This window comes from Coregonus clupeaformis, chromosome 1, assembly GCF_020615455.1.
Source record: "Coregonus clupeaformis isolate EN_2021a chromosome 1, ASM2061545v1, whole genome shotgun sequence".
Lineage (NCBI taxonomy): Eukaryota > Metazoa > Chordata > Actinopteri > Salmoniformes > Salmonidae > Coregonus > Coregonus clupeaformis.
Window position 1 is genome coordinate 2,958,869 of NC_059192.1, and position 136,021 is coordinate 3,094,889.

At 45.4% G+C, this 136,021-nt stretch overlaps 4 protein-coding genes across 5 annotated transcripts; 2 read left to right on the forward strand and 2 right to left on the reverse strand.

The window, feature by feature from the left end:
* The first annotated feature begins 34,344 nt into the window (after positions 1-34,344).
* Positions 34,345-44,486, forward strand: mkks (MKKS centrosomal shuttling protein). The gene is made up of 6 exons (XM_041872109.2): positions 34,345-35,409; positions 35,610-35,814; positions 36,067-36,254; positions 38,027-38,137; positions 39,459-39,748; positions 43,852-44,486. The coding sequence occupies exons 1-6, from the start codon at positions 34,606-34,608 to the stop codon at positions 44,015-44,017; spliced, it is 1,764 nt and encodes a 587-aa protein (XP_041728043.2). The 5' UTR covers positions 34,345-34,605; the 3' UTR covers positions 44,018-44,486.
* A 7,018-nt stretch (positions 44,487-51,504) lies between these two features.
* LOC121558704 (protein MEMO1) lies at positions 51,505-73,595 on the reverse strand. Its single transcript, XM_041872111.2, has 9 exons — positions 73,229-73,595; positions 66,181-66,262; positions 65,531-65,599; positions 64,990-65,102; positions 63,053-63,164; positions 60,798-60,940; positions 60,470-60,546; positions 55,799-55,903; positions 51,505-52,146 (listed from the first exon to the last, which is right to left on the reverse strand). The coding sequence occupies exons 1-9, from the start codon at positions 73,287-73,289 to the stop codon at positions 52,015-52,017; spliced, it is 894 nt and encodes a 297-aa protein (XP_041728045.1). The 5' UTR covers positions 73,290-73,595; the 3' UTR covers positions 51,505-52,014.
* A 4,260-nt stretch (positions 73,596-77,855) lies between these two features.
* On the reverse strand, positions 77,856-84,952 carry LOC121558706 (protein dpy-30 homolog). The gene is made up of 4 exons (XM_041872114.2): positions 84,846-84,952; positions 80,136-80,176; positions 78,717-78,859; positions 77,856-78,153 (listed from the first exon to the last, which is right to left on the reverse strand). Exons 1-4 carry the CDS (start codon positions 84,853-84,855, stop codon positions 78,081-78,083), a joined length of 267 nt encoding a protein of 88 aa, XP_041728048.1. The 5' UTR covers positions 84,856-84,952; the 3' UTR covers positions 77,856-78,080.
* Positions 84,953-85,987: 1,035 nt separating this feature from the next.
* Positions 85,988-103,014, forward strand: LOC121558705 (spastin). Of its 2 annotated transcripts, none has more exons than XM_041872112.2 (16): positions 85,988-86,315; positions 86,629-86,712; positions 86,810-86,893; positions 87,342-87,520; positions 88,015-88,154; positions 88,494-88,587; positions 95,638-95,712; positions 95,822-95,893; positions 96,812-96,887; positions 97,353-97,444; positions 99,416-99,495; positions 99,960-100,002; positions 100,091-100,170; positions 100,269-100,339; positions 101,585-101,625; positions 102,625-103,014. In XM_041872112.2, exons 1-16 carry the CDS (start codon positions 86,198-86,200, stop codon positions 102,748-102,750), a joined length of 1,455 nt encoding a protein of 484 aa, XP_041728046.1. In that variant the 5' UTR covers positions 85,988-86,197; the 3' UTR covers positions 102,751-103,014. The 2 variants fall into 2 exon arrangements, with proteins under 2 accessions (XP_041728046.1, XP_041728047.1); XM_041872113.2 differs by having other exon boundaries at positions 87,342-87,484.
* Positions 103,015-136,021: the final 33,007 nt, after the last annotated feature.

The following is a 136,021-nucleotide window of genomic DNA, read 5'->3' on the forward strand; positions in this document are numbered from 1 at the left end:
ATGGAGTCCTTCTATTTTCTACCCAGTCAGTCTAAATCACTCAGTAAATGAAGCAGTGGAATGGAGTCCTTCTATTTTCTACCCAGTCAGTCTAAATCACTAATTAAATGAAGCAGTGGAATGGAGTCCTTCTATTTTCTACCCAGTCAGTCTAAATCACCTAGTAAATGAAGCAGTGGAATGGAGTCCTTCTATTTTCTACCCAGTCAGTCTAAATCACTAATTAAATGAAGCAGTGGAATGGAGTCCTTCTATTTTCTACCCAGACAGTCTAATCACTCAGTAAATGAAGCAGTGGAATGGAGTCCTATTTTCTACCCAGTCAGTCTAAATCACTAATTAAATGAAACAATGGAATTGAGTCCTTCTATTTTCTACCCAGTCAGTCTAAATCACTAATTAAATGAAGCAGTGGAATGGAGTCCTTCTATTTTCTACCCAGTCAGTCTAAATCACTAATTAAATGAAGCAGTGGAATGGAGTCCTTCTATTTTCTACCCAGACAGTCTAATCACTCAGTAAATGAAGCAGTGGAATGGAGTCCTTCTATTTTCTACCCAGTCAGTCTAAATACTAATTAAATGAAGCAGTGGAATGGAGTCCTTCTATTTTCTACCCAGACAGTCTAATCACTCAGTAAATGAAGCAGTGGAATGGAGTCCTTCTATATTCTACCCAGTCAGTCTAAATCACTCAGTAAATGAAGCAGTGGAATGGAGTCCTTCTATTTTCTACCCAGTCAGTCTAAATCACTCAGTAAATGAAGCAGTGGAATGGAGTCCTTCTATTTTCTACCCAGTCAGTCTAAATCACTAATTAAATGAAGCAGTGGAATGGAGTCCTTCTATTTTCTACCCAGTCAGTCTAAATCACTCAGTAAATGAAGCAGTGGAATGGAGTCCTTCTATTTTCTACCCAGACAGTCTAATCACTCAGTAAATGAAGCAGTGGAATGGAGTCCTTCTATTTTCTACCCAGTCAGTCTAACTCACCTAGTAAATGAAGCAGTGGAATGGAGTCCTTCTATTTTCTACCCAGTCAGTCTAAATCACCTAGTAAATGAAGCAGTGGAATGGAGTCCTTCTATTTTCTACCCAGTCAGTCTAAATCACCTAGTAAATGAAGCAGTGGAATGGAGTCCTTCTATATTCTACCCAGTCAGTCTAAATCACCTAGTAAATGAAGCAGTGGAATGGAGTCCTTCTATTTTCTACCCAGTCAGTCTAAATCACTAATTAAATGAAGCAGTGGAATGGAGTCCTTCTATTTTCTACCCAGTCAGTCTAAATCACTCAGTAAATGAAGCAGTGGAATGGAGTCCTTCTATTTTCTACCCAGTCAGTCTAAATCACTAATTAAATGAAGCAGTGGAATGGAGTCCTTCTATTTTCTACCCAGTCAGTCTAAATCACCTAGTAAATGAAGCAGTGGAATGGAGTCCTTCTATTTTCTACCCAGTCAGTCTAAATCACTAATTAAATGAAGCAGTGGAATGGAGTCCTTCTATTTTCTACCCAGACAGTCTAATCACTCAGTAAATGAAGCAGTGGAATGGAGTCCTATTTTCTACCCAGTCAGTCTAAATCACTAATTAAATGAAACAATGGAATTGAGTCCTTCTATTTTCTACCCAGTCAGTCTAAATCACTAATTAAATGAAGCAGTGGAATGGAGTCCTTCTATTTTCTACCCAGTCAGTCTAAATCACTAATTAAATGAAGCAGTGGAATGGAGTCCTTCTATTTTCTACCCAGACAGTCTAATCACTCAGTAAATGAAGCAGTGGAATGGAGTCCTTCTATTTTCTACCCAGTCAGTCTAAATACTAATTAAATGAAGCAGTGGAATGGAGTCCTTCTATTTTCTACCCAGACAGTCTAATCACTCAGTAAATGAAGCAGTGGAATGGAGTCCTTCTATATTCTACCCAGTCAGTCTAAATCACTCAGTAAATGAAGCAGTGGAATGGAGTCCTTCTATTTTCTACCCAGTCAGTCTAAATCACTCAGTAAATGAAGCAGTGGAATGGAGTCCTTCTATTTTCTACCCAGTCAGTCTAAATCACTAATTAAATGAAGCAGTGGAATGGAGTCCTTCTATTTTCTACCCAGTCAGTCTAAATCACCTAGTAAATGAAGCAGTGGAATGGAGACCTTCTATTTTCTACCCAGTCAGTCTAAATCACCTAGTAAATGAAGCAGTGGAATGGAGTCCTTCTATTTTCTACCCAGTCAGTCTAAATCACTAATTAAATGAAGCAGTGGAATGGAGTCCTTCTATTTTCTACCCAGACAGTCTAATCACTCAGTAAATGAAGCAGTGGAATGGAGTCCTTCTATATTCTACCCAGTCAGTCTAAATCACTCAGTAAATGAAGCAGTGGAATGGAGTCCTTCTATTTTCTACCCAGTCAGTCTAAATCACTAATTAAATGAAGCAGTGGAATGGAGTCCTTCTATTTTCTACCCAGTCAGTCTAAATCACCTAGTAAATGAAGCAGTGGAATGGAGTCCTTCTATTTTCTACCCAGTCAGTCTAAATCACCTAGTAAATGAAGCAGTGGAATGGAGTCCTTCTATTTTCTACCCAGTCAGTCTAAATCACTAATTAAATGAAGCAGTGGAATGGAGTCCTTCTATTTTCTACCCAGACAGTCTAATCACTCAGTAAATGAAGCAGTGGAATGGAGTCCTATTTTCTACCCAGTCAGTCTAAATCACTAATTAAATGAAACAATGGAATTGAGTCCTTCTATTTTCTACCCAGTCAGTCTAAATCACTAATTAAATGAAGCAGTGGAATGGAGTCCTTCTATTTTCTACCCAGTCAGTCTAAATCACTAATTAAATGAAGCAGTGGAATGGAGTCCTTCTATTTTCTACCCAGACAGTCTAATCACTCAGTAAATGAAGCAGTGGAATGGAGTCCTTCTATTTTCTACCCAGTCAGTCTAAATACTAATTAAATGAAGCAGTGGAATGGAGTCCTTCTATTTTCTACCCAGACAGTCTAATCACTCAGTAAATGAAGCAGTGGAATGGAGTCCTTCTATATTCTACCCAGTCAGTCTAAATCACTCAGTAAATGAAGCAGTGGAATGGAGTCCTTCTATTTTCTACCCAGTCAGTCTAAATCACTCAGTAAATGAAGCAGTGGAATGGAGTCCTTCTATTTTCTACCCAGTCAGTCTAAATCACTAATTAAATGAAGCAGTGGAATGGAGTCCTTCTATTTTCTACCCAGTCAGTCTAAATCACCTAGTAAATGAAGCAGTGGAATGGAGACCTTCTATTTTCTACCCAGTCAGTCTAAATCACCTAGTAAATGAAGCAGTGGAATGGAGTCCTTCTATTTTCTACCCAGTCAGTCTAAATCACTAATTAAATGAAGCAGTGGAATGGAGTCCTTCTATTTTCTACCCAGACAGTCTAATCACTCAGTAAATGAAGCAGTGGAATGGAGTCCTTCTATATTCTACCCAGTCAGTCTAAATCACTCAGTAAATGAAGCAGTGGAATGGAGTCCTTCTATTTTCTACCCAGTCAGTCTAAATCACTAATTAAATGAAGCAGTGGAATGGAGTCCTTCTATTTTCTACCCAGTCAGTCTAAATCACCTAGTAAATGAAGCAGTGGAATGGAGTCCTTCTATTTTCTACCCAGTCAGTCTAAATCACCTAGTAAATGAAGCAGTGGAATGGAGTCCTTCTATTTTCTACCCAGTCAGTCTAAATCACCTAGTAAATGAAGCAGTGGAATGGAGTCCTTCTATATTCTACCCAGTCAGTCTAAATCACTCAGTAAATGAAGCAGTGGAATGGAGTCCTTCTATTTTCTACCCAGTCAGTCTAAATCACTCAGTAAATGAAGCAGTGGAATGGAGTCCTTCTATTTTCTACCCAGACAGTCTAATCACTCAGTAAATGAAGCAGTGGAATGGAGTCCTTCTATATTCTACCCAGTCAGTCTAAATCACTCAGTAAATGAAGCAGTGGAATGGAGTCCTTCTATTTTCTACCCAGTCAGTCTAAATCACTCAGTAAATGAAGCAGTGGAATGGAGTCCTTCTATTTTCTACCCAGTCAGTCTAAATCACTAATTAAATGAAGCAGTGGAATGGAGTCCTTCTATTTTCTACCCAGTCAGTCTAAATCACCTAGTAAATGAAGCAGTGGAATGGAGTCCTTCTATTTTCTACCCAGTCAGTCTAAATCACCTAGTAAATGAAGCAGTGGAATGGAGTCCTTCTATTTTCTACCCAGTCAGTCTAAATCACTAATTAAATGAAGCAGTGGAATGGAGTCCTTCTATTTTCTACCCAGTCAGTCTAAATAACTAATTAAATGAAGCAGTGGAATGGAGTCCTTCTATTTTCTACCCAGACAGTCTAATCACTCAGTAAATGAAGCAGTGGAATGGAGTCCTTCTATTTTCTACCCAGTCAGTCTAAATCACTAATTAAATGAAACAGTGGAATTGAGTCCTTCTATTTTCTACCCAGTCAGTCTAAATCACTAATTAAATGAAGCAGTGGAATGGAGTCCTTCTATTTTCTACCCAGTCAGTCTAAATCACTAATTAAATGAAGCAGTGGAATGGAGTCCTTCTATTTTCTACCCAGACAGTCTAATCACTCAGTAAATGAAGCAGTGGAATGGAGTCCTTCTATTTTCTACCCAGTCAGTCTAAATACTAATTAAATGAAGCAGTGGAATGGAGTCCTTCTATTTTCTACCCAGTCAGTCTAAATCACTAATTAAATGAAGCAGTGGAATGGAGTCCTTCTATTTTCTACCCAGACAGTCTAATCACTCAGTAAATGAAGCAGTGGAATGGAGTCCTTCTATATTCTACCCAGTCAGTCTAAATCACTCAGTAAATGAAGCAGTGGAATGGAGTCCTTCTATTTTCTACCCAGTCAGTCTAAATCACTCAGTAAATGAAGCAGTGGAATGGAGTCCTTCTATTTTCTACCCAGTCAGACTAAATCACTAATTAAATGAAGCAGTGGAATGGAGTCCTTCTATTTTCTACCCAGTCAGGCTAAATCACCTAGTAAATGAAGCAGTGGAATGGAGACCTTCTATTTTCTACCCAGTCAGTCTAAATCACCTAGTAAATGAAGCAGTGGAATGGAGTCCTTCTATTTTCTACCCAGTCAGTCTAAATCACTAATTAAATGACGCAGTGGAATGGAGTCCTTCTATTTTCTACCCAGACAGTCTAATCACTCAGTAAATGAAGCAGTGGAATGGAGTCCTTCTATATTCTACCCAGTCAGTCTAAATCACTCAGTAAATGAAGCAGTGGAATGGAGTCCTTCTATTTTCTACCCAGTCAGTCTAAATCACTCAGTAAATGAAGCAGTGGAATGGAGTCCTTCTATTTTCTACCCAGTCAGTCTAAATCACTAATTAAATGAAGCAGTGGAATGGAGTCCTTCTATTTTCTACCCAGTCAGTCTAAATCACCTAGTAAATGAAGCAGTGGAATGGAGTCCTTCTATTTTCTACCCAGTCAGTCTAAATCACCTAGTAAATGAAGCAGTGGAATGGAGTCCTTCTATTTTCTACCCAGTCAGTCTAAATCACCTAGTAAATGAAGCAGTGGAATGGAGTCCTTCTATATTCTACCCAGTCAGTCTAAATCACTCAGTAAATGAAGCAGTGGAATGGAGTCCTTCTATTTTCTACCCAGACAGTCTAATCACTCAGTAAATGAAGCAGTGGAATGGAGTCCTTCTATATTCTACCCAGTCAGTCTAAATCACTCAGTAAATGAAGCAGTGGAATGGAGTCCTTCTATTTTCTACCCAGTCAGTCTAAATCACTCAGTAAATGAAGCAGTGGAATGGAGTCCTTCTATTTTCTACCCAGTCAGTCTAAATCACTAATTAAATGAAGCAGTGGAATGGAGTCCTTCTATTTTCTACCCAGTTAGTCTAAATCACCTAGTAAATGAAGCAGTGGAATGGAGTCCTTCTATTTTCTACCCAGTCAGTCTAAATCACCTAGTAAATGAAGCAGTGGAATGGAGTCCTTCTATTTTCTACCCAGTCAGTCTAAATCACCTAGTAAATGAAGCAGTGGAATGGAGTCCTTCTATATTCTACCCAGTCAGTCTAAATCACTCAGTAAATGAAGCAGTGGAATGGAGTCCTTCTATTTTCTACCCAGACAGTCTAATCACTCAGTAAATGAAGCAGTGGAATGGAGTCCTTCTATATTCTACCCAGTCAGTCTAAATCACTCAGTAAATGAAGCAGTGGAATGGAGTCCTTCTATTTTCTACCCAGTCAGTCTAAATCACTCAGTAAATGAAGCAGTGGAATGGAGTCCTTCTATTTTCTACCCAGTCAGTCTAAATCACTAATTAAATGAAGCAGTGGAATGGAGTCCTTCTATTTTCTACCCAGTCAGTCTAAATCACTCAGTAGATGAAGCAGTGGAATGGAGTCCTTCTATTTTCTACCCAGTCAGTCTAAATCACTAAGTAAATGAAGCAGTGGAATGGAGTCCTTCTATTTTCTACCCAGTCAGTCTAAATCACTAATTAAATGAAGCAGTGGAATGGAGTCCTTCTATTTTCTACCCAGTCAGTCTAAATAACTAATTAAATGAAGCAGTGGAATGGAGTCCTTCTATTTTCTACCCAGACAGTCTAAATCACTAATTAAATGAAGCAGTGGAATGGAGTCCTTCTATTTTCTACCCAGTCAGTCTAAATCACTAATTAAATGAAGCAGTGGAATGGAGTCCTTCTATTTTCTACCCAGTCAGTCTAAATCACTCAGTAAATGAAGCAGTGGAATGGAGTCCTTCTATATTCTAAGTCAGTCTAAATCACTCAGTAAATGAAGCAGTGGAATGGAGTCCTTCTATTTTCTACCCAGTCAGTCTAAATCACTCAGTTAAATGAAGCAGTGGAATGGAGTCCTTCTATTTTCTACCCAGTCAGTCTAAATCACTCAGTAAATGAAGCATTGGAATGGAGTCCTTCTATTTTCTACCCAGTCAGTCTAAATCACTAATTAAATGAAGCAGTGGAATGGAGTCCTTCTATTTTCTACCCAGTCAGTCTAAATCACTCTAGTAAATGAAGCAGTGGAATGGAGTCCTTCTATTTTCTACCCAGTCAGTCTAAATCACCTAGTAAATGAAGCAGTGGAATGGAGTCCTTCTATTTTCTACCCAGTCAGTCTAAATCACTAATTAAATGAAGCAGTGGAATGGAGTCCTTCTATTTTCTACCCAGTCAGTCTAAATCACCTAGTAAATGAAGCAGTGGAATGGAGTCCTTCTATTTTCTACCCAGTCAGTCTAAATCACTTAGTAAATGAAGCAGTGGAATGGAGTCCTTCTATTTTCTACCCAGTCAGTCTAAATCACCTAGTAAATGAAGCAGTGGAATGGAGTCCTTCTATATTCTACCCAGTCAGTCTAAATCACTCAGTAAATGAAGCAGTGGAATGGAGTCCTTCTATTTTCTACCCAGTCAGTCTAAATCACTCAGTAAATGAAGCAGTGGAATGGAGTCCTTCTATTTTCTACCCAGACAGTCTAAATCACTCAGTAAATGAAGCAGTGGAATGGAGTCCTTCTATATTCTACCCAGTCAGTCTAAATCACTCAGTAAATGAAGCAGTGGAATGGAGTCCTTCTATTTTCTACCCAGTCAGTCTAAATCACTCAGTAAATGAAGCAGTGGAATGGAGTCCTTCTATTTTCTACCCAGTCAGTCTAAATCACTAATTAAATGAAGCAGTGGAATGGAGTCCTTCTATTTTCTACCCAGTCAGTCTAAATCACCTAGTAAATGAAGCAGTGGAATGGAGTCCTTCTATTTTCTACCCAGTCAGTCTAAATCACCTAGTAAATGAAGCAGTGGAATGGAGTCCTTCTATTTTCTACCCAGTCAGTCTAAATCACTAATTAAATGAAGCAGTGGAATGGAGTCCTTCTATTTTCTACCCAGACAGTCTAAATCACTCAGTAAATGAAGCAGTGGAATGGAGTCCTTCTATTTTCTACCCAGTCAGTCTAAATCACTCAGTAAATGAAGCAGTGGAATGGAGTCCTTCTATTTTCTACCCAGTCAGTCTAAATCACTAAGTAAATGAAGCAGTGGAATGGAGTCCTTCTATTTTCTACCCAGTCAGTCTAAATCACTAATTAAATGAAGCAGTGGAATGGAGTCCTTCTATTTTCTACCCAGTCAGTCTAATCACCCAGTAAATGAAGCAGTGGAATGGAGTCCTTCTATTTTCTACCCAGTCAGTCTAAATCACTAATTAAATGAAGCAGTGGAATGGAGTCCTTCTATTTTCTACCCAGACAGTCTAATCACTAATTAAATGAAGCAGTGGAATGGAGTCCTTCTATTTTCTACCCAGTCAGTCTAAATCACTCAGTAAATGAAGCAGTGGAATGGAGTCCTATTTTCTACCCAGTCAGTCTAAATCACTCAGTAAATGAAGCAGTGGAATGGAGTCCTTCTATTTTCTACCCAGTCAGTCTAAATCACTAATTAAATGAAGCAGTGGAATGGAGTCCTTCTATTTTCTACCCAGTCAGTCTAAATCACCTAGTAAATGAAGCAGTGGAATGGAGACCTTCTATTTTCTACCCAGTCAGTCTAAATCACCTAGTAAATGAAGCAGTGGAATGGAGTCCTTCTATTTTCTACCCAGTCAGTCTAAATCACTAATTAAATGAAGCAGTGGAATGGAGTCCTTCTATTTTCTACCCAGACAGTCTAATCACTCAGTAAATGAAGCAGTGGAATGGAGTCCTTCTATATTCTACCCAGTCAGTCTAAATCACTCAGTAAATGAAGCAGTGGAATGGAGTCCTTCTATTTTCTACCCAGTCAGTCTAAATCACTAATTAAATGAAGCAGTGGAATGGAGTCCTTCTATTTTCTACCCAGTCAGTCTAAATCACCTAGTAAATGAAGCAGTGGAATGGAGTCCTTCTATTTTCTACCCAGTCAGTCTAAATCACCTAGTAAATGAAGCAGTGGAATGGAGTCCTTCTATTTTCTACCCAGTCAGTCTAAATCACCTAGTAAATGAAGCAGTGGAATGGAGTCCTTCTATATTCTACCCAGTCAGTCTAAATCACTCAGTAAATGAAGCAGTGGAATGGAGTCCTTCTATTTTCTACCCAGTCAGTCTAAATCACTCAGTAAATGAAGCAGTGGAATGGAGTCCTTCTATTTTCTACCCAGACAGTCTAATCACTCAGTAAATGAAGCAGTGGAATGGAGTCCTTCTATATTCTACCCAGTCAGTCTAAATCACTCAGTAAATGAAGCAGTGGAATGGAGTCCTTCTATTTTCTACCCAGTCAGTCTAAATCACTCAGTAAATGAAGCAGTGGAATGGAGTCCTTCTATTTTCTACCCAGTCAGTCTAAATCACTAATTAAATGAAGCAGTGGAATGGAGTCCTTCTATTTTCTACCCAGTCAGTCTAAATCACCTAGTAAATGAAGCAGTGGAATGGAGTCCTTCTATTTTCTACCCAGTCAGTCTAAATCACCTAGTAAATGAAGCAGTGGAATGGAGTCCTTCTATTTTCTACCCAGTCAGTCTAAATCACTAATTAAATGAAGCAGTGGAATGGAGTCCTTCTATTTTCTACCCAGTCAGTCTAAATAACTAATTAAATGAAGCAGTGGAATGGAGTCCTTCTATTTTCTACCCAGACAGTCTAATCACTCAGTAAATGAAGCAGTGGAATGGAGTCCTTCTATTTTCTACCCAGTCAGTCTAAATCACTAATTAAATGAAACAGTGGAATTGAGTCCTTCTATTTTCTACCCAGTCAGTCTAAATCACTAATTAAATGAAGCAGTGGAATGGAGTCCTTCTATTTTCTACCCAGTCAGTCTAAATCACTAATTAAATGAAGCAGTGGAATGGAGTCCTTCTATTTTCTACCCAGACAGTCTAATCACTCAGTAAATGAAGCAGTGGAATGGAGTCCTTCTATTTTCTACCCAGTCAGTCTAAATACTAATTAAATGAAGCAGTGGAATGGAGTCCTTCTATTTTCTACCCAGTCAGTCTAAATCACTAATTAAATGAAGCAGTGGAATGGAGTCCTTCTATTTTCTACCCAGACAGTCTAATCACTCAGTAAATGAAGCAGTGGAATGGAGTCCTTCTATATTCTACCCAGTCAGTCTAAATCACTCAGTAAATGAAGCAGTGGAATGGAGTCCTTCTATTTTCTACCCAGTCAGTCTAAATCACTCAGTAAATGAAGCAGTGGAATGGAGTCCTTCTATTTTCTACCCAGTCAGACTAAATCACTAATTAAATGAAGCAGTGGAATGGAGTCCTTCTATTTTCTACCCAGTCAGGCTAAATCACCTAGTAAATGAAGCAGTGGAATGGAGACCTTCTATTTTCTACCCAGTCAGTCTAAATCACCTAGTAAATGAAGCAGTGGAATGGAGTCCTTCTATTTTCTACCCAGTCAGTCTAAATCACTAATTAAATGACGCAGTGGAATGGAGTCCTTCTATTTTCTACCCAGACAGTCTAATCACTCAGTAAATGAAGCAGTGGAATGGAGTCCTTCTATATTCTACCCAGTCAGTCTAAATCACTCAGTAAATGAAGCAGTGGAATGGAGTCCTTCTATTTTCTACCCAGTCAGTCTAAATCACTCAGTAAATGAAGCAGTGGAATGGAGTCCTTCTATTTTCTACCCAGTCAGTCTAAATCACTAATTAAATGAAGCAGTGGAATGGAGTCCTTCTATTTTCTACCCAGTCAGTCTAAATCACCTAGTAAATGAAGCAGTGGAATGGAGTCCTTCTATTTTCTACCCAGTCAGTCTAAATCACCTAGTAAATGAAGCAGTGGAATGGAGTCCTTCTATTTTCTACCCAGTCAGTCTAAATCACCTAGTAAATGAAGCAGTGGAATGGAGTCCTTCTATATTCTACCCAGTCAGTCTAAATCACTCAGTAAATGAAGCAGTGGAATGGAGTCCTTCTATTTTCTACCCAGACAGTCTAATCACTCAGTAAATGAAGCAGTGGAATGGAGTCCTTCTATATTCTACCCAGTCAGTCTAAATCACTCAGTAAATGAAGCAGTGGAATGGAGTCCTTCTATTTTCTACCCAGTCAGTCTAAATCACTCAGTAAATGAAGCAGTGGAATGGAGTCCTTCTATTTTCTACCCAGTCAGTCTAAATCACTAATTAAATGAAGCAGTGGAATTGAGTCCTTCTATTTTCTACCCAGTTAGTCTAAATCACCTAGTAAATGAAGCAGTGGAATGGAGTCCTTCTATTTTCTACCCAGTCAGTCTAAATCACCTAGTAAATGAAGCAGTGGAATGGAGTCCTTCTATTTTCTACCCAGTCAGTCTAAATCACCTAGTAAATGAAGCAGTGGAATGGAGTCCTTCTATATTCTACCCAGTCAGTCTAAATCACTCAGTAAATGAAGCAGTGGAATGGAGTCCTTCTATTTTCTACCCAGACAGTCTAATCACTCAGTAAATGAAGCAGTGGAATGGAGTCCTTCTATATTCTACCCAGTCAGTCTAAATCACTCAGTAAATGAAGCAGTGGAATGGAGTCCTTCTATTTTCTACCCAGTCAGTCTAAATCACTCAGTAAATGAAGCAGTGGAATGGAGTCCTTCTATTTTCTACCCAGTCAGTCTAAATCACTAATTAAATGAAGCAGTGGAATGGAGTCCTTCTATTTTCTACCCAGTCAGTCTAAATCACCTAGTAAATGAAGCAGTGGAATGGAGTCCTTCTATTTTCTACCCAGTCAGTCTAAATCACCTAGTAAATGAAGCAGTGGAATGGAGTCCTTCTATTTTCTACCCAGTCAGTCTAAATCACTAATTAAATGAAGCAGTGGAATGGAGTCCTTCTATTTTCTACCCAGTCAGTCTAAATAACTAATTAAATGAAGCAGTGGAATGGAGTCCTTCTATTTTCTACCCAGACAGTCTAATCACTCAGTAAATGAAGCAGTGGAATGGAGTCCTTCTATTTTCTACCCAGTCAGTCTAAATCACTAATTAAATGAAACAGTGGAATTGAGTCCTTCTATTTTCTACCCAGTCAGTCTAAATCACTAATTAAATGAAGCAGTGGAATGGAGTCCTTCTATTTTCTACCCAGTCAGTCTAAATCACTAATTAAATGAAGCAGTGGAATGGAGTCCTTCTATTTTCTACCCAGACAGTCTAATCACTCAGTAAATGAAGCAGTGGAATGGAGTCCTATTTTCTACCCAGTCAGTCTAAATCACTAATTAAATGAAACAATGGAATTGAGTCCTTCTATTTTCTACCCAGTCAGTCTAAATCACTAATTAAATGAAGCAGTGGAATGGAGTCCTTCTATTTTCTACCCAGTCAGTCTAAATCACTAATTAAATGAAGCAGTGGAATGGAGTCCTTCTATTTTCTACCCAGACAGTCTAATCACTCAGTAAATGAAGCAGTGGAATGGAGTCCTTCTATATTCTACCCAGTCAGTCTAAATCACTCAGTAAATGAAGCAGTGGAATGTAGTCCTTCTATTTTCTACCCAGTCAGTCTAAATCACTCAGTAAATGAAGCAGTGGAATGGAGTCCTTCTATTTTCTACCCAGTCAGTCTAAATCACTCAGTAAATGAAGCATTGGAATGGAGTCCTTCTATTTTCTACCCAGTCAGTCTAAATCACTAATTAAATGAAGCAGTGGAATGGAGTCCTTCTATTTTCTACCCAGTCAGGCTAAATCACCTAGTAAATGAAGCAGTGGAATGGAGACCTTCTATTTTCTACCCAGTCAGTCTAAATCACCTAGTAAATGAAGCAGTGGAATGGAGTCCTTCTATTTTCTACCCAGTCAGTCTAAATCACTAATTAAATGAAGCAGTGGAATGGAGTCCTTCTATTTTCTACCCAGTCAGTCTAAATCACCTAGTAAATGAAGCAGTGGAATGGAGTCCTTCTATTTTCTACCCAGTCAGTCTAAATCACCTAGTAAATGAAGCAGTGGAATGGAGTCCTTCTATTTTCTACCCAGTCAGTCTAAATCACCTAGTAAATGAAGCAGTGGAATGGAGTCCTTCTATATTCTACCCAGTCAGTCTAAATCACTCAGTAAATGAAGCAGTGGAATGGAGTCCTTCTATTTTCTACCCAGTCAGTCTAAATCACTCAGTAAATGAAGCAGTGGAATGGAGTCCTTCTATTTTCTACCCAGACAGTCTAATCACTCAGTAAATGAAGCAGTGGAATGGAGTCCTTCTATATTCTACCCAGTCAGTCTAAATCACTCAGTAAATGAAGCAGTGGAATGGAGTCCTTCTATTTTCTACCCAGTCAGTCTAAATCACTCAGTAAATGAAGCAGTGGAATGGAGTCCTTCTATTTTCTACCCAGTCAGTCTAAATCACTAATTAAATGAAGCAGTGGAATGGAGTCCTTCTATTTTCTACCCAGTCAGTCTAAATCACCTAGTAAATGAAGCAGTGGAATGGAGTCCTTCTATTTTCTACCCAGTCAGTCTAAATCACCTAGTAAATGAAGCAGTGGAATGGAGTCCTTCTATTTTCTACCCAGTCAGTCTAAATCACTAATTAAATGAAGCAGTGGAATGGAGTCCTTCTATTTTCTACCCAGACAGTCTAATCACTCAGTAAATGAAGCAGTGGAATGGAGTCCTTCTTTATTCTACCCAGTCAGTCTAAATCACTCAGTAAATGAAGCAGTGGAATAGAGTCCTTCTATTTTCTACCCAGTCAGTCTAAATCACTCAGTAAATGAAGCAGTGGAATGGAGTCCTTCTATTTTCTACCCACTCAGTCTAAATCACTAATTAAATGAAGCAGTGGAATGGAGTCCTTCTATTTTCTACCCAGTCAGTCTAAATCACCTAGTAAATGAAGCAGTGGAATGGAGTCCTTCTATTTTCTACCCAGTCAGTCTAAATCACTAATTAAATGAAGCAGTGGAATGGAGTCCTTCTATTTTCTACCCAGTCAGTCTAAATCACTCAGTAAATGAAGCAGTGGAATGGAGTCCTTCTATTTTCTACCCAGTCAGTCTAAATGACTAATTAAATGAAGCAGTGGAATGGAGTCCTTCTATTTTCTACCCAGTCAGTCTAAATCACTAATTAAATGAAGCAGTGGAATGGAGTCCTTCTATTTTCTACCCAGTCAGTCTAAATCACTCAGTAAATGAATAATCCCTTTTGACACACACTTCCCTTTTCTTCCTGCTGGAGGGTCTCAATGGCTCTGGTCTCTGGTTAGTATCACTCTTTACCTTCTCTTATCTCTGTCCCAGACCCTCCCTCTCCCTCCTCCACTACCCCAGCGCAGCCCACCCCACCTCCCCGCCCTCTGCCATGGCTATCACTGCGTATGAGAACCAGACCCCCTTCTATTTCCCTGCACTTAGCTCACATGCTAACAGTTCTAACGTTATCCAGCCGTTAGCTCACAGGGGGCGTGTCCCAAATGGCACCGTATTCCCTATACAGTGCGCTGCTTTTGACCAGACAATCCCTGGTCCTCGTCAAAAGAAGTGCACTATATAGGGGATAGGGTGCCATTTGGGAAGCAAAAGTCTAACATTAACCAGCCACATGTTTCCATTATACAGAGAGGGCAGCAGATGCGGTCACACTCAATAAAACTGCATTTGTCTGTTTCATTCCTCCTTTATCCCCTTTCCATTCCCCCTCCATCACAGAGTACCACATTGCCATTCCCCCTCCATCACAGAGTACCACATTGCCATTCCCCCTCCATCACAGAGTAGCACATTGGCCAAGCTGTATGCTAGGAGTCCAGGGGAGGTCCTTAGATCTCCCTCGCTCTGTGTGTGTGAGAGAGAGAGCCAGAAGGCTACTTAAATGATTTCTCAGCGTTGTTCCCAGCCTACTACTGTTCTCTGTGTGCTATGACCTGGCATTCCCCACAAAAGGACAACTTTCTATTCTGACCTTTCAACGGCCTACATCATGATACAAGGCAGGTATAAATATGCCCCAGGCCCACATTATGATATTTCCAGACTGTTTGTTTTTGCGGAGGAGTAAACTCCTGAGCAAAACCTCTTCTCATTCAGATGGATGTTAGCATCACACCTGAGCGCTCTGTCTGTATTTCATATAGAAAAGGGACATAACCCAGTGGAGGAATTCACACAGCAAGAACCAATAGGACTCTACCTGAAGCTCTCACTGCGTCACAAATGGAACCCTATTCCATATATACATGTTACGTGTTAGTCATTTAGCAGACGCTCTTATCCAGAACGACTTACAGTTAGCGAGTGCATACATTTTCATACTATATAGTGCTCTACTTTTGTCCAATAGTAGTGCACTAGGGAGTAGGGTGTCACTCGGGATTCACCCTTTACCTGAACAGCTAACCCTCCTCAGCAAACATCCTGAAGACTTTACCTGAACAGCTAACCCTCCTCAGCAAACATCCTGAAGACTTTACCTGAACAGCTAACCCTCCTCAGCAAACATCCTGAAGACTTTACCTGAACAGCTAACCCTCCTCAGCAAACATCCTGAAGACTTTACCTGAACAGCTAACCCTCCTCAGCAAACATCCTGAAGACTTTACCTGAACAGCTAACCCTCCTCAGCAAACATCCTGAAGACTTTACCTGAACAGCTAACCCTCCTCAGCAAATATCCTGAAGACTTTACCTGAACAGCTAACCCTCCTCAGCAAACATCCCGAAGACTTTACCTGAACAGCTAACCCTCCTCAGCAAATATCCCGAAGACTTTACCTGAACAGCTAACCCTCCTCAGCAAACATCCTGAAGACTTTACCTGAACAGCTAACCCTCCTCAGCAAACATCCTGAAGACTTTACCTGAACAGCTAACCCTCCTCAGCAAACATCCTGAAGACTTTACCTGAACAGCTAACCCTCCTCAGCAAACATCCTGAAGACTTTACCTGAACAGCTAACCCTCCCCAGCAAACATCCTGAAGACTTTACCTGAACAGCTAACCCTCCTCAGGAAACATCCTGAAGACTTTACCTGAACAGCTAACCCTCCCCAGCAAACATCCTGAACATCTAACCCTCCTCAGCAAACATCCTGAACAGCTAACCCTCCTCAGCAAACATCCTGAAGACTTTACCTGAACAGCTAACCCTCCTCAGCAAACATCCTGAAGACTTTACCTGAACAGCTAACCCTCCTCAGCAAACATCCTGAAGACTTTACCTGAACAGCTAACCCTCCTCAGCAAACATCCTGAAGACTTTACCTGAACATCTAACACTCCTCAGCAAACATCCTGAAGACTTTACCTGAACAGCTAACCCTCCTCAGCAAACATCCTGAAGACTTTACCTGAACAGCTAACCCTCCTCAGCAAACATCATGAAGACTTTACCTGAACAGCTAACTCTCCTCAGCAAATATCCTGAAGACTTTACCTGAACATCTAACCCTCCTCAGCAAACATCCTGAAGACTTTACCTGAACATCTAACACTCCTCTGGACAGAGACAAAGATCAGGGCTCATTAAGAGAATGGTCATCCTTTAACAGACAGCTAACTGTAAGGGAATGTAAGTGGAGGGATAAGGTGAATTATGGAGCGAGACAGAGAGGAGCAAGAGAGAGTGAAGAGAGGGATCAAAAGCCCACAGGGATTGATCCTGGAAATGACCATGATCTGCATCAGATGGACACAATGAATAAACTATGTGTTTGTTCCTGTCCCTATTCAAATAAGCCATAAATAAAGGACATTAAATGAGCACAGAAACAGTGCTCCTTCCTTCCCCAACGTAGTTTCTGCTCGCGTCCCAAATGGCACCCTATTCCCAATATAGAGCCCTACAGGCACTAGTCCAAAGTCGTGCACTATAAAAAGGATAGGGTGCCATTTAGGAGCACTACAGGATCCCAGCAGTCACAGTGTGTGGTCTAACTAACATCAATCTGTTCATCTATCTGTAACTGAACAGGACACAACCCTCTGAGATTACACTACTACTGGACTGACCCTGAACAGGACACAACCCTCTGAGATTACACTACTGCTGTACTGACCCTGAACAGGACACAACCCTCTGAGATTACACTACTGCTGTACTGACCCTGAACAGGACACAACCCTCTGAGATTACACTACTGCTGTACTGACCCTGAACAGGACACAACCCTCTGAGATTACACTACTACTATACTGACCCTGAACAGGACACAACCCTCTGAGATTACACTACTGCTGTACTGACCCTGAACAGGACACAACCCTCTGAGATTACACTACTACTATACTGACCCTGAACAGGACACAACCCTCTGAGATTACACTACTGCTGTACTGACCCTGAACAGGACACAACCCTCTGAGATTACACTACTACTATACTGACCCTGAACAGGACACAACCCTCTGAGATTACACTACTGCTGTACTGACCCTGAACAGGACACAACCCTCTGAGATTACACTACTACTATACTGACCCTGAACAGGACACAACCCTCTGAGATTACACTACTGCTGTACTGACCCTGAACAGGACACAACCCTCTGAGATTACACTACTACTGTACTGACCCTCCTGCTACTGTACTGACCCTCCTGCTACTGTACTGACCCTCCTCCTACTGTACTGACCCTCCTTCTACTGGACTGACCCTCCTTCTACTGTACTGACCCTCCTTCTACTGGACTGACCCTCCTGCTACTGTACTGACCCTCCTCCTACTGTACTGACCCTCCTTCTACTGGACTGACCCTCCTCCTACTGGACTGACCCTCCTCCTACTGGACTGACCCTCCTCCTACTGGACTGACCCTCCTCCTACTGGACTGACCCTCCTCCTACTGGACTGACCCTCCTCCTACTGGACTGACCCTCCTCCTACTGGACTGACCCTCCTTCTACTGTACTGACCCTCCTTCTACTGTACTGACCCTCCTTCTACTGTACTGACCCTCCTCCTACTGTACTGACCCTCCTCCTACTGTACTGACCCTCCTCCTACTGTACTGACCCTCCTTCTACTGGACTGACCCTCCTTCTACTGTACTGACCCTCCTCCTACTGTACTGACCCTCCTCCTACTGTACTGACCCTCCTCCTACTGGACTGACCCTCCTCCTACTGGACTGACCCTCCTTCTACTGGACTGACCCTCCTTCTACTGTACTGACCCTCCTCCTACTGGACTGACCCTCCTCCTACTGGACTGACCCTCCTCCTACTGGACTGACCCTCCTCCTACTGTACTGACCCTCCTTCTACTGTACTGACCCTCCTCCTACTGTACTGACCCTCCTCCTACTGTACTGACCCTCCTACTGGACTGACCCTCCTTCTACTGGACTGACCCTCCTTCTACTGTACTGACCCTCCTCCTACTGTACTGACCCTCCTCCTACTGTACTGACCCTCCTTCTACTGGACTGACCCTCCTTCTACTGGACTGACCCTCCTTCTACTGTACTGACCCTCCTCCTACTGTACTGACCCTCCTCCTACTGTACTGACCCTCCTTCTACTGGACTGACCCTCCTTCTACTGGACTGACCCTCCTCCTACTGGACTGACCCTCCTCCTACTGTACTGACCCTCCTTATACTGTACTGACCCTCCTTCTACTGTACTGACCCTCCTCCTACTGTACTGACCCTCCTCCTACTGGACTGACCCTCCTTCTACTGGACTGACCCTCCTTCTACTGGACTGACCCTCCTTCTACTGTACTGACCCTCTTCCTACTGTACTGACCCTCCTGCTACTGGACTGACCCTCCTGCTACTGTACTGACCCTCCTTCTACTGGACTGACCCTCCTCCTACTGTACTGACCCTCCTCCTACTGGACTGACCCTCCTTCTACTGGACTGACCCTCCTTCTACTGGACTGACCCTCCTTCTACTGTACTGACCCTCCTCCTACTGGACTGACCCTCCTCCTACTGTACTGACCCTCCTTCTACTGTACTGACCCTCCTGCTACTGGACTGACCCTCCTTCTACTGGACTGACCCTCCTCCTACTGTACTGACCCTCCTCCTACTGTACTGACCCTCCTTCTACTGTACTGACCCTCCTTCTACTGTACTGACCCTCCTGCTACTGGACTGACCCTCCTGCTACTGGACTGACCCTCCTGCTACTGGACTGACCCTCCTGCTACTGTACTGACCCTCCTGCTACTGTACTGACCCTCCTGCTACTGTACTGACCCTCCTGCTACTGGACTGACCCTCCTTCTACTGGACTGACCCTCCTTCTACTGGACTGACCCTCCTTCTACTGGACTGACCCTCCTGCTACTGGACTGACCCTCCTCCTACTGGACTGACCCTCCTTCTACTGGACTGACCCTCCTCCTACTGGACTGACCCTCCTCCTACTGGACTGACCCTCCTCCTACTGGACTGACCCTCCTCCTACTGGACTGACCCTCCTCCTACTGGACTGACCCTCCTCCTACTGGACTGACCCTCCTCCTACTGTACTGACCCTCCTTATACTGTACTGACCCTCCTTCTACTGTACTGACCCTCCTCCTACTGTACTGACCCTCCTCCTACTGTACTGACCCTCCTTCTACTGGACTGACCCTCCTTCTACTGGACTGACCCTCCTTCTACTGTACTGACCCTCCTCCTACTGTACTGACCCTCCTCCTACTGTACTGACCCTCCTTCTACTGGACTGACCCTCCTTCTACTGGACTGACCCTCATTCTACTGTACTGACCCTCCTCCTACTGTACTGACCCTCCTCCTACTGTACTGACCCTCCTACTGGACTGACCCTCCTTCTACTGGACTGACCCTCCTCCTACTGGACTGACCCTCCTCCTACTGTACTGACCCTCCTTATACTGTACTGACCCTCCTTCTACTGTACTGACCCTCCTCCTACTGTACTGACCCTCCTCCTACTGGACTGACCCTCCTTCTACTGGACTGACCCTCCTTCTACTGGACTGACCCTCCTTCTACTGTACTGACCCTCTTCCTACTGTACTGACCCTCCTGCTACTGGACTGACCCTCCTGCTACTGGACTGACCCTCCTTCTACTGGACTGACCCTCCTCCTACTGTACTGACCCTCCTCCTACTGTACTGACCCTCCTTCTACTGGACTGACCCTCCTTCTACTGGACTGACCCTCCTTCTACTGTACTGACCCTCTTCCTACTGGACTGACCCTCCTCCTACTGTACTGACCCTCCTTCTACTGTACTGACCCTCCTGCTACTGGACTGACCCTCCTTCTACTGGACTGACCCTCCTCCTACTGTACTGACCCTCCTCCTACTGTACTGACCCTCCTTCTACTGTACTGACCCTCCTTCTACTGTACTGACCCTCCTCCTACTGTACTGACCCTCCTCCTACTGTACTGACCCTCCTTCTACTGTACTGACCCTCCTGCTACTGTACTGACCCTCCTGCTACTGTACTGACCCTCCTACTGGACTGACCCTCCTACTGGACTGACCCTCCTACTGGACTGACCCTCCTCCTACTGTACTGACCCTCCTACTGGACTGACCCTCCTACTGGACTGACCCTCCTCCTACTGTACTGACCCTCCTGCTACTGTACTGACCCTCCTCCTACTGTACTGACCCTCCTTCTACTGTACTGACCCTCCTTCTACTGTACTGACCCTCCTCCTACTGTACTGACCCTCCTCCTACTGTACTGACCCTCCTTCTACTGTACTGACCCTCCTGCTACTGTACTGACCCTCCTGCTACTGTACTGACCCTCCTCCTACTGGACTGACCCTCCTCCTACTGTACTGACCCTCCTGCTACTGTACTGACCCTCCTCCTACTGTACTGACCCTCCTTCTACTGTACTGACCCTCCTACTGTACTGACCCTCCTGCTACTGGACTGACCCTCCTCCTACTGTACTGACCCTCCTGCTACTGTACTGACCCTCCTGCTACTGTACTGACCCTCCTCCTACTGGACTGACCCTCCTGCTACTGTACTGACCCTCCTTCTACTGTACTGACCCTCCTACTGTACTGACCCTCCTACTGTACTGACCCTCCTTCTACTGTACTGACCCTCCTCCTACTGTACTGACCCTCCTCCTACTGTACTGACCCTCCTGCTACTGTACTGACCCTCCTCCTACTGTACTGACCCTCCTCCTACTGGACTGACCCTCCTGCTACTGGACTGACCCTCCTACTGGACTGACCCTCCTACTGGACTGACCCTCCTGCTGTACTGACCCTCCTGCTGGACTGACCCTCCTCCTACTGTACTGACCCTCCTACTGGACTGACCCTCCTACTGGACTGACCCTCCTACTGGACTGACCCTCCTCCTACTGTACTGACCCTCCTGCTACTGTACTGACCCTCCTCCTACTGTACTGACCCTCCTACTGGACTGACCCTCCTACTGGACTGACCCTCCTACTGGACTGACCCTCCTCCTACTGTACTGACCCTCCTGCTACTGTACTGACCCTCCTCCTACTGTACTGACCCTCCTGCTACTGGACTGACCCTCCTACTGTACTGACCCTCCTGCTACTGTACTGACCCTCCTCCTACTGTACTGACCCTCCTTCTACTGTACTGACCCTCCTACTGTACTGACCCTCCTGCTACTGTACTGACCCTCCTCCTACTGTACTGACCCTCCTCCTACTGTACTGACCCTCCTTCTACTGTACTGACCCTCCTTCTACTGTACTGACCCTCCTACTGTACTGACCCTCCTTCTACTGTACTGACCCTCCTACTGTACTGACCCTCCTGCTACTGTACTGACCCTCCTCCTACTGTACTGACCCTCCTTCTACTGTACTGACCCTCCTACTGTACTGACCCTCCTGCTACTGTACTGACCCTCCTGCTACTGTACTGACCCTCCTGCTACTGTACTGACCCTCCTGCTACTGTACTGACCCTCCTCCTACTGTACTGACCCTCCTACTGGACTGACCCTCCTTCTACTGTACTGACCCTCCTGCTACTGTACTGACCCTCCTCCTACTGTACTGACCCTCCTACTGGACTGACCCTCCTCCTACTGTACTGACCCTCCTGCTACTGTACTGACCCTCCTGCTACTGTACTGACCCTCCTCCTACTGTACTGACCCTCCTTCTACTGTACTGACCCTCCTACTGTACTGACCCTCCTGCTACTGTACTGACCCTCCTTCTACTGTACTGACCCTCCTGCTACTGTACTGACCCTCCTGCTACTGTACTGACCCTCCTGCTACTGTACTGACCCTCCTCCTACTGTACTGACCCTCCTCCTACTGTACTGACCCTCCTCCTACTGTACTGACCCTCCTCCTACTGTACTGACCCTCCTCCTACTGGACTGACCCTCCTCCTACTGGACTGACCCTCCTCCTACTGGACTGACCCTCCTCCTACTGGACTGACCCTCCTCCTACTGTACTGACCCTCCTCCTACTGGACTGACCCTCCTCCTACTGGACTGACCCTCCTCCTACTGGACTGACCCTCCTTCTACTGGACTGACCCTCCTTCTACTGTACTGACCCTCCTTCTACTGTACTGACCCTCCTTCTACTGTACTGACCCTCCTCCTACTGTACTGACCCTCCTCCTACTGTACTGACCCTCCTTCTACTGTACTGACCCTCCTCCTACTGTACTGACCCTCCTTCTACTGTACTGACCCTCCTCCTACTGTACTGACCCTCCTCCTACTGTACTGACCCTCCTCCTACTGGACTGACCCTCCTCCAGGAGAGTGGAGACAGGTGGTACAAGGGGACACCAGCTTCCTGGACCCAAGACACATGTCGGTAGACAGGGCAACCGGAGTTGCTATAGACGCGTGCAACAATCTCAAGGACTACTTCCTCACACCAGCAGGTCAAGTATCTTTCCAGGATGCTGCTATCACACGTGGCACCCTACAGTAAATGTTGGAGTGTGGTTTGGAAAACATGTGCACACATACAGTACGTTCTCTTCTTCTTCTGGGTGATGACTGTTTGTGTGTCATGTTGTGAGCGACACGTTTTTTTTTTTCTTCTCACACTTTACAAATCACAATAAAAAGAAAAACTATAACGACAGTCACTTCATCCTTGTTGTTTTAGTTTGTCATATTTCTTGGAGGCCCTCAAGACATTTACCGAGCCTTGTGTTGTGTAGTGGCCTTTCAGTGGAGACCTTCCTGCTATGGTCCATGGTCATGTGTAGTGGTCATCCTGACATGACCCTCCAGCATGACAATGCCACCAGCCATACTGCTCATTCTGTGCGTGATTTCCTGCAAGACAGGAATGTCAGTGTTCTGCCATGGCCAGCGAAGAGCCCTGATCTCAATCCCATTGAGCACATCTGGGACCTGTTGGATCGGAGGGTGAGGGCTAGGGCCATTCCCCCCAGAAATGTTCGGGAACTTGCATGTGACTTGGTGGAAGAGTGGGGTAACATCTCACAGCAAGAACTGGCAAATCTGGTGCAGTCCATGAGGAGGAGATGCACTGCAGTACTTAACGCAGCTGGTGGCCACACCAGATACTGACTGTTACTTTTTCTACCCACTGGCAGAGCAGAGCAACTGCAGTCTTATGTTACAGTATCTACCCACTGGGAAGGAACCTTTATTGAACCTCCAGGGCTTTACTCTCCCAGAGAGAGAGAGTATTCTATATGAACTGATGAGAGAGTGATGAGGCCTTTCTGAACTGTGCATATGCAGGCAGGCATGCATGTGAAACAGATAGAGGGTGAACGCCACGTCTAGTCAATTGGGCATAATGGAGGATGTGAGAGACCAGTACAGACCATTGTTCCTTATCCTAAACTTTAATTAATGAAACATCAACAAAAGCAGGAGACTGGTGGGCTTTCCTGCCCTTCACTTAACAAAACACATTACTCCTGATAATTATGAGGGCTAGTTAGAGGATGGACAGGGCTAGTTAGCGGATGGACAGGGCTAGTTAGAGGATGGACAGGGCTAGTTAGAGGATGGACAGGGCTAGTTAGGGGATGGACAGGGCTAGTTAGCGGATGGACAGGGCTAGTTAGAGGATGGACAGGGCTAGTTAGAGGATGGACAGGGCTAGTTAGCGGATGGACAGGGCTAGTTAGCGGATGGACAGGGCTAGTTAGGGGATGGACAGGGCTAGTTAGCGGATGGACAGGGCTAGTTAGAGGATGGACAGGGCTAGTTAGAGGATGGACAGGGCTAGTTAGCGGATGGACAGGGCTAGTTAGAGGATGGACAGGGCTAGTTAGCGGATGGACAGGGCTAGTTAGAGGATGGACAGGGCAAGTTAGAGGATGGACAGGGCTAGGTAGAGGATGGACAGGGCTAGTTAGAGGATGGACAGGGCTAGTTAGAGGATGGACAGGGCTAGTTAGAGGATGGACAGGGCTAGTTAGGGGATGGACAGGGCTAGTTAGAGGATGGACAGGGCTAGTTAGAGGATGGACAGGGCTAGTTAGAGGATGGACAGGGCTAGTTAGAGGATGGACAGGGCTAGTTAGAGGATGGACAGGGCTAGTTAGAGGATGGACAGGGCTAGTTAGGGGATGGACAGGGCTAGTTAGAGGATGGACAGGGCTAGTTAGCAAATGGACAGGGCTAGTTAGAGGATGGACAGGGCTAGTTAGCGGATGGACAGGGCTAGTTAGGGGATGGACAGGGCTAGTTAGAGGATGGACAGGGCTAGTTAGAGGATGGACAGGGCTAGTTAGAGGATGGACAGGGCTAGTTAGAGGATGGACAGGGCTAGTTAGCAGATGGACAGGGCTAGTTAGCAGATGGACAGGGCTAGTTAGCAGATGGACAGGGCTAGTTAGGGGATGGACAGGGCTAGTTAGAGGATGGACAGGGCTAGTTAGAGGATGGACAGGGCTAGTTAGCAGATGGACAGGGCTAGTTAGCAGATGGACAGGGCTAGTTAGCAGATGGACAGGGCTAGTTAGAGGATGGACAGGGCTAGTTAGAGGATGGACAGGGCTAGTTAGAGGATGGACAGGGCTAGTTAGCGGATGGACAGGGCTAGTTAGAGGATGGACAGGGCTAGTTAGCAGATGGACAGGGCTAGTTAGGGGATGGACAGGGCTAGTTAGAGGATGGACAGGGCTAGTTAGCAGATGGACAGGGCTAGTTAGAGGATGGACAGGGCTAGTTAGAGGATGGACAGGGCTAGTTAGAGGATGGACAGGGCTAGTTAGAGGATGGACAGGGCTAGTTAGCAGATGGACAGGGCTAGTTAGCAGATGGACAGGGCTAGTTAGCAGATGGACAGGGCTAGTTAGGGGATGGACAGGGCTAGTTAGAGGATGGACAGGGCTAGTTAGAGGATGGACAGGGCTAGTTAGAGGATGGACAGGGCTAGTTAGAGGATGGACAGGGCTAGTTAGAGGATGGACAGGGCTAGTTAGCGGATGGACAGGGCTAGTTAGAGGATGGACAGGGCTAGTTAGCGGATGGACAGGGCTAGTTAGCAGATGGACAGGGCTAGTTAGCAGATGGACAGGGCTAGTTAGGGGATGGACAGGGCTAGTTAGAGGATGGACAGGGCTAGTTAGAGGATGGACAGGGCTAGTAAGGGGATGGACAGGGCTAGTTAGAGGATGGACAGGGCTAGTTAGAGGATGGACAGGGCTAGTTAGAGGATGGACAGGGCTAGTTAGCGGATGGACAGGGCTAGTTAGAGGATGGACAGGGCTAGTTAGAGGATGGACAGGGCTAGTTAGAGGATGGACAGGGCTAGTTAGCAGATGGACAGGGCTAGTTAGCAGATGGACAGGGCTAGTTAGCAGATGGACAGGGCTAGTTAGGGGATGGACAGGGCTAGTTAGAGGATGGACAGGGCTAGTTAGAGGATGGACAGGGCTAGTTAGGGGATGGACAGGGCTAGTTAGAGGGATGGACAGGGGCTAGTTAGAGGATGGACAGGGCTAGTTAGAGGATGGACAGGGCTAGTTAGCGGATGGACAGGGCTAGTTAGAGGATGGACAGGGCTAGTTAGAGGATGGACAGGGCTAGTTAGAGGATGGACAGGGCTAGTTAGAGGATGGACAGGGCTAGTTAGCAGATGGACAGGGCTAGTTAGAGGATGGACAGGGCTAGTTAGAGGACGGACAGGGCTAGTTAGCAGATGGACAGGGCTAGTTAGAGGATGGACAGGGCTAGTTAGGGGATGGACAGGGCTAGTTAGAGGATGGACAGGGCTAGTTAGCAGATGGACAGGGCTAGTTAGAGGATGGACAGGGCTAGTTAGAGGATGGACAGGGCTAGTTAGAGGATGGACAGGGCTAGTTAGCAGATGGACAGGGCTAGTTAGAGGATGGACAGGGCTAGTTAGGGGATGGACAGGGCTAGTTAGGGGATGGACAGGGCTAGTTAGGGGATGGACAGGGCTAGTTAGAGGATGGACAGGGCTAGTTAGAGGATGGACAGGGCTAGTTAGGGGATGGACAGGGCTAGTTAGGGGATGGACAGGGCTAGTTAGGGGATGGACAGGGCTAGTTAGGGGATGGACAGGGCTAGTTAGAGGATGGACAGGGCTAGTTAGGGGATGGACAGGGCTAGTTAGGGGATGGACAGGGCTAGTTGATGAGAATAAGATTTGTCAGGCTCAGCCTTGCGCTGGTTAAACCAGAATGAATGCCCTAGGAGAACTAAAGCCCTCCAATATACGTTTAACGCTGTAAAAACCCCTAGAGTCAGTTTCAGCTGATGACGGCATCCGCCGACGGTGGAAGGTGACAGAGCTACAGCTGTGTTTGTCAGACCAGGAGTATCACGAACATGTCGGTACCAGGTACAACCCGGTACCAGGGGTGTAATCATTATTCCAAAATGTTCCGGTTAGCAACTAAAATGAGAATTTCTATTGGACAAATTCAGGTAGGTCCCTCCCCGTTCCGATTGCTTCCATTTAAGAAAAGTTTTTCAAAATCGGCATAATGAATACACCCCAGTTTAAAAAAAAAAAAGGAATGGAAGTACTTTAGTGCCCAAAAAAAACGGGTTAAATATTGTTTATATATATATATATATATCCTGAGCTTTTTTATATCTCAGATATAGGACAGAAACTTCAGAACAAACATCCTTTTGATTTATTTTTGGACTGTCTGTTTTTCCATGTATGAATATTTTATTCAATGCATTTCTATGGACTAAAAGCAGTAAAGGACAAATCCAATGGTTCATAAAATTAAAAATGTATATATTTTTTTTTTATACCTACAGAGGTCCTAAAATTCAAAATCAAATAGCTAACTTATCCTTGGTATGACCATCTTAAAACAATTCCATATGTTAGCTTGGTAGAGACCCAGCCCCGACTATGGAAAAGGAACAGCAGACATTTGACAAAACCAGGGTGAAAGCTTAAAGTGGGCAGACGCTATAAAAACAAGAAAAGACACTGTAAAGCACTAGACCACTAGCCAAGGGTTTCCTATGTCGTTCACTTGAGTTCTTGGAATCACAGTTGATCTCAAATTAAGTAAATTGAGAGACAAGTCCCTAGAATTTAATTGAACAAAAACACATTGCTTACAAACTTGACTTATAAATCAACTGCTTTACGGCTGCAGAGATGCCCTGTGGATGTGAGGCATGCCTTCTCAAATGTAGAGCAACAGCTCCCTCTAGTGGTAGTCTAAATAATAAACAAATAAATGACAAGTACTAACTGAAGAGTGTGTGTGTGTGTATATATATATATATATATAAATAAATAAATAAATAAATAAAGGTCAGTCAATAAGGAACATTTCAAGAACTTTTAAAGTTTCTTCAAGTGCAGTCACAAAAACCATCAAGCTCTATGATGAAACTGGCTCTCATGAGGACCGCCACAGGAAAGGAAGACCCAGAGTTACCTCTGCTGCAGAGGATGAGTTCATTAGAGTTACCAGCCTCAGAAATTGCAGCCAAAATAAATGCTTCACAGACTTCAAGTAACAGACACATCTCAACATCAACTGTTCAGAGGAGACTGTGTGAATCAGGTCTTCATGGTCGAATTTCTGCAACGAAACCACTACTAAAGGACACCAATAAGAAGAAGAGACTTGCTTGGGCCAAGAAACACGAGCAATGGACATTAGACAGGTGGAAATTTGTCCTTTGGTCTGGAGTCCAAATTTGAGATTTTTGGTTCCAACCGCTGTGCCTTTGTGAGACGCGGTGTGGGTGAAAAGATGATCTCCGCATGTGTGGTTCCCACCGTGAAGCATGGAGGAGGAGGTGTTATGGAGTGGGGGTGCTTTGCTGGTGACACTGTCTGTGATTTATTTAGAATTCAAGGCACACTTAACCAGCATGGCTACCACAGCATTCTGCAGCGATACGCCATCCCATCTGGTTTGGGTTTAGTGGGACTATCATTTGTTTTTCAACAGGACAATGACCCAACACACCTCCAGGCTGTGTAAGGGCTATTTTACCAAGAAGGAGAGTGATGGAGTGCTGCATCAGATGACCTGGCCTCCACAATCCCCAGACCTCAACCCAATTGAGATGGTTTGGGATGAGTCGGACCACAGAGCGAAGGAAAAGCAGCAAACAAGTGCTCAGCATATGTGGGAACTCCTTCAAGACTGTTGGAAAAGCATTCCAGGTGAAGCTAGTTGAGAGAATGCCAAGAGTGTGCAAAGCTGTCATCAAGGCAAAGGGTGGCTATTTGAAGAATCTCAAATATAACATATATTTTGATTTGTTTAACACTTTTTTGGTTACTACATGATTCCATATGTGTTATGTCATAGTTTTGATGTCTACACTATTATTCTACAATGTAGAAAATAGTAAAAATAAAGAAAAACCCTTGAATGAGTAGGTGTGTCCAAACTTTTGACTGGTACTGTGTGTGTGTGTATATGTATGTATGTATGTATGTATGTATGTATGTATGTATGTATGTATGTATGTATGTATGTATGTATGTATATATATATATATACAGTGAGGGAAAAAAGTATTTGATCCCCTGCTGATTTTGTACGTTTGCTCACTGACAAAGAAATGATCAGTCTATACGTTTAATGGTAGGTTTATTTGAACAGTGAGAGACAGAATAACAACAACAAAATCCAGAAAAACGCATGTCAAAAATTTTATAAATTGATTTGCATTTTAATGAGGGAAATAAGTACTTGACCCCCTCTCAATCAGACAGATTTCTGGCTCCCACGTGTCTTTTATACAGGTAACGAGCTGAGATTAGGAGCAAACTCTTGAAGGGAGTGCTTCTAATCTCAGCTTGTTACCTATATAAAAAGACACCTGTCCACAGAAGCAATCAATCAGAAAATCCAAACTCTCCACCATGGCCAAGACCAAAGAGCTCTCCAAGGATGTCAGGGACAAGATTGTAGACCTACACAAGGCTAGAATGGGCTACAAGACCATCGCCAAGCAGCTTGGTGAGAAGGTGACAACAGTTGGTGCGATTATTCGCAAATGGAAGAAACACAAAATAACTGTCAATCTCCCTCAGCCTGGGGCTCCATGCAAGATCTCAACTCGTGGAGTTGCAATGATCATGAGAACGGTGAGGAATCAGCTCAGAACTACACGGGAGGATCTTGTCAATGATCTCAAGGCAGCTGGGACCATAGTCACCAAGAAAACAATTGGTAACACACTACGCCGTGAAGGACTGAAATCCTGCAGCGCCCGCAAGGTCCCCCTGCTCAAGAAAGCACATATACAGGCCCGTCTGAAGTTTGCCAATTAACATCTGAATGATTCAGAGGAGAACTGGGTGAAAGTGTTGTGGTCAGATGCGACCAAACTCGAGCTCTTTGGCATCAACTCAACTTGCCGTGTTTGGAGGAGGAGGAATGCTGCCTATGACCCCAAGAACACCATCCCCACCGTCAAACATGGAGGTGGAAACATTATGCTTTGGGGGTGTTTTTCTGCTAAGGGGACAGCACAACTTCATCGCATCAAAGGGACGATGGACGGGGCCATGTACCGTCAAATCTTGGGTGAGAACCTCCTTCCCTCAGCCAGGGCATTGAAAATGGGTCGTGGATGGGTATTCCAGCATGACAATGACCCAAAACACACGGCCAAGGCAACAATGGAGTGGCTCAAGAAGAAGCAGATTAAGGTCCTGGAGTGGCCTAGCCAGTCTCCAGACCTTAGTCCCATAGAAAATCTGTGGAGGGAGCTGAAGGTTCGAGTTGCCAAACGTCAGCCTCGAAACCTTAATGACTTGGAGAAGATCTGCAAAGAGGAGTGGGACAAAATCCCTCCTGAGATGTTTGCAAACCTGGTGGCCAACTACAAGAAACGTCTGACCTCTGTGATTGCCAACAAGGGTTTTGCCACCAAGTACTAAGTCATGTTTTGCAGAGGGGTCAAATACTTATTTCCCTCATTAAAATGCAAATCAATTTATAACATTTTTGACATGCGTTTTTCTGGATTTTTTTGTTGTTATTCTGTCTCTCACTGTTCAAATAAACCTATAATTAAAATTATAGACTGATCATGTCTTTATCAGTGGGCAAACGTACAAAATCAGCAGGGGATCAAATACTTTTTTCCCTCACTGTATATATATATATATATACACACAGTGGGGAGAACAAGTATTTAATACACTGTTGATTTTGCAGGTTTTCCTACTTACAAAGCATGTAGAGGTCTGTAATTTCGATCATAGGTAGACTTCAACTGTGAGAGACAGAATCTAAAACAAAAATCCAGAAAATCTCATTGTATGATTTTTAAGTAATTAATTTGCATTTTATTGCATGACATAAGTATTTGATCACCTACCAACCAGTAAGAATTCCGGCTCTCACAGACCTGTTAGTTTTTCTTTAAGAAGCCCTCCTGTTCTCCACTCGTTACCTGTATAAAACACACCTGTCCACACACTCAATCAAACAGACTCCAACCTCTCCACAATGGCCAAGACCAGAGAGCTGTGTAAGGACGTCTGGGATAAAATTGTAGACCTGCACAAGGCTGGGATGGGCTACAGGACAATAGGCAAGCAGCTTGGTGAGAAGGCAACAACTGTTGGCGCAATTATTAGAAAATGGAAGAAGTTCAAGATGACGGTCAATCACCCTCGGTCTGGGGCTCCATGCAAGATCTCACCTCGTGGGGCATCAATGATCATGAGGAAGGTGAGGGATCAGCCCAGATCTACACGGCAGGACCTGATCAATGACCTGAAGAGAGCTGGGACCACAGTCTCAAAGAAAACCATTAGTAACACACTATGCCGTCATGGATTAAAATCATGCAGCGCACGCAAGGTCCCCCTGCTCAAGCCAGCGCATGTCCAGGCCCGTCTGAAGTTTGCCAATGACCATCTGGATGATCCAGAGGAGGAATGGGAGAAGGTCATGTGGTCTGATGAGACAAAAATATAGCTTTTGGCCTAATCTCCACTCGCCGTGTTTGGAGGAAGAAGAAGGATGAGTACAACCCCAAGAACACCATCCCAACCGTGAAGCATGGAGGTTGAAACATCATTCTTTGGGGATGCTTTTCTGCAAAGTGGACAGGACGACTGCACCGTATTGAGGGGAGGATGGATGGGGCCATGTATCGCGAGATCTTGGCCAACAACCTCCTTCCCTCAGTAAGAGCATTGAAGATGGGTTGTGGCTGGGTCTTCCAGCATGACAACGACCCGAAACACACAGCCAGGGCAACTAAGGAGTGGCTCCGTAAGAAGCATCTCAAGGTCCTGGAGTGGCCTAGCCAGTCTCCAGACATGAACCCAATAGAAAATCTTTGGAGGGAGCTGAAAGTCCGTATTGCCCAGCGACAGGCCCGAAACCTGAAGGATCTGGAGAAGGTCTGTATGGAGGAGTGGGCCAAAATCCCTGCTGCAGTGTGTGCAAACCTGGTCAAGACCTACAGGAAACGTATGATCTCTGTAATTGCAAAAAAAGGTTTCTGTACCAAATATTAAGTTCTGCTTTTCTGATGCATCAAATACTTATGTCATGCAATAAAATGCAAATTAATTACTTAAAAATCATACAATGTGATTTTCTGGATTTTTGTTTTAGATTCCGTCTCTCACAGTTGAAGTGTACCTATGATAAAAATGACAGACCTCTACATGCTTTGTAAGTAGGAAGACCTGCAAAATCGGCAGTGTATCAAATACTTGTTCTCCCCACTGTATATTCAGTGTATTTATTTTTTGTGTCACTATTTTTATTTTTAACTGTGTATTGTTAGAAAATAACCCATAAGTAAGCATTTCACTGTTAGCCTACACCTGTTGTCTACAAAGCATGTGACAAATACAATTTTATTTTATTTGTTGTGCACTGAAGTCCACAAGCGAAGGGAAAGAGGAGGAGAGCATGTAGGAAGGAATTATACAATGAGCAAGTGATGAGGCTGTATGTGGCTGCTATTAAAAGTGAACTGTGTGATCAGGAGTGTATTCATTCCGCCAATTCTGTTGCAAAATGTTTCCTAAACGGAAGCAAACGCAACGAAATGGTGAGGGACATACCTGAATTTGTCCAATAGAAACTCTCGTTTTAGTTGCAAAAAGGAATGTTTTCGCAACTGTTTGGACTAATGATTACACCCCAGATCAGCTAGATGCAGGGAAGAGTGTGCAAGGTGGTATTGAATGTGTCACTGTCTGCCAGCTTGATTACTCCAACTTGTCTCTCGACCTGTGCACCTACATTATAAACTTTCATTTCTAGGCTAGGTTGTAGCAGCCTTTTGATGGGTTTAGGGCAAATTCAAGTATCATGTTGCAGCCTAAACCCATCGATGTTTCATTGAGCTGGGTGAATGGAATATGAATGACAGTCATCCAATATGCTGTAATAGAAATAAAGCCATACTCATTTATTCATTTTTATCGTCCTCCCTAATCTTGAACGGCACCAACCGCCACTGCTTAGTTGTTGCCAAAGTTCTGGAGCATGTCTTTAACCATTTTAAAAATGTCAACTTCAATGGAGTAGGGATGTCCCAAGGATCCCGAATTACAAAGACCACATCCAATCATCGAATGCATCAAACATTACAGAATAAACTTGCTTATTATCAGTTACCCCAAGACAAAGATATAACAGTCAGATGAAAAAAACAACTTTAGTCCACCTGTTTATGGTGTTGGGCAGGGCTGCCCAACCCTCTTCCTGGAGATATACCATCCTGTGGGTTTTCAGTCCAACTCTAATTTAAACACACCCGATTCTACTTATTAGCTGCTCAACAAGACCTTAACTTGCTGAATCAGATATGTTAAATTAGGGTTGGACTGAAAACCTACAGGACAGCAGATCTCCAGGAAGAGGGTTGGGCAGCCCTGGTGTAGGGTGTTCAGGGTCTTTCCACTTACCTTGACAACAAACTTGTGAGGAGACATTCTTGTTGCGGTAGCTAGCTGTGGCTAATTGTAGTAACGTTAACTACGACCTGAAACAAACATTTAATGTTCTTTAGATTTGCCCACCATATGCCTTCATAAAGATGACAATGGTTTATGTGACCTGGTGGGGAAATCACTAAGTAGCCTAACTGTGGTTTTTGCTTGAGTCACAATAGCTAGCATTCATTAGATATCCAGCTATGGAATAACGGATAGTAATTGCAATACTTATTTTAACAGAGTAATAACTTACTGTAGTTGCGTTTGGGGCTAACGTTAGCTACAAAACTTTGCTTGCTGAACATAACATACAAGCTAAACTAGTTAACGTTAGGTAGCTTGTAAGACGTGTTTGTTGAATTTACCGTAGCATGCAAGCAAGAAACCGACTGTTATGCAATCCTCGGACTTCAGGACGAGCTGTAACGTTAGCTAATTCCTCTAGCTACTTTTATTTAATACCTGCATATGAACTCATTTTCCGTCACTAGTTACCACAGCCACAAAGTAAAAATGGGCTATAACGTAAAAATTAAAACAAAGGTTAGGGTTAGGCATACGGTTAGCATTGTGGTTAGGGTTAGGTTTAAAATCAGATTTGAAAAATATTAATTGTAGAAATAGGCAGGGTTTAGCCCTAATTATGACTTTGTGGCTGTGGTAACTAGTAACGACCATTTTCCGCCGAATGTTTTGAAAATGTATCACGTGACTTTTAGGACCCCATAGCGGGTCTAAGCTGTCATGGAAATGGTTTGGCTGTCCAAAAGAAGCCTGTGTTTCTCATCAAATAACCTCCAGGAAAATACACATTTCACCATTGACAACTAATAGAATAATTCATACACTATTATAATACACATTTCACCGAGTATAGGTACAGTCATTTCTGAGTAATAGGATTTAATCAACGTAATATATTGTATTGTAATCAGGCATTTTTCAATATACCTGAAACGGTCAAAGAAAGTAACGCACTGTTGCTGTTTCGCAGCTCTAAAATGTGAGTTAAAGACAAAAGTCCAAGGCTATATGTAGCAATACCAAAGGGTGGGGTAAACATTTGTAATCGAGCAAAATCACACCCGAATTGATCAGAATGTGTGCTATTATAGTAGCTAGCTAACGCTGGCTAGCTATGCAACAATTAAGTTTTCATTTGGATGGCTTCTCGTCTTGTGTCTTCAGCTCCAATGATTTGTGCATGAAATAATAAATAACTATGTCTCGAGTTACCAAGAAAGCGTCGTCTGTGTGTACAGACAGCCCACTGAGCATGAGTGAAGTCTGTCGGAAGATGACACTGATGAGGCAGATCCTCACCTCTTGTTTCGGACCCAATGGTAGACTGAAGCAAGTCCATAACAACGTTGGCGGACACGTCCTGACCACATCCACCTCTACATCCCTACTTCAAGCTGTCTCCTCATCGGAGCCATTACTCAAACTCATAACTGCCTCCATCCTAAATCACCTGTCTCGGTTCAGTGACTGTGGTCTGTACACTGGCATCCTCTGTCTTTCCCTCATTGACCATGTTCAGAAGTCTGGCTTGAGACCAAGTGTTGCGATCAAAATCAACAAACAACTATTGGGGGTTTGCACCAGTTTCCTCAACCAGGAGGACTGCGGCTGTAAAGTGAATGTCGATTTCAACAGCTGCCCGACCTTGGTGACACTAGCCAGGAGTGTAATCTCTAGCAAACCTGCTTGTGTGTTGACTGAGAGAGAGCAACAGCATATCAGCACGTTGGCTGTCCATGCCTTTCTACTGACTGTCCCCTGTGGTGACACCCGGGGCTCCCCAGACAGAGTCCGTCTCGGTAGGACTGTGACCGTCTCCAGCGAGGGACACTTTGTGCTAGACTCTGCCGTGTTTCCAGGTCTGCTGGTGAATGCCCCAGACATGCAGCTTCACCCCACAGACTCGGAGAGAACCAGACGGGGGCCCGGTCCCTTCCGACTGGCCCTGTTCACGGTGTCTCTCTCAGGGGATCTATCTGAGCTCGGAGTGGAGTCCCTGGAGGTAATGGTATACCTTGCTTTTGCCACTAAATGCAATCTTTTAGTGTCCCCAAAACATAAATGCACATATTGTCAAGGATTTTATTCAAAAACGCGTTTTTAACTTGAATGTTTTCTTTGTCTGGTTATCAATGAAATATCCATGCATTTTCAATGTCTATGACTGCCACGTGGGTGTTATTAAACACTTGATCTTGAAAGGTGCACCGTGGAGCCCCTGACCCAGAAGAGCTGATCCTGGATCAGTTACTGAGGCTGGGCGAGCAGGCCGTTACGGACCAGGTGGAGGTGTTTATGTGTCAGAGAGTGATACACCCTGTACTGCAGCATTACCTCCGGAGGCACGGGGTCCTGGTCATAGAGAGACTCGGCATTGCAGTCATCGAGCCCATTGTTCAAATGACAGGTAATGTAATATACTGTAGTTGTCGGTAATGCTTTTACCCAGCATAGATATATTTTTGTATTTTGTAGTAGGTAGGTTCATGTTGAGAATAAAATACATTTAGGGGCCTATTTTCTATTTTGTGATAATACGGGTATATGTATGTATATATAATATGGGTTTTATACAGCGCTTTTAATGGACCTAAAGACGCTAAATATAATCCAACTAGATTCAAGAAAGCACCGGTTTTCATCTCTCCTTCTGTTCCAGGTGCTCAAGCAGTGGCTTTGTACCAGACCCCTATCCCTCCTGAGGCCTATGGCCAGGTGAAAGGCTGCTGTGTCAGGACCATTGGATCCAGAGAGATGCTGCACCTCCTTCCCCCTCAGGAACCAGCACCAGCTGTCTGCACTATGGTCCTCTTCCACAGGAACGAGACCATGCTCAACGAACTGAAGGTAGACTAGGCTGAGCCTATTCTGTTCTATGTGTAACGGAGATAAGAACGTGAAGTAAGCTCGCTCCACAGCTAGCTTGAAATGTTGCCAACGGTGCTATGGAATTGGAGGCGTGCTGACCCTGGTTTAAGCCCAGTCAGAGGCTTGTTCAGGGAGGCAGCGCTAAGCTAGACCCCTTTACATATGCTCAATGAACTGAAGGTAGGAACACTGACACCCATCTTTTCAGATAGTATTCAATACCAATCCATCTGGCTTAGTAACAACAGTCAAGTAACAACAGTCAAGTAACAACAGGCAAGTAACTACAGTCATGTAACAACAGTCAAGTAACTACAGTCAAGTAACTACAGTCATGTAACAACAGTCATGTAACAACAGTCAAGTAACAACAGTCAAGTAACTACAGTCAAGTAACAACAATCAAGTAACTACAGTCAAGTAACAACAATCAAGTAACTACAGTCAAGTAACAACAGTCATGTAACTACAGTCAAGTAACAATAGTCAAGTAACAACAGTCAAGTAACAACAGTCAAGTAACTACAGTCAAGTAACAACAGTCAAGTAACAACAGTCATGTAACAACAGTCATGTAACAACAGTCAAGTAACAACAGTCAAGTAACTACAGTCAAGTAACAACAGTCAAGTAACTACAGTCAAGTAACAACAGTCATGTAACTACAGTCAAGTAACAATAGTCAAGTAACAACAGTCAAGTAACAACAGTCAAGTAACTACAGTCAAGTAACAACAGTCAAGTAACAACAGTCAAGTAACTACAGTCATGTAACAACAGTCATGTAACAACAGTCAAGTAACAACAGTCAAGTAACAAGTCAAGTAACAACAGTCAAGTAACAACAGTCAAGTAACAAGTCAAGTAACTACAGTCATGTAACTACAGTCATGTAACAACAGTCAAGTAACTACAGTCATGTAATAACAGTCAAGTAACGACAGTCAAGTAACAACAGTCAAGTAACTACAGTCATGTAACAACAGTCAAGTAACAATAGTCAAGTAACTACAGTCATGTAACAACAGTCAAGTAACTACAGTCATGTAACAACAGTCATGTAACAACAGTCAAGTAACAACAGTCAAGTAACTACAGTCAAGTAACAACAGTCAAGTGCCTACAGTCAAATAACAACAGTCATGTAACTACAGTCAAGTAACTACAGTCAAGTAACAACAGTCAAGTAACAACAGGCAAGTAACAACAGTCAAGTAACTACAGTCATGTAACTACAGTCATGTAACAACAGTCAAGTAACAACAGTCAAGTAACTACAGTCATGTAACTACAGTCATGTAACAACAGTCAAGTAACTACAGTCATGTAACAACAGTCATGTAACAACAGTCAAGTAACAACAGTCAAGTAACTACAGTCAAGTAACAACAGTCAAGTAACTACAGTCATGTAACAACAGTCATGTAACTACAGTCATGTAACAACAGTCATGTAACAACAGTCAAGTAACAACAGTCAAGTAACTACAGTCAAGTAACAACAGTCAAGTAACAACAGTCAAGTAACAACAGTCAAGTAACAAGTCAAGTAACTACAGTCAAGTAACTACAGTCAAGTAACTACAGTCATGTAATAACAGTCATGTATAGCCTACCTATACTCTGAATGTATTCCAGGCCTTTGCTGTCTTAGAAGTGTAATCTAGTTCCTCACATGTTTTAGATAATGTTAGAATGTTGATTTACGTTTTTCTTGGAGGCAATGATTTGTCTGTGTCTGTGATGTTCCAGACTGCCTGTCAGAGGGCAGAGCATGTGTTGAGGCTGACCCTGAGAGACCCAGTCGCTCTGCTGGGAGGAGGATGCACTGAGACACACCTGGCAGCCTACGTCCGTAACAAGGTCTGTACCACAATCACATCTCACATAACACTTTACCTGGCAGCCTACGTCCGTAACAAGGTCTGTACCACAATCACATCTCACATAACACTATACCTGGCAGCCTACGTCCGTAACAAGGTCTGTACCACAATCACATCTCACATAACACTATACCTGGCAGCCTACGTCCGTAACAAGGTCTGTACCACAATCACATCTCACATAACACTATACCTGGCAGCCTACGTCCGTAACAAGATCTGTAGGACACCATTCTTCCATCTTATAGCTTAGCACGTGTGACACATAAGCCTTGATAAATGCATCAGTGTTTTAACACCCATAAGGTCGACGTCTGCGCCCCTGCGGCAATCTAATTAGCATAATACAAATATCCCCATACAAATGTGTCAATTTAAGTTGGATATTTTTTTTTTCATTCGATGGGTCTCAATCCACCGCCGATGTAACACTTCCGCATCTGCGGTGGAAAGTGACAGAGCTGGAGCGATTATTTGTCAGACCATGAGACATCCAGAAAATCAGTCTTCTCACAAAATCGTCTGTAGCGTCCGAACGGTTCGGCCTACAAACTATCATGACCCCTCTATGGAGAGATGAGACTCTCACGAACACCATGGTCGTCTTGGGACTCGTCTGAAGTCCCTACAGCCGATCTTCCAACTTCTGTCTGTAGCGTCCGAACAGTTTGGGAAACACACTAATATGTGTAAAGGTGAGACTCTCACGAACACGTACGTATCGGTGTTTTTTTGCTCTTGGACGTCCACAGGCCTCACAAGACCCGTCTGAAGGTCCCCCGGTACCAGATGAAAAAGATTAATGGAAGTCTATATGGAGACTGTTTAGTGCCATAAATAAGGGGTTAAATACATGTAAACGTGCAGGTATTCAGACCCCTTGACTTTTTCCACATTTTGTTAGATACTTCAAGGGGTCTTAAAATTCAAAATCAAATAGCTAAATTATCCTTGGTATGACCCTCTTAAAACAATTCCATATAGCTTATTAGAACCCCCGTTAACCAATAAGGTTTAGAACATTGTAATTACATACTGCTCGATAACACTGATCCAGAAATACTCATATTTATGACTGATTTCATGTTGGTCCTCTGTAGCTCAGTTGGTAGAGCATGGCGCTTACAACGTCAAGGGTTCAATTCCCGCTGGGGCTACGCACTGAATGATTAATGCATTCACGGATGATTAAGTCGCTTTGGATAAAAGGGTCTGCTAAATGTCATATATAGTAATATTATTATTATATTCTGTTTGCTGATTTTGAGTGATTGAAATCTAACGTTATCCAATCACAGGGCACTACTGAAGCAGCGGAGGCAGCGTTATCCCTGGGAGTCTCCCGGTCTCAGTACCTACTGGGACTGAACGGGTTCTGCTCCTCCCTGGAGACTGTATCCCTGGCCCTGGAGCACGATGGAGGAACCAGCCTCGTAGACCTGACCCACGCCCACCACTGGTCTGTGCCCCAGGGAGAGGGCCTCCAGTGGGGCGATGGAGGTGAGGTGCCAGCCTCCTGTGGCTGTGGCCTGGTGGAGAGGAGGGCCAGGCCTGGGCTGGAGCTGGAGTGGACCCCCCTCAACACCAGGTACCCACCGTAGATCCGTTAATATGTCGATGTTGGGCGTTGTATGTTATTGTGTGTGATGTATGTTATTGTGTGTGATGTATGTTATTGTGTGTGATGTATGTTATTGTGGGCGTTGTATGTTATTGTGTATGTTATTGTGTGTGATGTATGTTATTGTGTGTGATGTATGTTATTGTGTGTGATGTATGTTATTGTGTGTGGTGTATGTTATTGTGTGTGGTGTATGTTATTGTGTGTGATGTATGTTATTGTGTGTGATGTATGTTATTGTGTGTGATGTATGTTATTGTATGTGATGTATGTTATTGTAGGTGATGTATGTTATTGTGTATGTTATTGTGTATGTTATTGTGTGTGGTGTATGTTATTGTGTGTGTGATGTATGTTATTGTGTGTGATGTATGTTATTGTGTGTGGTGTATGTTATTGTATGTGATGTATGTTATTGTAGGTGATGTATGTTATTGTGTATGTTATTGTGTATGTTATTGTGTGTGGTGTATGTTATTGTGTGTGATGTATGTTATTGTATGTGATGTATGTTATTGTAGGTGATGTATGTTATTGTGTATGTTATTGTGTATGTTATTGTGTGTGATGTATGTTATTGTGTGTGATGTATGTTATTGTATGTGATGTATGTTATTGTAGGTGATGTATGTTATTGTGTATGTTATTGTGTGTGGTGTATGTTATTGTGTGTGATGTATGTTATTGTGTGTGATGTATGTTATTGTAGGTGATGTATGTTATTGTGTGTGATGTATGTTATTGTGTATGTTATTGTGTGTGATGTATGTTATTGTGTGTGATGTATGTTATTGTGTGTGGTGTATGTTATTGTGTGTGATGTATGTTATTGTGTGTGATGTATGTTATTGTATGTGATGTATGTTATTGTAGGTGATGTATGTTATTGTGTATGTTATTGTGTATGTTATTGTGTGTGGTGTATGTTATTGTGTGTGATGTATGTTATTGTGTGTGATGTATGTTATTGTATGTGATGTATGTTATTGTAGGTGATGTATGTTATTGTGTATGTTATTGTGTATGTTATTGTGTGTGGTGTATGTTATTGTGTGTGATGTATGTTATTGTGTGTGATGTATGTTATTGTGTGTGATGTATGTTATTGTGTGTGATGTATGTTATTGTATGTGATGTATGTTATTGTAGGTGATGTATGTTATTGTGTATGTTATTGTGTATGTTATTGTGTGTGGTGTATGTTATTGTGTGTGATGTATGTTATTGTATGTGATGTATGTTATTGTAGGTGATGTATGTTATTGTGTATGTTATTGTGTATGTTATTGTGTGTGATGTATGTTATTGTGTGTGATGTATGTTATTGTGTGTGATGTATGTTATTGTGTGTGATGTATGTTATTGTATGTGATGTATGTTATTGTAGGTGATGTATGTTATTGTGTATGTTATTGTGTATGTTATTGTGTGTGGTGTATGTTATTGTGTGTGATGTATGTTATTGTGTGTGATGTATGTTATTGTAGGTGATGTATGTTATTGTGTGTGGTGTATGTTATTGTGTGTGATGTATGTTATTGTGTGTGATGTATGTTATTGTGTGTGGTGTATGTTATTGTGTGTGATGTATGTTATTGTGTGTGATGTATGTTATTGTGTGTGATGTATGTTATTGTGTATGTTATTGTGTGTGGTGTATGTTATTGTGTGTGGTGTATGTTATTGTGTGTGGTGTATGTTATTGTGTGTGATGTATGTTATTGTGTGTGATGTATGTTATTGTGTATGTTATTGTGTGTGATGTATGTTATTGTGTGTGGTGTATGTTATTGTGTGTGATGTATGTTATTGTGTGTGATGTATGTTATTGTGTGTGATGTATGTTATTGTGTGTGATGTATGTTATTGTGTGTGATGTATGTTATTGTGTATGCTATTGTGTGTGATGTATGTTATTGTGTGTGATGTATGTTATTGTGTGTGATGTATGTTATTGTGTGTGATGTATGTTATTGTGTGTGATGTATGTTATTGTGTGTGATGTATGTTATTGTGTGTGATGTATGTTATTGTGTATGTTATTGTGTATGTTATTGTGTGTGGTGTATGTTATTGTGTGTGATGTATGTTATTGTGTGTGATGTATGTTATTGTGTGTGATGTATGTTATTGTGTATGTTATTGTGTGTGATGTATGTTATTGTGTGTGATGTATGTTATTGTGTGTGGTGTATGTTATTGTGTGTGATGTATGTTATTGTGTGTGATGTATGTTATTGTGTGTGATGTATGTTATTGTGTGTGATGTATGTTATTGTGTGTGATGTATGTTATTGTGTATGTTATTGTGTGTGATGTATGTTATTGTGTGTGATGTATGTTATTGTGTGTGATGTATGTTATTGTGTGTGATGTATGTTATTGTGTGTGATGTATGTTATTGTGTGTGATGTATGTTATTGTGTGTGATGTATGTTATTGTGTATGTTATTGTGTGTGATGTATGTTATTGTGTATGTTATTGTGTGTGATGTATGTTATTGTGTGTGATGTATGTTATTGTGTGTGATGTATGTTATTGTGTGTGATGTATGTTATTGTGTGTGGTGTATGTTATTGTGTGTGGTGTATGTTATTGTGTGTGATGTATGTTATTGTGTATGTTATTGTGTATGTTATTGTGTGTGGTGTATGTTATTGTGTGTGGTGTATGTTATTGTGTATGTTATTGTGTATGTTATTGTGTGTGGTGTATGTTATTGTGTGTGATGTATGTTATTGTGTATGTTATTGTGTATGTTATTGTGTGTGATGTATGTTATTGTGTGTGATGTATGTTATTGTGTGTGAGTGATGTATGTTATTGTGTGTGATGTATGTTATTGTGTATGTTATTGTGTGTGGTGTATGTTATTGTGTATGTTATTGTGTGTGGTGTATGTTATTGTGTGTGATGTATGTTATTGTGTGTGGTGTATGTTATTGTGTGTGGTGTATGTTATTGTGTGTGATGTATGTTATTGTGTATGTTATTGTGTATGTTATTGTGTGTGATGTATGTTATTGTGTGTGATGTATGTTATTGTGTGTGATGTATGTTATTGTGTGTGATGTATGTTATTGTGTGTGATGTATGTTATTGTGTATGTTATTGTGTGTGGTGTATGTTATTGTGTATGTTATTGTGTGTGGTGTATGTTATTGTGTGTGATGTATGTTATTGTGTGTGGTGTATGTTATTGTGTGTGGTGTATGTTATTGTATGTGATGTATCAAATCAAATCAAATGTTATTTGCCACATGCGCCGAATACAACAGGTGTAGACATTACCGTGAAATGCTTACTTACAAGCCCTTAACCAACAATGCATTTATTTTTTAATAAAAAAGTAAAAGAAAACGACAACAACAAAAAAGTGTTAGAAAAAAAAGAGCAGAAGTAAAATAAAATAACAGTAGGGAGGCTATATATACAGGGGGGTACCGGTGCAGAGTCAAAGTGTAATAACAGTAGGGAGGCTATATATACAGGGGGGTACCGGTACAGAGTCAATGGGAAATAACAGTAGGGAGGCTATATATACAGGGGGGTACCGGTACAGAGTCAATGGGAAATAACAGTAGGGAGGCTATATACAGGGGGGTACCGGTGCAGAGTCAAAGTGTAATAACAGTAGGGAGGCTATATATACAGGGGGGTACCGGTGCAGAGTCAATGTGTAATAACAGTAGGGAGGCTATATATACAGGGGGGTACCGGTGCAGAGTCAATGTGTAATAACAGTAGGGAGGCTATATATACAGGGGGGTACTGGTGCAGAGTCAATGTGTAATAACAGTAGGGAGGCTATATATACAGGGGGGTACCGGTGCAGAGTCAATGTGTAATAACAGTAGGGAGGCTATATACAGGGGGTACGGTGCAGAGTCAATGTGTAATAACAGTAGGGAGGCTATATATACAGGGGGGTACTGGTGCAGAGTCAATGTGTAATAACAGTAGGGAGGCTATATATACAGGGGGGTACCGGTGCAGTATATAGAAGAGGATGTGTGTATGTCCTCTTGTGTTATCTTGTGACTGAATAAACTAACTTTATGTTCACCAGGTACCCTTTTCGTCCTGTCCCCCTGGTTGTGGATAAGGACACTGCCCCTACCCCTCAGCTCAGGGTGCTGGACTCCTTCACAGCCAAACTCAATGCTCTGCAGGTTGCCGTGGAAATGGCTAATCTGGTACTGGACATTAGATACGTCATCCAAGATGTCAACTGACACCGACCTCTCTCTATCTCTCTCTCTCTCTCTCTCTCTCTCTCTCTCAATTCAATTGAAAGGGGCTTTATTGGCATGGAATGTGTTTACGTTGAAACAAACAAAACAATGACAATCAGCCTTTGACAGTAAACACACAACTTTCAAGAGAATAACAGCGTTTCAAATATGATATTACTAGTTACTAGTTACTAGTATAACATTTAAAATGTTACATAAGCTAGGTGTTTTGACAATGAATATAGTAGAATGTACGAATGACGGGGGGGGGGTGGATATGCAGATAAATATAGGTTATATTACACTGGTGTTTCTGACCCACTGGTTGACCTTCTCTTGTGGCAGCAGGTCAACACATGTTGCTGCTGTCTTCTCTTGCGATCCAGGTCTGCCAACGGCGGCCTCTCTCAATAGCAAGGCTATGCTCACTGAGTCTATACATAGTCAAAGATTTCCTTCAGTTTGGGTCAGTCACAGTGGTCAGGTATTCTGCCACTGTGTAGTCTCTGTTTAGGGCCAAATAGCGTTCTATTTTGCTCTGTTTTTTTTTGTTAATTATTTCCAATGTGTCAAGTAATTCTCTTTTTGTTTTCTCATGATTTGGTTGGGTCTAATTGTGTTGCTGTCCTGGGGCTCTGTGGGATCTGTTTGGGTTTGTGAACAGAGCCCAGGACCAGCACCAGCTGGCTGAGTCTAATTTTATGTTCATTTTGATGGCGTAGAAGGCCCTTCTTGCCTTGTCTCTCAGATCATTCATAGCCTTGTGGAAGTTACCTGTGGTGCTGATGTTTAGGCTGAGGTACTCTATGTGTATTTCTTTGTGGGCAACGGTGTCTAGATAGAATTAATGTTCGCTCTCTCAATATAATTATTTATTGAGGTCAGTATTTCAGCATATAAAACTGGAGCCTGCTGTTTTGCAGTACTTCACTTTCAACACTAGATGTTAGCATTTTCTATCTGTTGTCATACCTAGATTAGAACGTTCTATGACTGTAAGTCGCTTTGGATAAAAGCGTCTGCTAAATGGCATATTATTATTATATTATTAGTTACGTCTTTTATAGGTCAAAACATTTGCTGGTATATTTCAGAGTTGCATATCAACGTTTAAATATGTTCACATCACGACAAGAAAACCACCGTTGTTGATGAAAAATAAACATGTTATTTCCTGGTCTTCTGTCTCCCATCCCATTCCCTGTTATCATTCCGATGTAGTTTGACAACCCAGAGAGCTGCACTGGGTGTGTTTTACTGAGAAAGACACAAACTGGTTGTACTTAACTGGTAGGGTTGTTCTACATTACATTGCCAGAAGTATGTGGACATCCCTTCAAATGAGTGGATTTTGATATGTCAGCCACACCCGTTGCTGACAGGTGTATAAAATCGAGCACACAGCCATGCGATCTCCATAGACAAACATTGGCAGTAGAATGGCCTTACTGAAGAGCTTAGTGACTTTCATCGTGGCACCGTCATAGGATGCCACCTTTCCAACAAGTCAGTTTGTCAAATTTCTGCCCTGGTCAACTGTAAGTGCTGTTATTGGGAAGTGGAAACGTCTAGGAGCAACAGCTGCTCAGCCGTGAAGTGGTAGGCCACACAAGCTCACAGAACGGGACCGCCGAGTGCTGAAGCGTGTAGAGCATCAAAATCGTCTGTCCTCGGTTGCAACACTCCAAACTGCCTCTGGAAGCAACGTCAGCACAATAACTGTTCGTCGGGAGCTTCATGAAATGGGTTTCCATGGCCGAGCAGCCGCACACAAGCCTAAGATCACCATGCGCAATGCCAAGCGTCGGCTGAAGTGGTGTAAAGCTCACCGCCTTTGGACTCTGGAGCAGTGGAAACGCGTTCTCTTCTCTGGAGTGATGAATCACGCTTCACCATCTGGCAGTCCGATGAACGATTCAGGGTTTGTCGGATGCCAGGAGAACTCTACCTGCCCCAATGCACAGTGCCAACTGTAACGTTTGGTGGAGGAGGAATAATGGTCTGGGGCTGTTTTTCATGGTTCAGGCTCCTTAGTTCCAGTGAAGGGAAATCTTAACGCTACAGCATACAATGACATTCTAGATTATTCTGTGCTTCCAACTTTGTGGCAACAGTTTGGGGAAAGCCCTTTCCTGTTTCAGCATGACAATGCCCCCGTGCACAAAGCGAGGTCCATACTGAAATGGTTTGTCGAGATCGATGTGGAACAACTTAACTGGCCTGCACAGAGCCCTGACCTCAACCCCATCTAACACCTTTGGGATTCATTGGAACGCAGACTGTGAGCCAGGCCTAATCGCCCAACATCAGCGCTCGACCTCACTAATGCTCTTGTGGCTGAATGGAAGCAAGTCCCCACAGCAATGTTCCAACATCTAGTGGAAAGCCTTCCCAGAAGAGTGGAGGCTGTTATAGCAGCAAAGGGGGAACCAACTCCATATTAATGCCCATGATTTTGGAATGAGATTTTTGACGAGCAGGTGTCCACATACTTTTGGTCATGTAGCGTATATTTAGCTATGCTGGTTGTGTTTACAGTTGTAATCAATGAGCCAAACATACTGTATACTGTGGTGCTATGATTAACAATGATGATTGAAGGGAATACTTCTAGAAGGATTGGAAGGATTCTACTGGAACATGTTCATTAAAGAAATGGCTCTATTGCAATAAATTAGGTGCAGTTTTGCTCTGGTATAAAAACAATTAAAAAAGGTAAAATATGAAAGTGCCTATGAAGTAGATCTCTACTGGCTATATGCAGACATCTACAGTGAGGGGAAATAAGTATTTGATCTCCTGCTGATTTTGTACGTTTGCCCACTGACAAAGACATGATCAGTCTATAATTTTAATGGTAGGTTTATTTGAACAGTGAGAGACAGAATAACAACAACAAAATCCAGAAAAACGCATGTCAAAAATGTTATAAATTGATTTGCATTTTAATGAGGGAAATAAGTATTTGACCCCTCTGCAAAACATGACTTAGTACTTGGTGGCAAAACCCTTGTTGGCAATCACAGAGGTCAGACGTTTCTTGTAGTTGGCCACCAGGTTTGTACACATCTCAGGAGGGATTTTGTCCCACTCCTCTTTGCAGATCTCCAAGTCTCCAAGTCATTAAAGTTGAGGCTGACGTTTGGCAACTCAACCTTCAGCTCCCTCCACAGATTTTCTATGGGATTAAGGTCTGGAGACTGGCTAGGCCACTCCAGGACCTTAATGTGCTTCTTCTTGAGCCACTCCTTTGTTGCCTTGGCTGTGTGTTTTGGGTCATTGTCATGCTGGAATACCATCCACGACCCATTTTCAATGCCCTGGCTGAGGGAAGGAGGTTCTCACCCAAGATTTGACGGTACATGGCCCCGTCCATCGTCCCTTTGATGCAGTGAAGTTGTCCTGTCCCCTTAGCAGAAAAACACCCCCAAAGCATAATGTTTCCACCTCCATGTTTGACGGTGGGGATGGTGTTCTTGGGGTCATAGGCAGCATTCCTCCTCCTCCAAACACAGCAAGTTGAGATGATGCCAAAGTGCTCGATTTTGGTCTCATCTGACCACAACACTTTCACCCAGTTCTCCTCTGAATCATTCAGATGTTCATTGGCAAACTTCAGACGGGCATGTATATGTGCTTTCTTGAGCAGGGGGAACTTGCGGGCGCTGCAGGATTTCAGTCCTTCACGGCGTAGTGTGTTACCAATTGTTTTCTTGGTGACTATGGTTCCAGCTGCCTTGAGATCATTGACAAAATCCTCCCGTGTAGTTCTGGGCTGATTCCTCACCGTTCTCATGATCATTGCAACTCCACGAGGTGAGATCTTGCATGGAGCCCCAGGCCGAGGGAGATTGACAGTTCTTTTATGTTTCTTCCATTTGCGAAGAATCGCACCAACTGTTGTCACCTCCTCACCAAGCTGCTTGGCGATGGTCTTGTAGCCCATTCCAGCCTTGTGTAGGTCTACAATCTTGTCCCTGACATCCTTGGAGAGCTCTTTGGTCTTGGCCATGGTGGAGAGTTTGGAATCTGGTTGATTGATTGCTTCTGTGGACAGGTGTCTTTTATACAGGTAACAAACTGAGATTAGGAGCACTCCCTTTAAGAGAGTGCTCCTAATCTCAGCTCGTTACCTGTATAAAAGACACCTGGGAGCCAGAAATCTTTCTGATTGAGAGGGGGTCAAATACTTATTTCCCTCATTAAAATGCAAATCAATTTATAACATTTTTGACATGCGTTTTTCTGGATTTTGTTGTTGTTATTCTGTCTCTCACTGTTCAAATAAATCTACCATTAAAATTATAGACTGATCATGTCTTTGTCAGTGGGCAAACGTACAAAATCAGCAGGGGATCAAATACTTTTTTCCCCTCACTGTAGATGTAATCCAAATCAGTGGTAGATCTGTATTATAGTATATGACATTTAAAGGTAATTTTCCGATTGAGCCGACATATGCAGTGTTTACCGTGAATGCCGTCTCTGCCCGACGCTGAAACATTGCCTTTAAAGTGCGGTGGGATTGAATCCTGGTCTTAGTGCTGTTACTCTAACTTAAAAACATCTAAAACATTTTATAAAAGTTTACTATGAACAAGTATGATGAATGCTTTAAGAAAAAGACACCAGAGAATAAATATTTTCAGTCAATTTTACTCTTTTTTTTTTGTAACATGAATCCTACGTAAATAGTCTTAGAGATGCTTTAATCAGTTTAACCTGAGATTAAAAAACTCCTTCTGGGGAGTTATACTTCAGTATTTTTATAAATGGAGGTTTAATGTGAATCTGAGGAGTAACTTTCACTCTCTTTACGCAACAGAATACAAAAAAAATACAAAAAACAATAACAGTTAAACATAAGGAACAAAAATATGAATCCTCCTGAACAGGGACAGTAAATTGAGGGCCAGTCCCAATTCGCTCTCTAGCACTTCCCTTTGGCCCTTCGATGTTTGTAGATCTGCAAGGTGTTAGCAAAGTCTTAGCCGAGGGGAAAGGGTGGGGAGAGAATTGGTACCGATTGGTTGAATACACTTCTCCCATGCTGAAGTAAGGGGACAACAGGTGGATACCATCTCAGACAAAGGCAGAGGGGGACAACAGGTGGATACCATCTCAGACAAAGGTAGAGGGGGACAACAGGTGGATACCATCTCAGACAGAGGTAGAGGGGGACAACAGGTGGATACCATCTCAGACAAAGGCAGAGGGGGACAACAGGTGGATACCATCTCAGACAGAGGTAGAGGGGGACAACAGGTGGATACCATCTCAGACAGAGGTAGAGGGGGACAACAGGTGGATACCATCTCAGACAGAGGTAGAGGGGGGACAACAGGTGGATACCATCTCAGACAGAGGTAGAGGGGGACAACAGGTGGATACCATCTCAGACAGAGGTAGAGGGGGACAACAGGTGGATACCATCTCAGACAGAGGTAGAGGGGGGACAACAGGTGGATACCATCTCAGACAGAGGTAGAGGGGGACAACAGGTGGATACCATCTCAGACAGAGGTAGAGGGGGACAACAGGCGATACCATCTCAGACAAAGGTAGAGGGGGACAACAGGCGATACCATCTCAGACAAAGGTAGAGGGGGACAACAGGCGATACCATCTCAGACAAAGGTAGAGGGGGACAACAGGCGATACCATCTCAGACAAAGGTAGAGGGGGACAACAGGTGGATACCATCTCAGACAAAGGTAGAGGGGGACAACAGGTGGATACCATCTCAGACAAAGGTAGAGGGGGACAACAGGTGGATACCATCTCAGACAAAGGTAGAGGGGGACAACAGGTGGATACCATCTCAGACAAAGGTAGAGGGGGACAACAGGTGGATACCATCTCAGACAGAGGTAGAGGGGGACAACAGGTGGATACCATCTCAGACAGAGGTAGAGGGGGACAACAGGTGGATACCATCTCAGACAAAGGTAGAGGGGGACAACAGGTGGATACCATCTCAGACAGAGGTAGAGGGGGACAACAGGTGGATACCATCTCAGACAAAGGTAGAGGGGGACAACAGGTGGATACCATCTCAGACAAAGGTAGAGGGGGACAACAGGTGGATACCATCTCAGACAAAGGTAGAGGGGGACAACAGGTGGATACCATCTCAGACAAAGGTAGAGGGGGACAACAGGCGATACCATCTCAGACAAAGGTAGAGGGGGACAACAGGTGGATACCATCTCAGACAAAGGTAGAGGGGGACAACAGGTGGATACCATCTCAGACAAAGGTAGAGGGGGACAACAGGTGGATACCATCTCAGACAAAGGTAGAGGGGGACAACAGGGCGATACCATCTCAGACAAAGGTAGAGGGGGACAACAGGCGATACCATCTCAGACAAAGGTAGAGGGGGACAACAGGGCGATACCATCTCAAACAAAGGTAGAGGGGGACAACAGGTGGATACCATCTCAGACAAAGGTAGAGGGGGACAACAGGGCGATACCATCTCAGACAAAGGTAGAGGGGGACAACCGATTAGAACAGGTCATATACTCTACAGTGTACTGGTGGACATATTGGGAGATATGATATTTCTGGGCACTAGGTGAGAGCAGACCTACACGAGTAGAATCATTACGTTAGGAGGTAAACAGTCTCAAAGACAAATTAAAAAGCAAACATACTATACGTCTAATATATTTGTTGTATTGTACAGCAGAGGGTTAGTTAGTGAACTGGTTGGTCGTATCCCAAATAGCACCTTATTCCCTTTGGAGTGCACTACCTTTGACCTGATCCTCCGTCCTGACCGCTGTTCTCTCGTTTCACTTCGTCCATCTTTCATAAGGTCCGCATAGCAGAATGTAAGCTTGCGAGATCAGGATGTCCGAAACGACACTAATTAGGGAAGTACACTATATAGGCAACAGGGTGCCATTTGGGAACGACACTAATTAGGGAAGTGCACTATATAGGCAACAGGGTGGCATTTGGGAACGACCCTAACTAGGGAAGTGCACTATATAGGCAACAGGGTGGCATTTGGGACGCTCCTTGTGTGCAACCCTTTGTTAGCAACTACAATAGTAGGCTTCATTATGTTAAACAACGGTGGTAGCTAGTAGCTAGTAGCTACCTGGGATGCTATTCTCAGTGTGTCCCAAATTGCACCCTAAGGGGGCCGGTCAAAGGTTGTGCGAATAGGGTGGCATTTGGGACTCTAGCCAGGGTATTACTACTGGGACATTATCATTGCTTGTAAAGCAGTCAGTCAAAACACTATTTTCCATTTCCATCTGCAGTTCATTTATTATTCATTTAGTAAGTCCTACAAGACCCCCAAATACACCCCCCTTAACCCCCTACAAGACCCCCCCCCTTAACCCCCTACAAGACCCCCAAAATTACCCACTTACCTCCCTACAAGACCCCCAAATTCACCCTCTTACCCCCTACAAGACCCCCAAATATACCCCCACTTACAAGACCCCCAAATACACCCCCTTACCCCATACAAGACCCCCAAATACACCCCCTTACCCCCTACAACACTCCCTCCTCACCAATCTCAGAAACTGCAACTTCAAGCAAAAGTTAAGACTGAAAGAAAAAAAACTCTCCCGACTCACAACTGGGGAGAGGGGGAGGCAGGGTGGGGTGCTGTGGATATAATAGCTCTTCTCATTGGCTAGCGGAGTTAGGGTGTGTCCAGGTCGTCGTTATGACGATAGAGGTTCAGGGGTTCAGAGCTGCAGTAGCCCTTCGAAAGGGATGCGTCCCAAATTGCACCCTATTACCTAGTGCACTATGACCAGAGTCCTATGGACCCTGCGATAAGACTAGCGTCCTGTCCAGGGGGGTGGACTTGTATATCAAGCTGCCTCACACTACAGAATCAGGAGATAGCCGGAATGGCCCATAGGGCAGGAGCCCAGGACAAGGCTACCATGGGCCCTGGTCAAAAGTAGTGCAGTGTAATGGGGAATAGGGTGCCAATGGGAACACGTTTGAGGTGGACCACATCAATGTACAATGAGGACCCCGGCTGCGTAGCTAACAGAGCTGTCCTGCCAGTTCCTGCACTGGGACGACTGGGCATAGTTTAGGAAGGAGAAGTTCATCTCTGTTCCACTCTTCCTCAGCTCAGACACAGCCTGGAAAACACAACCAATCACACACAGGAACAGTCAGATACACGTCACATGACACAGGAACAGTCAGATACACGTCACATGACACAGGAACAGTCAGATACACGTCACATGACACAGGAACAGTCAGATACACATCACATGACACAGGAACAGTCAGATATACGTCACATGACACAGGAACAGTCAGATACACGTCACATGACACAGGAACAGTCAGATACACGTCACATGACACAGGAACAGTCAGATACACGTCACATGACACAGGAACAGTCAGATACACGTCACATGACACAGGAACAGTCAGATACACGTCACATGACACAGGAACAGTCAGATACACGTCACATGACACAGGAACAGTCAGATACACGTCACATGACACAGGAACAGTCAGATACACGTCACATGACACAGGAACAGTCAGATACACGTCACATGACACAGGAACAGTCAGATACACGTCACATGACACAGGAACAGTCAGATATACGTCACATGACACAGGAACAGTCAGATATACGTCACATGACACAGGAACAGTCAGATATACGTCACATGACACAGGAACAGTCAGATATACGTCACATGACACAGGAACAGTCAGATATACGTCACATGACACAGGAACAGTCAGATACACGTCACATGACACAGGAACAGTCAGATACACGTCACATGACACAGGAACAGTCAGATACACGTCACATGACACAGGAACAGTCAGATACACGTCACATGACACAGAAACAGTCAGATACACGTCACATGACACAGGAACAGTCAGATACGTCACATGACACAGGAACAGTCAGATACACGTCACATGACACAGGAACAGTCAGATACACGTCACATGACACAGGAACAGTCAGATACACGTCACATGACATAGGAACAGTCAGATACACGTCACATGACACAGGAACAGTCAGATACACGTCACATGACACAGGAACAGTCAGATATACGTCACATGACACAGGAACAGTCAGATACACGTCACATGACACAGGAACAGTCAGATACACGTCACATGACACAGGAAGTCAGATACACGTCACATGACACAGGAACAGTCAGATACACGTCACATGACACAGGAACAGTCAGATACACGTCACATGACACAGGAACAGTCAGATACACGTCACATGACACAGGAACAGTCAGATATACGTCACATGACACAGGAACAGTCAGATACACGTCACATGACACAGGAACAGTCAGATACACGTCACATGACACAGGAACAGTCAGATACACGTCACATGACACAGGAAGTCAGATACACGTCACATGACACAGGAACAGTCAGATACACGTCACATGACACAGGAACAGTCAGATACACGTCACATGACACAGGAACAGTCAGATACACGTCACATGACACAGGAACAGTCAGATACACGTCACATGACACAGGAACAGTCAGATACACGTCACATGACACAGGAACAGTCAGATACACGTCACATGACACAGGAACAGTCAGATATACGTCACATGACACAGGAACAGTCAGATACACGTCACATGACACAGGAACAGTCAGATACACATCACATGACACAGGAACAGTCAGATATACGTCACATGACACAGGAACAGTCAGATATACGTCACATGACACAGGAACAGTCAGATATACGTCACATGACACAGGAACAGTCAGATACACGTCACATGACACAGGAACAGTCAGATACACATCACATGACACAGGAACAGTCAGATATACGTCACATGACACAGGAACAGTCAGATACACGTCACATGACACAGGAACAGTCAGATATACGTCACATGACACAGGAACAGTCAGATACACGTCACATGACACAGGAACAGTCAGATACACACTACCAGTCAAAAGTTTGGACACACCTACTCATTCAAGGGTTTCTTTATTTTTACTATTTTCTACATTGTAAAATAATAGTGAAGACATCAGAACTATGACATAACACATATGGAATCATGTAGTAACCAAAAAAGTGTTAAACAAATCAAACTATTATTTTATATTTCAGAATCTTCAAATAGCCACCCTTTGCCTTGATGACAGCTTTGCACACTCTTAACCAGCTTCACCTGGAATGCTTTTCCAACAGTCTTGAAGGAGTTCCCACATATGCTGAGCACTTGTTGGATGCTTTTCCTTCACTCTGCCGTCTGACTCATCCCAAACCATCTCAATTGGGTTGAGGTCAGGGGATTGTGGAGGCCAGGTCATCTGATGCAGCACTCAATCACTCTCCTTCTTGGTAAAATAGCCCTTACACAGCTTGGAGGTGTGTTGGGTCATTGTCCTGTTGAAAAACAAATTATAGTCCCACTAAGCCCAAACCAGATGGGATGGCGTATCGCTGCAGAATGCTGTGGTAGCCATGCCTGTTAAGTGTGCCTTGAATTCTAAATAAATCACAGACAGTGTCACCAGCAAAGCACCCCCACACCATAACACCTCCTCCTCCATTCTTTACGGTGGGAAATACACATGCGGAGATCATCGGTTCACCCACACCGCGTCTCACAAAGACACAGCGGTTGGAACCAAAAATCTCCAATTTGGACTCCAGACCAAAGGACAAATTTCCACCGGTCTAATGTCCATTGCTCGTGTTTCTTGGCCCAAGCAAGTCTCTTCTTCTTATTGGTGTCCCTCATGAAGACCTGATTCACACAGTCTCCTCTGAACAGCTGATGTTGAGATGTGTCTGTTACTTGAACTCTGTGAAGCATTTATTTTGGCTGCAATTTCTGAGGCTGGTAACTCTAATGAACTTATCCTCTGCAGCAGAGGTAACTCTGGGTCTTCCATTCCTGTGGCGGTCCTCATGAGATCCATTTTCATCATAGCGCTTGATGGTTTTTGCGACTGCACTTTAAGAAACTTTCAAAGTTCTTGACATTTTACGTATTGACTGACCTTCATGTCTTAAAGTAATGATGGACTGTCGTTTCTCTTTGCTTATTTGAGCTGATCTTGCAATAATATGGATTTGGTCTTTTACCAAATAGGGCTATCTTCTGTATACCAACCCTATCTTGTCACAACACAACTGATTGGCTCAAACACATTAAGAAGGAAAGAAATTCCACAAATTGGCAGGCACACCTGTTAATTGAAATGCATTCCAGGTGACTACCTCATGAAGCTGGTTGAGAGAATGCCAAGAGTGTGCAAAGCTGTCATCAAGGCAAAGGGTGGCTATTTGAAGAATCTCAAATGTAAAATATATTTTGATTTGTTTAATACTTTTTCGGGTTACTACATGATTCCATATGTGTTATTTCATAGTTTTGATGTCTTCACTATTATTCTACAATGTAGAAAATAGTACAAATATAGAAAAAAACTATTGAATGAGTAGGTGTGTCCAGACTTTTGACTGGTACATCACATAGCACAGCCCTGTGTGCAAGAAGACGTGTGTAACTAAGAAAAGGTGAATGCCTGATGCTATACTGATATGCCCGTTGTTGTACCCGTATGCCCGTTGTTGTACCCGTATGGTCGTTGTTGTACCCGTATGGTCGTTGTTGTACCCGTATGGTCGTTGTTGTACCCGTATGGTCGTTGTTGTACCCGTATGGTCGTTGTTGTACCCGTATGGTCGTAGTTGTACTCGTTATGACTCACGTTTAGCAGCACTCCAATAGGATGACGTCCACAGATGGTGTTGTGGTATTTCTTCAAGTAGTTGGTGAAGGACATGGGGTCCAGTGTTTCTATAATGCCCATACCCTGGAGAGACAAGACAGAGGGGTTCAGAACCCAGTCTGATACACCTAACAGTTAGCTATCTAACCCTAACCCTGGAGAGACAAGACAGAGGGGTTCAGAACCCAGTCTGATACACCTAACAGTTAGCTATCTAACCCTAACCCTGGAGAGACAAGACAGAGGGGTTCAGAACCCAGCCTGATACACCTAACAGTTAGCTATCTAACCCTAACCCTGGAGAGACAAGACAGAGGGGTTCAGAACCCAGTCTGATACACCTAACAGTTAGCTATATCACCCTAACCCTGGAGAGACAAGACAGAGGGGTTCAGAACCCAGTCTGATACACCTAACAGTTAGCTATCTAACCCTAACCCTGGAGAGACAAGACAGAGGGGGTTCAGAACCCAGTCTGATACACCTAACAGTTAGCTATATCACCCTAACCCTGGAGAGACAAGACAGAGGGGTTCAGAACCCAGTCTGATACACCTAACAGTTAGCTATCTAACCCTAACCCTGGAGAGACAAGACAGAGGGGTTCAGGACCCAGTCTGATACACCTAACAGTTAGCTATCTAACCCTAACCCTGGAGAGACAAGACAGAGGGGTTCAGAACCCAGTCTGATACACCTAACAGTTAGCTATCTAAACCTAACCCTGGAGAGACAAGACAGAGGGGTTCAGAACCCAGTCTGATACACCTAACAGTTAGCTATCTAACCCTAACCCTGGAGAGACAAGACAGAGGGGTTCAGAACCCAGTCTGATACACCTAACAGTTAGCTATCTAACCCTAACCCTGGAGAGACAAGACAGAGGGGGTTTAGAACCCAGTCTGATACACCTAACAGTTAGCTATATCACCCTAACCCTGGAGAGACAAGACAGAGGGGTTCAGAACCCAGTCTGATACACCTAACAGTTAGCTATCTAACCCTAACCCTGGAGAGACAAGACAGAGGGGTTCAGAACCCAGTCTGATACACCTAACAGTTAGCTATATCACCCTAACCCTGGAGAGACAAGACAGAGGGGTTCAGAACCCAGTCTGATACACCTAACAGTTAGCTATCTAACCCTAACCCTGGAGAGACAAGACAGAGGGGTTCAGAACCCAGTCTGATACACCTAACAGTTAGCTATCTAACCCTAACCCTGGAGAGACAAGACAGAGGGGTTCAGAACCCAGTCTGATACACCTAACAGTTAGCTATCTAACCCTAACCCTGGAGAGACAAGACAGAGGGGTTCAGAACCCAGTCTGATACACCTAACAGTTAGCTATCTAACCCTAACCCTGGAGAGACAAGACAGAGGGGTTCAGAACCCAGTCTGATACACCTAACAGTTAGCTATATCACCCTAACCCTGGAGAGACAAGACAGAGGGGTTCAGAACCCATCTTGATACACCTAACAGTTAGCTATCTAACCCTAACCCTGGAGAGACAAGACAGAGGGGTTCAGAACCCAGTCTGATACACCTAACAGTTAGCTATATCACCCTAACCCTGGAGACAAGACAGAGGGGTTCAGAACCCAGTCTGATACACCTAACAGTTAGCTATCTAACCCTAACCCTGGAGACAAGACAGAGGGGTTCAGAACCCAGTCTGATACACCTAACAGTTAGCTATCTAACCCTAACCCTGGAGAGACAAGACAGAGGGGTTCAGAACCCAGTCTGATACACCTAACAGTTAGCTATCTAACCCTAACCCTGGAGAGACAAGACAGAGGGGTTCAGGACCCAGTCTGATACACCTAACAGTTAGCTATCTAACCCTAACCCTGGAGAGACAAGACAGAGGGGTTTCAGAACCCAGTCTGATACACCTAACAGTTAGCTATATCACCCTAACCCTGGAGAGACAAGACAGAGGGGTTCAGAACCCAGTCTGATACACCTAACAGTTAGCTATATCACCCTAACCCTGGAGAGACAAGACAGAGGGGTTCAGAACCCAGTCTGATACACCTAACAGTTAGCTATCTAACCCTAACCCTGGAGAGACAAGACAGAGGGGTTCAGAACCCAGTCTGATACACCTAACAGTTAGCTATATCACCCTAACCCTGGAGAGACAAGACAGAGGGGTTCAGGACCCAGCCTGATACACCTAACAGTTAGCTATCTAACCCTAACCCTGGAGAGACAAGACAGAGGGGTTCAGAACCCAGTCTGATACACCTAACAGTTAGCTATCTAACCCTAACCCTGGAGAGACAAGACAGAGGGGTTCAGAACCCAGTCTGATACACCTAACAGTTAGCTATATCACCCTAACCCTGGAGAGACAAGACAGAGGGGTTCAGGACCCAGTCTGATACACCTAACAGTTAGCTATCTAACCCTAACCCTGGAGAGACAAGACAGAGGGGTTCAGAACCCAGTCTGATACACCTAACAGTTAGCTATATCACCCTAACCCTGGAGAGACAAGACAGAGGGGTTCAGAACCCAGTCTGATACACCTAACAGTTAGCTATATCACCCTAACCCTGGAGAGACAAGAGAGGGGTTCAGAACCCAGTCTGATACACCTAACAGTTAGCTATCTAACCCTAACCCTGGAGAGACAAGACAGAGGGGTTCAGAACCCAGTCTGATACACCTAACAGTTAGCTATCTAACCCTAACCCTGGAGAGACAAGACAGAGGGGTTCAGAACCCAGTCTGATACACCTAACAGTTAGCTATCTAACCCTAACCCTGGAGAGACAAGACAGAGGGGTTCAGGAACCCAGTCTGATACACCTAACAGTTAGCTATCTAACCCTAACCCTGGAGAGACAAGACAGAGGGGTTCAGAACCCAGTCTGATACACCTAACAGTTAGCTATCTAACCCTAACCCTGGAGAGACAAGACAGAGGGGTTCAGAACCCAGTCTGATACACCTAACAGTTAGCTATCTAACCCTAACCCTGGAGAGACAAGACAGAGGGGTTCAGAACCCAGTCTGATACACCTAACAGTTAGCTATCTAACCCTAACCCTGGAGAGAGAGAGAGAGGGGTTCAGAACCCAGTCTGATACACCTAACAGTTAGCGATCTAACCCTAACCCTGGAGAGACAAGACAGAGGGGTTCAGAACCCAGTCTGATACACCTAACAGTTAGCTATCTAACCCTAACCCTGGAGAGACAAGACAGAGGGGTTCAGAACCCAGCCTGATACACCTAACAGTTAGCTATCTAACCCTAACCCTGGAGAGACAAGACAGAGGGGTTCAGAACCCAGTCTGATACACCTAACAGTTAGCTATCTAACCCTAACCCTGGAGAGACAAGACAGAGGGGTTCAGAACCCAGTCTGATACACCTAACAGTTAGCTATATCACCCTAACCCTGGAGAGACAGAGGGGTTCAGAACCCAGTCTGATACACCTAACAGTTAGCTATCTAACCCTAACCCTGGAGAGACAAGACAGAGGGGTTCAGAACCCAGTCTGATACACCTAACAGTTAGCTATCTAACCCTAACCCTGGAGAGACAAGACAGAGGGGTTCAGAACCCAGTCTGATACACCTAACAGTTAGCTATATCACCCTAACCCTGGAGAGAAGACAGAGGGGTTCAGAACCCAGTCTGATACACCTAACAGTTAGCTATCTAACCCTAAACCTGGAGAGACAAGACAGAGGGGTTCAGAACCCAGTCTGATACACCTAACAGTTAGCTATCTAACCCTAACCCTGGAGAGACAAGACAGAGGGGTTCAGAACCCAGTCTGATACACCTAACAGTTAGCTATCTAACCCTAACCCTGGAGAGACAAGACAGAGGGGTTCAGAACCCAGTCTGATACACCTAACAGTTAGCTATCTAACCCTAACCCTGGAGAGACAAGACAGAGGGGTTCAGAACCCAGTCTGATACACCTAACAGTTAGCTATCTAACCCTAACCCTGGAGAGACAAGACAGAGGGGTTCAGAACCCAGTCTGATACACCTAACAGTTAGCTATCTAACCCCTAACCCTGGAGAGACAAGACAGAGGGGTTCAGAACCCAGTCTGATACACCTAACAGTTAGCTATCTAACCCTAACCCTGGAGAGACAAGACAGAGGGGTTCAGAACCCAGTCTGATACACCTAACAGTTAGCTATCTAACCCCTAACCCTGGAGAGACAAGACAGAGGGGTTCAGAACCCAGTCTGATACACCTAACAGTTAGCTATCTAACCCTAACCCTGGAGAGACAAGACAGAGGGGTTCAGAACCCAGCCTGATACACCTAACAGTTAGCTATCTAACCCTAACCCTGGAGAGACAAGACAGAGGGGTTCAGGACCCAGTCTGATACACCTAACAGTTAGCTATCTAACCCTAACCCTGGAGAGACAAGACAGAGGGGTTCAGAACCCAGTCTGATACACCTAACAGTTAGCTATCTAACCCTAACCCTGGAGAGACAAGACAGAGGGGTTCAGAACCCAGTCGGATACACCTAACAGTTAGCTATCTAACCCTAACCCTGGAGAGAGAGAGAGAGAGAGAGGTGGTCTCAATCAAGCGATATGAGAAGTGTGGTGTTACAACCTAGTGTGGAAGTGAATATCAGAATGTGTTGTTAACCATTTTATCAAGGTGTTCAATGGATCTGTGGATCTCTCCTTGAGCCTCGTCATAGTAGGTGTAGCGGAACCGTTGGCCTGTGGGGAGGAGGGAAAGATATTAAGTCAGACCCAACCCTGAAGGAGACAGAACCATTGTTTCTATATTTAGAACGCCTTTCACACGATTGCCCTGAACCAAACTAAACAGTGCTGGCTTTTCTTTTCACGTTATCTTTCCAGCACAGTTCCAGCAACTACGGTGGATAGATGTATAGCCAGACTAGCTCAACTCAGTAGCGTGAACAGGGTATAATATTGATCTCTACCGGGTCCTGCTCAGTACGTACCCCAGTGGCAGAAGTCAGAGGAGATGATGAACAAGTTGGAGGGATCAGCCAGATACCTGCTGAGCAGTTTCCCATAGTCCTGTTCTTTAGATTCACTGAGGGCTCCCACCAGCACCGGGACAATGCTGAGCTCATCTTTATGACTGTAGTAGGAGAGGGAGACGACACATTACAAGTCCGTATGTGTGTGATGTACTGCGGACAGTTACCTGACCAAGATGGTAGAAGCTTTTACAGGGACTGAACACTTGTAAACCAACCTAATAAAAAAGGTGTGTTTATTAAAACCAACCTAACACAAGGTACAGTTGAAGTCGGAAGTTTACATACACCTTAGCCAAAGACATTTAAACTCAGTTTTTCACAATTCCTGACATTTAATCCTAGTAAGAATTCCCTGTCTTAGGTCAGTTAGGATCACCACTTTATTTTAAGAATGTGAAATGTCAGAATAATAGTAGAGAGAATTATTTATTTCAGCTTTTATTTCTTTCATCACGTTCCCAGTGGGTCAGAAGGTTACATACACTCAATTAGTATTTGGTAGCATTGCCTTTAAATTGTTTAACTTGGGTCAAACGTTTCGGGTTCCCTTCCACAAGCATCCCACAATAAGTTGGGTGAATTGTGGCCCATTCCTCCTGACAGAGCTGGTGTAACTGACTCAGGTTTGTAGGCCTCCTTGCTCGCACACACCTTTTCAGTTCTGCCCACAAATGTTCTATAGGATTGAGGTCAGGGCTTTGTGATGGCCACTCCAATACCTTGACTTTGTTGTCTTTAAGCCATTTTGCCACAACTTTGGAAGTATGCTTGGGGTCATTGTCCATTTGGAAGACCCATTTGCGACCAAGCTTTAAACTTCCTGACTGATGTCTTGAGATGTTGCTTCAATATATCCACATAATTTTCCTTCCTCATGATGCCATCTATTTTGTGAAGTGCACCAGTCCCTCCTGCAGCAAAGCACCCCCACAGCATGATGCTGCCACCCCCGTGCTTCATGGTTGGGATGGTGTTCTTCGGCTTGCAAGCCTTCCCCCTTTTCCTCCAAACATAACAATGGTCATTATGGCCAAACAGTTCTATTGTTGTTTCATCAGACCAGAGGACATTTCTCCAAAAAGTACGATCTTTGTCCCCATGTGCAGTTTCAAACCGTAGTCTGGCTTTTTTATGGCGGATTTGGAGCAGTGGCTTCTTCCTTACTGAGCGGCCTTTCAGGTTATGTTAATATAGGACTCGTTTTACTGTGGATATAGATACTTTTGTACCTGTTTCCTCCAGCATCTTCACAAGGTCCTTTTGCTGTTGTTCTGGGATTGATTTGCACGTTTCGCACCAAAGTACGTTCATCTCTAAGAGACAGAACGCGTCTCCTTCCTGAGCGGTATGACGGCTGCATGGTCCCATGGTGTTTATACTTGCGTACTATTGTTTGTACAGATGAACGTGGTACCTTCAGGCGTTTGGAAATTGCTCCCAAGGATGAACCAGACTTGTGGAGGTCTACCATTTTTTTTCTGAGGTCTTGGATGATTTCTTTTGATTTTCCCATGATGTCAAGCAGAGGCACTGAGTTTGAAGGTAGGCCTTGAAATACATCCACAGGTACACCTCCAATTGACTCAAATGATGTCAATTAGCCTATCAGAAGCTTCTAAAGCCATGACATCATTTTCTGGAATTTTCCAAGCTGTTTAAAGGCACAGTCAACTTAGTGTATGTAAACTTCTGACCCACTGGAATTGTGATACAGTGAATTATAAGTGAAATAATCTGTCTGTAAACAATTGTTGGAAAAATGACTTGCGTCATGCACAAAGTAGATGTCCTAACCGACTTGCCAAAACTATAGTTTGTTAACAAGAAATTTGTGGAGTTGTTGAAAAACAAGTTTTAATGACTCCAACGTAAGTGTATGTAAACTTCCGACTTCAACTGTATGTGTTTATTAAACCAACCTAACACAAGGTGTGTGTGTGTTTATTGAGTGGGTCCATTAATTGAGCATGCAGGCCTTATTTCATTAGTAAACAATCAATCATAAACCATAGTAATGACTCAAACCATCCTGGGGCTGGGGGAGACCGCGAGAGAGAACTACACAAAATGTCAAGGCAAACCAGTCATTACTGACCCACAGCTCTCCTCTATTGGTCACGAATCCCTGCAGCCTCTCAGGCCTGTATTACTGTCCTCTCTGCTTGTGATTATTGAAGCAGACATCCTTTTAGCTAGTTCCTCTGTCTTACCTCTCCATGGCTTTAGCAGTGTAAGGCAGGTGCATTTCAATGCTGTGCTCATCCTCGTCTGTCTGAAGACTCATCCTCTCAAACATCCCAGTCTTCCAGAGGTCAGCGTAGACTAGAGAGAGAGAGGGGGAGGGAGAGAGAGAGAGACAGAGAGAGAGAGACAGAGAGAGAGAGACAGAGAGACAGAGAGACAGAGAGAGAGAGAGACAGAGAGAGAGAGACAGAGAGAGAGAGAGACAGAGAGACAGAGAGAGAGAGAGAGAGAGAGAGACAGAGAGAGAGAGACAGAGAGAGAGAGACAGAGAGAGAGAGAGAGACAGAGAGACAGAGAGAGAGAGAGAGAGAGAGAGAGAGAGAGAGAGAGACAGAGAGAGAGGTGAGGATTCAATATGCACATGAATTATTACTGGCCAAGTAAGGCTTGAATTAGCATATTACTGCTAGTCCTTAGCATGTATTTGTCCTGAACCGTTCTGGTACGGGGACCTGGGTTCGGTCCGCACTGTGAACCCAAATGAATACATAACAATAAGAACCCTCAGCCAATAGACTACGCTGCCTTGTACGCTGCCGAGTACATCTGAGCAGAAAAAACATTTCAGGCTATTCAGTTAAAAACAACTACAGCCTATGCAGACATTGTAATCAAATCTTAACTGGTGCATTTCAAACTGTCCTTTTGTGAGGCGCAGCGGGGAACTAGTTCTGTACGATGGCGAGTGGTGGGGGTCGATAAACCAGGAGGATTTCTCCATCATCGTTTAAAATCTCCAGTTTGGGAACATTTTGGCTTCCCAGTAGATTACAACGCCGATGGACAGAGAGTTGTGGATAAAAGGTTAACAGTATGTCGCCACGCTCAACGAGAATAGCCTCTGCAGCTGCCAACACTTCAAAACAGGTTGACACATTTAGGCCGACATCACCCCAGTATACCGGAGCATGACGGAAACGCAAAGAAACTACAACACAACTTCGTCTCCCCTCTGCAGTCAAGCAGCCCTTGGCAGCTAATTCTGACCGGGCCGAAGAAATTACAAGAGCGACAGGTGTTTTTGCCGCGGATATGCCACGCCTTTCTCAGTGGTCGAGAGGAATAGGAGGCTTCAGCACCTCGTGACCTCTTCCTCGAGCCACGTTAGGAACTTCCTTCTCCCACCCATTTCAGCAAACAGCTATTACCTGCTTCTATATAAGCAAGCTAAAGCCGAAGTTGTCAGTGAATTGGCCAACGCACCCGGTGTTGCCTTTCCTACAGATGGATGGACCTGCAGGGCTACAGAGAGCTACATCACATGACCCTGGAGTGGGAAATGACAAGTACCACGCTACAGACACGCCCCCTTTTTGAGAGTCACAAGCGTGCGTCGTCTTGTCTTTGTAAGAAAAACGTTACAGCCTTTACACACGCATATCGCACTTTATTTTAGTGTTGTTGATGAGTAATCGTGTGTTTTCACAAAATCAGGAATACCAACACTTTGTATTTATTTTTTATTTTTAATAAACTATAATGAACTACAGTAACTGTTGGCATTTCATTTTCCCGCTGTACTGAAACCGAACCGTGATCCCAAAACCGCAATACATACCGAACTGTAGGTTTGGTGAACCGGTCCACACCTACTAGACACACTGCAGCTTGTTTGGTTTGTTTGTCAGTGAGAATGTCTCTTTTCCAGTGTCAGTCAGACGGTTGGTCCCCTGAGGACATTTACGTTTTTTGTTTTCTACAAGTGTCAAGCTTCGAAGTTTAAAAAGGCAAAATACAACACAGAAACATCAAAAACAAGGTTCTTGACATTAGGAAAACTAGAAAATTACCCCGTCTGGTCAATCCGGAGGTCGTCGAGAGGGGTTTTATGAACCTCAGCAGAGGACAGGGCACAGAACGTGTGTGTGTGTATGCGTGCGTGCGCGTGTGTGTGTGTACCTACCATTCTGGTCAATCCGGAGGTCGTAGAGAGGGGTTTTATAAACCTCAGCAGAAGACAGGGCACAGCGGGACAGAGGAACGTGGTGAGACGGACCCAAGATGAACACCCTGCGACTACAGGGGGGGAAGAGAGGACTCCGTCACCTCACTCTGTCACCTTTTACCTCTCTGACTCACATTAGCAGCTCAGTGGACCATTCACCGGGCCATTAGTAGCCAGGCCTTTCGCTCACGTTGTTCCAAGGTGACGCCGTGACAGAGGCTAGGCCAATACCGCTAACTACTCTCTGTCTGAGGTAACTAAGGGCGGATAGTTCCTTCAGGGTGAAACAGGGCAGGCAGATCTAAGGTTTGATAAGGAGGGAAAATGTAGAAACGAAAACAATACATTTACATTTTAAAACCCATCTAATTTCGATATATAATGTGATGATACTTTACATGGAAATTCATTTCGTTACTGACAAAAAAAAGTTGTTTTATTTATTAAAAATGTCACTGAACATTTGTAATGTAACTGTAAGCGAGGTTAAATGACTTACGTGACAGAAGGGTCTATCTGTTTGTATGCGTGTGCAGCACAAGGGCCACAGTAGGAATACCCTGCATGCCTGAAATCACAGATATCTGTCAGGAGGAAGTGACATCATGGCAGCAAGACACCATTACATTTACATTTACATTTTTAGTCATTTAGCAGACGCTCTTATCCAGAGCGACTTACAGTTAGTGAGTGCATACATTTTTTAAATATTTTTTTTCATACTGGCCCCCTGTGGGAATTGAACCCACAACCCTGGCGTTGCAAACGCCATGCTCTACCAACTGAGCTACATCCCTGCTGGCCATTCCCTCCCCTACCCTGGACGACGCTGGGGCCAATTCTGCGCCGCCCCATGGGTCTCCCGGTCGCGGCCGACTACGACAGAGCCTGGATTCGAACCAGGATCTCTAGTGGCACAGCTAGCACTGCGACGCAGTGCCTTAGACCACAGCGCCACTCGGGAGACTGGAACAATAGAAAAGACGACATCCTTTGAGGACGACCTTTGACCTGCCACTGCCCCCATCACTACATTTACATTTGAGTCATTCATACGCCGTTATCAAAAATCATATTTAGAGAGTGACTCTTGATGACAAGATGAGGCCTTTTCACATGACAGATATCACAACGACCAGTGGTGCTTACGGTGCTATGATTGCTCTGGCTGGGGTGACAGTGGACTGGGCTTGAGACAACCAACCTTCCAGTTGTGTATTCAGCTGGGAGCCTGAAAGGGAAGCGACGGAACAAATTAAAAGAAAAATAACACTTTCCGTACGAAACAGAAATTGGTCTTCTGCTGGACCCAACCGCTCTTATACAGTGCCTTCCGAAAGTATTCACACCCCTTGACTTTTCCCACATTTTTGTTGTGTTGCAGCCTGAAAATCAAAATGGATTACATTGAGATTTTGTGTCACTAGCCTACACACAATACCCCATAATGTCAAAGTCGAAATATGTTTTTCATATATATATATTTTATTTTATTTTTTTATTTTATTTATTATTAATTACAAATTAAAAGCTGAAATGTTTTGAGTCAATAAGTATTCAACCCCTTTGTTATGGCAAGCCTAAATAAGTTCAGGAGTAAAAATGGGCTTAACAAGGTCACCTAATAAGTTGCATGGACTCACTCTGTGTGCAAGACATAACATTATCTGTAAGGTCCCTCAGTCGAGCAGTGAATTTCAAACAGATTCAACCACAAAGACCAGGGAGTTTTTCCCAATGCCTCGCAAAGAAGGGCACCTATTGGTAGCAGACATTGAATTTCCCTTTGAGCATAGTGAAATTATTCATTACACTTTGGATGGTGTATCAATACACCCAGTCACTACAAAGATACAGGCGTCCTTCCTAACTCAGTTGCTGGAGAGGAAGGAAACCGCTCAGGGATTTCACCATGAGGCCAATGGTGACTTTAAAACAGTTACAGAGTTTAATGGCTGTGATAGGAGAAAACTGAGGATGGATCAACAACATTGTAGTTACTTCACAATACTAACCTAAATGACAGAGTGAAAAGAAGGAAGCCGGTACAGAATAAAAAATACCAACAGTGCATTTATTTTTAATAAAAAAGTAAAATAAAACAACAAAAAAAAGTGTTGAGAAAAAAAGAGCAGAAGTAAAATAAAATAACAGTAGGGAGGCTATATATACAAGGGGGTACCGGTGCAGTCAATGTGCGGGGGCACCGGCTAGTTGAGGTAGTTGAAGTAATATGTACATGTGGGTAGAGTTAAAGTGACTATGCATAAATAATTAACAGAGTAGCAGCAGCGTAAAAAGATGGGGTGGGGGTGCAGTGCAAATAGTCTGGGTAGCCATGATTAGCTGTTCAGGAGTCTTATGGCTTGGGTGTAGAAGCTGTTGAGAAGTCTTTTGGACCTAGACTTGGAGCTCCGGTACCGCTTGCCGTGCGGTAGCAGAGAGAACAGTCTATGACTAGGGTGGCTGGAGTCTTTGACAATTTTGAGGGCCTTCCTCTGACACCGCCTGGTATAGAGGTCCTGGATGGCAGGAAGCTTGGCCCCAGTGATGTACTGGGCCGTACACACTACCCTCTGTAGTGCCTTGCGGTCGGAGGCCGAGCAGTTGCCATACCAGGCGGTGATGCAACCAGTCAGGATGCTCTCGATGGTGCAGCTGTAGAATTTTTTGAAGATCTGAGGACCCATGCCAAATCTTTACAGTCTCCTGGGGGGGAATAGGCTTTGTCGTTCCCTCTTCACGACTGTCTTGGTGTGTTTGGACCATGATAGTTTGTTGGTGATGTGGACACCAAGGAACTTGAAGCTCTCAACCTGTTCCACTACAGCCCTGTCGATGAGAATGGGGGTGTGCTCAGTCCTCTTTTTTTTCCTGTAGTCCACAATCATCTCCTTTGTCTTGGTCACGTTGAGGGAGAGGTTGTTATCCTGGCACCACACGGCCAGGTCTCTGACCTCCTTCCTATAGGCTGTCTCATCGTTGTCGGTGATCAGGCCTACCACTGTTGTGTCGTCTGCAAACTTAATGATGGTGTTGGAGTCATGCCTGGCCATGCAGTCATGGGTGAACAGGGAGTACAGGAGGGGACTGAGCACGCACCCCTGAGGGGCCCTCGTGTTGAGGATCAGAGTGGCAGATGTGTTGTTACTTACCCTTACCACCCGTCAGGAAGTCCAGGATCCAGTTGTAGAGGGAGGTGTTTAGTCCCAGGATCCTTAGCTTAGTGATGAGCTTTGAGGGCACTATGGTGTTGAATGCTGAGCTGTAGTCAATGAATAGCATTCTCACGTAGGTGTTCCTCTTGTCCAGGTGGGAAAGGGCAGTGTGGAGTGCAATAGAGATCGCATCATCTGTGGATCTGTTGGGGCGGTATGCAAATTGGAGTGGGTCTAGGGTTTCTGGGATAATGGGGTTGATGTGAGCCATGACCAGCCTTTCAAAGCACTTCATGGCTACAGACGTCAGTGCCATGGGTCGGTAGTCATTTAGGCAGGTTATCTTAGTGTCCTTGGGCACGGGGACTATGGTGGTCTGCTTGAAACATGTTGGTATTACAGACTCAGTCAGGGACATGTTGAAAATGTCAGTGAAGACACTTGCCAGTTGGTCAGCGCATGCTCGGAGGACACGTCCTGGTAATCCGTCTGGCCCTGCGGCCTTGTGAATGTTGACCTTACTCACGTCGGCTACGGAGAGCGTGATCACACAGTCATCCGGAACAGCTGGTGCTCTTCTTGGCAGGAAGTAATGGGGGTCCATAATAAATACAAATAGGATGCGCAGAAGGGAACCACAATTTTGGCCCCCATAACAATATAGTTGAATAGCCCCGTCATAGCCATTCTAAGGATAGCGTTCCCACCTTGTTGTGACTGACTGGGTTTGAACCAGCGCTCCTGCATGTCACAAGACTATGTTATCACGCTTAGCTAAAGCCCACAGGGATGAGATCTGGAAGTTAATGTAAAGGACGACACGCTGCTTACTTAGCGAGTACCGCTTCTCCCTGATTCAGCTCATACGGAGACTGAAACTCAGGACCTTTGCCTTGAAAACAAACGCGACCCCCCACCTCCGGTTGCATACCAACCCATCAAAAAAAAATGTTTTAAAGGCCTTCTTCAATTGCGCAAGGGGCGAAACTTCAGGCTGAGGAGTGAGTTGTCACAGATCCCCATCTGCTACACTAATACCAGTCTTCAAGATCCAGCAAGGTTACTCATCACAACAGCGTGGTTTGGTGACCCACGTTTACGTGATGAGGTACTTGCCGGAGACCTGAAGACGTGTTAGTTGGACACGTCGCCGGCAACGGTACACATTATAAGGGTAACGTGACTGACTGGGTTAAGACTGTTAGCCTACTGAGCTAAAGCCTAGGCATTGGTTCTGTGACTTGGATGGGTCTCTTCGAGGAGGTCAAAGGGGGGGGGGGGGTGTGAAGTGTAACAGGTGGTTTGGGGACCACACTCGCGTGATGAGAAGTTAAATTGTCTGACGCACAGGAGACCTGGTTTAGAACTCCATCAGTCGAACTAAACACGTCTAAACAGGTCTCAGGCGATAATGTTACTCACCAAATGCACAGATCACCAAACCACCTTTTGTCATTGGGGTGCACTATTTCTGCTTCTGTATGAAAGTGTCGTTGACTGAGTTGGAACCCAGTCAGCTATATCCAGTCAGCTATATCCAGTCAGCTATATCCAGTCAGCTATATCCAGTCAGCTATATCCAGTCAGCTATATCCAGTCAGCTATAGCCAGTCAGCTATAGCCAGTCAGCTATATCAATTTCAATCAATTTTATTTTATATAGCCCTTCTTACATCAGCTAATATCTCGAAGTGCTGTACAGAAACCCAGCCTAAAACCCCAAACAGCTAGTAATGCAGGTGTAGAAGCACGGTGGCTAGGAAAAACTCCCTAGAAAGGCGAAAACCTAGGAAGAAACCTAGAGAGGAACCAGGCTATGAGGGGTGGCCAGTCCTCTTCTGGCTGTGCCGGGTGAAGATTATAACAGAACCATGCCAAGATGTTCAAAAATGTTCATAAGTGACAAGCATGGTCAAATAATAATCAGGAATAAATCTCAGTTGGCTTTTTCATAGCCGATCATTAAGAGTTGAAAACAGCAGGTCTGGGACAGGTAGGGGTTTCGTAACCGCAGGCAGAACAGTTGAAACTGGAATAGCAGCAAGGCCAGGCGGACTGGGGACAGCAAGGTGTCATCATGCCCGGTAGTCCTGACGTATGGTCCTAGGGCTCAGGTTCTCAGAGAGAAAGAGAGAACGAGAGAATTAGAGAGAGCATACTTAAATTCACACAGGACACTGGATAAGACAGGAGAAGTACTCCAGGTATAACCAACTATCCAGTCAGCTATATCCAGTCAGCTATATCCAGTCAGCTATATCCAGTCAGCTATATCCAGTCAGCTATATCCAGTCAGCTATATCCAGTCAGCTATATCCAGTCAGCTATATCCAGTCAGCTATATCCAGTCAGCTTTATCCAGTCAGCTTTATCCAGTCAGCTTTATCCAGTCAGCTATATCCAGTCAGCTTTATCCAGTCAGCTATATCCAGTCAGCTATATCCAGTCAGCTTTATCCAGTCAGCTTTATCCAGTCAGCTATATTGGTGCCGTGATCTCTGAGGAGGAGGTCAAAGGGGGGTGAAATGTATCCGGGGTCCACGCTCTTTTCATGAGTAACCTTGCCGAAGACTTGTGTTAGCTTCCTGAACTCGTCCCTATCGGCTTTAGCTAAGTGGGCTAACACAGTCGTGACATTAATTAGGAAGTGCTATGGGGCTAAGACAGGGCTATTCTTTTTACTCCATAATTAATAATTTTTTACTCCCTTATAAACGTGTCTAGAGGGGAACAGAAGGCACGGCCATGCTCCAGAGAGTCTTAGCTTTCAGGAATGGGGTCATAGTAGCTTATAGTCCAAACGCTAGAGCCAAATTCACAGGAAGAAAATAAAGTCAACATGCCACATTGGCTTCAGGAACCACCAGAAACCTGTTTAATACAGAGAGCATTTTGATTATATCTGTTCTCTTCTATCATTCCTTGCTGGAAACGTACCAGAATGTTGTCTCTGGTTTTAATCTGAATTTATTGAACTTAATTTCAATTAATCTGAATGCGTCTGAGAAGTTGAATGTATTAAACTTTGAGAAACTTGAAATTATAGTTTGTAAACTCGATACAAACAATTGTATCGAGACCATACTGAACCTGAATAAATATTGAATTTGAAAATGTAATTAAAAACATTTAAAACTGAATGCAATGTTAATTCAATTCAGTTTCAAAACCATGAAATACAAATTCAATTTATGAATTCAATTAATCAATTTGTGCATTACAAATTCCAAAATATTACATTCAAATTCCAAATGCAAAAAATATTTAATTCAAATGCTGTTTCTGTTGGCACTGAAATCGCTCCCGTTTTTAGTCATTTATATGCTCTTATCCAGAGCGACTTACAGTTAGTGAGTGCATACATTTTCCATACTGGTCCCCCGTGGGAAACGAACCCACTACCCTGGCGTTGCAAGCGCCACGCTCTACCAACTGAGCTACACGGGGCCCCATGGGGCTACCAACTGAGCTACAGGGGGCCCCATGGGGCTACCAACTGAGCTACAGGGGGCCCCATGGGGCTACCAACTGAGCTACAGGGGGCCCCATGGGGCTACCAACTGAGCTACAGGGGGCCCTATGGGGCTCTGTGTTGAAGCCACTGTGCCTCCATATTGGCACACCCCCACCATTGTAAAAAATATTTTGGAAGCTTTAGAAATTTATTTATTAATTTCTACATTCGTTTTTGCCACATTCTATTACAGACACGTTAATGCTTACTTTTAACTGTGAGCTTAACAAAAAAAAATTACAAATATATTAAAACATTTCCTAAAGTATAATTTTTTGAGATGATTCATGTTACTGTCCCCACTAAAACAACAAAAATACTTAAATACATTTAATTTTGTCCTTGAAACAATGAATTCCATTCATTCCTATGGAGGACTGCTCCTACTGGGAGTGACAATATGGCCGACCGGTGGTTTCAAAGCCTCTCCATGGCCAATACATAGCATCAGCAATCCAGGGTTTATATGATCAGGCCATTTCATCTCACCAGGACAGGAGGGAAAAAAAACAGTGCAGGCTTTGTTGCTCTGAGACAGCTGATTGGGAGAGCACGGCCTGTTGTACTTTCCTATAATATAAAACAATTCCTCACCTCTCTCCTACTCAATTAGCCAACTAGCTAGCAACCTATCTATACTGAACAAAAATATAAACGCAACATATAAAGTGTTGGTTTCATGAGCTGAAATAAAAGATCTCAGACATTTTCCTATATGCACAAAAAGCTTTAGCTCAAATTTTGTGCACAAATTTGTTTACATCCCTGTTAATGAGCATTTCTCCTTAGCAAAGATAATCCATCCACCTGACAGGTGTGGCATATCAAGAAGCTGATTAAATAGCATGATCATTACACAGGTGCACCTTGTGCTGGGGACAATAAAAGGCCACTAAAATGTGCAGTTTTGTCAATGCCACAGATGTCTCCAGTTTTGAGGGAGCGTGTAATTGATATGCTGACTGCAGGAATGTCCACCAGAGCTGTTGTCATTGAATTTAATGTTCATTTCTCCACCATAAGCCGCCTCCAACATCATTTTAGAGAACTTGGCTGTATGTCCAACCTGCCTCACAACACCAGCCAGCATCTGAGACCAGCCACCCGGACAGCTGATGAAACTGAGGAGTATTTCTGTTTGTCTGTAATAAAGTCCTTTTGTTGGAAAAAAAGTCATTCTGACTGGCTGGGCCTGGCTCCCCAGTGGGTGTGTCTGGCTCCCAAGTGTGTGAGTCTATGCCCTCCCAGGCCCACCCATGGCTGCGCCCCTTCCCAGTCATGTGAAATCCATAGATTAGGGCTTTATTTATTTCAATTGACTGATTTCCTTATATGAACTGTAATTCAGTAAAATCGTTGAAATTGGTGTGTTTATATTTTTGTTCAGTATAGTTACTTCCCAGGACAACAGCCCAAAGAGAGACCAGTCTCAACCCAAACACTACAGAGACCTGTCTGCAGCTAGCTAGCTAGCTTGGTTAGATAACCCCTGGTCTCTAGCCCATACCCCGGTTCAGTTCTCTACCTGAGGCGGCGTACCAACTGCCAGCGTGACTTGCTTCTCTGCACACTGTTCGGTTCGACATCTCAACTCCCGAGCTGCCTGTTGGAACCTGGTCAGGAAGAAAAAGTCAAAACCCAGGGGGAAAACAACTGGCCAGAAAGAAACCACCAACAAAAAACAAACGTCGGCTAGACAAAGAAGGAATGCAAAAAATAGGAAGTTAGCCAGCTAGATAAAAATGCTGAGAAAAGTTAGTCTGTTTGATAGCTAGCCAGCAGGCTACTTTAAAATACGATATTTGAAACGATAGTTACAGACGAACAAAAGCTAATGAAGTGTGTCTGTTGGTTGCCAAAATAGCACCACTGACTTGACTAAAACTGGGGGTTGCGTAACTCGGGATCGCTTGTAGCGTCTTGTTACGCCTGTTACGTTAGTGCGTCAGAATCGACCTAACAGCCATTGGCTGGCAGCATATTTCAGAGGACGCCGATTCGTTGCTTCTTCGTGGCAGGTAAAGGGCGGGGTTAAACGTTTTTTAAAAATGACGTAAGGCTGCGTGGATTGGTTGCTCGAAGAGAATGCAAAGAAACTATTCGTAAAAAAATGTTGTAGGCGTGGCTATGACCCACCTGTAGAAAGTGGGTATACTCGGTTTCGCAAATATGATATTACTTGAATAGATATGATTCCATAGTTATGAAGTTTTGAACCCATTCATAAAGAGCCCTTTTGCCGTAATATTGTGTACCGCAATGCCGTGACCCGGAATCGAACCAGGGTTGCAGCGGCCACAACGCAGAGTACTAACCACTACATTTTAGTCATTTAGCAGACGCTCTTATCCAGAGCGATTTACAGTTAGTGAGTTGTTGGTGAAACCATACAGGAGAGGAAGTACAGAACCAACGACGCTAGACGGAGAGGAATATGTTTAAGCAAAAGGCAGTTTATTAAACAACAGAGATAGCTGGTACTGCTCAAGCTACATGCATGGACCCATTCAGTTGCCTCTTATCGAGACAGTTGAAAAGGGATCAAAAACAGAGTTTTCAGCATTACTTTATACAATGCAACACAAAGGAAGGGGTCCTTCTTCTAGTCCCTTGATTGGTTCCGGAGGCGTAGGAGGCGGGTCTGCTCTGTCCAGAGTAGAAGCCCCATTTTGTGCACGGCAGAGTCCTCTGCCCTAGGCACCCGACCAGTAGCAAGAAGTGCAGTGTGTGTGTGTGCGTAACTCGTGAGGCATGAGGATGAGTGTGCGTATGCATGGAGATGTGTGTGTGAATGTGTGTATGTTCTCAAAGGAAAGTCTCGTGGGGAGCAACCAGATTGTGGCCTGTGGCGTGGGAGTTGTCCTTGAGAAGATATTGGCTCTGTCCATTGTTCTTGCATAGGAACAGCATTGATTGAAAACAAGCTCCTAACATTAAAATGGGTCATGCACAAGATTTTAGTCAGACCAAGCTATAACATTTTAATATTTACTACGACAGAGTGCATACATTTTTTTCCATTTTTTTCTTCTCATACTGGTGGGAATCGAACCCACAACCCTGGCGTTGCAAGCGCCATACTCTACCAACTGAGCTACACGGGACCACTATAAGGTCACGGCAAACTACCAGGTCTTGCACATGCATGGGAGACATTCCCCGCATAGAACTCGCGTGAAGGTGTTGCTTATCCTGTAATTCTCAATTAATTGAAATCATGGTACAAGGTTGATTTTTCCAAATGCAAACCGTGCACTTTCTGGCCTTCTTCAGGACGGCATAGCCCGGTGCCCCCGGGTGCCTGGAGATTTCACTTAAGGACCAATGGAATGGTCTAAAATATACAAACTCCGCCCTAAAATATACAAACTCCGCCCACCAGGGGCACTGGACCATGCAAAACGAACTCGCCCATTGTTGTGTATAAATGGGCGGATTCGGTTATGCTGAGCGGCGGGCACCGGGCAGCGGCCCGTTACATCATCGGGCTAATCTGTGCCACTCGGCCATTTTGCCAACAAGGCAGCATGGTGCATCATCCAGAAACATACAACATCTCTTTACCATTAAATAAATGTTTTAATTTTCTATCTCGTCTTCATTCGGGAAGGCAGATAAAGCTAAAAAGCAATCACTTTTGCATGTGAAAACAAAGAATCCTACTCATTACTCCACGTGCCCCCACGTCACTTTGTTTGAACCGATTTCGCAGTGGGTTTTAGTTCCAAAAGGAATGCAATGAACTTTCAACCGGTGCAAAACAGGCCTAAATGGGCGCCTGGGCGACATTAATGGTCCAATGAAAAGCGTTAGGATTGGTCGATTCTCTTACTAGCGTTGCAGCAGCAGAGTTTAGGTCTAAACTAAGGCAAGGAAACATAAAACCATTAGGTATTCACACACCACTGTCAATTCCATGTACTTTTTCTTTTATAATACTGTACAATGGAAATAAAACCATATATTTGGCATATTATTGGCGTCATAACACTTGATGCACTTGTCTTTTCTTACTGACAGTGATTGACTTGGGCCAGAGCACTGTAGCAGCATGTCTAATTTTGGGGGTATTGTACGGATGTCCAGTACGGAAGTCCAGAGAGGACATATTAATAAAAAAAAAAACACTATAATATTCCCTTGTTATGTCAGATTACAATTTATTTTTCTCATGATCACAACATAACAAAAGTTGTTTTGTCGAGATCACAAGATACATTTCTCGTGACGATATAACAAAAGTTGTTATCTCAAGATCATGAGTAAAACTCTATAAATAGAAGTGGATGTCTTGATGATAGATTGCCAGAATGGATGAGGCGGCAGAGCCCACGGTGTATCAGCGCATATGTTTTTATTGATTGCTACACTAAAGGGATGGTACATTTCATGCTAACACCATGCTTTAATTTGTGTTTGGAGCTCATTATCAATTTATAAATTAGAACGTTAGCAAGCGTGAACGTGCCACCCCGAAGTCCACAGCCAATTGCATGCAATCAACAACGCAGCTAACGTGGCTAGTCTTGTTATCTATGCAGGTTCTTAGCTTGCCTAACTGATATGTGTATAACTGTAAGGGACACTTAATGCTTTGAGGATAATATTTAAATTTACAGAGTGGGTGGGATCCACTCCTGGCAGGCTGATCAGATTCAATTTCAGCCTCAGAGGCTGTTAAGTCAGAATGTTGCCTTGTAGGCAGATTAGTTGTCAAAGTGCTTTATAGGCAGATGCATATCTGATCCATGGGGTGCGCTCTATTCCTGGCAGGCTGATCAGATTCATTAGCAGCCTCAGAGGCTGATAAATCAGGAGGCTGCCTTTTAGACTGTTTCATATTTACATTTCAGTCATTTAGCAGACACTCTTATCCAGAGCGACTTACAGTTAGTGCATACATTATTATTCTTTTATTTTTTCATACTGGCCCCCCGTGGGAATCGAACCCACAACCCTGGTGTTGCAAACGCCATGCTCTACCAACTGAGCTACATCCCTGCCGGCCATTCCCTCCCCCTACCCTTGACAACGCTGGGCCAATTGTGCGCCGCCCCATGGGTCTCCCGGTCGCGGCCGGCTACGACAGAGCCTGGATTCGAACCAGGATCTCTAGTGGCACAGCGCCACTCGGGAGGCTGTAAGGCTCCTTGCAGACAGCCTACAAGGCAGCATCCTGACTTATCAGCCTCTGAGGCTGCTAATGAATCTGATCAGCCTGCCAGGAATAGACCCCAACCAGACTTGATCATATAACGCACTGACTGCTAATCTACCTGCAAAGAGCTTTACCTATGAAACAGCCTACAAGGTGGCGAGCGATATTTCAGCAGCAGGTATAAAATAATGACAGACAGACTAACCAGATAACCAATTCAAAACATAACTTGTAGCAGTTATCGTGCTAGTTAACTAGCCAACAGTATATAAACGTGTCTAGTTAGATACTGTTCCTTGCTTTGAAGTAGCCCACCTTTTTCCATTTCATCCCTGAAATGAGGGAATCATTTTTATAAAGAAAAGTATTTGGTTATATTTTATATCAAGTGTGGCAGCCATCCTCCAGGATAGCTACTGGGCGTGCAGGCTTTTGTTCCAAGTCCTGGTCTAACCACATTGTAGCCTAAACATCAGCTGCTCAACAGGACCTTGATAAGCAGACTTGGGTGTTTCAGGGCTGGATCAAAAAGCCAAGGCTGCACACCCAGGAGCTCTCCAGATAGAGGGTTGACCACATGTTGACAAGGGCACCAGCGCAGGAGACAAGACACAGCAGCCTTCCACCGTCAACAATGTAGACTATAATAATAGTCATGACAATGTGGTTAAAACTCATGGAGAAGTCATGGAGAAGTCATGGAGAAGTCATGGAGAAGTCATGGAAAATGTGTACGAACCCTTAACAGTGAATAATCAGAGGTCTGTATATAGCATAATGACATTTGTGAATTTCAGTGAACATAGTTTAAATGGACCGACTTGGAAAATGACAGCTATTTTAATCCCAAGTCAAGCACAGTTTACTAGCAATGATTTAGCTGACAGTTGCTTTAACGAGGAACGTTTTACTTCCAATGACTGACATTTGGTTCTCTTATGAGAATGCAGAATGCTCTGACACGGTAAATCTCTCAGAATATCAAGACATTTGATATCAGTCACGGATGTTTAATGGGTACACATGGGGAAGGAACACGCTCCGTAACATGTACAGTCAATTACAGAAACCCAAAAAAAAAAAAGAAGTTTCTTCAACAAAAATAATAAAATCAGTACACAGTAATAATAATAAAATAAAAACACTTTACAATTCGGATGCAGAATGAAACATCTCGTCTCGGATGACAAGTCGACCAGTGTAGTTTCTTCAGAGACGTCTAGATGCGGTCCTCATATTGAGACTTGTTCTGGAGGAGATGTGCAGCTAGAAATTCAATGGGATTACGAGGCCTGGAAGGGAAAGAGGATGAATACAAAAATAATCAAATAACACGATACAATATCTTTACTGCTCCATTATACAGAGACAACTGAAATGGGTTTTATTTATTTTGGCACAGCAGCCAATAAAAACAACAAAGGGGGTATTCTTCAGTGTCCGGGTATCTGTGGTCCTCTGTAGCTCAGCTGGTAGAGCACTGGCGCTTGTAACGCCAGGGTAGTGGGTTCGATCCCCGGGACCACCCATACACAAAAAAAATGTATGCACGCATGAAAAAGCGTCTTCTAAATGGCATATTATTATTATTATTTATTTCAGAGCCCAGCCTCACCACACAACACAGGCTGATGTTGCGAGACCGAGGTTATACAGCATGTGAGACAGGGAAAGGAAATGTATTGGAGCCTGCTTCCTCCGTTTCTTCCTAGGTTCCTGCCTTCTAGGGTGTTTTTCCCTAGCCATCGTGCTTCTGCACTGCTTGCTCTTTCAGGTTTTTAGGCTGGGTATCTGTAAAGCATTTTTGATGTACCAAAAAAGGACTTTTATAAAAATGTGATTTATTGTAGCCCACCTCTCTTTGGCTAGCACAGAGAGCCCCTGTAGAAGGACCGGTACCACAGTCTGGTCCAGATATGCCCGTGTTGGGAGAGACTGAAGATCCACCTTCTGTTTAGACATCTTCTCGGTGTTGGACCTCTCGGTATCCTCGATCTTCTGGAGGGGAGGAGTGATGTACAAGCACGTCAGCATGTAAGCCTACATTTCCCTAGCCCCCCCCCACAAGTTCACCATCATCATGTATACAGTTAGTAACTTGTAAGTTCAGTTATTATTAACAGTAACGTCGAGGTCTATACCATTGGCTAATGTTTCCCTAACCTCGGCTCAAGGCTTCATTCACTTTGAGGTGAAAGCCTGTAGCAGTGGCTTAATATTTCCCTAAAAAACAGTCACACACCAAACCAGAGTCTGGGTTACTGGCACAACGCTCTTAACCACTAAGCTACCTGCCAGAGTCTGGGCATACAGGAGACGCTGAATATGGCGATTCTCCTTTAAGCCCAGGAAGCAGCTTTTCAAGCTTAATAATGTCAAAATATGTTCAAATAATGGAGTTTCGCTGAGCAACTATCGCCATTACGGCCGGTATGTACTTCCAAAACAGGTCTAAGTAACAAGTTATATGCAACTGGAAAAATGCCTTGTCGGGAAAGAATGTAGGTATTGTATTTGACCATCCGCCAAATACACCTCCTGCAATATTAGTAATGTAATTAAAATACACTAAATAAAGCCTATCTAGAAATATACAGTGACTGTAAAAATGTAGCCTATAGTGTCTACTAAATCTACTTACATGAAATCTTATTCTGTGTAGCACGGCTGAAACAGATTGATATGACATTAATACACTGTTGTTGGTGATATAAACCAATGACCTTTCCTGCTGCTGGATCAGCCGACCTGTGCGTGGCAGTAACGAGTGATTTTATTGGATCAGCCGACCTGTGCGTGGCAGTAACGAGTGATTTTATTGGATCAGCCGACCTGTGCGTGGCAGTAACGAGTGATTTTATTGGATGTGCAGAACATGTGCCAAATCCACTTGGTCAAAAACAATCCTTATAATTTTTCCAGACAAGGCATTTTTCCGGGTGCATGTAACTTATTTCAAAACCTTTTGTGGAAGTACATACCGGCCGTAACTGCAGTAATGACGGTAGTTGCTCAAAACTCCATTATTTGAACATATTTTGACATTATTAAGCTTGAAAAGCTGGTGAACGGCAAGTTGAACGGCTGCTTCCTGAGCTTAAAGGAGAAATCACCATATTCAACGTCTCCTGTATGCCCAGACTCTGGCAGTCGATGTGCCCTTGAGCAAGGCACTTAACCCTAATTGCTCCTGTAAGTCGCTCTGGATAAGAGCGTCTGCTAAATGACTAAACATGTAAAAATGTAAAAATTCAACACAGTACAGTAAACTTACAGCTGTATGACTCGCCATGCTCTGGTCCATGCCTGCGTGATCTGAACGTAAAACACAACAAAGGGAGTAAAATGTGTTAATCAGGTCTCCAGGTGAGGGCTTGAAACAAAGTGACTAGCTATTCTGTTTCTATGATTGTGATAGCATGGCTTTGTTCTCGTCTAGATGGCAAAGCTAACCAACCGTCTGCAGCAAACAGTTGGAATTGATTCTAGTAGCTAGTCTCTCCCAACTTTACATGACGACGACGGCAGGGTTGGGGAAGCTACTCTGAACATGACGACGACGGCAGGGTTGGGGAAGCTACTCTGAACATGACGACGACGGCAGGGTTGGGGAAGCTACTCTGAACATGACGACGACGGCAGGGTTGGGGAAGCTACTCCTGAACATGACGACGACGGCAGGGTTGGGGAAGCTACTCTGAACATGACGACGACGGCAGGGTTGGGGAAGCTACTCTGAACATGACGACGACGGCAGGGTTGGGGAAGCTACTCTAAACATGACGACGGCAGGGTTGGGGAAGCTACTCTAAACATGACGACGACGGCAGGGTTGGGGAAGCTACACTGAACATGACGATGACGGCAGGGTTGGGGAAGCTACTCTGAACATGACGACGACGGCAGGGTTGGGGAAGCTACACTGAACATGACGATGACGGCAGGGTTGGGGAAGCTACTCTGAACATGACGACGGCAGGGGAAGAAAATTACTTTATTATAAAGGAAATTACTTCACACTGGAGGAAGTTATGCTACACTAAAGCTATCCTTAAGAAAAGTCTAGTTTACTGAACTAAAGTCACTTTGAACAATCATCAAAATCAAGCTTTATTTATACAGCACATTTCAGACATGGAATGCAACACAATGCACTTTACAGGGAAAAAAACGAATAAAAAAAACGATGAAAATAAAAATGGAAGTATTTTTACTCCACAAACATAAGAGGATAAAAACTAAAGAATAACTAAAACTGAACTATAAAAAGCATCCTGAGGAAAAGCAAAGCTAAAAAAAGGTGTGTTTTAAGATCTTTTAAATATGCCCACAGTTTCAGCCCCCCTCAGGTTCTCAGGCAGGCTGTTCCATAGGCTGGGGGCATAGTAACTAAAGGCTGCCTCTCCATGCCTCTTGGTCCTGGGCTTTGGGATAGTTAAAAGGCCAGTGCCAGAGGACCTGAGGGACCTACTGGGTACATAACTTAAAAGCATGTCTGACATGTATTGGGGTCCAAAATCGTGGATTGAATTAAAAACCAATAGAAGAATCTTAAAAGTAATTCTAAAACTCAGGCAGCCAGTGCAGAGACTTTAAAACCGGTGTAATGTGTGCTCTCCGTCTGGTCTTGGTCAGTACTCGTGCTGCAGCATTCTGTATGTTTTGCAGTTGACCAATGGCTTTCTTGGGTAGACCAGACAGGAGAGCATTACAGTAGTCAAGCCTGCTTGTAATAAAAGCATGGATGAGTCTCTCTGTATCAGCCTGAGAGAGAAACGGCCGCATCTTGGCAATGTTCCTCAGGTGGTAAAAAGCTATTTTGGTCACATTCCTAATGTGTGATTCAAAGTTGAGTTCAGAATCTACAATAACACCCAGGTTTTCTACCTGCTGTTTTATCTATATTGCCTGTGAATTAAAATGTTCGGCCAGATTCTCTCTGTGCTTTGGCTCCAATAATAAAAATCCTTGTCTTGATTTAGCTGGAGGAAGTTGTGAGCCATCCAAGTATTTAAATCACTAATACATCTGTGGAGCTAAAATCATCTGGTGACACAGAAATGTAAAGTTGTGTATCCTCTGTGTAGCAGTGAAAATCAATGCTGTGCTTTCTGATAATGCTGCCAAGGGGTAACATATATAAACTGAACAGTACCGGACCCAAAACCAAACCTTGCGGAACGCCACACGTGATATCTATTTTCTCTGAGTTATGTAGACCAAGGGTGACAAAACTCTCGACCGGTTAAATAGGTCCTAAACCAATTTATAACTGGACCGGAGAGGCCAACACACCTCTCCAGTCTGTCCAGAAGGACATCATGGTCAACAGAGGCCAACCCACCTCTCCAGTCTGTCCAGAAGGACATCATGGTCAACAGAGGCCAACCACCTCTCCAGTCTGTCCAGAAGGACATCATGGTCAACAGAGGTCAACCACCTCTCCAGTCTGTCCAGAAGGACATCATGGTCAACAGAGGCCAACCCACCTCTCCAGTCTGTCCAGAAGGACATCATGGTCAACAGAGGTCAACCACCTCTCCAGTCTGTCCAGAAGGACATCATGGTCAACAGAGGCCAACCCACCTCTCCAGTCTGTCCAGAAGGACATCATGGTCAACAGAGGCCAACCACCTCTCCAGTCTGTCCAGAAGGACATCATGGTCAACCCACCTCTCCAGTCTGTCCAGAAGGACATCATGGTCAACAGAGGTCAACCACCTCTCCAGTGTGTCCAGAAGGACATCATGGTCAACCCACCTCTCCAGTGTGTCCAGAAGGACATCATGGTCAACAGTGTCGAATGCGGCGCTTAAATCCAAGAGTACAAGGACAGAGAGCTGTTTGGCATCGGTATTGGCTCTAAGATAATTTACCACTTTAACTAAGGCTGTCTCTGTGCTGTGCTGGGCACGAAAATCAGATTGGAATTTTAACTACAGTTGGCACTTCAATCATTTAGCTGTTTGAAGACCAATTTCTCCAGAATTTTGTTTAAGAATGGAAGGTTGGAGATTAGCCGAAAATTGCTAAAAACTGAAGAATCTAGATTACTTTTCTCCAGAAGGGGTTTCACCATAGCAGTGGGGAAAGTGCCCGTAAACAAGGAGTGATTAACAATAGCTTGCACTTCTTCAGATATGCAATTAAAAACGGTTTTGAAGAAGGTGGTGGGGACAGGATCGAGAAGGCAGGTAGAAGGCTTAAGTTGTGATATCACTTTCCTGAGCATGTCTGTGTCAACCAGGGAAAATAATCAATAGTGCCTTTGCGTGGTAGGCTAGGGCACATATCAAACTTCTCATCAGGTCTTGCTTGACTGATAGCAAACATTAAGCTGGGTATCTTATTTCTGAAATATGCCGCAATATACTGGTAAAACAGTAGTGTGTAGTTCCAGTAGTTAGCTACACCGCTACACGGTAAAACAGTAGTGTGTAGTACCAGTAGTTAGCTACATGGTAAACAGCAGTGTGTAGTACCAGTAGTTAGCTATACCGCTACATGGTAAAACAAGTAATTAACTACTGAAAACACTAAACACTACCTCCATTTGAATGTAGTTCCACTACCACCAAGCTACTGCTAAATGTAGTTAAATTACTATTTTAACTATGTTGTTCTTATTATACCCCAGTGGTTGAACTACACTGAACAAAAATATAAAGTGCAACATGTAAAGTGTTGGTCCCATGTTTCATGAGCTGAACTTTTTCATATGCACAAAAAGCGTATTTCGCTCAAAGTTTGTGCACAAATTTGTTTACATTCCTGTTAGTGAGCATTTCTCCTTTGCCAAGATAATCCATCCACCTGACAGGTGTGGCATATCAAGGTGATTAAACAGCATGATCATTGCACAGGTGCATCTTGTGCTGGGGACAATAAAAGGCCACTAAAATGTGCAGTTCTGTCATACAACACAATGCCACAGATGTCTCAAGTTTTGGCATGCTGACTGCAGGAATGTCCACCAGAGCTGTTGCCAGAGAAATGTATGTTAATTTCTCTAAGCCGCCTCCAACGTCGTTTTAGAGAATTTGGCAGTATGTCCAACCGGCCTCACAACCGCAGACCACGTGTATGTCGTCGTGTGGATGTGCGGTTTGCTGATGTCAACGTTGTGAACAGAGTGCCCCATAGTGGCGGTGGGGTTATGGTATAGGCAGGCAGAAGTTACGGACAATGAACACAATTGCATTTTATCGATGGCAATTTGAATGCATAGAGATACCGTGAAGAGATCCTGAGACCCCATTGTCATGCCATTCATCCGCCGCCATCACCTCATGTTTCAGCAAAATGATGCACGGCCCCATGTTGCAAGGATCTGTACACAATTCCTGGAAGTTGAAAATGTCCCAGTTCTTCCAAGGCCTGCATACTCACCAGACATGTCACCCATTTAGCATGTTTGGGATGCTCTGGATCGACATGTACGACAGCATGTTCCAGTTTCCGCCAATATCCAGCAACTTTGCACAGCTATAGAAGAGGAGTGGGACAACATTCCACAGGCCACAATCAACTCTGTGTGAAGGAGATGTGCTGCGCTGCATGAGGCAAATTGCGGTTACACCAGTTACTGACTGGTTTTCTGATCCATGCACGTACTTTTTTTTTTTAAAGGTCTCTGACCAGCAGATGCATATCTGTATTCCCAGTCATGTGAAATCCATATATTAGCGCCTAATCTATTATTTAAATTGACTGACTTCCTTATATGAACTGTAATACAGTAAAATCTTCGAAATTGTTGTGTTTATATTTTTGTTCAGTTAACATGTATTCACTATACATTCATCACTCCCCAACACTGGACAAGGCACCAGCTTTGAGCTAGCTTGTGTTAGCTTGCTAGCTACTAGACGTGGTCCCTAGTCTTCCGTCTCCCAAGACGCTTATAAATCTGAAAACCGCTGCAAATAAATATTTGCTACATAATGTTAGGCGTTAGGTATCGTATAACCGTATCTTTGGTTACCTTCTGCCATGGTTTATGCTGGTTTCTAAATTGATGTCACCGCCGAAACAACAACAGCCAGAGAGCGCTAACGAAGCAGTCGTCAGAAAATTAGGCGCCTTTTGATTGGCTATCCAAATTCCGGAAATGTGACTTTTAAAGGGCTAGCGCCGAAATTCCTGAACGGAAGTTCAACAGATTATCCATTATATTGACCAGATGCTCGAGTGACCGCTCTAACAATGAAAATACATGTCTTCAGAAATGGAAGGCAGTCGGGAGGAGGCGAGATCTCCCGAGTGGCGCAGTGGACTAAGGAGGGTTTGGCCGGCAGGGATGTGGGTTCGTTTCCCACGGGGGGCCAGTATGAAAAATAATGGAAAAAAATAATGGAAAAAAACATGTATGCACTCACTAACTGTAAATCGCTCTGGATAAGCGCGTCTGCTAAATGACTGAAATGTAAACGTAAACGTAAGATCAGGTGGGACCATTCTAGCCAATGAGAGGGTAGATATGCGCTTGAACAACGGGAAGAACTCCGATATAAAGTGTTTTTTTTTCTCTCAAAGTTGGCGTGTCCTACTTATATCAGTACACTCGTAACAACCTAAACATTACGAAACTTTTATTCGATGAAATAAGCCACACGTAACAAAATAAGCCATGCAAGTTTGTGTTAATTAACCAAACGCGACACTCATTGACCTTCATACAAAAACTCGCCGGTTGTTGAGCAAAAAAATAAAAAATAAAAAAAGAAGCTGGAGAAGACAGATTTTGGGCCCAGTTATCCCTCTCGCTTCGCCTTATCCTCTCTGGTATTTCTTAAAAAATAATGAATATTACATTACTTTTGGTATAAATAAAATAATAATAAAAATAAATTGGTCATTTAGCAGACGCTCTTATCCAGAGCGACTTACAGGAGCAATTAGGGTTAAGTGCCTTGCTCAAGGGCACATCGACAGATTTTTCACCTAGTCGGCTTGGGGATTAGAACCAGCGACCTTTCGGTTACTGGTACAACGCTCTTAACCACTAAGCTACCTGCCGCCACGGTAAACTTCCACACTTTATCTACTCTCAGTGCTTGTCGATTTACTTGTCTGTATACCATTATCTATACACTTATTACCGTATTTGGGGTCTTGTTTACGTGTTAGACAAGTCCGGTGTTCCACGCATGCGTAGCGCCAACTTCCTGTTACAACAAGACACCGATGTCTTGGAACTGTGTGGACTGGATCTCTACAGTGGTTTTGTTATTATGATAAAATAGACAGGTTTACGATCACCTCCTGGATATGAAAATGGTAACTAGCTACTGTAACTAGTTGTGTAGAGTTGTAACGTTACAGTATTTCACTACCATGTCGGACAAAGTTAGAGCTGGGAACGGCAAAGACAACGGAGATCTCATTAGAAGCTACCATAAACAGGCATTTCAATACATATCCGTGGCACTCAAGATCGATGAAGATGACAAAGGTTGAATGCATCTCATCTTTTTTTTAATTTTTTATATTGTAGATGTTTATCATACATTAGCTTCGATGAAACCAAGAGAGTTTTACAATGTCAAAACTCTTGGTTGCATCGAAGCTAATCATACATGTTGTGTGACTGTATGCAAGCATATGCAATGGCTCACTGGGAGAGTGTGTGTATATGTGTGTGTGCGCGTGAGAGAGAGTGAGTGAGTGTGTGTGTGAGAGTGAGTGTGTGTGTGTGTCTGTCTGTGTACTCTCTCTCTCTCTCTCTCTCTATCTGTGACTCTGAGCCTGTGGGTTTGTGATGGCAGGTGTCAAGGAGGAGGCAGTCCAGTGGTATCAGAAAGGCATTTCAGAGCTTCAAAAGGGGATTGCTATTGAAGTCATAGGACAAGGTAAACTAATTCCTACCTCATCGTCTTTCAAGTTAATACGAGGTGGTTTGTGTTTTGGCCAGTTACCATGTTTCTCTTTCTTTCACTTTCACTTTAGGAGAACATTATGATCGGGCAAAGAGGCTTCAAACTAAGATGATCACCAATCTCACCATGGCAAAGGACCGACTCGCTCTTTTAGGTCAGCTGTCTGACGTTTTTTTTAGATTATATCACATCATGATAACTTCCCATACTGGTAATATATGAGTCATGCTGCAGTCTTCTCTCACAACACATTTGAAGTGATGCCACTCTTAGATTTGAGCTATAAAGATTTGTGCTGTAAAGAAATCCCTGACTAAGATCAGTACTTTTATCTCTCTTTCTCTCTCTCCCCCTCACTCAACAAGGTTTAAAAAAGATAGACATTTCAAGTGTTATATTACCAGCTATGTGTTTTAGCAATGTGCAAATAGTTGTAGTGCGTATAGTAGGGTCTCTCTCTCTCTCTCCATCCTCTCTCTCGCTCTCTCTCTCTCCACCTCTCTCTCTCTCTCTCTCTCTCTCTCTCTCTCTCTCTCTACATCCTCTCTCTCTCTCTCCATCCTCTCTCTCTCTCTCTCTCTATCTTCTCTCTCTCACCACAGAAGGTGCATCGGCGTCTAAAAAGAGAAACAGCTCTCAGAGTCCATCAGGCCATCTCCCTACCCCTCCAGTGAGGCCTACTGGTCCAAAGAACCAGCCAGGTCCAGGTGGTTCCATGTCCAGTCACAGCAAGCCAGCGAGCACTGTAAGAACTGGCTCAAGCAAGACTAACAATATCAAGGTATCCCTGGTCCCATTAAAGTACAGGCCTTGTCCTATACTGTCTCTTATACCTGGTCCCATAAACGATTTAGTCCTAGTCTTACAACCTCCCCGAGTGGCGCAGCTGTGCCACTAGAGATCCTGGCTCGAATCCAGGCTCTGTTGTAGCCGGCCGCGACCGGGAGACCCATGGGGCGGCGCACAATTGGCCCAGCGTCGTCCAGGGTAGGGGAGGGAATGGCCGGCAGGGATGTAGCTCAGTTGGTAGAGCATGGCGTTTGCAACGCCAGGGTTGTGGGTTCGATTCCCACGGGGGGCCAGTATGAAAAAAAAAAACTGTAAGTCGCTCTGGATAAGAGCGTCTGCTAAATGACTAAAATGTAAATGTAACAGTTTACAGAAAACAACGTTTCTGAGTAGTACTGTTTCAAATGGGACATTGTTGCTCATAGTGTAGGCTTTTTGTTTTATGTGAAGTGTATTTTTATGGTCTTATGGCGTGCTCTCTTTAAGGTTGTCCCTCGGGCCGCAGGAAGAGGACAGAATGGCAGACCGGCAGCAGCGTCAAAGGAACCACAGAGGAGGGATATGAAGAACTTTAAGAATGTGGACAGCAAGCTGGCCAACCTCATACTGAATGAGATCGTGGACAGGTAGGGTAGAGAAGTAGCCTAGCCTGGATCTATCCGTGTAGTCTTTTGATCATTGTCTAGGGAGTTGGCTATACAGTACAAACAGATGTATGACCAGGCTATGATAGAGAAGACCCTCAGCACATTCAATGGAGGGATTCTAGATACGATGATAGTGGACTGCAGTCAGGATCAAATTATGCATAGACTCCCTGACGTCAAAATCTTCGACTTTTGAGGGGGCCCACACTGGTACCTTTGTTAAGGCGGTGCCTATCTCTCCTGTAATTTAACCCATGACTGTAATTGAGACTGCTGTGGTTCTGGAGTCATTCAAACATGTGTGTCTGTGTATTTCAGTGGGTCAGCAGTGAGCTTTGAAGACATAGCAGGTCAGGAGCTGGCTAAACAGGCTCTCCAGGAGATAGTTATCCTGCCTGCACTCAGACCTGAGGTGAGATTGTTTCCTTTCTACTCTGTGTTATGAGCTGCTATCTGTCAGTGATGAGCTGCTCTCTGTCAGTGATGAGCTGCTATCTGTCAGTTATGAGCTGCTCTCTGTCAGTTATGAGCTGCTATCTGTCAGTGATGAGCTGCTATCTGTCAGTGATGAGCTGCCCTCTGTCAGTGATGAGCTGCTATCTGTCAGTTATGAGCTGCTATCTGTCAGTGATGAGCTGCTATCTGTCAGTGATGAGCTGCTATCTGTCAGTGATGAGCTGCTATCTGTCAGTGATGAGCTGCTATCTGTCAGTGATGAGCTGCTCTCTGTCAGTGATGAGCTGCCCTCTGTCAGTGATGAGCTGCTCTCTGTCAGTGATGAGCTGCTATCTGTCAGTGATGAGCTGCTATCTGTCAGTGATGAGCTGCTCTCTGTCAGTGATGAGCTGCCCTCTGTCAGTGATGAGCTGCTATCTGTCAGTGATGAGCTGCTATCTGTCAGTGATGAGCTGCTATCTGTCAGTGATGAGCTGCTATCTGTCAGTGATGAGCTGCTATCTGTCAGTGATGAGCTGCTCTCTGTCAGTGATGAGCTGCTATCTGTCAGTGATGAGCTGCTATCTGTCAGTGATGAGCTGCTATCTGTCAGTGATGAGCTGCTCTCTGTCAGTGATGAGCTGCTATCTGTCAGTGATGAGCTGCTCTCTGTCAGTGATGAGCTGCTCTCTGTCAGTGATGAGCTGCTATCTGTCAGTTATGAGCTGCTCTCTGTCAGTGATGAGCTGCTCTCTGTCAGTGATGAGCTGCTCTCTGTCAGTGATGAGCTGCTATCTGTCAGTGATGAGCTGCTATCTGTCAGTGATGAGCTGCTATCTGTCAGTGATGAGCTGCTATCTGTCAGTTATGAGCTGCTATCTGTCAGTGATGAGCTGCTATCTGTCAGTGATGAGCTGCTATCTGTCAGTGATGAGCTGCTATCTGTCAGTGATGAGCTGCTCTCTGTCAGTGATGAGCTGCTCTCTGTCAGTGATGAGCTGCTCTCTGTCAGTTATGAGCTGCTATCTGTCAGTTATGAGCTGCTCTCTGTCAGTTACGAGCTGCTCTCTGTCAGTTACGAGCTGCTCTCTGTCAGTTATGAGCTGCTATCTGTCAGTTATGAGCTGCTATCTGTCAGTTATGAGCTGCTATCTGTCAGTGATGAGCTGCTCTCTGTCAGTTATGAGCTGCTCTCTGTCAGTTATGCCTGATTCACAATCTAGGGTCAAACCTACCCAAGCCAAGCTGAGCTGCATTGGTCTGGTCTGGTTACACATCCACCATATTTGCTGAAACCGTGCTGAAAAGGACAATTTGAAATGAAAATATCAGAGCCAGCACAGTACGGTTGAGGTCGGCCCTATTATGGGAATCAGGCTTCACAGTTGTGTAGTGGTCTCTACTCCAGTCTGGTGGCGTTGTCTCTACTCCAGTCTATGGTGTTGTCTCTACTCCAGTCTGGTGGCGTTGTCTCTACTCCAGTCTGGTGGCGTTGTCTCTACTCCAGTCTGGTGGCGTTGTCTCTACTCCAGTCTGGTGGCGTTGTCTCTACTCCAGTCTGGTGGCGTTGTCTCTACTCCAGTCTGGTGGTGTTGTCTCTACTCCAGTCTATGGTGTTGTCTCTACTCCAGTCTATGGTGTTGTCTCTACTCCAGTCTGGTGGCGTTGTCTCTACTCCAGTCTGGTGGCGTTGTCTCTACTCCAGTCTATGGTGTTGTCTCTACTCCAGTCTGGTGGCGTTGTCTCTACTCCAGTCTGGTGGCGTTGTCTCTACTCCAGTCTGGTGGCGTTGTCTCTACTCCAGTCTGGTGGCGTTGTCTCTACTCCAGTCTATGGCGTTGTCTCTACTCCAGTCTGGTGGCGTTGTCTCTACTCCAGTCTATGGTGTTGTCTCTACTCCAGTCTGGTGGCGTTGTCTCTACTCCAGTCTGGTGGCGTTGTCTCTACTCCAGTCTGGTGGCGATGTCTCTACTCCAGTCTATGGTGTTGTCTCTACTCCAGTCTATGGTGTTGTCTCTACTCCAGTCTGGTGGTGTTGTCTCTACTCCAGTCTGGTGGTGTTGTCTCTACTCCAGTCTGGTGGTGTTGTCTCTACTCCAGTCTATGGTGTTGTCTCTACTCCAGTCTGGTGGCGTTGTCTCTACTCCAGTCTGGTGGCGTTGTCTCTACTCCAGTCTGGTGGCGTTGTCTCTACTCCAGTCTATGGTGTGGTCTCTACTCCAGTCTATGGTGTTGTCTCTACTCCAGTCTGGTGGTGTTGTCTCTACTCCAGTCTGGCGTTGTCTCTACTCCAGTCTGGTGGCGTTGTCTCTACTCCAGTCTATGGCGTTGTCTCTACTCCAGTCTATGGCGTTGTCTCTACTCCAGTCTGGTGGTGTTGTCTCTACTCCAGTCTGGTGGTGTTGTCTCTACTCCAGTCTGGTGGCGTTGTCTCTACTCCAGTCTGGTGGCGTTGTCTCTACTCCAGTCTGGTGGCGTTGTCTCTACTCCAGTCTATGGCGTTGTCTCTACTCCAGTCTGGTGGCGTTGTCTCTACTCCAGTCTGGTGGCGTTGGCTCTACTCCAGTCTATGGTGTTGGCTCTACTCCAGTCTATGGTGTTGTCTCTACTCCAGTCTGGTGGCGTTGTCTCTACTCCAGTCTGGTGGCGTTGTCTCTACTCCAGTCTGGTGGTGTTGTCTCTACTCCAGTCTGTTGTTGTCTCTACTCCAGTCTGGTGGCGTTGTCTCTACTCCAGTCTATGGTGTTGTCTCTACTCCAGTCTGGTGGCGTTGTCTCTACTCCAGTCTGGTGGCGTTGTCTCTACTCCAGTCTATGGCGTTGTCTCTACTCCAGTCTATGGCGTTGTCTCTACTCCAGTCTGTTGTTGTCTCTACTCCAGTCTGGTGGCGTTGTCTCTACTCCAGTCTGGTGGCGTTGTCTCTACTCCAGTCTGGTGGCGTTGTCTCTACTCCAGTCTGGTGGCGTTGTCTCTACTCCAGTCTATGGTGTTGTCTCTACTCCAGTCTGGTGGCGTTGTCTCTACTCCAGTCTATGGTGTTGTCTCTACTCCAGTCTGGTGGTGTTGTCTCTACTCCAGTCTGGCGTTGTCTCTACTCCAGTCTGGTGGCGTTGTCTCTACTCCAGTCTGGTGGCGTTGTCTCTACTCCAGTCTGGTGGTGTTGTCTCTACTCCAGTCTATGGCGTTGTCTCTACTCCAGTCTGGTGGTGTTGTCTCTACTCCAGTCTGGTGGTGTTGTCTCTACTCCAGTCTATGGCGTTGTCTCTACTCCAGTCTGGTGGCGTTGTCTCTACTCCAGTCTGGTGGTGTTGTCTCTACTCCAGTCTATGGCGTTGTCTCTACTCCAGTTTGGTGGCGTTGTCTCTACTCCAGTCTGTTGTTGTCTCTACTCCAGTCTATGTTGTTGTCTCTACTCCAGTCTGTTGTTGTCTCTACTCCAGTCTGTTGTTGTCTCTACTCCAGTCTGGTGGCGTTGTCTCTACTCCAGTCTGTTGTTGTCTCTACTCCAGTCTGGTGGTGTTGTCTCTACTCCAGTCTATGGCGTTGTCTCTACTCCAGTCTGGTGGCGTTGTCTCTACTCCAGTCTGGTGGTGTTGTCTCTACTCCAGTCTGTTGTTGTCTCTACTCCAGTTTGGTGGCGTTGTCTCTACTCCAGTCTGTTGTTGTCTCTACTCCAGTCTATGTTGTTGTCTCTACTCCAGTCTGTTGTTGTCTCTACTCCAGTCTGGTGGCGTTGTCTCTACTCCAGTCTGGTGGTGTTGTCTCTACTCCAGTCTATGGCATTGTCTCTACTCCAGTCTGGTGGCGTTGTCTCTACTCCAGTTTGGTGGCGTTGTCTCTACTCCAGTCTGTTATCTCTACTCCAGTCTATGTTGTTGTCTCTACTCCAGTCTGTTGTTGTCTCTACTCCAGTTTGATGGCGTTGTCTCTACTCCAGTCTGTTGTTGTCTCTACTCCAGTCTATGTTGTTGTCTCTACTCCAGTCTGGTGGTGTTGTCTCTACTCCAGTCTGGTGGTGTTGTCTCTACTCCAGTCTGGTGGCGTTGTCTCTACTCCAGTCTGGTGGCGTTGTCTTTACTCCAGTCTGGTGGCGTTGTCTCTACTCCAGTCTGGTGGCGTTGTCTCTACTCCAGTCTGGTGGCGTTGTCTCTACTCCAGTCTGGTGGCGTTGTCTCTACTCCAGTCTGGTGGCGTTGTCTCTACTCCAGTCTATGGTGTTGTCTCTACTCCAGTCTGGTGGCGTTGTCTCTACTCCAGTCTATGGCGTTGTCTCTACTCCAGTTTGGTGGCGTTGTCTCTACTCCAGTCTATGGCGTTGTCTCTACTCCAGTTTGGTGGCAATGTCTCTACTCCAGTCTATGGTGTTGTCTCTACTCCAGTCTGGTGGCATTGTCTCTACTCCAGTCTGGTGGCGTTGTCTCTACTCCAGTCTGGTGGCGTTGTCTCTACTCCAGTTTGGTGGCGTTGTCTCTACTCCAGTCTATGGTGTTGTCTCTACTCCAGTCTGGTGGTGTTGTCTCTACTCCAGTCTGTTGTTGTCTCTACTCCAGTCTGTTGTTTTCTCTACTCCAGTCTATGTTTCTGTCTCTACTCCAGTCTGTTGTCTCTACTCCAGTCTGTTGTCTCTACTCCAGTCTGGTGGCGTTGTCTCTACTCCAGTCTGTTGTTGTCTCTACTCCAGTCTGGTGGCGTTGTCTCTACTCCAGTCTGGTGGCGTTGTCTCTACTCCAGTCTGGTGGTGTTGTCTCTACTCCAGTTTGGTGGCGTTGTCTCTACTCCATTCTGGTGGTGTTGTCTCTACTCCAGTCGGTTGTTGTCTCTACTCCAGTCTATGTTGTTGTCTCTACTCCAGTCTATGGTGTTTTCTCTACTCCAGTCTGGTGGCGTTGTCTCTACTCCAGTCTGGTGGCGTTGTCTCTACTCCAGTCTGGTGGCGTTGTCTCTACTCCAGTCTATGGCGTTGTCTCTACTCCAGTCTATGGTGTTGTCTCTACTCCAGTCTATGGCGTTGTCTCTACTCCAGTCTATGGCGTTGTCTCTACTCCAGTCTATGGCGTTGTCTCTACTCCAGTCTGTTGTTGTCTCTACTCCAGTCTGTTGTTGTCTCTACTCCAGTCTGGTGGCGTTGTCTCTACTCCAGTCTGGTGGCGTTGTCTCTACTCCAGTCTATGGTGTTGTCTCTACTCCAGTCTGGTGGCGTTGTCTCTACTCCAGTCTGGTGGCGTTGTCTCTACTCCAGTCTATGGTGTTGTCTCTACTCCAGTCTGGTGGCGTTGTCTCTACTCCAGTCTGGTGGCGTTGTCTCTACTCCAGTCTGGTGGCGTTGTCTCTACTCCAGTCTGGTGGTGTTGTCTCTACTCCAGTCTGGTGGCATTGTCTCTACTCCAGTCTGGTGGCGTTGTCTCTACTCCAGTTTGGTGGCGTTGTCTCTACTCCAGTCTGTTGTTGTCTCTACTCCAGTCTGTTGTTGTCTCTACTCCAGTCTGTTGTTGTCTCTACTCCAGTTTGGTGGCGTTGTCTCTACTCCAGTCTGTTGTTGTCTCTATTCCAGTCTATGTTGTTGTCTCTACTCCAGTCTGGTGGTGTTGTCTCTACTCCAGTCTGGTGGTGTTGTCTCTACTCCAGTCTGGTGGCGTTGTCTCTACTCCAGTCTGGTGGCGTTGTCTCTACTCCAGTCTGGTGGCGTTGTCTCTACTCCAGTCTATGGCGTTGTCTCTACTCCAGTTTGGTGGTGTTGTCTCTACTCCAGTCTGGTGGCGTTGTCTCTACTCCAGTCTATGGCGTTGTCTCTACTCCAGTTTGGTGGCAATGTCTCTACTCCAGTCTATGGTGTTGTCTCTACTCCAGTCTGGTGGCATTGTCTCTACTCCAGTCTGGTGGCGTTGTCTCTACTCCAGTCTGGTGGCGTTGTCTCTACTCCAGTTTGGTGGCGTTGTCTCTACTCCAGTCTATGGCGTTGTCTCTACTCCAGTCTGGTGGTGTTGTCTCTACTCCAGTCTGTTGTTGTCTCTACTCCAGTCTGTTGTCGTCTCTACTCCAGTCTGTTGTCGTCTCTACTCCAGTCTGTTGTTGTCTCTACTCCAGTCTGTTGTTGTCTCTACTCCAGTCTGTTGTCTCTACTCCAGTCTGGTGGCGTTGTCTCTACTCCAGTCTGTTGTTGTCTCTACTCCAGTCTGGTGGCGTTGTCTCTACTCCAGTCTGGTGGCGTTGTCTCTACTCCAGTCTGGTGGTTTTGTCTCTACTCCAGTTTGGTGGCGTTGTCTCTACTCCATTCTGGTGGTGTTGTCTCTACTCCAGTCTGTTGTTGTCTCTACTCCAGTCTGTTGTTGTCTATACTCCAGTCTGTTGTTGTCTCTACTCCAGTCTGTTGTTGTCTCTACTCCAGTCTGGTGGCGTTGTCTCTACTCCAGTTTGGTGCCGTTGTCTCTACTCCAGTCTGTTGTTGTCTCTACTCCAGTCTGTTGTTGTCTCTACTCCAGTCTGTTGTTGTCTCTACTCCAGTCTGTTGTTGTCTCTACTCCAGTCTGTTGTTGTCTCTACTCCAGTCTGTTGTTGTCTCTACTCCAGTCTGGTGGTGTTGTCTCTACTCCAGTCTGTTGTCTCTACTCCAGTCTATGGCGTTGTCTCTACTCCAGTCTGGTGGCGTTGTCTCTACTCCAGTCTATGGCGTTGTCTCTACTCCAGTCTGGTGGCGTTGTCTCTACTCCAGTCTATGGCGTTGTCTCTACTCCAGTCTGGTGGCGTTGTCTCTACTCCAGTCTATGGCGTTGTCTCTACTCCAGTCTGGTGGCGTTGTCTCTACTCCAGTCTGGTGGCGTTGTCTCTACTCCAGTCTGGTGGCGTTGTCTCTACTCCAGTCTATGGTGTTGTCTCTACTCCAGTCTATGGTGTTGTCTCTACTCCAGTCTATGGTGTTGTCTCTACTCCAGTCTATGGTGTTGTCTCTACTCCAGTCTATGGTGTTGTCTCTACTCCAGTCTATGGTGTTGTCTCTACTCCAGTCTGGTGTTGTGTTGGTCCCCTCTAGCTGTTCACTGGTCTCAGATCCCCGGCACGAGGTCTGCTCCTCTTCGGCCCTCCAGGCAACGGAAAGACCATGCTGGTGAGTCAAACGTTTTGTGACCATGACATCGCATGGTGTTGACTGCATGTCCAAGAGGTTATTCCTCCTTCTCTTGATAATGATTGGTCTCTTTTGTCCCCCAACCCAGGCCAAAGCAGTAGCCATGGAATCCCACGCCACCTTCTTTAACATCAGTGCTGCCACTCTGACCTCTAAATGGGTGAGTGGTCTGAAGAGTGTTGTCATTTTCTGAGTCCCAAATGGCACCCTATTCTCTAAGTAGTGCACTACTTCAGACCAGGGCCCAGAGGGTAGTGCACTACTTCAGACCAGGACCCAGAGGGTAGTGCACTACTTCAGACCAGGGCCCAGAGGGTAGTGCACTACTTCAGACCAGGACCCAGAGGGTAGTGCACTACTTCAGACCAGGACCCAGAGGGTAGTGCACTACTTCAGACCAGGACCCAGAGGGTAGTGCACTACTTCAGACCAGGACCCAGAGGGTAGTGCACTACTTCAGACCAGGACCCAGAGGGTAGTGCACTACTTCAGACCAGGGCCCAGAGGGTAGTGCACTACTTCAGACCAGGGCCCAGAGGGTAGTGCACTACTTCAGACCAGGGCCCAGAGGGTAGTGCACTACTTCAGACCAGGACCCAGAGGGTAGTGCACTACTTCAGACCAGGACCCAGAGGGTAGTGCACTACTTCAGACCAGGACCCAGAGGGTAGTGCACTACTTCAGACCAGGACCCAGAGGGTAGTGCACTACTTCAGACCAGGACCCAGAGGGTAGTGCACTACTTCAGACCAGGGCCCAGAGGGTAGTGCACTACTTCAGACCAGGGCCCAGAGGGTAGTGCACTACTTCAGACCAGGACCCAGAGGGTAGTGCACTACTTCAGACCAGGACCCAGAGGGTAGTGCACTACTTCAGACCAGGACCCAGGTAGAGCGATGTCTCACCTAGTGGATTAGCTAATGTTAGTGGTAGCTGAGTGAGCAGTTAACGGTTTATTACTGATTTCTAAACTATCTATAAACAAATGATTATAAGTCTTTAAACTGCTTATACACTCTTTACAACCACTTTATAAAGTATACTTGAGTGACCTTTGACCTGTATCTCTCCTTTCCAGGTGGGAGAGGGAGAGAAGCTGGTCAGAGCTTTGTTTGCTGTGGCCAGAGAACTACAGCCTGCCATCATCTTCATTGGTTGGTTTGATTGATTTTATTGAATGTCTGACGTCTAACAGTGATCTGACGTCTAACAGTGATCTGACGTCTAACAGTGATCTGACGTCTAACAGTGATCTGACGTCAACAGTGATCTGACGTCAACAGTGATCTGACGTCCAACAGTGATCTGACGTCCAACAGTGATCTGACGTCTAACAGTAATCTGACGTCTAACAGTAATCTGACGCATTGTGCGTCTACGTGTTGACGTAACAGTGATCGGAAACAGTGATCTGGCGTAATGATGATTACAGTAATCTGACGTCTAACAGTAATCTGACGTCCAACAGTAATCTGACGTCCAACAGTGATCTGAGTTACATATTGCAGTTTTATATTTAATTGTATAATTTATTTTCCTGGTTGTGTTTGTTGCTGAGAGACTGAACAGACAGTAGCTGGTCACTGACCTTGTGGTGATGCTGTTTGCCGTCCTCCCAGATGAGATCGACAGCCTGCTGTGTGAGAGGAGGGAAGGCGAACACGATGCCAGCCGACGGTTAAAAACCGAGTTCCTCATCCAGTTCGATGGGGTAAGACCCCTTTGTTATGTCACAGTAATGTTACTCATAATGCAATTATCAATGGCAGTTGCAATGCCTATGTACTGTTTTATTCATGTTTTATGTATGGGTTATCAATGAGCTATAAAAAGACCTTGTGTACACTACACTACATTACCAAAAGTATGTGGACACCTGCTCGTCGAACATCTCATTCCAAAATCTTGGGCATTAACATGGAGTTGGTCCCCCCTTTGCTGCTATAACAGCCTCCACTCTTCTGGGAAGGCTTTCCACTAGATGTTGGAACATTGCTGCGGGGACTTGCTTCCATTCAGCCACGAGAGCGTTAGTGAGGTCAAAAAAAGTATAATATCATATGTTATTTGTCACATACACGTGTTTAGCAGATGTTATTGCGGGTGTAGCGAAATGCTTGTGCTTCTAGCTCCGACAGTGCAGTAATATCTAACAAGTAATATCTAACAATTTCACAACATATACCCAATACACACAAATCTAGTAAGGAATGGAATTCAAGAATATATACATATATGGACAAGCAATGACAGAGCGGCATGGACTAAGATACAGTAGAATATTATAGAATAGAATGCATATGAGATGAGTAGTCCAAGATATGGTAACATTATTAAAAGTGACTAGTGTTCCATTTCTTAAAGTGGCCAGTGATTTCAATAGGCAGCAGCAGCCTCTAATGTGCTAGTGATGGCTATTTAACAATCTGATGGCCTTGAGATAGAAGCTGTTTTTCATTCTCTCGGTCCCAGCTTTGATGCACCTGTACTGGCCTCGCCTTCTGGATGATAGCGGGGTGAACAGGCAGTGGCTCGGATGGTTGATGTCCTTGATGATCTTTTTGGCCTTCCTGTGACATTGGGTGCTGTATGTGTCTTGGAGGGCGGGTAGTTTGCCCCTGGTAATGCGTTCGGCAGACCGCACCACCCTCTGGAGAGCCCTGCGGTTGCGGGCGGTGCAGTTGCCGTACCAGGCGGTGATACAGCCCGACAGGATGCTCTCAATTGTCGTGCACTGATGTTGGGCGATTAGGCCTGGCTCGCAGTCTGCGTTCCAATACATCCCAAAGGTGTTCGATGGGGTTGAGGTCAGGGCTCTGTGCAGGCCAGTCAAGTTCTTCCACACTGATCGCGACAAACCATTTCTAAATGGACCTCGCTTTGTGCATGGGGGCATTGTCATGCTGAAACAGGAAAGGGCCTTCCCCAGACTGTTGCCACAAAGTTGGAAGCACAGAATCGTCTAGAATGTCATTGTATGCTGTAGCGTTAAGATTTCCCTTCACTGGAACTAAGGGGCCTAGCCCGAACCATGAACAGACCCAGACCATTATTCCTCCTCCATCAAACTTTACAGTTGACACTATGCATTTGGGCAGCTTGCGTTCTCCTGGACATTGCGCATGGTGATCTTAGGCTTGTGTGCGGCTGCTCGGCCATGGAAACCCATTTCATGAAGCTCCCGACAAACAGTTATTGTGCTGACGTTGCTTCCAGAGGCAGTTTGGAACTCGGTAGTGAGTGTTGCAACCGAGGACAGACAATTGTTATGCGCTTCAGCACTCTGTGGTCCCATTCTGTGTGCTTGTGTGGCCTACCACTTTGCGGCTGAGCCATGATCATAGACGTTTCCACTTCACAATGTTTCCACTTCAGAGTTGACCGGGGCAGCTCTAGCAGGGCAGAAATTTGACGAACTGACTTGTTGGAAAGGTGGCATCCTGTGACGGTGTCATGTTGAAAGTCACTGAGCTCTTCAGTGAGGCCATTCTACTGCCAATGTTTGTCTACGGAGATTGCATGGCAGTGTGCTCGATTTTATACACCTGTCAGCAACGGGTGTGGATGAAATGGCTGAATCCACTAATTTGAAGTGGTGTCCACATACTTTTATATATATATATAGTGTAGGTATCCTTCAACAACACTAGTCTCCTGATTAGTCTCTACTAATGTCCTGCAGGTGCAGTCAGAAGGTGCAGAGAGGGTTCTGGTGATGGGAGCTACCAACAGGCCACAGGAGCTGGACGAAGCTGTACTCAGGTACTGAATATGATACACAAAATAAAGTTCTGAACCGGTTCAAACCCAAAAAAATAAGTAACATTTTATATGGTTCATTTCTGTTCCTTTTTTTTTTAAACCTCTGAAATATATATATTTTTAAACATTTAGCTCAACATTAAATTAACACTGTGTGGATAGAGCAGCTTGCTATGGAGCGGGCAAGCTATGTACAGTATATGCATTGGACAGACAAGTGTAGGGCGCGAGATGTGACTAAAGTTTTGCGGGTGGTGATAGAGGGTGGAGGAGGCAGCCTAAAACAACCGGGAAAATAACGGTTCTGTTCCGGAACAGTATAGATCACTTTCGTTCCCAGTTCTGATTCTGTTCCTTGAAAAATGTCCTTCTTTTCAGGGTTTTCTGTTCTGTTCTGTTCCCTGAACCGGTTCTAACCCATGGTGACAATACATAATTAGTTATTTTATTTGTCCTTTTTATAGGCGATTTGCCAAACGGGTGTACGTGTCCTTGCCAACAGAGGAGGTAAACCCACGTTGCATGTTTCTGAACTTTGCTATGGCTTGAGTAGTTTTCCTTTTTAACCAATGTTATGTGTTTGCTATCGCCACAGACGCGTTTCAAGTTGCTGAATAATTTATTGGGAAAGCATGGACACCCACTCAACCAGAAGGAATTAGCCCATCTAGCAAAGTAAGTTCTCACACTACGCTACACTTGGCCACATTTTTCCCCCCCCAAAGCATAAAACCGTAAAACTATACAACCGAAACATGCTCTAACCTCCTCAGAATGACAGGGGGCTATTCAGGAAGTGATCTTACCTCATTGGCTAAGGATGCTGCTCTTGGACCAATCAGGGGTGAGTAAAGGCCAGGCCGATCTTTCAGCCTGTACCAATGCCCAAAGGTTATGGCTGTATGCAATGTACCCATTATACCTATATACACTCACCGGCCAGTTTATTAGGTACACCCCGGATCGCACCTACTATATAAAACAGGCATCCAGTTACTGTTTGACTGAATGTTAGAATGGGCAAAACAAGTGACCTAAGCGACTTTGAGCCTGGTATGATCGTCGGTGCCAGGCACGCCGGGTCCAGTACCTCTGAAACGGCCGACCTCCTGGGCTTTTAATGCACGACAGTGTCTAGGGTTTACGGAGAATGGTGCGACAAACATAAAAACATCCAGTCAGCGTCAGTCCTGTGGGGGAAAACAGCTTGTTGATGAGATGTCGAAGGAGAATGGCAAGAATTGTGCAAGCTAACAGGCGGGCCACAAACAGACAAATAATTTTTTAAAATTTTAGTCATTTAGCAGATGCTCTTATCCAGAGCGACTTACAGTTAGTGAGTGCATACATTTTCATACTGACTGCCCCCCTGTGGGAATCGAACCCACAACCCTGGCGTTGCAAGCGCCATGCTCTACCAACTGAGCTACACGGGACACAATAAGTATTTATAACGGTGCAGTACAACAGCGGTGTGCAGAACGGCATCTCGGAAAGCACAACTGGTCGATCCTTGTCACAGATGGACGACCACCCCGGGTTCCACTCCTATCAGCTAAAACCAATAAGAAGCGGCTCCAGTGGGCACGCCATCACCAACACTGGACAACTGAGGAGTGGAAAAACATAGCCTGAAACATGACAGTGAGTTTCAGTTTACTTGAGTGGCCTGCACAGTCCCCAGACCTCAACCCAATAGAGCGTCTTTGGGATGAGATGGAACGGGCTGTTCGCAGAATGAATGTACCACCTGTCCAATCTGTAGCATGGACCGACATCCTTGTGGAACTTTTCCGACACCTTGTAGAATTCCCCGAAGAATTCAGGCTGTTCTGGAGGCAAAGTGGGGTCCGAACCCGGTACTAGTTGGGTGTACCTAATAAACTGTCCGGTGTATATTATAATATTGTAGCAGACCTGATGGGTAGCCCCGACCGGCACTCAAACCCAGGTCCAGCGACTGTCAACAGCTTAACCGTTACGCCAAGAGGTCCGAACCCCTTGACGAGGTCGCTAGGTGTTGGGTTAAGGTCTCCACAATATCTTTATGCCTGGTGCCTGATCATGTTTGTTTTGTCTGTTTACACAGAACTGGGACCAGAGCAAGTGAAAAACATGGCTGCTAGTGACGTAAGTTGTAACAGCTAAAAGCTAGAATAGACTATATCTGACATGAATAGAGAATATATTTATGTGTCTGAATAGAGAATATACACTATATATACAAAAGTATGTGGACACCCCTTCAAATGAGTGGATTTGACATTTTCAGCCACACCCGTTGCTGACAGGTGTATAAAATCGAGCACACAGCTATGCAATCTCCATAGACAAACATTGGCAGTAGAATGGCCTTACTGAAGAGCTCAGTGACTTTCAACATGGCACTGTCATAGGATGCCACCTTTCCAACAAGTTAGTTCGTCACACAAGCTCACAGAACGGGACCGGCGAGTGCTGAAGCGCGTTAAAATGGTCTGTCCTCGGTTGCAAAACTCACTACCGAGTTCCAAACTGCCTCTGGAAGCAACGTCAGCACAAGAACTGTTCATCGGGAGCTTCATGAAATGGGTTTCCATGGCCGAGCAGCCGCACACAAGCCTAAGATCACCATGCGCAATGCCAAGCATCGGCTTGAGTGGTGTAAAGGTTGCCGCCATTGGACTCTGGAGCAGTGGAAACACTTTCTCTGGAGTGATGAATCACGCTTCACCATCTGGCAGTCCGACGGACGAATCTGTGTTTGGTGGATGCCAGGAGAACTCTACCTGCCCCAATGCACAGTGCCAACTGTAACGTTTGGTGGAGGAGGAATAATGGTCTGGGGCTAGGCCCCTTAGTTCCAGTGAAGGGAAATCGTAATGCTACAGCATACAATTACATTCTAGACGATCCTTCCCAGAAGAGTGGAGGCTGTTATAGCAGCAAAGGGGGGGCACCAACTCCATAGTAATGCCCTTGATTTTGGAATGAGACGTTAGAAGAGCAGATGTCCACATACTTTTGGTCATGTAGTGTATTTCTGTGTATGAATAGAGAATATATGTATGTGTCTGAATAGAGAATATATTTCTGTGTCTGAATAGAGAATATATTTCTGTGTATACTGATGCTTTTTTGCATTTACAGATGCGTAACATCCGCTGCCGGGACTTTGAGGATTCTCTGAAGCGTATCAAGCCCAGTATCAGTCCCACAACCCTGGACGCTTATGTTAGGTGGAACACTGACTATGGAGACACGACGGTCTTCTAGAACCGTGGAACTAACTCACTTCCCAGCTAGCGCGTAACGTTCTAAGAACCATATGTTTCTTCGAGCTTGGTGAGAGCGTGGTTGTCCTATGGTTATTTTGCATAAAAACCTTTCCACAACTTTCTGGGAACGGTGCAGGTAGTTGCTTGGCTTTGGAACGTTCTTTTATTGGTATTTCAATATTTTAACCAGAACGTTTCCTAAAAGTTCAAACATGGTTGCATTTAATCTCAGTTTTGGTAATGTTCTAGGAATGTTCTCCAACTGGTTTGACGTTGAGAATGTTCTCAAATAGTTCAGTGAACGTTAAGAAACAACGTGGGAATTTCAGTACTTCAGCATAACGTGTCTTACAGGTTGCCTCATGGTTCTATTTAAAGTCATGTTAAAAAAATAATCTGAGAGCGTTAAGAAAACTTTCCATAAAAAACCCACAAGAAAACTTTAACGTTCAGAGAACGTTCTAAGAATGTTATTTAAAAACATATACATTCTGTTCTCAGCATCAACAAAACTGTCTCTATCCTCTATCTTGTTAAGTGTGTTGGCTGCGCACACTAATTGGCCACACCTAATCTTAATGAGTGCTTGTTTCCTTTAAAAAAGTGGTCTGTTTGAATAGACTTAAATGAACAGCTTTGTATGTGTAAAAAACATGGCATGCTAACTCCATCCTGGTGGTGCAGTGGACTAATTCCATGGATAGAGAACAGAAGATGATGGGTTCGAATCTCACTGATGCTGTGTCACAATAAAAAATAAGTGTGTTTGCCTGATTAATGTCAAAGGAAATGAATGTCCGTGTGTCCGATGTGTGCTGGGAGTTCAAAACAGTTAACCTGAGCTAGCAGTGTTATTAAAAGTCTTATTGAAATATTCAGTGAAAGTTTTAAGGACGTTTTTCAGAAACTTCCAAATAACCTATAATTTCCATTCTCACAGCATTAATAAAACCTCCCGGGAAAGATGCGTCGAATACAACAAGTATAGACTCTACCGTTTAAATGCTTACATACGAGCCCTTTCCCAACAATGCAGTTAAAAAGTACTACAATTAACAAATAGATTAAAAATAAAATAGTGACACAATAAAAAAAAAAACGTTAAAAAAAAAACTATCAAGGAACCAGAGTAAAACGTTCTCAGAACCTCCCTGCAACCTAAAAATGAACCCAACCTAAAGATAAACCCGGAACAGTCAACATTTTCACTTCTTTTCTCAGAAGGTTAAAAAAAAAAAAAAACGTACATTTTTACCACTCAGGAAGCATATGGCTTCGTTCCCACAACCAATGTGAAACCTTAAAGCATATGTTCCCATAACGCCAAACGAACCAAATGTGCTAGCTGGGTTAGTTCCATCTGAGATGTGATGCAACCAGGGATATATTCATTAGTGAATACATACAGTTTTGCAACGGAAAACGTTTTGCACCGAAAACCACAGTTTCTTATTGGACAAGTTCAGGGTTAGTCTCTCCCTGTTTTCAGCGTTTGCTTCAGTTTTGTTTCAAGTGAATACATCCCTGAGTAGTGCGAGGGAAATACAGATAAATAGAATCACTGTTGAATTTGATGGATTGGAAATGTAGCAAATTTGCATAGCAACAGGAATGGCATTCTGATTTGTTGATATTGTTGATTGACAGCTTTGAGAGTTTAAATTATACTACTGCATATATAGCTACTGCGTGAAGACTAAGGAGTGAACAATGATATGCACTCTACAAGGTGTCGAAAGCGTTCCACAGGGAAGCTGGCCCATGTTGACTCCAATGCTTCCCACAGTTCTGTTAAGTTGGCTGGACGGGTGGTGGACCATTCTAGATACACATGGGAAACTGTTCAGTGTGGAAATACCCAGCAGCGTTGCAGTTGTTCTTACAAACCGGTGCGCCTGGCACCTACTACCATACCCCGTTCAAAAGGCACTTAAATATTATGTCTTGCCCATGCACCCTCTGAATGGCACACATACATAATCCATGTCTCAAGGCTTAAAAATCCTTCTTTAACCTGATTGAAGTGGAGTTAACAAGTGACATCAATAAATGATCATAGCTTTCAACTGGATTCTCTTGGTCAGTCTGTCATGGGGAAAAAGCAGTTGTTCCTAATTTTTTGTCCATTCAGTGTACGCGTCAGCAACCACAGCTAGTGAAATCACTGCAACCCTAAACAAAGAGTTGCAGTCCGTTTTGGAATGGGGTGGCTGGCGATACACTGGTCCTGAACATCTCTAAAACTAAGAGCATTTTATTTGGTACAAATCATTCCCCAAGTTATAGACCTCAGCTGAATCTGGTAATGAATGGTGTGGCTGTTGAACAAGTTGAGGAGACTTAACTTCTTGGTGTCACCTTAAACCAGGGATCATCAACTAGATTCAGCCGCGGGCCGACACAACGCCTCTCCCTATCGGAGCTAGTAACCTAGTTAAGTCATATGTTCCGTACATGTAGTAAATGATGAATGCGTGTAAGTCTGTCTATGTTAATGTTTTTAAATGTATGTAAATTGTAAAGTCTTTTAGTCTGTAATGTATTTTTCGTTACGTGTCGGACCCCAGGAAGACTAGCTGTCGCTATTGGCGTCGGCTAACGGGGATCCCAATAAAATGTATAAATGTATTTATTATAAGGTTGCATTCTACAGCTCCAGATTTCTGATCAATCTAATTGGATTGGATGGATCAGATTGATTGATTGACGATTGGGAAAAGATGGTATGATATTAATAACTTATTTTGGAAAGTAACTGATGATCAGTTTTAGTTTTCTGCCATCCCCCCAAAAAGTATTATATGATTGTTGTTGTTGCATACTTCATCTAGGGCAGGGGTGTCCACCTCGTCCCCATGGAGGGCCGAAAGGCTGCTGCTGTCAGCGGTTTCCTTTCACTTCAATTAATACCTGAACAACCTGGGTCCCAACCGTTGTCGAACGTTGCAGATAGAAATGCCGTGAATAGAGCCGACGTGATTCCTTGGTCTACGTGTCGGGAGAGGCATGTTTGTTCTACATGACATATTCCTATCTGAACATTCCAAAACGTTGTGTCCTGCTGAACGAGCCCCAGATTTAGCTAGAGCGCTAACTAGTCAACTAGGGCGTTTCTAACTAACAGATGACCTTAATTTATCAATCAAAGTACAAGGGAGGAGTCAAAAACCCGCAGACACGCTGCCCTCCGTGGAATGAGTTTCGCACTTGTGATCTAAAGGATAATTTCATTAAGAACGATCATCAGATCGGCCGGTCGCTCAGCTGCTAAACCGGTAACTGCAACTGGAGGGGGTTGGGATGAAATTTTTATAATGACACAGACATGTCTAAAGAAGAATCCCACTCTGAAAGTGTTGTTTGTATACCTAGAAATTAGATCCACTCTGCAATAACCTATCCAGAAACACTATACCATGGGTAATTCAATCTTACCTTACGAGGTCCGGACTACTGCTAGGTTTTCTGTTCTACCTGATAACTAATTGCACTCACCTGGTGTCCCAGGTCTAAATCAGTCCCTGATTAGTGGGGAACAATGAGACAGAAAGTGGAACTGGCTTCAAGGTCCACATTTGAATTTGACGGTACTACATGCTTGGACTCACGCCGAGATCATGTCCCAGTTCTTGTAGCTAGATGGCGCCACAGTACTAGGTTGCTCAATAACTGCACTTGCCCCGTCTCAAAACTCACAGTGAACCACAACACAAATGGATTCATATCATATTAATACATAGGTCAGAGATTCATATACATCCTTTGTTTGTAAAAGGCTCTATTTCTGTTTTACATTTCCGTCCAACTCTGCTGAGCACAGTACATTATTTACGAAGGACATTTTCCTGTTGGTTGGGCTTGTTGACAGGTTGAGTGAGGAGGCTGGATGAAATGTGCAGGTGTGAGTGTAAATCCCAAGTGAGGTGGGTTGTGGGTAGTGTGTGTGTGTGTGTCTGACTGTGCGTGTGCACGTGTGTGTCTGTTCGTCCATGTCAGGTAGCCATACAGTACATACGAGTGGCGCAGTGGTCTAAGGCGCTGCATCGCAGTGCTAGCTGTGCCACTAGAGATCCTGGTTCGAATCCAGGCTCTGTCGTAGCCGGCCGCGACCGAGAGACCCATGGGGCGGCGCACAATTGGCCCAGCGTCGTCCAGGGTAGGGGGAGGGAATGGCCGGCAGGGATGTAGCTCAGTTGGTAGTGCATGGCGTTTGCAACGCTAGGGTTGTGGGTTTGTTTCCCACGGGGGGACAGTATGAAAAATAAAAAAATAATGTATGTAAGTCACTCTGGATAAGAGCGTCTGCTAAATGACTAAAAAAATGTTTAAAAAAATAAAAATGTACAGAGCCACGCCCTCCTACCGTCACTATGTAGCCCTCAGCCCTCCCACCTGTCCCTGTGTAGCCCTCAGCCCTCCTACCTGTCCCTGTGTAGCCCTCAGCCCTCCCACCTGTCCCTGTCAGCCCTCAGCCCTCCTACCTGTCCCTGTGTAGCCCTCAGCCCTTCCACCTGTCCCTGTGTAGCCCTCAGCCCTCCCACCTGTCCCTGTGTAGCCCTCCTACCTGTCCCTGTCAGCCCTCAGCCCTCCTACCTGTCCCTGTGTAGCCCTCAGCCCTCCCACCTGTCCCTGTGTAGCCCTCAGCCCTCCCACCTGTCCCTGTGTAGCCCTCAGCCCTCCCACCTGTCCCTGTGTAGCCCTCAGCCCTCCCACCTGTCCCTGTGTAGCCCTCAGCCCTCCCACCTGTGTAGCCCTCAGCCCTCCCACCTGTCCCTGTGTAGCCCCTCAGCCCTCCTACCTGTCCCTGTGTAGCCCTCAGCCCTCCTACCTGTCCCTGTGTAGCCCTCAGCCCTCCTACCTGTCCCTGTGTAGCCCTCAGCCCTCCTACCTGTCCCTGTGTAGCCCTCAGCCCTCCCACCTGTCCCTGTGTAGCCCTCAGCCCTCCCACCTGTCCCTGTGTAGCCCTCAGCCCTCCCACCTGTCCCTGTGTAGCCCCCAGCCCTCCCACCTGTCCCTGTGTAGCCCCAGCCCTCCTACCTGTCCCTGTGTAGCCCTCAGCCCCCCTACCTGTCCCTGTGTAGCCCCCAGCCCTCCTACCTGTCCCTGTGTAGTCCTCAGCCCCCCTACCTGTCACTGAGTAGCCCTCAACCCAGCCCTCCCACCTGTCCCTGTGTAGCCCCCAGCCCTCCCACCTGTCCCTGTGTAGCCCTCCTACCTGTCCCTGTGTAGCCCTCAGCCCTCCCACCTGTCCCGGTGCAGCCCTCAGCCCTCCTACTTGTCCCTGTGTAGCCCTCAGCCCTCCCACCTGTCCCTGTGTAGCCCTCAGCCCTCCCACCTGTCCCTGTGTAGCCCCCAGCCCTCCTTCCTGTCCCGGTGTAGCCCTCAGCCCTCCTACCTGTCACTATGTAGCCCCCAGCCCTCCTACCTGTCCCTGTGTAGCCCCCAGCCCTCCTACCTGTCCCTGTGTAGTCCTCAGCCCCCCTACCTGTCACTGAGTAGCCCTCAACCCAGCCCTCCCACCTGTCCCTGTGTAGCCCCCAGCCCTCCCACCTGTCCCTGTGTAGCCCCCAGCCCTCCCACCTGTCCCGGTGTAGCCCTCAGCCCTCCTACCTGTCCCTGTGTAGCCCTCAGCCCTCCCACCTGTCCCTGTGTAGCCCCCAGCCCTCCCACCTGTCCCGGTGTAGCCCTCAGCCCTCCTACCTGTCCCTGTGTAGCCCTCAGCCCTCCTACCTGTCCCGGTGTAGCCCTCAGCCCTCCTACCTGTCCCTGTGTAGCCCTCAGCCCTCCCACCTGTCCCTATGTAGCCCTCAGCCCTCCTACCTGTCACTATGTAGCCCCCAGCCCTCCTACCTGTCCCTGTGTAGCCCTCCCACCTGTCCCTGTGTAGCCCTCAGCCCTCCTACCTGTCACTATGTAGCCCCCAGCCCTCCCACCTGTCACTATGTAGCCCTCAGCTGCTGTCACAATAAAGAGCTGTATACTCAGTTGGTATACTCAGTTACATACTGTAGCTCAGTTGGTAGAGCATGGCGCTTGCAACGCCAGGGTTGTGGGTTCGATTCCCACCGGGGGCCAGTATGAAAAATGTATGCACTCACTAACTGTAAGTCGCTCTGGATAAGAGTGTCTGCTAAAAGACTAAAATGTAAATGTATACTGACAATAAAGCGCTGAATACTGACAATAAGGAGCTGTATACTGACAATAAGGAGCTGTATACTGACAATAAGGAGCTGTATACTGACAATAAGGAGCTGTATACTGACAATAAGGAGCTGTATACTGACAATAAGGAGCTGAATACTGACAATAAGGAGCTGTATACTGACAATAAGGAGCTGTATCCTGACAATAAGGAGCTGTATACTGACAATAAGGAGCTGTATACTGACAATAAAGAGCTGTATACTGACAATAAGGAGCTGTATACTGACAATAAGGAGCTGTATACTGACAATAAGGAGCTGTATACTGACAATAAGGAGCTGAATACTGACAATAAGGAGCTGTATACTGACAATAAGGAGCTGTATACTGACAATAAGGAGCTGAATACTGACAATAAGGAGCTGTATACTGACAATAAGGAGCTGTATACTGACAATAAGGAGCTGTATACTGACAATAAGGAGCTGTATACTGACAATAAGGAGCTGAATACTGACAATAAGGAGCTGTATACTGACAATAAGGAGCTGTATACTGACAATAAGGAGCTGTATACTGACAATAAGGAGCTGTATACTGACAATAAGGAGCCGTATACTGACGGGGTCAGATGCTGTCACAATAAATAATTATATACTGACAATAAAGAGCTGTATGCTGACGGAATATGTTCCGGAATTCAATTAAGTTTGCAGATGACACGATGGTGGTAGGCCAGATCACCCACAATGATGAGACAGCCAATAGGGAGGAGGTCAGAGACATGAAGATAAAGGAGCTGAGTGTGGACCACGGAGGGCCGAGCACGCCACCATCCACATCGACGGGGCTGTAGTGGAGCAGGACGAGATCTTCCAAGTTCCTCGGTGTCCACATCACTAAGGATCTATCATTGTCCACACACCCCAACACCGTTGTGAAGAGGTCATGACAACGCCTCTTCCCCCTCTGGAGGCTGAAAAGATTTGGCATGGACCCTCAGATCTTCAAAAAGTTCTACAGCTGCACCATCAAGAGCATCTTGACTGGCTGCATCACCGCCTGGTATGGCAACTGCTTGGCATCTGACAGCAAAGCGCTACAGAGGGTAGTGCGTACGGCCCAGTACATCACTGCCATCCAGGACCTCTATACCAGGCGGTGTCAGAGGAAGACCCCAAAAATTGTCAAAGACTCCAGCCACCCAAGTCAAAGACCGTTCTTACTGCTACCGCACGGCAAGCCGTACTGATGAACCAAGTCTAGAACCAACAGGATCCTGAACAGCTTCTACCTCCCATTACCCATAAGACTGCTAAACAGTTAGTCCGGGTAGCTATCGGTTAACTATTTAACTATCTGCACTGACCCTTTTTGCACTAACTCTTTTGACTCATTACATACGCAGCTTTTACTGTTTACTATCTATCCTGTTTCCTAGTCACTTTATCCCTACCTACATGTACATACACAGAAATGCCAAAAGTATGTGGACACCCCTTCAAATTAGAGGATTCGGTTATTTCAGCCACACCCGTTGCTGACAGGTGTATTAAATCGAGCACACTGCCATGCAATCTACATAGGAAAAAACATAGGCAGTAGAAAGGCCTTACTGAAGAACTCAGTGACTTTCAACGTGGCACCGTCATAGGATGCCACCTCTCCAACGAGTCAGTTAGTAGGCCACACAAGCTCACAGAACGGGACCACCAAGTGCTGAAGCGCTTAATACGTAAATATTGCAGCACTTTGATTTGAAATAATATAATGACTATGAGGTTAAAGTGCAGACTGTCAGCTTTAAGTTGAGGGTATTGACATCCATTTCGGGTGAACCGTTTAGAAATTACAGCACTTTTTGTACATAGTCCCCCCATATTAGGGGACCAAAAGTATTGTGACAAATTCACTTATATGTCTATTAAAGTAGTCAAAAGTTAAGTATTTGGTCCCATATTCATAACACACATTGACTACATCAAGCTTATGACTCTACACAGTTGTTGGATAAATGTGCTGTTTGTTTTGGTTGTGTTTCAGATTATGTTGTGCCCAATAGAAATTAATAATGTATTGTGTCATTTTGGAGTCACTTTTATTGTAAAAAGAATAGAATATGTTTCTAAACATATTTCTACATTAATGTGGATGCTACTATGATTATGGATCATCCTGAATGAATCGTGAATAATGATGAGTGAGAACGTTACAGAGGCATTAATATTATATACCCCCAAAAATGCTAACCTCCCCTGTTATTGTAATGTTGAGAGCATGTCTTGGGGGTCTGGTACTGTATAGATGTAATGGTTAGCGGTTAGCATGTCTTGGGGGTCTGGTACTGTATAGATGTAATGGTTAGCGGTTAGCATGTCTTGGGGGTCTGGTACTGTATAGATGTAATGGTTAGCGGTTAGCATGTCTTGGGGGTCTGGTACTGTATAGATGTAATGGTTAGCGGTTAGCATGTCTTGGGGATCTGGTACTGTATAGATGTAATGGTTAGCGGTTAGCATGTCTTGGGGGTCTGGTACTGTATAGATGTAATGGTTAGCGGTTAGCATGTCTTGGGGGTCTGGTACTGTATAGATGTAATGGTTAGCGGTTAGCATGTCTTGGGGTCTGGTACTGTATAGATGTAATGGTTAGCGGTTAGCATGTCTTGGGGGTCTGGTACTGTATAGATGTAATGGTTAGCGGTTAGCATGTCTTGGGGGTCTGGTACTGTATAGATGTAATGGTTAGCGGTTAGCATGTCTTGGGGGTCTGGTACTGTATAGATGTAATGGTTAGCGGTTAGCATGTCTTGGGGGTCTGGTACTGTATAGATGTAATGGTTAGCGGTTAGCATGTCTTGGGGGTCTGGTACTGTATAGATGTAATGGTTAGCGGTTAGCATGTCTTGGGGGTCTGGTACTGTATAGATGTAATGGTTAGCGGTTAGCATGTCTTGGGGGTCTGGAGCAGCAGACAGAGAATTTGAACCCCTGACCTTGGAGGTCCATAGATCAAACATTGAGACGGATAGGGTTAGATTTCGTTAAGGTAAAGGTTAGAGTTCGTAAAGGTTAGAGTTGAGGCGATAACTGTTTTGCCTGAGGGTGTTCCTTTCAACATGGCCACTATGACTGACGCATTATTATCAGGGGCGCCAAGTTGATTACCTTTCTGACTGGGAACAGAAAGAGTGTTTACAAGGGAGTCATTATAGTGTTTAGAAGGGAGTCATTATAGTGTTTAGAAGGGAGTCATTATAGTGTTTAGAAGGGAGTCATTATAGTGTTTAGAAGGGAGTCATTATAGTGTTTAGAAGGGAGTCATTATAGTGTTTAGAAGGGAGTACTTTCAATGACTAGTGTGTGATTGTCACGAACGTTGAGAGACGGGTCGGACCAAGGTGCAGCGTGAAAAGCGTACATGTTTATTAATTAAATAAACATTCAATAAAACAAGAAACAACGTAACGTGAAGTCCAATGGGCTATACCCACACCAGACTAACAGGAACAAGATCCCACAATACACAGCAGGCAATGGGCTACCTAAGGATGATCCCCAATCAGAGACAACGAGCGACCAGCTGCCTCTGATTGGGAATCACACCCGGCCAAACATAGAAATACAACCTAGATCTACCACATAGAAATACACTAACATAGATCTCAACAGAAAACTCACACCCTGACCCAACCAACGAGAGTTCTCGATCAGGGCGTGACAGTACCCCCCCCAAAAAAAATACGTACTCCGGCCGCACCAACCTGACTCATTAGGGGAGGGTCCGGGTGGGCCTTCGTCCTCGGATGCGGATCCGGCTCCGGGCGTGACGACCTCTCCCTCTCTGCCTCCCTGTTGCGCCCCTGGTCTGGTTTGGTGCGAGGAGCTGGCACAGGACGCACTGGGCTGTGGAGGCGCACTGGCGACGCAGTGCATTTCTCCGCATACCTTGGTTCCTCAATGAACACACGCTCCTTCTGTTGCCTGACCAGCTCCTCTCTCCGTGCCTCCACTACTTCCTTCTCCCTTTGAGCCTCCTGTAGCGCCTCCCTCCTGCTCCCTCTGAGCTAACAGCCCCCTTAACGTGGTGGCCTCCTCTCTCAGACTGCTCCAGTCCTTCTCTCTCTCTCCCGCCAATCCTCCTCCAGTGAGGACTCTGATTGGGAACCACACCCGGCCAAACACAGAAAGATCACCCTAGATCTACCACATAGAAATACACTAACATAGATCTCAACAGAAAACTCACACCCTGACCCAACCAACGAGAGTTCTCTCGATCAGGGCGTGACAGTGATTGACATGATGTTTAGCTCCAGGCAGTTTCACCTCTAGCCTTTAGAGGGGCTCTAAGTGAGATTTGGTTGGCTGAATACATTTAATTAAACTGCTGAAAACCCTCCCACTTGCTAGCCAACAGATTTTCTCATGGAGTTTTCATTCAATAGGGTTTTCAGTACATTTATCTAAAGCCATTCCTTAAAATGTGGGGTACCTTTAATTAGAATTTTCGACAGACTCACTAGAATATATGGAGAGAACGGTTCAGAATATTAGGGATCAATTAAAGAAAGCCATGTAAATACACACATATTCGTCTCCTTTTCAGCACGAAACGGTAGATTAAAAAAGTATTTTGACCTTGTATATTATTTAGGGTTAAGAAAATATTTATAAATAATAAAAAAAACAGGTTTGGAGAGCCTTTACGCACTAAATACATCGGTGAATCAAAAATACAGTGGTTTGATTCATCCTGAAAGTTGCCATATTCAATTGTTCAATCCATGAAATATTGGAAGTTAAGAAAAGTGTACAATAGGGGTTAAACAGTAGTCCTATAAATAACTTGCCATTTAGCAGACGCTTTTATCCAAAGCGACTTAGTCATATTTTTTTGTGTATGGGTGGTCCCGGGGATCGAACCCACTACCCTGGCGTTACAAGCGCCGTGCTCTACCAGCTGAGCTACAGAGGACCACTAATCATGGAACTGTGATGACAACCGTCCAGTCGTCGGGAAACCGTGCTCCAGGCTCCAGGCTCCAGGCTCCAGGCTCCAGGCTCCAGGCTCCAGGCTCCAGGCTCCAGGCTCCAGGCTCCAGGCTCCAAGCTGCAGGCTCCAGGCTCCAGGCTCCAGGCTCCAGGCTCCAGGCTCCAGGCTCCAGGCTCCAGGCTCCAGGCTCCAGGCTCCAGGCTCCAGGCTCCAGGCTCCAGGCTCCAGGTTTAAACTGCTACGTGTGGTCTGTGTTCCATAATGATTAAAATAGGCTACATGTCCCAAATTATTGCACAACTTGTAATATGATCCACTATTGACAGCGATCCTCAGGAACAACCTTACGAACGTGACAGAGGAAAGAAAGGTACACTAACTAACACTTCACTGAGGAAAAGGTGTTAAAAATTAAAATTACAATTTGTCTGTCATAGTTGACGTGTACCTATGATGAAAATTACAGGCCTCTCTCATCTTTTTAAGTGGGAGAACTTGCACAATTGGTGGCTGACTAAATACTTTTTTTCCCCACTGTATGTTGATATGCTTCAGTTTGCTGTTTCACATTTGTCTCCATAAGGTAAAATAGATCTAAAACAATTGTCATTTTGTATTTACAATCCCCTTATCCAAAACGGCTTACTCATTTACCCAGCTCTTATCAGTAGCTCAGCCTCTTATCAATTTGTAAAATTGAAGTGCAATGGAGAATGGTGTTATTCCTATCGGGGAAAAAGGAAGTAGATGTTGTTCCGCTTGGAACCGACAGGTTGTTTGACTTCATTCATCGTTTCGTCACGTGTGGTGGAATTATGAGGGAATTAAGTCCAGGTCAGAATACGGCGTATCTGTAGACACGCCTCCACCACACCTTCATTAATATGGTGTATCTGAAGACACGCCTCCACCACACCTTCATTAATATGGTGTATCTGTAGACACGCCTCCACCACACCTTCATTAATATGGTGTATCTGTAGACACGCCTCCACCACACCTTCATTAATATCGTGTATCTGAAGACACGCCTCCACCACACCTTCATTAATATCGTGTATCTGTAGACACGCCTCCACCACACCTTCATTAATATGGTGTATCTGTAGACACGCCTCCACCACACCTTCATTAATATGGTGTATCTGAAGACACGCCTCCACCACACCTTCATTTATTAGATCTCCGCCCAGAATGATATTCTCATGCTGAAGTTCAAGATCAGAATACGCTTAGAGAGAAAAGTGTATAAAATGGGAATTACTTTCCATTTACTCACGATTAACTAGGGTCAGATAAAACACCCCTTACTGCCCCCCTCTTGGCAGTGGATCATCTTTTTTGCAGTGTTAAAGTGAATTTCCTGCAATTCTACACATTTTGCCATGGGGTGTAGAGAAAATGTTGCAGTTTTAAAGCAAATTTAATGCAGTTCTACTCATTTTGCCATGGGCTGGTGAAACGTTTTTGCAGGTTTAAAGCTAATTTCCTGCAATTCTACACATTTTTGCCATGCCTTATGCCATGTTCAAATGATATCTGAGTGAGAGGGACTAACAAAATCAATGGGGACCCCCCCTGGAGGTCAGGGCTCCTGACTATGCCCTGTGTGCCGGGTCAGTAATTTGGTGATGATTACTACAAGGTTTGGACAGCTGACGAGACTACCTTACTTAGCAATCTAAAAACAAAATGTAGCTGACATGGGCTAACTGAGTGACTGTCTGTGACTGACATAATAATATGCCATTTAGCAGACGCTTTTATCCAAAGCGACTTACAGTCATGTGTGCATACATTTTTGTGTATGGGTGGTCCCAGGGATCGAACCCACTACCCTGGCGTTACAAGCGCCGTGCTCTACCAGCTGAGCTACAGAGGACATAACAAGAGAGAAACTGCTGATGCACAGCCACATTTCGAAAATTGCACCTTGTGTATTCTACTTTTCTAACTCTTAACAGTAGGGGAGAGTGGGGTAGGTTGAGACGTTTTTTTTTTACATTCAGCAATCACTCCGTCAAGGGAAATATAGTATTCTTTCTAACAAAGATTCTACCTATATTTCAGGATGTGTTTCCCTGGAAATAATCAGAATTCATGTAAACGTTACAGTCTACTGGCACAGGTATGTTGTTGAGCCGCAGGACAGGGTAAGATAAGACGCCTCTACATTTCTGTACTGAATGAAAACCGTTTAAAAAGCCATGTCTATCCTTATTTGCCAAACACAATTCAAAAACGATCGCAATCGCTTTTTTGTCTTTTTACTCATTTTAAGCATCTTTTAAAAGTGCAGTATGCAGAAATCACTCAGCCATTTCCTGGTTGCTTATGTTAAAATTGTTCTGCTAATTTCAGTTTATGTTACAAAACAAGCAATGTATAGTGTAGACAGTCATTGTACCATCTAAACCGCTGTAAAAAACTGACTAGTTATTACACTGTTTTGACCAATGAGATATAACCGTTTATTAATGGTTTAAAATGCATTTACAAATGATTAAATAATGATTAATAACGTAATTATAATTCCTTTATAAAACCCTTTCCAAACGGAACCTTGTTGTAATCTAAAGTGTCTTTACAATAACCCAAAATGTTGTCTTTTCAGCTGTTTGAAGGTGGTGTAAAAACCAAAAGTAAAAGACGTAAAAATGAAACTTAAGAATGGGAAGTATAGAAATTGTGCACATAGAACAGATCTACAGCTTCATAGACTTGCTTTCAATGAGAATGACAGATCTGTAACTCACAATTCTATGCATTACGCCTGGGAAGAAAACGCTTGAATTTGCTAAACTTGCCATTGGCTCAAACCTCAACTTACCCCATGGCAATATCACAACTTACCCCAAGGTAAACATTTTGACTATATTAGCCCACACAGCTACAAGGATGCACTTTCATGCTAGGTTTACAACCTCATATTGAAGCTTATAGAGATGAGCTGATGTATAAAACTACTTTGGTTTAGATACAAGCATCATGAAACCCAATAAATGTAACACAATAAATTAATTTGACTTGGTGAAAATCAGTTTTGGGGACCTAATTTGCATACCACTTTTTCCATGTGGTTTCTTCCTTCACAGACTCCATGAAATTATATAATCTCTTGCTAAATATTTGGTCAAATTAATCATTTTGTGTATGGTTTCCTAGAAACGGGTGGCTCAATTTACCCCAGTCTCCCCTAAGTTGTGACCCAGACGGAGTTGTATTTTCTGTTCGGATGCCCCCTAACGGCGTAGCGTGTAGTCTGTGTGTAGGCAGAGGTGGCACTGGCTCCAGGCTTGAGTGACGCTGTGGACCCAATTAAATCAATTGCACTCGGAAAGTTCACGCTAAATCAAAAGGTGTTATCCACGTTCACATACTGTAACAGGTGTCAGTGTTAGCATTAACTGCAGCCTCCCTGAATTAGCCTCTGACTGGGCTTGAACCATTGTCCTCTACCTCGACAACACACGTGACTTCCGGCTTAACAACGTATGAACCGATTGAGCTATAGAAAATGATTCAATTTCATAGCACCATCGGTGACTTTTCAAGTTATCTTATTACATTTAAAACTGAGTGAACATTCTGAGTGAACCTGCCGCTGTATCTGTGATTGAATTGGGACTCTTGATGGTTTTGTCGGATATACAGTGAGGGAAAAAAAGTATTTGATCCCCTGCTGATTTTGTACGTTTGCCCACTGACAAAGACATGATCAGTCTATAATTTTAATGGTAGGTTTATTTGAACAGTGAGAGACAGAATAACAACAAAAAACAGGTCGATGAAGAGGGCAGCACCACGTTGCCTTTTATCCATACAGTGAACCACATCATTTATAACTAGGGAAGCAGCAGAGATAGTGCTATCACCTGGTCTAAAACCAGACTAATGTACATTTAGAATACATTTCAAAGATACGAAAGATCTTAGCTGAGAATGAATCAAGGATTCTAATATTTTAGCTAGGCTAGAAAGTTTAGAAAGAGGCTGATAATTATTTCGGTCACGAGGGTCACCACCACGAAGGCCGCCTTCCAAACATTGGAGATAGTACCAGATATAATCGTCAGGTTAAAAATATAGGTTCATGATTCAGCAATCAGGGGGGCAGAGAGCTGCAGCAGAAATGGATCGAGCATATCAGCTCCAGTGGAAATCTTTTTACGTCAATCTTAAACAACCATTTTCCATCTAGCTAGTTGGTCATCTACATGTTGCTAGCTATACAAATGGTTCAGTGGAGGCTGCTGAGGGGAGGACGGCTCATAATAATGTCTGGAATGGAGTAAATGGAATGGCATCAATCACCTGGTTTCCATGTGTTTGATACCGTTCAATTGACTCCATTCCAGACATTATTATGAGCCGTCCTCCCCTCAACAGCCTCCACTGATATAGTTATATGTCTGTCACATTGAGGTATCTAGCTATAAGTTAAATCAAATCAAATCAAATGTTATTTGTCACATACACGTGTTTAGCAGATGTTATAGCGGGTGTAGTGAAATGCTTGTGCTTCTAGCTCCGACAGCGCAGTAATATCTAACAAGTAATATCTAACAATTTCACAACATATACCCAATACACACAAACTTGATCAAGCAAATGGATAGGTGTAAGCAATTATGGTAAATCCAAATGCCCTTAACGAGGTGTCTTCGCAAACTTGGACAAGGTAGGTGGCTTAGTGGTTAGGAGCGTTGTGCCAGTAACCGAAAGGTCACTGGTTCTAATCCCCGAGCCAACTAGGTGAAAAATCTGTCGATGTGCCGAAAGGTTACTATTTGCACACAAAATAACCTGAAGCTAGTTTTTATTTTTTCCTCAATCGGCCTAAACCAGGCTGCAGGTAACTGGTTTAAAAATGACTTGACAGATAGAACTCAATATATCTACTTATGGTGTTAAATCAGGTTTCCTGGATATTACGAAAGGCGTCCCACAGTGGTGGATTCTGGGTCCTGTATTTTTATCCCCAATATCAACTCTGTAAAAAAAAATGTAACTGCACTTGTATGCCGATGATACTGTCGTGTTTTCTATTGCCCCCACGGTTGACCAGGCTCTATCTGAACTACAGTCTGCCCTCATTGTATTACAGAAAAAACGTTATTGACCTGAAATTAGTATTGAATGCTGGTAAAACCACAAGTATATGTTGTTCTCTAGAGCGCATTAAAATAAGTCTGATGATTTAAGCATATGTACTTTGGATGGTGTCCATATTGATCGTGTCCCTGCTTACAAATATCGGGGCATCTGGAGAGATGAAAATCTGTCTTTTAAAAAGCATATTGATTAGTTAGTTAAGAAACTGAGAATTAAAATGGGCTTCTTCTATGGAAACAGGTCCTGCCTCTCGATAAATAGTAGAAAGCTGATTATTCAATCGACGTTCCAATCGGTGCTAGACTTTGGCGACATCATCTATATGAACGCAGCTGCCACTTCATTAAAGACGTTAGATGCAGTTTTATCATAGAGCACTGCGCTTTTTTACGGATGACAGGTTTGGTACTCATCACTGTGTTCTCTGCCAGGAAGTTGGTCGGCCATCTTTGATGTCACGTAGGTTGATACATTGCTATGTTTTCATTAATAAAAGCCCTTTTACAAAAGGTCCCACTGTACCTAACATCATTACTAAACTTTAGATGTACGAGTTACCAAACCCGGTCTCAGGGATGGCTAACTCTGGAAATTCCTTTGGTCTCTACTGAGTTAGGTAAATCATAAAATATTCAATTTTATTTGGAACGGCAAGCCAGACAAAATTAAACGGGCCAATTTATATAACCGCAAAAATGGAAGAGGAAAGTGGAAGGGGGAGAAAGTAAGGAACTTGTCTGTCGGCCTTGCATTAAAGAACATAATTGGTTAAAGAAAACTGTGATAAATAAAAAAGTATACCAGTTTCATTTAAGGACCAAAGGATTGACAGCCGTCCCATATAGATTGCAAAATAGTTGGGAAGAGATTTTTGACGTACCGATCCCATGGCATAGTGTTTATGAACTGATACGCAAAACGACGCCGGATTCAAAACTTAGAATTTTGCAATTTAAATTATTATATACAATTTTTGCTACCAATATAATGTTATTTATATGGGGGATACAATCTACCCAGCTCTGCAGATTTTGCTGCGAAGAGACAGACTCATTAGATCATTTGTTTTGGTACTGTCCATTTGTAGCTTGTTTTTGGTCACAGGTCCAGGAATGGCTAAAGGATTGCAATATTTACCTGGAACTAACCTTGCAGATAGCACTACTGGGTGATCTGAAAAGTCATAGTCAATCGATCAATAATATAATAATACTTTTAGCAAAAATGTTTATTTTCAATTTACAATCTGTAGAAACAATGAGAATAGAAAGGTTCAGAACTTTTGTAAGACATCACAGTACGGTTGAAATATATATGGCAAATAGAAATCCAATATGGATGGTGTTAAGATATAGGTGGGAGGGGTTGAATGGAGCTGAAGGATGGGACTAATAACAACTAACAACAACTAATAACAACAAGATAACTAATGTAAAGCATACTGTGTCCATAATAAGTATATAGGTTATAGGTTGAGAGCTTTTGTGAAAGAGCACAGTTAGAAAGATATGGCATATAGAAGCAAACCGGATGGACATCATGAAAATGATCGGAGAGGTTGAGGGTAGAGGAAGTTCAGGAGTAAAAACAAACAAAATAGAATTATTGTAAAATTGACTATGTCCATAAAATGTATATAGTATGTATAAGCTGGAAGTAGAGGCCTAAGCGTTGTTGTTCACTAGTTTACTCCAATTAGGGAAAGGGTGGTGGGGTTGGAAAGTAATAAAGGGAAATATATTTTAAAAAAGGATGTGTATATGTATGTATGTATGTATGTGTATGTGTGTATATATATATATATATATATATATATATATATATATATATATATATATATTTGCGAGAAGAAAAAACATATGGGGGATTGGAAGTGATGCAGACAATTACATAGATGGAAGTTACAATCTATCTGCAATATTAAAGCTGATCTATCCCCTAAGAGAAAAAAAAAAAGAAAAAAAAAGAGTTAGGTAAATCAACTGTTTACAAAACATACAGATCAGCAAATTAAAAAGCTAAGATTTAAAGTGGGCTTCTTTTTTAGAAATAGATCTTGCCTTTCCCTAAATAGCAGGAAGCAGATTGTACAGTCGACTTTCCTGCCAGTTCTTGACCATGGTGACTCCATTAACCAGAATGCAGCAGCCACCAGTCTTAAACCATTGGACGCCGTCTACCGTAGCGCCCTTCACTTTATCACAGGTGACAGTTGTAATACTCACCACTGCATCCTGTATCAAAAGGTTGGCTGGTCCTCATTATAGTCCCGTAGATCAATTAATTACTCCCCCTTTTGTTTCCAAAGCCCTACAACACAAGCTTCCAATTTACCTAGCTTTGTTGCTAATGTATAAAAGAATGAGAAACCAAACCCGTTCACAGGGTTGCTTAACTCTTCAGATACCTCGGGTCTCCACGGAATTAGATAAATCCGCTTTTACTTTTCACGCTCCACATTTTTGTGTGCAATTGTTTTGGTTGATTGATTTAGTAACTCGTTTCGGATGCTGTGATGTTGGGGATGTTCTAATGTAATGTGCTGTTATTAGATCTGGTTATTAGATCTGGTTATTAGATCTGGTTATTAGATCTGGTTATTAGATCTGGTTATTAGATCTTGTTATTAGATCTTGTTATTATATCTGGTTATTAGATCTGGTTATTATATCTGGTTATTAGATCTGGTTATTAGATCTTGTTATTAGATCTGGTTATTAGATCTTGTTATTAGATCTGGTTATTAGATCTTGTTATTAGATCTGGTTATTAGATCTTGTTATTAGATCTTGTTATTCGATCTGGTTATTAGATCTTGTTATTAGATCTGGTTATTAGATCTGGTTATTAGATCTTGTTATTAGATCTGGTTATTAGATCTTGTTATTAGATCTTGTTATTAGATCTGGTTATTAGATCTTGTTATTATATCTTGTTATTAGATCTGGTTATTAGATCTTGTTATTAGATCTTGTTATTAGATCTGGTTATTAGATCTGGTTATTAGATCTGGTTATTAGATCTGGTTATTAGATCTGGTTATTAGATCTTGTTATTAGATCTGGTTATTAGATCTTGTTATTAGATCTTGTTATTAGATCTTGTTATTAGATCTGGTTATTAGATCTTGTTATTAGATCTGGTTATTAGATCTTGTTATTAGATCTTGTTATTAGATCTGGATATTAGATCTTGTTATTAGATCTGGTTATTAGATCTTGTTATTAGATCTGGTTATTAGATCTGGTTATTAGATCTTGTTATTAGATCTTGTTATTAGTTCTTGTTATTAGATCTGGTTAATAGATCTGGTTATTAGATCTTGTTATTAGATCTGGTTATTAGATCTTGTTATTAGATCTGGTTATTAGATCTTGTTATTAGATCTGGTTATTAGATCTTGTTATTAGATCTTGTTATTAGATCTTGTTATTAGATCTTGTTATTAGATCTTGTTATTAGATCTGGTTATTAGATCTTGTTATTAGATCTGGTTATTAGATCTGGTTATTAGATCTGGTTATTAGATCTTGTTATTAGATCTTGTTATTAGATTTGGTTATTAGATCTTGTTATTAGATCTTGTTATTAGATCTGGTTATTAGATCTGGTTATTAGATCTTGTTATTAGATCTTGTTATTAGATCTGGTTATTAGATCTTGTTATTAGATTTGGTTATTAGATCTTGTTATTAGATCTGGTTATTAGATCTTGTTATTAGATCTGGTTATTAGATCTTGTTATTAGATCTTGATATTAGATCTGGTTATTAGATCTTGTTATTAGATCTTGTTATTAGATTTGGTTATTAGATCTGGTTATTAGATCTTGTTATTAGATCTTGTTATTAGATCTGGTTATTAGATCTTGTTATTAGATCTTGTTATTAGATTTGGTTATTAGATCTTGTTATTAGATCTGGTTATTAGATCTTGTTATTAGATCTGGTTATTAGATCTTGTTATTAGATCTTGATATTAGATCTGGTTATTAGATCTTGATATTAGATCTTGATATTAGATCTGGTTATTAGATCTTATTATTAGATCTTGTTATTAGATCTGGTTATTAGATCTGGTTATTAGATCTGGTTATTAGATCTGGTTATTAGATCTGGTTATTAGATCTTGTTATATTTGTATCTTTTGCTTTGTGGTCTCAGGGCAAAATTGAAAATGAGACGCTGGTCTCAATTGGGCTCCCATCTCTGTCTCCCCCATAACCTCACCCTGTCTCCCCATCCCCTCTCTGTCTCCCCATCCACTCTCTGTCTCCCCCATCCCTCTCTGTCTCCCCATCCTCTCTGTCTCCCCCATAACCTCTCTCCACTCCTGTCTCCCCCATCCCTCTCTGTCTCCCCCATCTCCTCTCTGTCTCCCCCATCCCCTCTCTGTCTCCCCATCCCCTCTCTGTCTCCCCCATAACCTCACCCTGTCTCCCCATCCCCTCTCTGTCTCCCCCATCTCCTCTCTGTCTCCCCATCCCCTCTCTGTCTCCCCCATAACCTCACCCTGTCTCCCCCATCCCCTCTCTGTCTCCCCCATCTCCTCTCTGTCTCCCCCATCCCCTCTCTGTCTCCCTCATCTCTCTCTGTCTCCCCATCCCCTCTCTGTCTCCCCCATAACCTCACCCTGTCTCCCCCATCCCCTCTCTGTCTCCCCATCTCCTCTCTGTCTCCCCATCCCCTCTCTGTCTCCCCCCATCCCCTCTCTGTCTCCCCCATCCCGTCTCTGTCTCCCCCATCTCCTCTCTGTCTCCCCCATCCCCTCTCTGTCTCCCCCATAACCTCACCCTGTCTCCCCCATCTCCTCTCTGTCTCCCCCATCCCCTCTCTGTCTCCCCCATCTCCTCTGTCTCCCCCATAACCTCACCCTGTCTCCCCCATCTCCTCTCTGTCTCCCCCATCCCCTCTCTGTCTCCCCCATCTCCCCTCTGTCTCCCCATAACCTCACCCTGTCTCCCCCATCTCCTCTCTGTCTCCCCCATCCCCTCTGTCTCCCCCATCTCCCCTCTGTCTCCCCCATAACCTCACCCTGTCTCCCCCATCCCTCTCTGTCTCCCCCATCTCCCTCTCTGTCTCCCCCATAACCTCACCCTGTCTTCCCCATCTCCTCTCTGTCTCCCCCATCCCCCCTCTTCTGTCTCCCCCATAACCTCACCCTGTCTCCCCCATCCCCTCTCTGTCTCCCCCATCTCCTCTCTGTCTCCCCCATAACCTCACCCTGTCTCCCCATCCCACTCTCTGTCTCCCCATCCCCTCTCTGTCTCCCCATAACCTCACCCTGTCTCCCCATCTCCTCTCTGTCTCCCCCATCCCCTCTCTGTCTCCCCCACAACCTCACCCTGTCTCCCCATCCCATCTCTGTCTCCCCCATCCCTCTCTGTCTCCCCCATCTCTCTCTCTGTCTCCCCATCTCCTCTCTGTCTCCCCCATCCCCCCTCTGTCTCCCCATAACCTCACCCTGTCTCCCCCATCCCCTCTCTGTCTCCCCCATCTCCTCTCTGTCTCCCCCATCCCCTCTCTGTCTCCCCCATCTCCTCTCTGTCTCCCCCATCCCCCCTCTTTCTCGCCCATAACCTCACCCGGTCTCCCCCATAACCTCACCCTGTCTTCCCCATCTCCTCTCTGTCTCCCCATCCCCCTCTTTCTCGCCCATAACCTCACCCGGTCTCCCCCATAACCTCACCCTGTCTCCCCATCTCCTCTCTGTCTCCCTCATCCCCTCTCTGTCTCCCCCATCCCCTCTCTGTCTCCCCCATAACCTCACCCTGTCTCCCCCATCCCCTCTCTGTCTCCCCCATCTCCTCTCTGTCTCCCCCATCCCTCTCTGTCTCCCCATAACCTCACCCTGTCTCCCCCATCCCCTCTCTGTCTCCCCATCTCCTCTCTGTCTCCCCATCCCCTGTCTGTCTCCCCCATCCCCTCTCTGCTCCCCCATCCCCTCTCTGTCTCCACCATAACCTCACCCTGTCTCCCCATTCCCGTTCTTTCTCCCCCATCCCCCATCTCATCACTGTCTCCCCCATCCCCTCTCTCTCTCCCCCATCCCCTCTCTGTCTCCCCCATCCCCTCTCTGTCTCCCCCATCCCCTCTCTGTCTCCCCCATCCCCTATCGGTCTCCCCCATCTCTTCTCTGTCACCCCCATAACCTCACCCTGTCTCCCCATCCCCTCTCTGTCTCCCCCATCCCTCTCTGTCTCCCCCATCCCTCTCTGTCTCCCCATCCCCCCTCTTTCTCCCCCATAACCTCACCCGGTCTCCCCCATAACCCCACCCTGTCTCCCCCATCCCTTCTCTGTCTCCCCCATCCCCTCTCTGTCTCCCCACCCCTCTCTGTCTCCCCCATCCCCTCTCTGTCTCCCCATCTCTTCTTTCTGTCTCCCCCATAAACTCAACCTGTCTTCCCCATCCCTTCTCTGTCTCCCCCCCATAACCTCCTGCTCATCCCTCTCTGTCTCCCCATCCCTCTCTGTCTCCCCATCCCCCTCTTTCTCCCCATAACCTCACCCGGTCTCCCCATAACCCCACCCTGTCTCCCCATCCTTCTCTGTCTCCCCCATCCCTCTCTGTCTCCCCACCCCCTCTCTGTCTCCCCCATCCCCTCTCTGTCTCCCCCATCTCTTCTCTGTCTCCCCCATAAACTCAACCTGTCTTCCCCATCCCCTCTCTGTCTCCCCACCCCTCTCTGTCTCCCCCATCCCTCTCTGTCTCCCCCATCTCTTCTCTGTCTCCCCCATAAACTCAACCTGTCTTCCCCATCCCTTCTCTGTCTCCCCCATCCCCTCTCTGTCTCCCCCCCCCTCTCTGTCTCCCCATCCCTCTCTGTCTCCCCCATCTCTTCTCTGTCTCCCCCATAACTCAACCTGTCTTCCCCATCCCCTCTCTGTCTCCCCCACCCTCTCTCTCTCCCCCATCCCCTCTCTGTCTCCCCCCATCTCTTCTCTGTCTCCCCATAAACTCAACCTGTCTTCCCCATCCCCTCTCTGTCTCCCCCACCCCCTCTCTGTCTCCCCCATCCCCTCTCTGTCTCCCCCATCTCTTCTCTGTCTCCCCATAACCTCACCCTGTCTCCTCCATCCTCTCTGTCTCCTCCATCCCCTCTCTGTCTCCCCATCCCTCTGTCTCCCCCATTTCTTCTCTGTCTCCCCCATCCCCTCTCTGGCTCCCCCATTTCTTCTCTGTTTCCCCCATCCCCTCTCTGTCTCCCCCATCCCCTGTCTGTCTCCCACATCCCCTCTCTTTCTTCCCCATCCCCTATCTGTCTCCTCCATCCCCTATCTGTCTCCCCCATCCCCTGTCTGTCTCCCCCATCCCCTCTCTTTCTTCCCCCATCCCTCTCTGTCTCCCCCATCCCCTCTCTGTCTCCCCATCCCCTGTCTGTCTCCCCCCATCCCTCTCTCTCTCCCCCATCCCCTCTCTGTGTCCCCCATCCCCTCTCTGTCTCCCCCATCCCCTCTCTGGCTCCCCCATTTCTTCTCTGTCTCCCCCATCCCCTCTCTGTCTCCTCCATCCCCTCTCTGTCTCCCCCATCCCCTGTCTGTCTCCCCCACCCCCTCTCTTTCTTCCCCATCCCCTCTCTGTCTCCTCCATCCTCTCTCTGTCTCCCCCATCCCCTCTCTGTCGCCCCACCCCTCTCTTTCTCCTCCATCTCTCTCTGTTTCCCCATCCCCTCTCTGTCTCCTCCATCCCCTCTCTGTCTACCCCATCCCTCTCTGTCTCCCCATCTCTTCTCTGTCTCCCCCCATCCCCTCTCTGTCTCCCTCATCTCTCTCTGTCTACCCCATCCCCTCTCTGTCTCCCCCATTCCCGACTCTGTCTCCCCCATCTCTTCTCTGTCTCCCCCATCCCCTCTCTGTCTCCCTCATCTCTCTCTGTCTCCCCCATCCCCTCTCTGTCTCCCCATCCCCTCTCTGTCTCCCTCATCTCTCTCTGTCTCCCCCATCCCCTGTCTGTCTCCTCCATCCCCTCTCTGTCTCCCCCGTCCCCTCTCTATCTCCCCCATCTCCTCTCTGTCTCCCCATCCCCTCTCTGTCTCCTCCATCCCCTCTCTGTCTCCCCATCCCCTCTCTGTCTCCCCCATCCCCTCTCTGTCTCCCCATCCCTCTCTGTCTCCCCCATCCCCTCTCTGTCTCCCTCATCTCTCTCTGTCTCCTCCATCCCCTCTCTGTCTCCCCCGTCCCCTCTCTATCTCCCCCATCTCCTCTCTGTCTCCCCATCTCCTCTCTGTCTCCTCCATCCCCTCTCTGTCTCCCCCATCCCTGTCTGTCTCCCCCATCCCCTCTCTGTCTCCCCCATCTCTTCTCTGTCTCCCCCATCCCCTCTCTGTCTCCCCCATCCCCTCTCTGTCTCCCCCATAAGCTCACCCTGTCTCCCCATCCCCTCTCTGTCTCCCCCATAACCTCACCCTCTCTCCCCCATAAACTCACCCTATCTCCCCATCCCTCTCTCTCCCCCATCCCCTCGATGCCCCCCCTTCCCTCTCTGTTTCCCATCCCCTCTCTGTCTCCCCATCTCCTCTCTGTCTCCCCCATCCCTCGATGCCCCCCTTCCCCTCTCTGTCTCCCCCATCTCCTCTCTGTTTCCCATCCCTCTCTGTCGCCCCCCCCTCTCTTTCTCCCCATAACCTCACCCTGTCTCCCCCATAACCTTACCCTGTCTCCCTATCCTCTCTGTCTCCCATCCTCTCTGTCTCCCCCATAACCCCACCCTGTTTCCCCCATAACCTCACCCTGTCTCTACTATCTTCTCTCTGTCTCCCTTATCCCCTGTCTGTCTCCTCCATCCCCTCTCTGTCTCCCTCATCTCTCTCTGTCTCCCCCATCCCCTCTCTGTCTCCCTCATCTCTGTCTGTCTCCCCCATCCCCTCTCTGTCTCCCCCATCCCCTCTCTGTCTCCCCCACCCCCTCTCTGTCTCCCCCCATCCCTCTCTGTCTCCTCCATCCCCTCTCTGTCTCCCCATCCCTCTCTGTCTCCCCCATCCCTGTCTGTCTCCTCCATCCCTCTCTCTGTCTCCCCCCATCCCCCTCTCTGTCTCCCCCATCCCCTCTCTGTCTCCCCCATCCCTGTCTGTCTCCCCCCATCCCCTGTCTGTCTCCTCCATCCCCTGTCTGTCTCCCCCATCCCCTCTCTATCTCCCCCATCCCCTCTCTGTCTCCCCCCCCCTCTCTGTCTCCCCCATCCCCCCTCTGTCTCCCCATCCCTCTCTGTCTCCCCCATCCCCTGTCTGTCTCCCCCATCCCCTCTCTATCTCCCCCATCCCCTCTCTGTCTCCCCCACCCCCTCTCTGTCTCCCCCATCCCCTCTCTGTCTCACCATCCCCTCTCTGTCTCCCCCATCCCCTGTCTGTCTCCCCCATCCCCTCTCTATCTCCCCCATCCCCTCTCTGTCTCCCCATCCCCTGTCTGTCTCCCCCATCCCCTCTCTATCTCCCCATCCCCTCTCTGTCTCCCCCACCCTCTCTGTCTCCCCCATCCCTCTCTGTCTCCTCCATCCCCTCTCTGTCTCCCCATCCCCTCTCTGTCTCCCCCATCCCCTCTCTGTCTCCCCATCCCTCTCTGTCTCCCCCATCCCCTGTCTGTCTCCCCCATCCCTGTCTGTCTCCCCCATCCCTCTCTGTCTCCCTATCCCCTCTCTATCTCCCCCATCCCTCTCTGTCTCCCCACCCCTCTCTGTCTCCCCTATCCCTCTCTGTCTCCTCCATCCCCTCTCTGTCTCCCCCATCCCTCTCTGTCTCCCCAGTCCCTCTCTGTCTCCCCCCATCCCCTCTCTATCACCCCCCCATCTCCTCTCTGTCTCCCCCATCCCCTCTCTGTCTCCCCCATCTCTTCTCTGTCTCCCCCATCCCCTCTCTGTCTCCCCCATCCCTCTCTGTCTCCCCCATAAGCTCACCCTGTCTCCCCATCCCTCTCTGTCTCCCCATAACCTCACCCTCTCTCCCCCATAAACTCACCCTATCTCCCCATCCCCCTCTCTGTCTCCCCCATCCCCTGTCTGTCTCCCCATCCCCTGTCTGTCTCCCCCATCCCCTCTCTGTCTCCCCATCTCCTCTCTGTCTCCCCCATCCCTCGATGCCCCCCCTTCCCCTCTCTGTCTCCCCATCTCCTCTCTGTTTCCCCCATCCCCTCTCTGTCGCCCCACCCCCTCTCTTTCTCCCCATAACCTCACCCTGTCTCCCCCATAACCTTACTCCTGTCTCCCCCATCCCTCTCTGTCTCCCCATCCCCTCTCTGTCTCCCCCATAACCCCACCCTGTTTCCCCATAACCTCACCCTGTCTCTACTATCTTCTCTCTGTCTCCCTTATCCCTGTCTGTCTCCTCCATCCCCTCTCTGTCTCCCTCATCTCGTCTCCCATCTCTCTGTCTCCCCATCCCCTCTCTGTCTCCCCATCCCTCTCTGTCTCCCCCATCCCCTCTGTCTCCCCCATCCCCTCTCTGTCTCCCCCACCCCCTCTCTGTCTCCCCCATCCCCTCTCTGTCTCCCCATCCCCTCTCTGTCTCCCCCACCCCCCTCTGTCTCCCCCATCCCCTGTCTGTCTCCCCCATCCCCTCTCTATCTCCCCCATCTCCTCTCTGTCTCCCCCATCCCCTCTCTGTCTCCCCCATCCCCTGTCTGTCTCCCCCATCCCCTCTCTCTCTCCCCCATCCCTCTCTGTGTCCCCATCCCCTCTCTGTCTCCCCCATCCCCTCTCTGGCTCCCCCATTTCTTCTCTGTCTCCCCCATTCCTCTCTGTCTCCTCCATCCCTCTCTGTCTCCCCCATCCCCTGTCTGTCTCCCCACCCTCTCTTCTTCCCATCCTCTCTGTCTCCTCCATCCTCTCTCTGTCTCCCCCATCCCCTCTCTGTCGCCCCCCTCTCTTTCTCCTCCATCTCCTCTCTGTTTCCCCATCCCCTCTCTGTCTCCTCCATCCCCTCTCTGTCTACCCCATCCCCTCTCTGTCTCCCCCATCTCTTCTCTGTCTCCCCCATCCCCTCTCTGTCTCCCTCATCTCTCTCTGTCTACCCCATCCCCTCTCTGTCTCCCCCATTCCCGACTCTGTCTCCCCCATCTCTTCTCTGTCTCCCCATCCCCTCTCTGTCTCCCTCATCTCTCTCTGTCTCCCCCATCCCCTCTCTGTCTCCCCCATCCCCTCTCTGTCTCCCTCATCTCTCTCTGTCTCCCCATCCCTGTCTGTCTCCTCCATCCCTCTCTGTCTCCCCGTCCCTCTCTATCTCCCCCATCTCCTCTCTGTCTCCCCATCCCTCTCTGTCTCCTCCATCCCTCTCTGTCTCCCCCATCCCTCTCTGTCTCCCCCATCCCTCTCTGTCTCCCCCATCCCTCTCTGTCTCCCCCATCCCTCTCTGTCTCCCTCATCTCTCTCTGTCTCCTCCATCCCCTCTCTGTCTCCCCGTCCCTCTCTATCTCCCCATCTCCTCTCTGTCTCCCCATCTCCTCTCTGTCTCCTCATCCCCTCTCTGTCTCCCCCCATCCCCTGTCTGTCTCCCCCATCCCCTCTCTGTCTCCCCCATCTCTTCTCTGTCTCCCCCCATCCCTCTCTGTCTCCCCCATCCCCTCTCTGTCTCCCCATAAGCTCACCCTGTCTCCCCATCCCCTCTCTGTCTCCCCCATAACCTCACCCTCTCTCCCCCATAAACTCACCCTATCTCCCCATCTCCTCTCTGTCTCCCCCATCCCCTCGATGCCCCCCTTCCCCTCTCTGTTTCCCCCATCCCCTCTCTGTCTCCCCCATCTCCTCTCTGTCTCCCCCATCCCCTCGATGCCCCCCTTCCCCTCTCTGTCTCCCCCATCTCCTCTCTGTTTCCCCCATCCCCTCTCTGTCCTCCACTCTTTCTCCCCATAACCTCACCCTGTCTCCCCCATAACCTTACCCTGTCTCCCCTATCCCCTCTCTGTCTCCCCATCCCCTCTCTGTCTCCCCCATAACCCCACCCTGTTTCCCCCATAACCTCACCCTGTCTCTACTATCTTCTCTCTGTCTCCCTTATCCCCTGTCTGTCTCCTCCATCCCCTCTCTGTCTCCCTCATCTCTCTGTCTCCCCCATCCCCTCTCTGTCTCCCTCATCTCTCTCTGTCTCCCCCCATCCCTCTCTGTCTCCCCCATCCCCTCTCTGTCTCCCCCATCCCCTCTCTGTCTCCCCCACCCCCTCTCTGTCTCCCCATCCCCTCTCTGTCTCCTCCATCCCTCTCTGTCTCCCCATCCCTCTCTGTCTCCCCCCATCCCCTGTCTGTCTCCTCCATCCCTCTCTGTCTCCCCCATCCCCTCTCTGTCTCCCCCATCCCCTCTCTGTCTCCCCCATCCCCTGTCTGTCTCCCCCCATCCCTGTCTGTCTCCTCCATCCCCTGTCTGTCTCCCCCATCCCCTCTCTATCTCCCCCCATCCCCTCTCTGTCCCCCACCCCCCTCTCTGTCTCCCCCATCCCTCTCTGTCTCCCATCCCCTCTCTGTCTCCCCCATCCCCTGTCTGTCTCCCCCATCCCTCTCTATCTCCCCCATCCCTCTCTGTCTCCCCCACCCTCTCTGTCTCCCCATCCCCTCTCTGTCTCACCATCCCCTCTGTCTCCCCCATCCCTGTCTGTCTCCCCCCATCCCCTCTCTATCTCCCCCATCCCTCTCTGTCTCCCCATCCCTGTCTGTCTTCCCCATCCCTCTCTATCTCCCCCATCCCTCTCTGTCTCCCCCCACCCCTCTCTGTCTCCCCATCCCTCTCTGTCTCCTCCATCCCCTCTCTGTCTCCCCATCCCCTCTCTGTCTCCCCATCCCTCTCTGTCTCCCCCATCCCCTCTCTGTCTCCCCCATCCCTGTCTGTCTCCCCCATCCCTGTCTGCTCCCCCATCCCTCTCTGTCTCCCCTATCCCTCTCTATCTCCCCCATCCCTCTCTGTCTCCCCCACCCCCTCTCTGTCTCCCCTATCCCTCTCTGTCTCCTCCATCCCTCTCTGTCTCCCCATCCCTCTCTGTCTCCCCCCGTCCCCTCTCTGTCTCCCCATCCCCTCTCTATCACCCCCATCTCCTCTCTGTCTCCCCCCATCCCCTCTCTGTCTCCCCATCTCTTCTCTGTCTCCCCCATCCCCTCTCTGTCTCCCCATCCCCTCTCTGTCTCCCCCATAAGCTCACCCTGTCTCCCCATCCCTCTCTGTCTCCCCCATAACCTCACCCTCTCTCCCCATAAACTCACCCTATCTCCCCATCCCCTCTCTGTCTCCCCCATCCCCTGTCTGTCTCCCCATCCCTGTCTGTCTCCCCCATCCCCTCTCTGTCTCCCCCATCTCCTCTCTGTCTCCCCATCCCTCGATGCCCCCCTTCCCTCTCTGTCTCCCCATCTCCTCTCTGTTTCCCCCATCCCTCTCTGTCGCCCCACCCCCCTCTCTTTCTCCCCATAACTCACCCTGTCTCCCCCATAACCTTACCCTGTCTCCCCCATCCCCTCTCTGTCTCCCCATCCCCTCTCTGTCTCCCCCATAACCCCACCCTGTTTCCCCCATAACCTCACCCTGTCTCTACTATCTTCTCTCTGTCTCCCTTATCCCCTGTCTGTCTCCTCCATCCCCTCTCTGTCTCCCTCTATCTCTCTCTGTCTCCCCATCCCCTCTCTGTCTCCCCATCCCTCTCTGTCTCCCCCATCCCCTCTCTGTCTCCCCATCCCCTCTCTGTCTCCCCCATCCCCTCTCTGTCTCCCCCACCCCCTCTCTGTCTCCCCCATCCCCTCTCTGTCTCCCCCATCCCTCTCTGTCTCCCCCACCCCTCTCTGTCTCCCCCATCCCCTGTCTGTCTCCCCCCATCCCTCTCTATCTCCCCCATCTCCTCTCTGTCTCCCCCATCCCTCTCTGTCTCCCCATCCCCTGTCTGTCTCCCCCATCCCCTGTCTGTCTCCTCCATCCCTGTCTGTCTCCCCCATCCCTCTCTATCTCCCCCATCCCCTCTCTGTCTCCCCCATCCCCTCTCTGTCTCCCCCCTCCCCTCTCTGTCTCCCCCATCCCCTGTCTGTCTCCCCCATCCCCTGTCTGTCTCCTCCATCCCCTGTCTGTCTCCCCATCCCTCTCTATCTCCCCCATCCCCTCTCTGTCTCCCCCATCCCTCTCTGTCTCCCCCATCCCCTCTCTGTCTCCCCCATCCCCTGTCTGTCTCCCCCATCCCCTGTCTGTCTCCCCCATCCCCTCTTTCTCCCCCATCCCCTCTCTGTCTCCCCCATCCCCTCTCTGTCTCCCCCATCCCCTCTCTGTCTCCCCCATAACCGTATCCTTTCTCCGCTAATGCAGAATCACAAGAAGCACCTTCAGACTGAATTGACAATTATACTTTTCAGATGCACCATAAGAAACAGTTGGTTGTTTGAAAGTTGATCCATCACTTAAATGGACAAAACCGGATTTTCTTGCAGCCAGCATTCCAAGACAAATGTTATATGCCACATAGGTTTCATATTTAATATGGAACACAATCATACCTTAGGGTGAAACCTGACAGAAATATTTGTTGGAATTGGCTTCTGTTACTGTATTTGACATGAAATGCTTAGTGTAATCATCTGATAGTGATTTAGACCACGAGAGACATAGGTAATAATAATAATAATAATATTCCTTTTAGCAGACGCTTTTATCCAAAGCGACTTACAGTCATGTGCGCATACATTTTTGTGTATGGGTGGTCCCGGGGATCGAACCCACTACCCTGGCGTTACAAGCGCCGTGCTCTACCAGCTGAGCTACAGAGGACCACATAGGTAGCACTTTATATTAAGGTCCCTTAATAAAACATTTATTAAACGTTTGTAAATAGTTTACATTCCATTTATTAATCATTGTTCCTACATTTGTAAATGTCAATAAGCAATCTCTAAATTGTAATTCACGCATTTATAAACGCTATTTTAAATTATTTATTCATGATTTATAAGATAATTAATAAGGAGTTTGATCATAGTATGTTTACAATTTGTAAATGATTAATAATGTACTTCTAATTTACTATAAATCAGCTGTAAAGGAGACGTCAACTAATCAGATTATTTATAAGGTATTTGTTAATGGTTGATTAATGCTTTGACATTTATATACATATTTATAATGGATTTATATATGCCATGAAGGAGATATTTAAAAATTGTTAAACATTGTTTTTGTCTTGGCTGTGTGCTTAGGGTCGTTGTCCTGTTGGAAGGTGAACCTCCGCCCCAGTCTGAGGTCCTGAGCGCTCTGGAGCAGGTTTTCATCAAGGATCTCTCTGTACTTTGCTCCGTTCATCTTTCCCTCGATCCTCACTAGTCTCCCAGTCCCTGCCGCTGAAAAACAGCACCATGCTTCACCGTAGGGATGGTGCCAGGTTTCCTCCAGACGTAACGCTTGGCATTCAGGGCCAAAGAGTTCAATCTTGGTTTCATCAGACCAGAGAATCTTGTTTCTCATGGTCTGAGAGTCCTTTAGGTGCCCTTTGGAAAACTCCAAGCGGGCTGTCATGTGCCGTTTACTGAGGAGTGGCTTCCATCTGGCCACTCTACCATAAAAGCCTGATTGGTGGAGTGCTGCACAGATGGTTGTCCTTCTGGAAGGTTCTCCCATCTCCACAGAGGAACTCTCGAGCTCTGTCAGAGTGACCATCGGGTTCTTGGTCACCTCCCTGACCAAGGCCCTTCTCCCCCGATTGCTCAGTTTGGCCGGTCGACCAGCTATAGGAAGAGTCTTGGTTGTTCCAAACTTCTTTCATTTAAGAAGGATGGAGGCCACTGTGTTCCTGGGGTTCTTCAATGCTGCAGAAATGTTTTGGTACCCTTCCCCAGATCTGTGCCTCGACACAATCCTGTCTCCGAGCTCTACGGACAATTCCTTCGACCTCATGGCTTGTTTTTTTCTCTGTGTGCCTTTCCAAATCATGTCCAATCAATTGAATTTACCACAAGTGGACTCCAATCAAATTGTACAAACATCTCAAGGATGATCAAATGGAAACAGGATGCAACTGAGCTCAATTCCAAGTCTCATAGCAAAGGGTCTGAACACACAACTCTACGGTTGCTACCCAAGCCGGCTGGTCATTCATTGTCTCGGTTCAGTTGCCAGAGACAGTCGTTAAGTATTTTGGTTCCGTTGCTATGATGACTGGCAACGTTCTTATCCCTTGCTTTCCAACTACGGCTAACACAATCATGTCAAACAGTGCAGCCAGAATAACAGTAAAGCAGCTGCATTTGTGTTTGTTTCAGCTGTTTCTAGTGATTTTTGTTGAGGATACATCCATAACAATGTGAGATTTTGCCTGGCATAGAACATTTGCTCTCTCGCCAGGCCACTGTTCAGAAGAGACAACTACACAGCTAACATAATGACTTCAAACTGAAGCTGGAATTACAGCAAACTAACGGCAAATCCTGTTTTTCTATTGACATTTCTTTGTATATATTCATCAAAATAATGCCGGCTGATTAGTAAAAATTCCCTGTTTTAGGTCAGTTAGGATCACCACTTTATTTTAAGAATGTGAAATGTCAGAATAATGGTAGAGAGAATGATTTATTTCAGCTTTTATTTCTTTCATCACATTCCCAGTGGGTCAGAAGATTATATACACTCAATTAGTATTTGGTAGCATTGCCTTTAAATTGTTTAACTTGGGTCAAACGTTTCGGGTAGCCTTCCACAAGCTTCCCACAATAAGTTGGGTGAATTTTGGCCCATTCCTCCTGACAGAGCTGGTGTAACTGAGTCAAGTTTGTAGGCTAGCTTTATGTGATCTGGTTTCCATAGGGCTAGCTTTATGTGATCTGGTTTCCATAGGGATAGCTTTATGTGATCTGGTTTCCATAGGGATAGCTGTATGTGATCTGGTTTCCATAGGGCTAGCTTTATGTGATCTGGTTTCCATAGGGCTAGCTGTATGTGATCTGGTTTCCATAGGGCTAGCTTTATGTGATCTGGTTTCCATAGGGATAGCTGTATGTGATCTGGTTTCCATAGGGATAGCTTTATGTGATCTGGTTTCCATAGGGCTAGCTGTATGTGATCTGGTTTTCTTAGGGC

What these genes read in the sequence shown, in the direction of transcription:
- LOC121558706 (XM_041872114.2), bottom strand. An exon ending in GCATGGCGAGTCATACAGCT is followed by an intron (nt 78,860 to 80,135) that starts GTAAGTTTACTG and finishes CCTCCCCTCCAG; the next exon opens with AAGATCGAGGATACCGAGAG. An exon ending in TCTGTGCTAGCCAAAGAGAG is followed by an intron (nt 78,154 to 78,716) that starts GTGGGCTACAAT and finishes TTTCCCTTCCAG; the next exon opens with GCCTCGTAATCCCATTGAAT.
- LOC121558705 (XM_041872112.2), top strand. Translation starts at nt 86,198, where the DNA reads ATGTCGGACAAAGTTAGAGCTGGGAACGGCAAAGACAACGGAGATCTC. An exon ending in GGACCGACTCGCTCTTTTAG is followed by an intron (nt 86,894 to 87,341) that starts GTCAGCTGTCTG and finishes CTCTCACCACAG; the next exon opens with AAGGTGCATCGGCGTCTAAA. An exon ending in GCAAGACTAACAATATCAAG is followed by an intron (nt 87,521 to 88,014) that starts GTATCCCTGGTC and finishes GCTCTCTTTAAG; the next exon opens with GTTGTCCCTCGGGCCGCAGG.
- mkks (XM_041872109.2), top strand. Translation starts at nt 34,606, where the DNA reads ATGTCTCGAGTTACCAAGAAAGCGTCGTCTGTGTGTACAGACAGCCCA. An exon ending in GCCCATTGTTCAAATGACAG is followed by an intron (nt 35,815 to 36,066) that starts GTAATGTAATAT and finishes CTTCTGTTCCAG; the next exon opens with GTGCTCAAGCAGTGGCTTTG. An exon ending in CCATGCTCAACGAACTGAAG is followed by an intron (nt 36,255 to 38,026) that starts GTAGACTAGGCT and finishes GTGATGTTCCAG; the next exon opens with ACTGCCTGTCAGAGGGCAGA.
- LOC121558704 (XM_041872111.2), bottom strand. Translation starts at nt 73,289, where the DNA reads ATGTCGAACCGAACAGTGTGCAGAGAAGCAAGTCACGCTGGCAGTTGG. An exon ending in CAGTTGGTACGCCGCCTCAG is followed by an intron (nt 66,263 to 73,228) that starts GTAGAGAACTGA and finishes CTTCCCTTTCAG; the next exon opens with GCTCCCAGCTGAATACACAA. An exon ending in GCCAGAGCAATCATAGCACC is followed by an intron (nt 65,600 to 66,180) that starts GTAAGCACCACT and finishes CTGTGATTTCAG; the next exon opens with GCATGCAGGGTATTCCTACT.